The sequence below is a fragment of the Nicotiana tabacum genome, chromosome 13, assembly GCF_000715075.1.
Source record: "Nicotiana tabacum cultivar K326 chromosome 13, ASM71507v2, whole genome shotgun sequence".
NCBI lineage: Eukaryota > Viridiplantae > Streptophyta > Magnoliopsida > Solanales > Solanaceae > Nicotiana > Nicotiana tabacum.
Window position 1 is genome coordinate 109760676 of NC_134092.1, and position 144179 is coordinate 109904854.

Below are 144179 nucleotides of genomic sequence, written 5' to 3' on the forward strand. Positions count from 1 at the left end.
GCTTTCTCGCATTGTAATTAGATTTTTGCTAAAATGAATGTTGCTTGTTTTTTGGTTATCATTTTCCAGCTGTCCTTAATATTGTTAAGAAATAACTTTAAGACTGTTCATTGCACTAACGTGATATGTTAATTTGATAAAAGAAAATAACTTCCTTTAATGGTCTAATTTGTGATACACACACTCAATCTCTTTATGCCTTTGGCGATGGGCATTATTGATCTAAGAATTTTATTGAAAAGGCTATGCGAAATAATTTCTTTATGCTCTTCAATCTTCATAATGTGATAAATCCGAATTGATCGAATCAGTATATTTTAGTTATTAGATACCTAAAAAAGTTAGATCCAACAACCTCCGCGCACATGTTGAAGGTGTCAATCATAGAGGTACCTTTGTTTTTTAACCAATATTACATCTAGTATCTACGAAGTTAGAGAAAATGGGAGGGGGAGTGAAAGAATTAAGCGTAAGAAATCTTCATGCTATAAAAACATTGTATTACTATTAGCAAATATTCTGATCTTAAATTAACCATTCTACTTTCGATTTTTTTTTTCCAAAATTTTATCCACTTTAATTTCTTGAAAAGGAAGTTTATTCCATACACAATTCAAATATATTTGAATATGGAAAAAGTGATGGACCCATCTTACACTATAAAAAGGTTCATAATTTAAAATATAAGAAAAGAATTGGTTTTATGCAATTCTTGGACCTTATTTCACTTAAGAATTTAATTTATATGCATTGTTAGTAGTGTATTCTATTATAAGGCCGGTATGTTATGGATTTTAGAAAAATATGAAAGCAACAAGAAGGTTGAAAATAGGATTGAAAAACTGTCTCTAAAATTTTATTAATCATAGGGCTTTAAATAGCCAAATAAATAAAGTAGTAGACTTCTCCTATAACTAAATTACTAAACTCTTACTACAATAAAATTTTTGAATCTTCTAGCACACTCCTCCTAAAACTAAACAACTAATTATTCTAGAAAACAGTAGCGGTAACAGTTGCAAAATCCAACACTCCTCCTTACTTCTGTTGCTGCAGTCTAAAAAAGGTCATCCTTAATTCCTTCTTCTGCTATTAGTGCTTGTGCATGAGCATCTTTGAACTTGCACTCTTTTGTAACATGACCTTTTTATTTGCAATTTTCACATAATGCATCACGTCTCCACCAACAAAAATTTTCTAAGTGTGTTTTCTTTTTGTAATATTTGCAATAAGGATAATAGACTTTTTCTTTTAGGTGTTACGCATAAAAAAATACCCTCAGTAATTTTGTTTTGTCTGAAGGCCCTTCTTTGTTCTTATGCTTGAAGAGCACTTATTAATTTTGCAACAGAGATGGTAGAGAGATCTTTAGACTCTTCCAGAGAGGAAATTTTGAATTCAAATCTCTCGGGAATTGTCACAAGAATTTTTTAACTATCCTGCCATCTTTGAAATCCTCGCCAAGTAACCTGATTTTATTGACAATTAAAGAAATTCGGTCAGAATACTTAGCGATGGTCTCATCATCTTACATTCTAAGAGAATCAAAATCTCTTTTCAAATTTAAAATCTGATTTTGTCTGCCTCGTTCACTTCCTTGATACTCCTGTTTGAGTGTTTCTCAAGCCTCTTTTGCTGTCTCACATGCAATGATTTAAGAAAAGATTGAATCTGTAACTGAATTTTGAATTATAGTTTTGGCTTTGTATTTTCTGGTTTTCTCATCTGAATGAGCTTTGGTTTGGGCAAGGGTAGGATTTGCAGGAAGTGGTTGTATAAGTTTATCTTCCATTACAACTTTCCATAGATCATAAGCTTCAAGATAGGATTTCATCTTCACTGACCAAATCTAATAGTTTACACCAGTGAAAGTTTGTGGGGTATTCAAAGAGAGACCGCTGCTTGCCATTGTTAAAAATTTGGCTAAAAATCTGTATGGGTAAAAATGCGTATGGTTTAAAAATGGTTGAAATTGATTATTTTTCAGCGAATTCAGAGATCCGTCAAGATCAATGGAGGATCTGATACCAGTGTTATGGATTTTAGAAAAATATGCTAGCAGCAAGAAGGTTGAAAATAGGATTGAAAAATTATCTCTAAAATTTTATTAATCATAGGGCTTTAAATAGCCAAATAAATAAAGTAGTAGACTTCTCCTACGACTAAATTACTAAACTCTTACTATAATAAAAATTCTGAATCTTCTAGCAGACTCCTCCTAAAACTAAACAACTAATTATTCTAGAAAACAATAGCAGTAACAGATGCAAAATCCAACACTCCTCCTTACTTCTTTTGCTGCAGTCTAAAGAAGGTCATCTTCAATTCCTTCTTCTGCTATTAGTGCTTGTGCATGAGCATCTTTGAACTTGCACACTTTTGTAACATAACCTTTTTGTTTGCAATTTCCACATAATGCATCAGGTCTCCACCAACAAAAATTTTCTAAGTGTGTTTTCTTTTTGCAATATTTGCAATAAGGATAATCGACTTTTTCTTTTTGGTATTTCGCATAAAAAATACCCTCAGTAACTTTGTTTTGTCTGAAGGCCCTTCTTTGCTCTTATGCTTGAAGATCACTTATTTATTTTGCAACAGAGATGGTAGAGAGATCTTTAGACTCTTCCAGTGAAGAAATTTTGGATTCAAATCTCTTGGAAATTGTCACAAGAATTTTTCAACTATCCTGTCATCTTTGAAATCCTCACCAAGTAACCTGATTTTATTGACAATTAAAGAAATTCGGTCAAAATACTTAGTGATGGTCTCATCATCTTACATTCTAAGAGAATCAAAATCTCTTTTCAAATTTAAAATCTGATTTTGTCTGCCTCGTTCACTTCCTTGATACTCCTGTTTAAGTGTTTCTCAAGCCTGTTTTGTTGTCTCACATGCAATGATTTAAGAGAAGATTGAATCTACAACTGAATTTTGAATTATAATTTTGGCTTTGTATTTTCTGGTTTTCTCATCTGAATGATCTTTGGTTTGGGCAAGGGTAGGATTTGCAGGAAATGGTTGTATAAGTTTGTATTCCATTACAACTTCCCATAGATCATAAGCTTCAAGATAGGATTTCATCTTCACTGACCAAATCTAATAGTTTTTACCAGTGAAAGTTTGTGGGGTATTCAAAGAGAGACCGCTGCTTGCCATTGTTAAAAATTTAGTTAAAAAACGGTATGGGTAAAAATGCGTACGGTTTAAAAATGGTTGAAACTGGTTATTTTTCAGCGAATTCAGAGATCCGTCAAGATCAATGGAGGATCTGATACCACTGTTATGGATTTTAGAAAAATATGCAAGCAGCAAGAAGGTTGAAAATAGGATTGAAAACTGTCTCTAAAATTTTATTAATCATAGGGCTTTAAATAGCCAAATAAATAAAGTAGTAGACTTCTCCTACAACTAAATTACTAAACTCTTACTATATTTAAAATTCTGAATCTTCTAGCAGACTCTTCCTAAAACTAAACAACTAATTATTCTAAAAAATAATAGCAGTAACAGATACAAAATCAAACACTCCTCCTTACTTCTGTTGCTGCAGTCTAAAGAAGGACATCCTCAATTCCTTCTTCTGCTATTAGTGCTGTGCATGAGCATCTTTGAACTTGCACACTTTTGTAACATGACCTTTTTGTTTGTAATTTTCACATAATGCATCTAGGTCTCCACCAACAAAAAATTACTAAGTGTGTTTTCTTTTTGCAATATTTGCAAAAAGGATAATCGACTTTTTCTTTTTGGTGTTTCGCATAAAAAATACCCTCAGTAACTTTGTTTTGTCTGAATGCCCTTCTTTGCTCTTATGCTTGAAGATCACTTATTTATTTTGCAACAGAGATGGTAGAGAGATCTTTAGACTCTTCTAGAGAAGAAATTTTGGATTCAAAATCTCTCGGGAATTGTCACAAGAATTTTCCAACTATCCTGTCATCTTTGAAATCCTCGCCAAGTAACCTGATTTTATTGACAATTAAAGAAATTCGGTCAGAATACTTAGCGATGGTCTCATCATCTTACATTCTAAGAGAATCAAAATCTCTTTTCAAATTTAAAATCTAATTTTGTCTGCCTCGTTCACTTCCTTGATACTCCTGTTTGAGTGTTTCTCAAGCCTCTTTTGTTGTCTCACATGCAATGATTTAAGAGAAGATTGAATCTGCAATTGAATTTTGAATTATAGTTTTGGCTTTGTATTTTCTGATTTTCTCATCTGAATGAGCTTTGGTTTGGGCAAGGGTAGGATTTGAAGGAAGTGGTTGTATAAGTTTGTATTCCATTACAACTTCCCATAGATCATAAGCTTCAAGTTAGGATTTCATCTTCACTGACAAAATCTAATAATTTTTACCAGTGAAAGTTTGTGGGGTATTCAAAGAGAGACCGCTGCTTGCCATTGTTAAAAATTTGGCTAAAAATCGGTTTGGGTAAAAATTCGTATGGTTTAAAAGTGGTTGAAATTGGCTGCTTTTCAGCGAATTCAGAGATCCGTCAAGATCAATGGAGGATCTGATACCACTGTTATAGATTTTAGAAAAATATGCAAGCAGCAAGAAGGTTGAAAATAGGATTGAAAAACTGTCTCTAAAATTTTATTAATCATAGTGCTTTAAATAGCCAAATAAATAAATAGTAGACTTCTCCTACAACTAAATTACTAAACTCTTACTATAATTAAAATTTTGAAACCTCTAGCAGACTCCTCCTAAAACTAAACAACTAATTATTCTAGAAAACAATAGCAGTAACAGATGCAAAATCCAACACTCCTCCTTACTTCTGTTGCTGCAGTCTAAAGAAGGTTATCCTCAATTCCTTCTTCTGCTATTAGTGCTTGTGCATGAGCATCTTTGAACTTGCACACTTTTGTAACATGACCTTTTTGTTTGCAATTTCCACATAATGCATCAGGTCTCCACCAACAAAAATTTTCTAAGTGTGTTTTCTTTTTGCAATATTTACAATAAGGATAATCGACTTTTTCTTTTTGGTGTTTCGCATAAAAAATACCCTCAGTAACTTTGTTTTGTCTGAAGGCCCTTCTTTACTCTTATGCTTGAAGATCACTTATTTATTTTGCAACAGAGATGGTAGAGAGATCTTTAGACTCTTCCAATGAAGAAATTTTGGATTCAAATCTCTCGGGAATTGTCACAATAATTTTTCAACTATCCTGTCATCTTTGAAATCCTCGCCAAGTAACCTGATTTTATTGACAATTAAAGAAATTCGGTCAGAATACTTAGCGATGGTCTCATCATCTTACATTCTAAGAGAATCAAAATCTCTTTTCAAATTTAAAATCTAATTTTGTCTGCCTCGTTCACTTCCTTGATACTCCTGTTTGAGTGTTTCTCAAGCCTCTTTTGTTGTCTCACATGCAATGATTTAAGAGAAGATTGAATCTGCAACTGAATTTTGAATTATAATTTTGGCTTTGTATTTTCTGGTTTTCTTATCTGAATGAGCTTTGGTTTGGGCAAGGGTAGGATTTGAAGGAAGTGGTTGTATAAGTTTGTCTTTCATTACAACTTTTCATATATCATAAGTTTCAAGATAGGATTTTATCTTCACTGACCAAATCTAATAGTTTTCACCAATGAAAGTTTGTGGGGTATTCAAAGAGAGACCGTTGCTTGCCATTGTTAAAAATTTGGTTAAAAATCGGTATGGATAAAAATGCGTATGGTTTAAAAATGGTTGAAATTGATTATTTTTCAACGAATTCAGAGATCCGTCAAGATCAATGGAGGATCTGATACCACTGTTATGGATTTTAGAAAAATATGCAAGCAGCAAGAAGGTTGAAAATATGATTGAAAAACTGTCTCTAAAATTTTATTAATCAAAGGGCTTTAAATAGCCAAATAAATAAAGTAGTAGACTTCTCCTACAACTAAATTACTAAACTCTTACTATATTTAAAATTCTGAATCTTCTAGCAGACCTCTCCTAAAACTAAACAACTAATTATTCTAAAAAATAATAGCAGTAACAGATGCAAAATCAAACACTCCTCCTTACTTCTGTTGTTGCAGTCTAAAGAAGGACATCCTCAATTCCTTCTTCTGCTATTAGTGCTTGTGCATGAGCATCTTTGAACTTGCACACTTTTGTAACATGACCTTTTTGTTTGCAATTTTCACATAATGCACCAGGTCTCCACCAACAAAAAATTTCTAAGTGTGTTTTCTTTTTGCAATATTTGCAATAAGGATAATCGACTTTTTCTTATTGGTGTTTCGCATAAAAAATACCCTCAGTAACTTTGTTTTGTCTGAAGGTCCTTCTTTGCTCTTATGCTTGAAGATCACTTATTTATTTTGCAACAGAGATGGTAGAGAGATCTTTAGACTCTTCTAGAGAAGAAATTTTTGATTCAAAATCTCTCGGAAATTGTCACAAGAATTTTCCAACTATCCTGTCATCTTTGAAATCCTCGCCAAGTAACCTGATTTTATTGACAATTAAAGAAATTCGGTCAGAATACTTAGCGTTGGTCTCATCATCTTACATTTTAAGAGAATCAAAATCTCTTTTCAAATTTAAAATCTGATTTTGTCTGCCTCGTTTACTTCCTTTATACTCCTGTTTGAGTGTTTTTCAAGCCTCTTTTGCTGTCTCACATGCAATGGTTTAAGAGAAAATTGAATCTGCAACTGAATTTTGAATTATAATTTTGGCTTTGTATTTTTTGATTTTCTCATCTGAATGATCTTTGGTTTGGGCAAGGGTAGGATTTGCAGGAAATGGTTGTATAAGTTTGTATTCCATTACAACTTCCCATAGATCATAAGCTTCAAGATAGGATTTCATCTTCACTGACCAAATCTAATAGTTTTTACCAGTGAAAGTTTGTGGGGTATTCAAAGAGAGACCGCTGCTTGCCATTGTTAAAAATTTGATTAAAAATCGGTTTGGGTAAAAATGCGTATGGTTTAAAAGTGGTTGAAATTGATTGTTTTTCAGCAAATTCAGAGATCCGTCATGATCAATGGAGGATCTGATACCACTGTTATGGATTTTAGAAAAATATACAAGCAGCAAGAAGGTTGAAAATATGATTGAAAAACTGTCTCTAAAATTTTATTAATCATAGTGCTTTAAATAGCCAAATAAATAAAGTAGTAGACTTCTCCTACAACTAAATTACTAAACTCTTACTGTAATTAAAATTTTGAATCTTCTAGCAGACTCCTCCTAAAACTAAACAACTAATTATTCTAGAAAACAATAGCAGTAACAGATGCAAAATCCAACACTCCTCCTTACTTCTGTTGCTGCAGTCTAAAGAAGGTCATCCGCAATTCCTTCTTCTGCTATTAGTGCTTGTGCATGAGCATCTTTGAACTTGCACACTTTTGTAACATGACCTTTTTGTTTGCAATTTTCACATAATGCATCAGGTCTCCACCAACAAAATTTTTCTAAGTGTGTTTTCTTTTTGCAATATTTGCAATAAGGATAATCGACTTTTCTTTTTGGTGTTTCGCATAAAAAATACCCTCAGTAACTTTGTTTTGTCTAAAGGCCCTTCTTTGCTCTTATGCTTGAAGAACACTTATTTATTTTGCAACAGATATGGTAGAGAGATCTTTAGACTCTTCCAGAGAGGAAATTTTGGATTCAAATCTCTCGGGAATTGTCACAAGAATTTTTCAACTATCCTGTCATCTTTAAAATCCTCGCCAAGTAACCTGATTTTATTGACAATTAAAGAAATTCGGTCAGAATACTTAGCGATGGTCTCATCATCTTACATTCTAAGAGAATCAAAATCTCTTTTCAAATTTAAAATCTGATTTTGTCTGCCTCGTTCACTTCCTTGATACTCCTGTTTGAGTGCTTCTCAAGCCTCTTTTGCTGTCTCACATGCAATGATTTAAGAGAAGATTGAATCTGCAACTGAATTTTAAATTATAGTTTTAGCTTTGTATTTTCTGGTTTTCTCATCTGAATGAGCTTTGATTTGGGCAAGGGTAGGATTTGCAGGAAGTGGTTGTATAAGTTTGTCTTCCATTACAACTTCCCATAGATCATAAGTTTCAAGATAGGATTTTATCTTACTGACCAAATCTAATAGTTTTCACCAGTGAAAGTTTGTGGGGTATTCAAAGAGAGACCGCTGCTTGCTATTGTTAAAAATTTGGCTAAAAATCGGTATGGGTAAAAATGCGTATGGTTTAAAAGTGGTTGAAATTGGTTGTTTTTCAGCTAATTCAGAGATCCGTCAAGATCAATGGAGGATCTGATACCACTGTTATAGATTTTAGAAAAATATGCAAGCAGCAAGAAGGTTGAAAATAAGATTGAAAAACTGTCTCTAAAATTTTATTAATCATAGGGCTTTAAATAGCCAAATAAATAAAGTAGTAGACTCCTCCTACAACTAAATTACTAAACTCTTACTATAATTAAAATTCTGAATCTTCTAGCAGACTTCTCTTAAAACTAAACAACTAATTATTCTAGAAAACTATAACTGTAACAGATGTAAAATCCAACACGGTCAATATGGAACAATCTAGAATAGCATCAATCAGAAAAAATGCAACACGATTGAAGAGTTTTCTCTGCCGCGTAGATCCTCGAATCAACCATGACTACTATCATTGGTGCATGCCTGTAAATAAATGATTGTGTCGAGTTCAGGTGCAAGACCTAGGTCTTTAACCATAGAATCAACTATATTAGGTTCGTGAGTTTTCTACGTGGTTCGTGCCTGAAACAACTCTTTTTTATTCGTCTAGGATTTGAGTCAAATCGATTTTCCTCCCTTCCTGCGTTTCAAATATGAAGTCTCCTTCGAAGCTATTCGATTCATATGTGAGGGGGGATTGTATTTTTATTTGTAAAAAAAAGAAGTAAAAGTGTAATTTCCAGAAGTGTTGGATCTTTGCTTCTAGGCTTCCTTCGAGAACTCTTTCCTACTTAATAGATTTATTCTTTCATTACGGTAGTTGTTGGTACCTGTCGTTCAGAGATGCTATCAGAGTAGGAAAGTTAACCGAGTTCTGCTGAACTTTTACACTATCAATGCGTTTTATCATATTGTATTACATAATTTGCCTTATTTTCAGGTTATTAGTCCCTCTTTTTATGGACCAACAATTATATTTTAGGTGATTTAGTAATATGCAAACTTTTAACAATGTTGACATAGTAAAAGTTAAACTCCTCATCTAAAATACTACAAAACTTCTTTTTCCATTCTGTACAACAAAACTTCATTATCTTATAACAATTTGTATCCATACAAAATGAGACATCTAAGTTTCAACAGAGTAAATATTAATTAGTACTTCTGTTATTTAGTCAACCAAACATATGTGGCTGATATATACATGACATTCAAAAGCAAATTAACTTGTCAATTAAATTTCTAGCCTAGACTAGAATTGCCAAAAAGATGAAGAAACCAGCAAGAATGTGAAGCATTGCATCCAAACCAATTCTAACTCCAGCACTCTCTAAACCAATTGGGAATAGGCATGAACCAGTTGAAGCATTTTTTTCTACAATCTGTGCCAATCCATCAAATACACATGATTCCACATCTTGACTGTTCATTTGATAATACATGTTGAATGCATAAGAAACATTTCCATCTGCATCCAACTTGTTGCATGATCCTCCATAAGATAATGCCGTGCAATCGGACCTGGAGCAAGCGTATTGTACGCTCGAAGGTAGTCTACCTGTTCAACAATAACAACAACGTCTCAATTTGTTAGACTCGGTTATACTTAGAAGTGACAAAGTTAATCCATTTTTGGTACCCTTCCTAAACCGGTCAAGTTTAACAAGCCGAATTATTATCTGTTTGTTGACTGGACCCAACTGGTTGAACCCGAAATGACTCATCAAACTATTGGGTCAAAAGTGTCAAATAGTATAACCCAACATGTCAAAATGCAATTCAAACACTAAACATACCAAAACAAATTTGGAGAATATTGAAAATTAAGAAAAATCTTAGCTAATAACTTTTTCTTAGCCCAAAAAGCAAAATAAAAAAGGAAGGAAGATTTGAGTCATGTTGGGCAGCTTAGGTTATAACCCGTTATTTGGTCCCTCTTGACCAAGCAAATTTTGGCGAGTTGAGTCATAACTTGTTTATTGATTTAACCTATTTTGACTAGTCCAAGTTTGACTCAACCTGCTCATTTGCCACCTCTAGTTTTTGTATTTTTTTATAATGGGGTAGGAGATTACAAGATGGGGAATCGAACCCTAACCAACAAGGTAAAAGTTTAGGTAGCCAACCAACCGAGCTACTAAGATTCCCCATTTGTCTCCTCTAACTATGATAAGTAATCATCACTACTCATATTGCTTCGTTTAAGTTCATCACGCTCCAATATCATTACTCGACCAATCTCGCCCATTTTTGCCCAGCTATATTAACTACTATAATCACTGTTCATATCGCTTCATCTAAGCTCATCTTAATCGAAAATAATATAAAATAAAATTTAAGAAAATAAGAAAGTAATAGAAATTCATAGTTTACCTATATCTTCAGCATATTTGTTCAAAACACACCATTTATTCTCCAAATATTTGATGTTCTTTGCACCAACAGGCATTGACTCATGTCCTTGTCCTGTGAAATCCATTGGAAACTTAGCTTGTCCATCATATTTAAAAACACCCCAATGTCGTTCAAAACTTCCAGGTGCAATACTCTTTTGGTTCTCATCTGTTAAACTAAAAAGATAATACTCAATATATCCAGGGTAAAGTGGAGTTCCTTTCTTTGTAGCCATTTTCTTGAAAAATCCACTATAAAATTTTTTAGCCAATGTAACATTTCCATATAAATCTCCATCTGTTGGCCAGCCAATTTCTCCAACAATTACCTTTACACCAGGAGAACCAGCTTTTTTCAATGACACAACTAAAGTATCTAAATTAGCATCAAACATATTAGTGTACGATATTCCGTTGTCACGTACAGGCTTGGCTTTTTCATCAAAGAATGCAAATTCAATAGGAAAATTATTGTTCTCGTGGAGACTAAGAAAAGGGTAAATATTTACGAGGAACGGAGCGTTGTTGTCTTTGAAAAATCGACAAATTTTCTGCATTAAGTCTCTGATATCTGATCGAAAATCGCCCTGTGATGGACCTGAATTACCGGATTCATAAACGTCGGCATTTTGTGGGATTGTTGCTTTGATTTTGTCTCCAAGTCCAGCAGAATTGAGAGCTTTTTGAACATTTTGTAATGCTGGAAATGTTGATTTCATAAATGAACCGTTGTATGATTTCAAGAATGGTTCATTTCCAACAGCAACGTACCTTTGAAACATTAATAAGTACTTATAGTCAATCCACAAAAGAATATTCAGTATTCAAAGCAATTGCTCTCTATATAACGTAACAGTGCAATAAAGGATTTAGCTTACAAACACTACTAATCAAAGATCTTTTTTTATTTTTTTATTTTATCAGCGTATTTTAGTATGTTGTCAGGTTATATGGACCATTTTTTATGTTACTAATCTAACTATTATGGATAGTTAGTTACCTATAGTTATCTGTTAGGTGACCTGATAGTGTAAAAATTCTTTTGACAACATTTAGAAGTTACAATCTGCAATAAAATGGTTCATTCTCGTTATTGGAATCCTTTATATTTGTTGTTTTAGCTAAACAAATTTGGTCCAAAATATAATTGTTGCTTTAGAAAATAAAGACCCTTGCTCGAGTAAATGATCTATACAATTTTGTAAAGTTACCAATCTTTTAGCAAAGGCTATTCGAGAAGAGACAAAGAGTAATCTAGTCAAACAAACCGTTATAATTAATGCTACTATAAAATCTTAAACAACAAATAAAAAGGAGCAGATGGATATTATCATATTTTTTCGTATCATTTAAAGAATAACGAGGAAGGGGCGTCTTGCAGCAATGGTAAAATTGTTTCCCTATGACCTATAGGTCACGACTTCGAGCCATTGAAGCAACCACTAATGCTTGTATTAGAGTAGGTTATCTACATACACCCCCTTGAGATGCAACCCTTCCCCCGACCCTGCATGTACACGGAATGCCTTGTACACCAGACCTTTTTTTTTTTTTTTAATAAAAAGAATAATGAGATGAAAGAAGAATAAAAAGATAGAAAAAGGGGTTCTTACTTAATATTAACACCTCCATCATACAAATGTGTGCTGACATTATTTTTTACCCAATCCTTGGCAAAGTCATAATCATCTGCAAATTTACGCAACTGATTATTTGGAATTCCAAGCATAACCTCAATACCAGTACCAGCAAAGTACTTAACAGTCCAATGATCAGAATCAAATAATTTGATCTTATCAATTTTATTATCCTTGAGCATTTGAACAATTGTTGTAGGATGCAAAGTTTGTGCAGCTTGTGTACCCCAATTAACACCAAGACCATAGGCAAAACTAGTCGATAGCGCCAAGCAACATGCCCATATCAACATCTTAATATGAGCCATTGCTAGTGCTGACTAGCCGCTATACGTGGATTATATTCGGTGCTATAATTCTGATATAATTATGCACCAAATAGTTATAAGAAATTAATTAAAGTGTAAGTTCTTTAGAAAATGGTGAAATGGGAAGGGGATGATTTGAAGGGAGAAATGGGAATGAACAAAATGTAGTTTTATTTCAAGCTTTGAAGGTAAGAGAAATATGAATGCATGAGCTAATGTCAAGGAGAGAGGAAAGCGGGCAAGCATTACTTTTTATTTCTTTTCTTTTTCTTCAGTTTTACTACAACCGTTGAAATTATGGAATAGAGGAGTTTATGGTTTTGTTCGTTAGAAATTAATTTCTCTATATTGCTGCTTTTTTTTAATAGCAAAAAAAATTAAAAAAATGTTGCTTTTTTTTTTTGTTTGCTTTGCATTTATTTTTAAGGATAAAAAGAAAAATGAAGGTAAAAAAAAAACCTTTTTCATGTATTTTATTATCTAATGTGAAAAAAGACCTTCAACTTATTTGCAAAGTCAAATATTTTATCTAAACGTTATTTTCACGTTTTTCAAAAGCTTGATTTTTTCCTCCCCAAAATTTAGAAAATTTGTTAGAAAAATTATTATTTTTTCATCAGGTATCTGATATTGTTAGAAAATTTGGGACTTAACTAATTTGGATTCGCGCGGCATAATACCCATTAAATTAATTTATTTCATTAACCCGATTAAGGACGAAAGAATCCTACCACAACCTTTGTAAGTCGGAAAAAACTATCAAACAAGCACAACTAAAAACTTGAAAAAAGTTTTGGCAAAAAAGTTAACCCTCCTTTATTCTTTTTTTTTTAAATGAAAAAAGAAATTAACACATGGTTACACTCCTATTTATTTCTTGCAATACGTAACGTTAGTCTTAAATGTTACTAACACATAGTAGAAAGTTTGCTTGTGAAACCAAACAGCGTTTTTTTCTTAAAGAGAATTAACGATATTGCTTCGCAGGTATTGTACCCACATGCAGAAACGTCTGTACATCGCTGAGCTCTGACATGTAATGCTATAATATAGATAGCAACGGCTTTTCAAGAACCAGAAGCTAACTCTCTGCTATCTTTCAGTTCCAACTTCCCAATAACTGGTAATTTTAACCCAACCCCATTAATTAGTTTTGAATTTCTCGATTACTTTTTTTTTCCTTTTTTCTTTTTCCTAAATTTTGAAAATGGTATGATAAAAGTTCTCAAGTTTCTGTTGCGTTTATGTATATGGGTGAAGAGGTGAGAATTAAAGCTTCAAAATGGGACCTTTTGCATTAGCTTTGGATACAAAGAATTCTTTTGCAGCCTCAGGTAATTCACAACTCTCCAGTTTTTACTGAAAGTTGTAAAATTTGCATCTTTTACTGTTTCTGATTTTGCCCATTTTTCTTGGGCTGTTATTATGTATGTAACTTAACATAGTGCTGATTCAATGTAGTAAGAATGGCAGAGTCTAATTGTGTCTGCTAATGGAAAAATGGTGTTGAATCCTTTGCAGACTGACATTTTAAGATATAGATGGTAATTTGGGGTGTGTGTGTTTGGGGGGGGGGGGGGGTTATAATGAATTCCAATTTAATGCTTGGATTAATGTGATGATATATTTTTGGTTTGAGACTTTGAGTGATGATGGAAGCAGATTTTACTTCTGGAGAAGAGGATGCATTGGCATTAATGTGGGTGCAGGTATAATCATATTTGGAAATCAAAATAGTAATTGATATAAGTCACTTGGCCTAGCGGTCAACGAAGTGGGAGGAGAACCATGAGGTATCAAATCCCTGCACTTATCATCTACCTAAGCCTTGGTGTAAGCAGAGTTACCCGGGACCTGCGCTCGTGGGAGGTACCAAGTATCAGTGAAATAGTCGAGGTGCGCACAAGCTGGTCCAGACACCACCGTCATAAAATAAATAATTAGTAAATTGATATAAGTGAATCTGCATATCCACCCGAAGATACGGGGGTGTAGGGTTTCCGCTACTCCCAATTGTGGCAAAGAATGATGAATGAGGTAAATATTTTTAGGGGATTCTAGTTCTTGAACATTGGAGATCTGGATATTTAGTCTAAGGTTACTAGACACTCTCAATTGCTGGTTTAAATATTTACTGGAGTTTAGTGGTTTTTCGTACTAATATGACTTGAAGATGGAAAACTGTTGATATTTTGATTTGACAATGTTGATGTTATATTAAGTGCAAGTATTTCAACTTACATATCTGATCACTAATATGTGCTACTATGATAATTGTGAAATATTTCTTTTCATCAATTTCGAGTACATTCAACTTTAATTGTCGAATGAGATTAGCTAACTATTCTTTAGCTGATGTCTTGGATACCAATCTGCACAAAACAAGCATGAAATGGAGAGGTAGCAGGATTTTTTGGCATGTCATCTATTCAGTTATTAGAATGTTCTTGTCTCTTGGACATAATATACTTAAGAAGAAGCTAAAGGTTTCTCAATCAAGTATGGTTTATCTTAGTGATATGAAGATTGTTATTCAAACAGAGAGAAAAGATTACCCATGCATTACGTCATATTAGAATGTAGATTTATATTGATTCTTTATCTTATGTTTCCCTGTTCTTTCTTGATGAGGTGGTCTGATTTTGCAGATGCATCTGGAAGAAAAATGGATAACCTTCAGATGGTACCAAAAAAGTTTTTCGCATCAGTCAACAGTGGAGAAGAGAAACCATTTGATTTCTTACGTATACTATTTGGTATGTCTGCTGAAATTATAGTAATACCATGCCGATATTGGAGCATGCTTGTCATATATTACCACTCTTTCTGTCTTTTATTTTTTTTCAATTTGAATGTGAACTGCTATAGCAATAGTGGCTTGTCAATTTGATATCGATGAGAAAGTGTAAATATATGTATAAATTCAAGTGCTAAACCCACCAATCAAAAAAAATCAAGTGATAAACCTATCAAAATGCAGAATAATTTATTCCCTGGAGCAACTTGGTGCTCATAAACTTATGATGCATTATTGCTATTTCAGACTGCCTGGGGGGTGGGTACGAAAAGTGAAAAAATAGAGTCCCTAACTTCTAACAAGAAGAAATTTGTAGTAAGCAACACTATTATAGGACAAAAAGGTTTTTCTTTTCTCCCTTTTTTTTTGAGGTTTGGTGCTTCTAATCTTGTCATATTCGTGCAGAGGGTGTCATAGCAGGAGGGACAGCAGGCGTTGTCGTTGAAACAACTTTATATCCCATTGATACAATTAAAACACGACTGCAGGAAAGTCAACTATTAAATATCCCTGTTTATAATCACAAGTCAATGTCAATTATGTATGCAATGCTACTATGCTAGACTGGTGTCTGCTAAGATTGTCAAGACTATTTGCTCCTTATGTTGACAGGCTGGATAAAAGAGAGAAAGAGAGAGTAGATAGATAATTTAGACAGAATAAACTGTTGAAGGATTCATAGTCATGTTCTGTTGCATGGTCTCCCTGATATAGCATTTGTATACAGCTGAGCACTGCTTTTCATGTTTTTTTGTCTTATTCATATTCAGATTTTCTGCTATTTAAATAGTCGGAATGCAAAGTGTCAGGCTTTCTTCATTTAAATTTACATTACTCCGGTTGATCTTGAATTCTTTCTTCAATTCTAGCATTTGCATGTCCTCTAGAACAGCAGGTATTTTAGATGTCCAGTTCAAGGAAACAAGAGAAATGTTTACGATATAGGGTGTCTTGGCTTTGATTAAAATTGTTATTAACTTGTTTCCCTGTGCAGGCAGCTCGTGGTGGAGGACAAATAGCCTTGAAAGGGTTGTATTCTGGGCTTGCTGGAAATCTTGCTGGAGTCCTACCGTAAGTATTACTAAAGAAATACCGTGTAATAGCATAGAAGTATTTACACCTGAACTGTTGTGAACCCGATGAAAATGAAATTCCCTTTTCCAAACCTAACTAGCTTTTATTTCCTGAGGTGAACAGTCCTATTTTCTCGTATGGTTTCTTACCTGAGGATATTTAGTAGTGATCTCTATTGATCCTGTTCTTTTACGCAGGGCTTCTGCCATTTTTGTTGGTGTATATGAACCGGCAAAGCAAAAGTTATTGAAGATGCTTCCTGAAAATCTTAGTGCTGTGGCCCATCTTGTGAGAATATTTCTCCTCCCACTGTCATGATTGCACTAGGTCCTGTTTTCTAGTTTGTGACATGACATAGACCAAATTCATTAATAGAACTTTTGTGACTAGAAATCGTTCTTAAAACTTTTCTAGAGAGTGTTTGATGGCATATGCTATTCCTTGGTCATTTGTTCCCTACGAAGAAAGGAAAGAGGTGCCACATGGAGAAGAATTTGATGACTTAAATGGAACAAAATATTGGTGTACTTAGACGAGGTGATACATTAGGAAACTCAGGTAGTTGGCTAGAAGAAACGTAGATGCAATTGAAATAAGAAAAAAACAACATCATGCAAATCTTGCAGTCTATCAAGCACACACTAATTCCTGGTTACTGATAACATGTTTCTTTATCACCTCATAAAATATAAATTTTTCCTGTAAAATGCTCTTACGTTTTACTCTATCTGGAATCCTCACGAAATTATTTTTCTCAGGCCACTATTCTTCAAGTTATGCCTATACATTCTTATGGTATTTTGAATAGTTTTCAAGAAAAAAGTTGCTTTTATATCTCTGTGGTTGACATCTGAAGCGTGCATATTACTCTTACACAGTGGGAATTCTGTTTCTAAATAAGAGCTTCCAAACTTCATGCAGACTGCTGGTGCTTTAGGAGGCATTGCTGCTTCTTTCGTTCGTGTTCCAACTGAGGTGAATGAAGTTTTTTTGAGATTCTCACTTTCCTGAATATCTGGATTCTCCTTTTCTTATCTTTTTTTTTTTTTTTTTTTTTTTTTTTTTTCGCCCGTTTAGGATAACCCTCTTTGTAAATCTATTGATTGCATTTGGTTTCTTGAGACTACAGGTCATTAAACAGCGAATGCAGACTAGGCAATTTGCTTCGGCTCCTGATGCTGTTCGCCTAATTGTTTCTAAGGAAGGTTTTAAAGGTCTTTATGCGGTATGCTAGTTTTTTAAATGTCACATATCTTGCACACAGTTCCAGCACCATTTGTCCTTTGTATTTCAAAACAGTTTTTGCGTGGAATTGGTTCAGTTTTTTTGCAAAGGATAGTTAGGTCCAACATTTACGTGATAGATATAAACTTGGTTTATTTTATTGTAATATGGGGACTTTTGTAGGGATATGGGTCATTTCTACTTCGAGATTTGCCATTTGACGCCATCCAATTTTGTATCTACGAGCAGCTGCGGATAGGTTATAAGCTGGCAGTAAGTATCCTGCTTTCCAAGATGTTGAGTGCAACTTCTCATTAATTTCATAGAAAACTTACCCATTTCGCTGTTGGCTACATATGTGTGATAGAGCTTCATTTGCACGTAGTCTAAATTTTGATGTATAAGCTAAAGAGAATAAGAAAAGATTTTGCTTAAACTGGTGTATTCAAAAGTTAATTAGAAATTCTCTGAGCTCGTTTCTTTTTGTCTTTCTCCTTCCTTGCTTGACTTCTCACTTCATTAACAACGAAAGTTCACGGAATATTCTTGAACTAAGAAACACGAGGAACGTTACATTGCTGATTTTGCTTTTCGACTTGCCATCAAAGATGGAAATGATCAAATACTTTACTGTTTGATTGAAAAAGATATGGCTAGAGTCTCTGAAATTACTACTAATATCAAAGCTGCTTTATGTGCTTCGTACCAGGCAAAAAGGGACTTGAATGATCCAGAGAATGCTGTTATTGGTGCTTTTGCTGGTAATCCACCTTCAAAGACCTATTACATGTCAATTCATTTGTAGTTCTCTGACTATGGCATGCTGGCTTTCATTTATAATATTTAAGTTGAGGATTCAGCTGCTGCGTAGAGAGTGTCGCTGGCTCTTTCATGTAAGCCTGCAGTATCAAGAAATGTAGGCTTAAGTAGACATAAATTTTTACATAGCACAATTGCATTGGTTTTTGTGTGAGTCAACAATCACCCATAACTGACTGGACCACAAAATGACCCCTATGATTTTGACTATTCCTAATTTGGGTTAATAAATTGGTGCTCAAAATGATAAAGCATGGCTTCACTTCAAGAACAAAACACAAATTTGCCATTTGCTTGAAGTTATGTAAATTCAGGTCCTATGAATTGTGAATAGTAGAAAACTGAATTGCAGGGTTCTTAATCTTACTCTTGAAAAGTCATAGAATGAACCAGCAATTTGAAAATCCTTTGGGCCAATCCCAAAACTCCTCAAAAGATCTTGCAATTATACATTGCCCTACCAGAATTATTGCTGGAACACATCAATGAAATCTTCTCATTTCTTATCAAAAATAAATAAAAAATAATTGCCATGAATGAAATCTCTTAAAACTTATGCAGCAAAGTGTTTTTTAAGCCACGAAGAAAAGACTGTAAAATCGCCATTTCAGTGAATGAATATGCAGCACTGAGCGATAATTTGGCATGATTATGTGACTAAGTTACTGTTTTGTAGGAAATGTGAATAACTGAAATTCCTAATGTTTAGCCTGTCTACTATTATAACTTCTCATGTTGCTGCAGTAAATATATGATTTTCCTGCTTCTGCATGTAGACAATGAACCTGCTCTAAAGCTATCAATGGTTACCTCTACTTTTTGCAGGTGCTCTAACTGGAGCTATAACTACCCCTCTTGATGTCATTAAGACAAGATTAATGGTTCAGGTACTTTTTTCACGTGGTACTCAGACGATCCGTGTCTCCTAATTTCTTCATCCCATGCATGCATGTCTATAATAAAATGAGACTTCCATAAATTGCAAGACTACTTTCCATGCAATTTAGGTAATGTGAAATCTCTAGTCTTGTTCCTGTGCAGGGTTCTGCCAACCAGTACAAAGGCATCGTTGATTGTGTGAGGATTATTGTTGCAGAAGAAGGAGCTCCAGCACTTCTAAAGGTAGAGGGATCCCACAATTCCTTTTAGACTGCAGTACTAGGACCCATATCTGGGTTATTTTATCCTGGAGACTGCTTATTTTCTTGGTTTCTTTATTTGTCTCCTTTATGGAAAATCAAATGGATGATGAAAGAGCTTAGCATCCCTACCACACCTTTTCCGCATTTTCTTTCTCGGGACTACGAGGGGTATAAAAACTTAAAAAGAGTCACTGACTTGTGGTCCTTTACTTTCTTGATCACTAATTTTTGATAGCTCCATGCTACATAACCAGGCCTGATTTCGATGGGACCTTAATATTGTCATTAGCTGATACCATGCATTTTTCCTCATTGTTCCCTGCATATACATAAAACTCATGTAATGTACTTTTGGCCATCTTCTCTTAACATTATACTTTAGATGCATCATCCTACTATTCCATCAAATAGAACCTGCTAAGAACCGACACAAGGATTTTCCCACATTTCTCCCAAGTCTCTTGAGTTTCTTTCTTTTGCGATGTGCAATAAATATGAATGTGTACGTTTTGATCTAAAACTCATTAGTTGATATCTGACACATAATTGTTGACCTCTGTTAGTTTGGAATTTAATTTCCTTATAGGGCATCGGGCCAAGAGTGCTTTGGATAGGCATTGGTGGATCAATATTCTTTGGTGTTCTTGAGAGGACAAAGCGATACCTTGAACAAAATCGTCCTGATAATGCAGCCTTGAAGCAAGATTAGCTTCTATACTTTCTTGCAACTAGCTGCATGTTATGAATATATAAAATTTAGTTACTACTCAGTATTGCCGCCATCTGCAGAATGTTGACTCTGCTAGAAAATATTCATAGAGGTAAAGAGCTAAGCTGTCCTTGGAATTACTATACAAAGTAGCAACAAGAAGTAGCATCTCTGGGGATAAAAAGCTGTCAAATTTGATAGGCCATTTAACAGCTTTTGCTTTCTTGTGTTAGAATGTGCTCAAGTGAGATTTTGCTACTTGGAAGATTTTTAATTATTATCTTCAGGTCTTAATGTGTTACAATCGTGCAAATCAATGAAACAAGCCAATTATTATTTTATGTTATTTCGGTCAAAATTTCTGTTTGTGTTTTTTTTTAGCTCACTATTGGCTTTAAAAATAATTTCTAATTGACATCTGTACTTGGCATTATCCTATCGTTGATTTTCTCTTTTCTTCTTTGTCCTTTCCCCCCATGCCACAAAACACTTACTGATGTATGATTCAGGTTAGCTTTAAGCCTTTCTGCTGTAACTCAATAGTGTGGATCCTCTTTTTTTTTTTTTTGGTAAACTGAATAATTATATAAATATAACAAAAATAGTTACACCATTGTTTGAGAGCCACTACTCTCGTGAGTTGCATTGTCATTGTTTTGCATTACAATGGGATTTGCCCTGATGTTACGTACAAAAACAGTTCCTAGGATCTCTGCCCACAGAGCCTTGTTTACAAACACCGGAGGAACTGCCAAAACTTCTGTCCTACCAAACAACTTCCTTGCTGCTCCTTCCGTTGCAAGGAGGTCCGCCACCTGATTCAGCTCTCTGAAATTATGTTCCAGTGTTGGATTCCACAGTTGCTCCATCAATGACCTGCATTAAAAAATAATAGAGATATAGTGGAGGTTTCCCTCATTTAGCATCCTTACAACTTGTTTAGAATTAGTGCAGATTTGTAGAGGTGTGAAGTTGTAGTCAAGGGCTATTTTGAGTCCCTGCCAAAATGCATGGAGTTCAGCCTCTATACTGGTGGTATATGGTACAACCCCTTATGTATCCTAGCACCCAGTCACCCATGTTGTTCTTGAAGACACCCCCAACCCCTCCTACTCTTATTTTATGGCAAGCAGCCCCATCAGTGTTTAGCTCATAGGAGCCATTTGGTGGAGGCTCCCATTTAATGTGAATTGCAGTGCTTTCCCCTTTGTCCATGTGGTAGACAACTATGTGATAGTATTCAGTAGCTCTAGCAATAGTTTGTTTAACAGGGGTGAGGTTCTTCTTTTTGTCGAAAACATTATTGTTTCTTGTGAGCCATAGGCTCCAAAAGCAGAAAGGTAGAAGGGATTTCCGATCAATAGCATCATTGAAGCACATGTTCTTGACCTTGTGCCATGTTTCCTCCCAGTGAACCATTGAAAACACAAGGTGTGGATGACAAACCTGGTTTGTACACTCCTGTGTTAGGGCCAGCCAGAATGTTTTTGCATTGATGCATTCAAAGAAGATGTGGTTTATGTCTTCCACTTCAGAGGAGTAGAAATAGCATATTGGGCTTACATTTAAGCCTATGTTGTTTAGGTACTTAGCAGTGGGAAGTCTGTTGTGTTGCATCATCCAAGTAAAAATTTTTTATCTTATTAGGGACTTTTAGCATCCAAATCCAGCCAAATGAGTCCTTTTGGCTAATACTAAGGTTTAGCTCAGAACTAATGAGGTTGTAGGTTGGTTTAGAGCTAAAAAGCCCATTTTCATTGAGGTTCCAGATAACTTTATCCTCAGAGTTGCTAGAAACAGGGATGGAGGTGGAGTGTATAACACTATTAATGTCCATGGGGATGGGGTAGTGGACATCATCAAGGTTCCATTCCCCATTGTGGATGATGGAGCTTATCTTTAGAGTGAAGTAAGAGTTATGCCAAGGCCCATGGAGGATTGAGTTAAGGGGTTGCATATTGGGGATCCAGTTGTCGATAAAGAAGTTGACTCTATCCCCTTTATGGACAACCCATCTAGAGGCCTTAATACAAACCCTCCAACCTTCTTGAATGCATTGCCAAGTCCTAGTCTTAGGTTTAGCTCTAACCTGGTTACCAATACAGTGCTTCCCCATCAAGACCCTAGCCCACATTGTGTTTATGCTCTGGTATAATCTCCAAGCTAGACTAGTCAGGCTGGCTTTGTTTTTCATGTGGGCTTGCTGAAGACCAAGACCCACATGTTCTTTGGCTTAGTAATTGTATCCCATTTGATCATGTGCAGTTTCCATGCAAATAATGATTAGGTAGGGGGAGATGGGGTCACCCTGCCTGATTCCTCTAGTAGGGTTGAAAGGCTCAGTTTGGCTCCCATTGACTAGAATGGATATGGAGCTAGAAGAGATACAGGAAATGATCATATTGATCAATTTAGGTGGAAACTTGAAGAACATTAGAGAGTCCCTAATAAAGGACCATTCAAGTTTGTCAAAGGCTTTCTCTAAGTCTATCTTTAGGACCATGTTAGCATTCTTGCCTTTCATCTTTTGGAAATGGGTGATGTATTCCTGAACAATTATGGCATTATTAGCAGCGCTCCTGTTAGATAGGAAACTGGCTTGTGTGAGCCCAATTATGGTCTGGAGTAAGGGCTTTATCCTATTCACTATGATCTTAGTGACAAGCTTGTACATTGTGTTGCACAGTCCAATTGGTCTAAAGCTCTTAAGCATAGTAGCATTTTGGCATTTAGGGATCAAGCATAAGAGAGTCCTATTAACTTCAGGGGGAATGGTTGAAGTGGTGAATACCTTCTGACAAAAGTTGGTGACTTGGGTAGATAGGATGTTCCAGTATTTTTGGTAGAAGAAAGGGTGCAGCCCATCAGGCCCACGTGCCTTAAAAGGTTTGAAACAGTCCATGGCCTTCTTGATTTCAGAGTACCTAAGAGGTTGATCAAGGGATGCTCTCATGCTATCAGTAAGGACTAGAGGAGTGTCCTCGCAACAGTTGTTTTTGTAGGTAGATGAGGCATGGGATGTGGTGAAAAGGTTTGCAAAGTAGCCTCTGGTGGTTTCTTTGATGAGGTGGGGGTCTTTGATTTGATTACCTACTTCATCTGTTAAGCTTAGGATCCTATTTCTCCTTCTTCTGTTAATGGTAGTGGTGTGAAAGAATCTAGTGGTGGCAGATCCTTCACACAATCAGCTAATTCTGGATTTGAACTTCCAAAAATCCTCCTCATTCTTAAGGATAGTTGAGAACTCTGCTTAGAGGTTAGATTCTAAGTCATGGAGGTAGGTGCCGAAAGGATAGGCATTAGATTTTTAGATGCCATTAAGCCTAGCCAAAATGTGTTTCTTTTTATGGAAGATGTTTCCAAAGACATGTCTATTCCAGGTAGTCACATTAGCTTTAAAGGTGTTTGTGTCACCCAAAAGATCATTTGTGGAGTGGAAGCCTTTTTGAACAATGGAGGAGAATTCAGGGTGACTGCACCACATAGAATCGAATCTAAAGGGCCTTCTATGATCATTGTACTGTTGACTAGTAATGGTGAAGAGTAATGGGCAGTGGTCAGAGTGGGTCCTTGAGAGATGGGTTACTGTTGATTCAGGGTATGACTCAATCCAGTCATCACTAGCAAAACACCTATCCAGCCTTTCTAGGATAAAGTCTTGCATGTTAGTGTATATTTTATTAGACCAAGTATATTTTGAGCCCTTGAAGTCTAGGTCAACTAGTCTACATTGGTTCAAACAGTTCCAAAAACGATTACTTCTACTATTATTAATGATGTTGCCCCCAAATTTATCTCTGGCTTTTAGGACTTCATTGAAGTCTCCTCATACAAGCCAACTACCTTTATAAACAGAGGCCATGCCCTCAAGGGACTGCCATAATCTTATTCTATCATGAATGTGACTACTAGCATAAATAGCAGAGAATAGTCATTTAGAGTCATCAGGGATCACCTTAACCATGACATGCACACCCTGGGGTGTGGTACAGACTTCCTCTAGCTTCACTAGGTCATCCTTCCACATAACATCAATATCCCAGATTGCCCTATGGCAGGGGATTGAAACTGGGTTGTGAACTGGAGCTTTGCAGTCAGGTGTGTATGGTCATCCATTCTTGTCTCAAGGAGAACAAAATCAGCATGGTTGTGCAGCTTGACCATGGAGGCACAGTGCCTGCGGAACTCAGCACTGTTGGCTTCCATCGCATTTCATATTATGGAGTTCATCAGTAAAGGATTTTGAGATGGGGCTTTCCTTTTGAGGCCCTTCCCCTTTCCCACAGGGGTCGCTTTCACTCTTCCCAGTACAGGGCTTAGGGCCACTACCGAGTTCCCTAAGTTTAGAGATGAGAGAACTTGGAGATTTAGTTTGCAACTTGTGAGTTTTCAGGGGCAGAGAGCAATAAGCATTTCTCCGAACGACTCTTTGAACTCGATCTCCTGAGCTTCTTGCATGAGGAGTACTCTTGTTTTGGGGACTCCTAATTTTTTCAGGATCTGCGTTGGACTCCTTGAGGTACACTAGGGTCTGGTTCTTCTCTTTGATTAGTTGGTCCATTGCCGTGGACTGAGTCATTGTTGGGGGAATCGACTGATTTACCCGCGGCCACATGGTAAAGGCAGGTGATGGGAGTGGTGTGTTCACGTCCATGAGTGAAAAAAGGGCATTGTTTGACAGAGTTGTCCCATCAGGTTGTTGAGCTCCTCTAGTGACGGTTGTTGTGTGCACATGTATTGGGATTGGAGGAGGGTAGACAACCATAGCTGGTGGCCGAAGTTTGGCAGGCCTTGGTGAAGAAGGTGGGTCGCTAGCCGTGCAAGATAGCGTTGGTGTTGGATGGTGAGGATATTGGGACTGGTCCAACCATCATTTGTAGTGACTAGCCCTGTAGTGCCATCTCCCAGCCAAGATTCCGGCATCAAGTCCGGTGGTAGTGGGAGGGTTGACATCGTTAGGGGAGTGATGTTCTGTTGGTTGCTGGGGTTGTTTGGGTTCGCCATTAAGAGGAGTTTTCTTGGGTAGACCGCCAATTATGCTTGAAAACAGAGGCATCTCTTCAGTTGCCTGGTTATAATTTGTTTGGAGGTTGTTAGAATTCGCGCTGGGACGTTTGAGATCTTTGCTCGATCTTGAAGGACTGACACTCAATGTCACTTCACAACTGAGATGGTGTGGTTGATTTTTTCCCAGGCAATTGATTGCCTCTATTGAAAGAGGCGCAGTTGGAAAGGGTGTGGGTATGGTTGGAGTGCGGGTTTGGGATAGACCTGGGCTGGGTCGCTGACGGTGAGAGGTGACCCACATTATCAAACTTTTGTGGGTTTGTCAGAATATAATTACCCAAATCGGGAGGCCTTCTGACTTGGAGTGATTACTTGATTTTTTTTATTTTTTTTGTTGGGGGGGGGGGGGGACATTTGCTAAGATTTGGGTGGGCTAGTGTGGATCCTCTCAATCCTCCATTTAGAACCCAAAAAGAAGTCACATGAATAATTTTTTCTCATATGTTTATATATGTGCATGTGCATGTGCAAGTGAATATACAAATATACTTTTTCTCCCTTAACGGTTTAGTAGTCGTAAATTCTTGCTGTAAATTGAACTCTTGCTTATGCTAGGTCAAATAAACTAGAAGGAGAGCACAAAATAAAGAAATTCCACCCTTACATTGCATATCCACAAAAGAATATTGTACAACAATATACATGTACTCTAATATACATTCCTTAAACAACAAAACTGCACTCTGTTCACCCGGCCTCAGTTCAGTTGGAAAGAATATGGGTAAATGAACAAATAAAATGATGCCAAAAATTGCAGATCATCAACTCATCAGACCTACACCACCTATTTTGTGTCTTCATGAATTTATGCTGCTTCCTACTAAAGCTAAACTTGGAGGACAAAAATTCAAAACTGATATAGTACATGTTCGAGGCTTACATCAGTGGAAGGTAACCTCCACCATGACCTTTCCTCAGGACAAGAGGTCCAGCATTTTCAGGGATTTTATCAAATGCTCTATTGCATGCATCAACCACATCGACAAAACCAGTTGCGATGGTAGCCAGTTGGTATCGCAACCTCAAGTCCCTAGTCCTTCTCAACAAACATCTAAATGATCTCCCGAGATACTTTGCCCATTCAGCTGGGAGCCCTCCCCCTGTCAACCACACGGAAAACTGGGATTGATCTCCTCTTGCAGCCACTTCAGCCCTATAAAATCTAGCAAGTTCGAGAAGCATCGAGGGTTGAAGGGGGAGCACAGCAACAAATTCAGCCACAAACTGTTCAACGAGCTCTGGTCTGAGCATTTGATTCCAAAGTACTAGGGCCCATTCACCTGGCTGGTTAAGGCCATAAGCTTCAGCAACAATTAGTGCTTCTTGGAAACGGGATTGTTCGACCAGTGCCCGCCTTGCATTAGTTTCAGACAGATTGAGAAAGTGTAAGTCTGGCATCCGAATCTGTAGAGAGAGAAGTGATGCCTGTGCACAAGCTTGGCGTGTTTTGTTGCCAGCATCAATTGATGAGTAAACTTCAGCAGCTTCAATGAAGTACCGCATGGAAGCCAAGAGCTCATCAGTCTGATCCTTGTCAGATCGGAGGGACCACTCCTTACTTGATTGCTCTGCTCGTGACTCCAAAAGAGAAGCCGTCTCATGCTTCATATCAAAATGGCTATAAACCTACAGGGAAATAGAGAGATGCACGTTATTTACTCTCTAAAAGATGCATATATTTCTGCTTTGAGGAAATGAAAACAGTTTTCGGGAGAAAAAGCAGAACGGGTTAAAGTGGGAGGATGAAGCATCTATTTGACATGAAAATGAAAAAGTACTAACGATGGCAAACGCATCAAGATCATTGGGATTAAATTGCTTGAGTAATGTGAGAACAGCCATTCTGAATCCTCTTACTGCCTCGGCAGTGCCAGCGTTGGCATCGATAGCAGCTGAAAACTTCTGAAGAAGAAGATCGAGCTGACCATTTTCAATAAGGATACCAAGAATGAAATTAAGTGCATGGAAGTTCCCCACTCCAGTTATCAGGCGAGCTAAACATGGAAAATCACCCTCAGATACATAAGCCTCCACCTTTTTGAATGCAAGATCTACAAGAACATCAACTCCATCAAGGCATGCCGAGGACTTGTAGAAGTGGTGGGACAAAATGAGAAGCTCAACCTGAACAAATTTTGCAAAGAGAGGACGTGACTTCAATTAGGGCGTAATAATTAAAAACCAAAGAGCAAAAGCTCCCACATAGCGTTACCACTTTTTTATTGAACATGCACACTAACTCAGTAAGTCCATGATTTACAGAACAGGTTTTTCATTGGTGAAGACCTAAAGGACAATACACTTACTTCACAGGCATGTGGTATTCCTTGACAAGTGGCAACTAAACGCAGTAAAGCATGGCCAATTTCTGGTTCAGAGGGGCAAAGCTCAGCCCACTTCAAGAAATCAGAAAATCTCCACAATAAAGGAGCAGGTCCCTCCTCTTTTTGAGATTCCATGTAACCTCCACGATGTGCTGCTAGCAAACCCTGTGATGATATAAAATTTATAAATAAAGAGAACATCATAGACAAACTGAACAGCATACTTTTTACATAGACACAACTTTGGTACTTTGTGTTTTGTTACTAGATCAAGTCGTAAAAGAACTAAGCAAATTTCTACAAAAGCTCAAATTTGATGTCATAATAATATTCTGGCGGAATCAGTGCCCATACTCCCAGAGGAATCAAGTTCAAAAGAGAAAGTACCTTCAAAAACGACTCAGCAAGAATTTGAGCAATACTAGCTGCAGGCATATAATGTGATTGAACTAAGAGCTTTGCTTCTTCAAAAGAGTCTTGCGCTTTTAGAGATAGCAATTGTAAGAGTTCAATAGGATGCTTTTCAAATGCTTCTGAAAATGGAATACCCAACGCATTTGCAGTCTTCACAACTGATATTATTCGCCAACAAAGGCCGCGTCCCCTACCTTCAGTTAGGAGTATTGCTAAACTCTCCAGTACCTGAAGTTAAACAAGATATTAATTCTTTTCATTCTTTTCTTGCAAAGAATCAAGGATATAAGAGACAAATCAAAAGATGAAAGCTAATGGAAGTGTCAAAGTGGAAGAATCTTGATCATAAATAGCAACACAAGCCAAGTCTAGACATCTTTCATGTTGGTAGAGCACCAGTTGACAGAATGTCTTATTTAACGTTACTAATTGTAAGAAGATATAAAGTTGACGACCACATGATCTTCCTCTATCCTCCTCTTTTCCCTTTTCTCCCTCCACCCACCTCCTTACGCCTCCATCCACTGAGCCCTCCAGTTCTCTCATTGGAAATAAATGCACTTCCAGCTCTGGAACTTCAGAGCAATAGTCCGAAAGCTAACACAGGAAACTAAATGCCGAAGTACCGGATAATAGTCAGAACAGTAAATGCAGAAATGATTCAGGAGAGATGGATATGAAGGACAGTCAAACATATTTGTGTCAACCTAACGAGGGCTAGACCAAAAGAAAAATAGGAGATAAAACCAACTGACTACCTGGAGAGCATCAAACACGTGTTGATTAGGGAAAAGATGGTATGACTGCATAACAGAACGAAGTTCACCATCGAGCACCAATATCGATACTTTGTTGTTTGGGGTGGCAATTGCAGCAAGCTTTAGGGCAGCATCCACAAGTTTGAATTCAGATGGTATGCAGCCTGGAGATAATTTATGTTGAAGCTGTCGGGAAGCCGCAATTTGTCCAAATTCCAGCAGTGAAAGAACAGCTCGTTCTAGCTCCGCAGGTCTAACTCTTTCCTCCCACTTCGAGAAAGTTGCTTCTATTTTAAGGTTTTCATCTGGTATCTGTGAATCCTCCTTTATATTAAAACTAATGGAGCTAGTTTCAGGCTCGTTACTTCTGTCCATTGGATCAGCTAAAGACTTTCTTGAGGGTACAAAGCCTTTGGCTCTCCTTTTCACTTTTGCACCGCCAAATATGGCAGCTGAAGAGCTAGAATCTGACATCTGAGTGGTCTTGAGATGTGACTGGTTACTTTCCTTTGTATCATTCCTCTCCCCAGACTTGATTCTCACTGAATTAGTGTGGTTATCCATTTTAGTAATAATGCTTGCAGTTCGGTCAATAATGCTTGAGCCCTTGCCACTTGCAGGTTCACGACTAGAAAGGGTAAACTCTCCTTCGCTTTTCACTTGAGTCTCTGATTCAACCGCCAGTAGCCATGCTCTAGTTTCAATTTCTCTCAAAAGATTCAAGGGACAAACTCTGATACATTTATCCAAGAGTCATATCAAGAATTATTAAAAGTGAATACGTAAAATAGGAGACCTCAGTAAAACACTTACGGGTTGCATTGAGTAATCGTCCCACTCAACCACTGCAGGGAAAGCAACAATAGTTCATGAAGCTCTCTAGCCGGGAGATCTTTTTCCGCTGCCTCTGCATGCTTGAGGAAAAATAATCCTGCCTACAGAAAAGGGTAGCAACTGAGATAAGTAAATAAAACAAGTCATAAAAGCAATCATCAGATGAAAAGGCATCCAGACAATCCAATTCTGCATTAAACTTCCCCTCCTCCCCAACCCATCCTCAACTAACAGCAAGAGAAATAACGAACAAAATTTCCATGTTTGAAAGTAAAATGAGCAGCAGAGTAGGCTGACGTCACATCTATTTCATAATGTAACTAAAGTACCTGTAATGGTGGGAAGGAATATCTAAGAAAGAGAGTCTGGCAGTGACCCCATAAAGCAACCCTTTCTTCTGGAACATCCCAAAGGAACTCCTTCCACTCTGCAACCATGGACTCAGCCTTCATACATGAAAGAAAAACACAGAGAGGAGAGAGTAAGAGGATCAGATTGATCAAAAATTTGCAGTCATGAGTCGATTACAATGAAAAGAAGTATGCAAAAAAATAAAGGAGAATAGCAAGATGGTTAAATCTTTAGATGAGGAGAAAGTGAGAATGCACCGGAGAAAAATATATTATTGATATTAATTGTAATACAATGAACCCTATTTATAAGTACACATAATATATAACCTACTTTTATTTCATACGGGACTAGAACTAATTACATATATATTCACATAGCTATTCTAACAGAGAACAACAGATTGCAAGATAGGTAAATGCATAACATAACATAAATCACAAACAAAAAAAGGACACACCAAAGGAACAAACAATTACGTCCAAGATAGCATAGATCACATGACAACTGTCTAGATGGAGATCAACACTATCTCCAAATAGATTATAGTTCAAATATCTTAATATCAACGTTGAAGGCCATGGAAATTAAGAACATTGGGCAAAAGAGATATTCGGAAAGTAGAAATTCTGGAACAATATGATCTCATACACAGGTTCAATATATTTCTCTAAGAATTTGACTGATTAGTGCTTTACGAGTCTTCTTTCCTGTTTAAGCGGTTCGATCCAGCATTCTAGTATTACAATTGCATTTATGTGGTATCAGCAGCAATTTTAACTTCCAAGTTCCACATGTGATAAAGAAAATTTGCATTTAACATTAGGGCTTAATCATAGTTTGTTAAAATAAGGAATAAGTGATCTTTTTTTGGGTCGGGTAACATTGTATTCATCACCACCAAGTTGGTACTGGCAATCAAAATATGTACAGATTACAGGGACCTTGTATCTTACAAGGAATCAAAAAAATCTACAAGTGATTCTGCGTCATCTATGTAGTTCTCTTTACACCAGAACTGATAAGACAAAAACAATTCAGCTTATAACAAATAAGTGATCTTCACAGTCGAGATAGTGCTTTTCTAATTGCCCTCCACCCCAAAGATGTTGACTTAGCCTGGCTTTGAGAAGCATACTGAACAATGATCAAACAAATATTTGATAAAAGTGTTTTTTTTAGAAGCATTTGATACAAGTGTTTTAAGTTTTCATAAAGTCATATTTTTCTGTTGGCAGTTCTTCCATATGTTAATGCCATTATGAATATCTTTAACAAAAGTCTCATTCGACTTTCTACGTCAACTAGGACTTTGGAAAATAGAGTTTGATGCTTCTTCCTAGTTTGTATAGGAGACCTTTGAAGTCTAGAAACAAGAATTTGTTATGCTTAAATTAACAAGGAAATGGCTAATGGGGAGATGCACCCTTCTCTGCAAATGCCAAGGCATTTTAGGATTGATTCCTGTGAGTAGTCATGTCCCTTTTCCACTTATTTTCCCCACAATTAAAAGCGTCAAAAACTTATTATAACACATTTCACTAGGTTAAATTTTTCAAAAATTCCACACATCTGAATGCATACATCTCTTCTTTATCAGTTAATTGAGAAATCAAATCAGTAGGCTTTACTATATTCCTGCCCAGTCAAGAGAAGCAAGCATAGGATTGGCAATATCCTTCTTAGCTGGAAATCGCTCCTTTCATCTTGAATCAATCTAGTACGACAGAAAAATCTGCTTCTGCTACTATGTGACACATTTTATTTGATAAATGACACTATTTAAGACTATTGAGTATCAGTACTTGTAAACTATCTCTGACTCAATAGCAAAAACACTTAAAAATTGAATTCCTATATCCATTCATGGATTGCACAAAGTGTGAGGTGACTTATCCCTTATGTTGCAGCCAAACCAACACCTGCCCCCCACACCGTATTAGAGAAGGGAAGAATCAGTTCCTATGCAATAGGACATCAAGGGGTAGTTAGGATCATGGACTAATTATGCAGGGATTACAATAGAGAGATTGTTATTAGGTGAATAATAATACAAGGATGGTAAACAATACTACAAGGATTGTTGCGAGGATGGCCTGCCTTTGAGGTATTTTTGTCTTCACATGCTCTATCCAGGTATTTTTATTTTTGGGTAAGATAAATAATTTATTAATTAATGGAAATCTATACAAGTCGTATTTACAAAAGTAAGATAATCTACACAAAAATATGATTCTCTGCAAAAGACACCCAACCATCTATACAAGCGAGGACCTCATGGGTATATACCAAAAAGTGACTAAACATAGAAGGACATTCCTTAAATTTACAAAATCATTTTCTATCTCTTCAAACGCTCTCCTATTACCCTCCTTCCATAAACCCACGTAAGCTAACGGGGCAACATCCCATGCCTTCCACCCTATATTACAACGGCTAAAGTCTTCTCATTCATAATACTCCACAGTCCACAATCATATGGTAGAGCTTATCCAGGTATTATTAGTACACACATTCTTAATCCACATTATGTCCTGCATAAAATAATACATAGATTGTTGCATATGTTATGCTGATATTAGTAATACAGAGTTTTATATCAGAAAATAAATTTTCACTCCCTCAATTTCATTTATATTTCGGTATTTGATTAGGTCAGAATTTTAAGATATGAGTTTGACTTATATATTATATCAGTGATGGTGAAAGAATAATGCTAAAATAATGGTTGAAAAGTGAGTTGACAAAGACAACACAAAGTTTAAAAGCTGAATAGCTAATATATGTTAATTCTTGAAAGAAGTGAAAGTTGTATAGAAATTGAATACCACAAAATTGAAAGGAGGGTTGGGCATATATGTAGAGTTTATACCTGAAACCCAAAGTCATTTTACGTATGCACAGTTTGCATTAGTAATGTAGAAATAATGCTAAAAACTGAACATCATATTAGTTTTGCAGAATTTTATGCTGAGATTATTTTATCCTAATACAGAAAACCAAACAACCCCTGAATGAACTCCAGCCAGTAAAAGAAATAATCAAGTACTACATAAAATTAATCTTTTCAGCAAGTGTCAACTTCTTAAATCTATACCAGCATATCAGGCTTTCATTTCCCTTCTCTCATTGTTCTTAGTGAATTAACTCCCTGTCCACTCTTCAAGTGATTTGTAGATAAAATGGCATAACATTTAAGAGAAGGCGCAATGCAATTTACTAACTATGTTGGCAAATACAAGCAATCTTGATCTCTTCTATTGTTATAACAAGCTAGAGGAGTTATGTTATCGAGGATCTTTAAGTTAGATGGTACAGTCCAGCTTTACAGTCCTCGCTTTAACAGTGGGACCAATGCTTCCATAAACCCTGGATGTTTTCAGATGGATAACTCAGGGACAAAATGACTGGTCAAACCACATTAAGAAAGCAATGCTACAAGTTACAACACCCGTTTCATAAAAAGTTCAGCAATCGGTTGATTCTAGAGGGAAGAATGCGAGAAGTATGACCAATGTACATTTGATTCACGTAACTGTTCTTTGTTACTTGAAATAGCAAAGCGCTAAGATTTGATCTTCTGTAGAACGCTATTTGGCAAGAAATATGAAAATAAATTGACACGTTGAGTTACTAATCCTGAAAGGTAAGTGATAACTCAAATATGAACTTTTTTTATTGGTACAATCTATGAATTGAAAGCCTATATAGTTCACCGACGTAACTCAGAAGAGAAAATTAGACAAAATGACACCCAAAGCTGCTATCAGCTGAGATCCTGATCTAGAAAGAAACAGAAAAAAGATTTCCAGCAAGATGCCTAGCTAATTTTGTATTGCGAAAGTAAAGAATGACTCTTAAAAAAGAAAGCTCAACCATAAAGAAATTCCTAATTCACACTTCATATAAAAGCAACAGCTCTAAAAAAACGATGTCTGAATGATAAAAACTGACATGAGGAAGAAGAGTCCTAAATAGTAAAAGGAATACCTGTGTTTCAGTAACATGGTGCGTTGCAGATTTCCAAGATCCACCACTGGCCTCTAAATGCTTAGCCCAATTGCGTGCCTGTTCCCAATGTCCATGTTCCTCTAATGCTGTCAAAAGTGAAGCATCATCTAGTGGCTCGTTCCCAAGATGTAGGCCATCATTTTTGCGAAGAGAAGGTTCCGCTAAATTTACTTTCCAGTAGAGCCGTTGATAATATGTTGCAGCAGAACCTCCATCACCAAAATCAGTGGCAGCAAGGAGGTGTAATAAGCATCTTTTTTCATAAGGTGAAGCACATCTTGAGAGCATAGCATCAGCAGCTTTCACAGCAGTAGAACTTATCCATAAACTACCAATTTTCCCTTCTTTTCCAACTTGTGTGGGTACGTGAGGTTCTTCCTTAATTCTAGCAGAAAAGGATCCGAGATGAGCTGAAGCTTCAGAAAGGCGCATTTGAGAAAATGCCTGGAAACGAAACAGCAAAATTTGTGATATATGGAATTAGACAACTGTTGTTATATTCACGACATGTGTCCTATAAAACGAGAACACTCAGTCACACGAAATGTTACACAAGCTAGGAACAACTTCATTTCATTCTGATTTAGTATTATTGTTTATTTAGATGTCTGCTAGAAACCAATCAGAATGTTATACACTCAAGGAAACAGCATCACTTTTATTCTGATTTAGTACTGTTAATTATTTAGATGCCTGCCAGACACCAATGAGATTGTGTCCCAATATTTAGTTTTCGTCTTTTTCCTAAAGGGATTATCTGGAGTTACAATAGATAATAACTTTAAAGAATAAAGGGAATCCTTTATATAATACTAAAAAACAAAACCCTTGATCTCTGCTTGACAAATATGGCATACAGATTTCTCTCAGCATAAAAAGGTAGAAATTGAAAAAAGAAGATGAGGACTTAACAGCTTTCAGGTCAGTCAGAGAAGGTTTCGCTTGTTTCGCAACTTCAAAGAAACAAAAGAGTGTTCCTCGTTGCTAGTTACTGGTCAAGGAGAAGAAGAGGTTCTTTGGGTTTAGTATGTCCTATATCTTGCAGTATTAGTAATTTTTTGTCAGTTAAGACTACATATACAATACATGAGAAACTACCCAATGAACTATTCATGCCATGTAGTCCTAAAATCTCTCCCCCTCCAAGCCCATGCCAGTTAGCAGATCAGCATGGAGAAATAATAAGGATACAGTGTCAACTTTCAAAGAAGCATTATAAGCCTTAAAGAAAAAGGAGATGGTAGACTACGAGAGATTCTCACTACACAGTGTTATAGCACCAAAATTGCACAAACTAAGGGGAACTAAGAGAAGGCCCGTTGAGTAACCATATCTACAACAATCAGGGATAACTTGACCAATATGGCAAACTTTGTTGCAGGCACAAGCAAGCAATGAGTACAACATGAATTGACAATTAATACATAACAAGTCAACCCCAAAACCCAAAGAAAATATGCTACTGAATATATAGGTCATTAGCTTATAAGTATTGGTTACATAATGTTTTTGTTCAAACAGTGAAAACGATCCTGCATATACATCTAGCAACACTATTATTGATGAGTATTAGCTGAAGAGTTGCAATTCAAAGAACTAACTTGAGCCTCTTCCCCAGAGGCCAGAACTTTGTCATAATGAGGCAAGTGAATGTTGCACCATGTAAAATGAAAGACCATGAGGGGACAAGAGTAGACTACTAAAGACATAACATTAACATAGAGAGTCGATTATGTCATGTGACCAATCAGCTGGATAGCAGTTTGAAAAGCTGTGAATAAACAATGAAAGACAGCAAGAACAGCGATGAAATGTTTAACAGCCAGTCAGTCTGAAGCTAAGAGAATTTTCAGCACTGAGAAGTTTCTGAGTAATGCCTCTTCATTTCAAAAAGGTAACCTATAATTGATAGCAACGATTTAACATACCTGAAGAGCTCGGATAAAAGGTAAGAGGGAACAAGAAGGAAGAAACATTTCAAAAGCCCTGAGCAAAGGAAGGAATAAATGTTGTTCACAAAGCACAGCAACCATTCTAGACAAAGAACCAGCCACTTCATCGGAGTCATTTGAAACTTTCTCGTCCTGATCAACTTGCTTTTCACATTCCTCTTCAGCAGTCATGTCTTGAATTCTCACATTTCCATCTGCATTGTGTGCATCAGGCATTGTGAAAGCTAAGGAATGCACTGACACAGGCTCGATGAGCCGTCTACGCTTTGGGATTTTGCGATTATAATGCACTGTATGTGCTTTGGCAGATGCAGGTAGGGAATTAGTTGCTTCCACAGCTGCCGCGACATTGTTTGCAATCTGGGAAGCAGCATTATTAACTTTGATGGCTGATGTTTCCCTGTAAAGGATATAATAGGAAATTACTTTGAAAAACAGTCCATGTATATGGAAGAAGGTAGAATTTTATTAATTAATGGAAAAAAACAGGGATTATGATGGAAACCTTGCTGCAGTTATTTCTAGCCAAACTGTCAGGCAAGATAACGGAGAGACATCTGGAAAACAGGACGCAATTGCAGCCAAAAGTGACCAGCATAAATTCTTTGCTTGCAGGAGAAGAGCTTGTCCAGGCCTTGCTTGCTTCTCGCACTCGGCGATAATTCCAAATAGTTCGGCCGGTGTATACATATTTACATCTGGAAATGATGTCCCATTCTTCTTTTCTCCTGTATCTGAACTTGAAGAAGAGCTAAATTTCTTCCTTGATTGCATACTCTTCAGAAGTGTTAGTATGTGGGTTTTCAGACGTGCATCACCAAACTCCTTTGATGCCTGACACATATCAGATAAAGCAAGTGAGACAAAATCATGAGTTAGCAAGTCTTCTCCTTTTTCTATCATAAAACTAAAAGGAGATATATGTAGCAGCAAAGATTCATCAAGGGAAGATGTGATGAGAATAGATAGCTTACAACTTGCATCACTGTCTCCAAGGGGTAGCCTCCAATTTGGGCTTCTGAGAGAAAGCCAACCTGGCAAACAAAAGAACACAATTTTCATACCAAGAAAACTAATAAGTTCAACAATGATGTTTAACAAGCTCATACCCAGTCATTGTCTCTTGCTAATATAGCAAGATATCTCGTGCTCACAGGAATTTGATGCGCCTGACAAAATGTTGTCACCAAATTCCAGTGCTCGCTTGCAGATTTTTGCTGAGACCTCAATTCAACTCCATCACCATTACCAGTTAACAACCAAGAGCCACACGTAACTCCATCAGCTGATGACGGAAGACTTGCTGTTTCCAAGTGTTGCAGGACAAGCATGAGAGCTCGAGATGGCTGTCTACCACAGGTTGTGAACTGATCACTTTTTTGATTAGCTTGATTGAACCAATCATTCTGGCAATAATCATCTGCCAATCCTCGTGCTAAAGATTCAGTAATATTATTGTCATAAGTATTTGAATGAAATGAAGAACTCCTGGGGGAAGGTTGCTTAAAGTGATTGGAACAAGGGCCGGATTTATTAAAGGATGCTATTCTTCTCAAAGCCGCAACATCAATTTGGAGGGTTCCAGGAGATAGACCGCACAACTCCAACAGAAATGCACAAGATGCCACCAACACTGAATCGGCAAAATGCACAATAGCAAGGGGCACGACCTAAATATAAAAACAACAAATGCTTAGAGGATGTGAGAAAGCACGGGAGAAAATATTGTTATTTTTCTAAAGTGTTGTACAACGCCTTATTTATATACAGTGATTACATAATAATAGGTAACTACTTCCCGATGTGGGACACTACACATGACTAACTACTTAACGGAGGAAAATATATCAATATGCTATCATCAGAATGCGAAGCTCTGAGATTTCGTGCAAGGGAGAAAGCACGGGAGAAAATATTATTATTTTTCTAAAGTGTTGTACAATGCCCTATTTATATACAGCGATTACATAATAATAGGTAACTACTTCCCGATATGGAACACTACACATGACTAACTACTTAACAGAGGAAAATATATCAATATGCTATCATCAGAATGCGAAGCTCTGAGATTTCGTGCATGTACACTTCAGCTTGTTTTATAGAAGTATCTGACACATAAATGGACTATTTCATCACAGCACTCTTTCTTTCAGTGAGTCATACTCCATCACAAGAGAGAGTGGTCTTCAACTGCACTCCAACCAAAGAGCATGATATAGAGAAGGTGCATCTTCTAAATGTTTATATTCTTTCAACGTACATTCATCTCGCAGATGATATATTTAGGATGGCTCTCATAAAGTAAATTCTTGTTCTTTTTTTTTTTTGAGATGGTAACATATTAGTATATATAATAAATTTAGATTACAAAGCAGTGTAGTCCTATATAGTTACAAGGAGAGTTGAAGCCTGAGTTCCTAAGTCTTAACCTATCATAAGTAATCTAAAATCTCATAAATAAATTCAGCTTCTTGTAAGTACTCCTGTTTACACCAAAAATAAAATAGGACTAAACAATTCATCTTCAGCTTCTCAATGGAACTTCTGTTATCTTCAAAATATCTCTGGTTTCTCTCTTTCCAGATTGTCCACCAAATGCAAGCTGGGACAATCTTCCATCTCTCTTTGTGTCCTGAAAGGTTACCATCTCTGTTCCAACAAGCTAGGACTTCCTGGATTCTCCTTGGCATGGTCCACCTGATTCCCCTCAAATTAATGAATATCTTCCATAATTGATCCGTCATTCTACAGTGTAAAAAAAGATGATTGATTGTCTCGGCCTCTTCATCACATAAATAATATCTGGAACATAACTGAAAACCCCTCTTAATGAGATTGTCTTGAGTCAAAACTGCCTCTTTTGCCAATAACCATGTGAAGCATGCTACCTTTGAATGGGATTTTAACTTTCCATATTATCTTCCAAGGCCAGCAATCAATCTGATTGTTTGAAAGGTTAAACTCCTTATATGCTAAGTTCACAAAAAAATTTCCTTGTGCGTTCCTATTCCAAGACATACTATCCACTCTGGTTGAAAGCCCCTGAATTGTTCTAGGGTGTTATAGAACTCTGTTAGCCTGTCCACCTCCCAGTCATTCAATAGTCTTCGGAAGCTAAGATTCCATCCTGGATCGCCCCATACTTCTCTCACGCATGCTCTCTGTTGCTGATTCAGATTGTAAATATCTGGAAAGAGTTGCTTCAATGGCCTTTGCCCTAGCCATTTGTCATCCCAACAGGATGTTTTCATACCACCTCCTACTTTGAAACTTGACTTGTTGATGAGCATGGCCATAAGTTTCTTATGAATTTCCACAAACCGACTCCATAGGTGCTATTCACAGCTTTAGTAGTCCATTTACCATCCATCCCATATTTTATCTTGATAATATCCCTTCATAAGGACTGTTCTTCAGCAGCAAATCTCCATAGTCATTTCATCATCAGGCTATGGTTTTGGATTCTCAAATTCTTGATTTTCAGACCACCTTCCTTCTTACTGGTTGTAAGAGTACTCCATTTTGCCAAGTGCATTTTCTTTTGTGTCACTATTCCCTTGCCAAAGGAAATTTCTTCTGATAGCATCCAGCTTCTTCACAACACTGACAGGAATCGGAAACAGAGACATCATATAGGTAGGTAAAGCATCAAGAACACTATTTATCAAAATCAATCTTCCACCTAGAGAGAGATATTGGTTCTTCCAATTTACTAGCTTTTTTTCACACTTCTCAATCACTCCATTCCAAATCCCTTTTGATTTACTCCTCGCCCCCAGTGGCATACCTAAGTAGATTGTTGGCAATACTCCTACTTTACCCCCTAAAATTGCAGCCAGATGGTGGATCTCATTAACTTCATTAACCGGATAAATGTAACTTTTACTCCAATTAATGTGTAATCCTGAAGTGGCTTCAAAGAGAATGAAAATTACTCTCAGTACTTTCAGGTTATCTCTATCAGCATCACAAAAAACTAAAGTATCATCAGTATATTGTAAATGAGAGATCTCCAGATTGTAGGCAGCCCTGGGATTCACAATAAAGCCCCTAATCCAACGATTGGTCTGTGCTGTTTTTATCAAATCATTTAAACCCTCCATGGCTAGGATGAATAGGAAAGGTGATAGGGGATCCCCCTGTCTGAGACCTCTCTCAGATGCAAAGAATCCAGTCGGTGAGCCATTTATCAAGATTGAAAATCTAACTGTGCTAGTACAAAACCTGATCCAATTAATCCATCTGCCACCAAACCCTAGTTTCTCAAGCACCCCCCAAAGGAATTTCCAGTTGAGATGGTCATAAGCCTTTTCAATGTCTAATTTGCATAATATACCAGGTTTCTTACTCTTTATCCTTGCATCTACACATTCATTTGCTATAAGGATGGCATCCATTATCTGTCTTCCTTTTATAAAGGCCATCTGTTGGGCATCCACCACCTTATGTACCACTTTTTTAAGTCTCTCTGTTAAAAGTTTTGAAATGATTTTGTAAACACTACCTATCAGGCTAATAGGTCTAAAATCCTTAACTCCTTGGCACCCATCTTCTTGGGAGTTAATGCTATGAAAGTAGCATTAAAACTTTTTTCAAAGAAAACTTGTTCATGGAAATTCTGGATGGTAGCAACCACTTCCACCCTCACCACCTCCCAGCAATGTATAAAGAAAGCCATAGAATATCCATCTGGACCAGGGGCGTTATCCCCTGCACAAGCCTTCACACTTACCCATATTTCCTGTTCTTCAAAAGAATTTTGCAGCATCTGATTTTCCTCTGCACTAATCATAGGACATTCTCTGAAACTAGCATGTGGTCTCCATTCCTCTGATTCTGCATAAAGTTTTTGATAAGAGGAAACTATCTCCCTTTTAATGTCAGATGGATCTTTTAAAGTAACCCCTTCTGCTGCAATTTGATCAATATAGTTGTATCTTTTATGGGCATTTGCAGTTCTATGGAAGAACTTAGTATTGCTATCTCCTTCCTTGAGCCATAGTGCCCTGGATCTTTGCCTCCAAGCCACCTCCTCATGTTTAGCATTTTCCTCAAACTCCACAGATAGGACAACCCTTAGGTGTACTTCTTCATCATTCAGTATTCTTTGCTCTTGTATCTCTTCCAATTCAGCTAGTTGTGTAAGGATGTTTTGTCTCTGCAGTTCCAAATTACCCACCAAAGATCGGCTCCACTCTTTAAGTTTCTCCTTCAGGGCTTTCAATTTAAAAGCAAGGATATAATCAGGTCGTCCTTCACAAGAAAAAGAGCCCCACCAATCTTTAACCCTTTCTTTGAAACCCTCTGTTTGCAGCCACCAATTTTCAAACTTAAAATAAGACTTTGCTGGCCCCAATCCCCACATTCTTGTTCCTGTTTTACAAACTTCAAGCATAAATAGAACACTTTATAAGAAGCTCTAATAAAATTAAGACCTAAAACAGAAGATACACAAACTGGAACTATTTGACTCGGTGATTTAATTCAAATGAAACCACCAACTGTTAATATCAGGTAGTTTGACTAACATGCTATGTGACAGAGGTGCAGTAGGTAAAGCATCTTGATGTCATTCGCATGAGCTTTTCTCAAAATTCGTTCCATTTGACAATTGGTTCCTTAAAACTTTACAATCATTTGTGATGCTGAAAGAGCAAAAGGACACTTCAAGAGTTGTAGTTAAAAGAGAGATTTTGCCTGTATACTAACAGTGTTTTAAAAGGCCTTTTTGGCATTCGCCCGGGGCTCGCCCCTGGGCAAGGCACTTGCAAAACGCTCTAAGGCACACGTGTGGGACTTAGTTCTGTAAGGCTTACGCTCCAAGCGCCCGACTGTAGCCCTAAGCACGCCTAACGCTCAAGGCTTAGAGTTCGCCCAGCAATCCCTACACAAATCATGTGTCAAATCCCTACACCGTTGACCATCAAATTCTTTCATACATGACTGATATACGAACCTAAAGATATATGAAGATTAATTTAGAGTAACTCAAATAATGAGCCATAGTATTGAATATTCTATGATTGAGAACATAGTGAAGGTGAACATCATTTGAACATTTCCTATATAAATAGACAGCCCGAGTTTATTACTTCGCTATCTGTATTCATGTCTTAGTTCTTTGTCTCTCAAAATGATCAAACTTGTATTACTATGCTATTTGAAATCAATTTGTATTTATACATGAAAGAGTATTATTTTTAAGTTATAGTACTGATTATTTACCTTTAGGGAGGTAAAATGTGTAGTATTATAATATTTTTTAAGAAATTGTGATTTTTAATTGTTTGAAAGTTAAGATATTGTAGTTTATTTTTGTCTCATGATAACTTTAACACCCCTGCATTGTTTATACTCATATAAGTGTACTAGAATTTTTGTTTTCAATGGGCTTCTCTACAACAGTAACAACAAACCCAGTTTAATCCCATAAATGGGATCTGGGGAGGGTAGTGTGTACGCAGACCTTACCCCTATCTTATAGAGAATTTCAATGGGCTTCTCTAATCCTTTTAATTTTTTCTTGAACTTTTAATTTATTTTTCATATTTTTTAATGTTATTAAGCTATTTTATTTAATTTATAAATTAAAAAATTTAAAGATCCATGGGCTTATGCCCCATGTCTCTGGGCTTACGTCTTTCCCTGCATTAAGCGAAACGCCCCGTCTCACGCCCCGCCTTTTTAAAAACTGATATAACATTTCCAAATAGATGACTATAAAGGGACAAAAGAAGTACATATAGGGTTGATACAAATAGAAAAAGATGAATGCCAGTTTGGTAATAGTGATCCTTACGGATGAAAGAAACAACTGTTCGCTCTGTGTTATAGGTGAAAGAAGCATCTGCACGTCTGACTGGATGTTTGTTTGTCCTTGCACTGAAGTCCCGTGCTGCCCTCTACGTGAACTTTCTGACTTCAACTTTTGAACTCTATTTGAAAGCAGCTGATTAAAAGCTGCCAATGCACGTCCACGATGTAAATGGTGCTCAATTCCAACTCTAGATTCCTAGAGCCAGAAAGTAACATGGATTAGGGACGAAAAACATGAAAACAGTTAAAATTAAAAAAGGAACCAGGCTACAAGAAAGGCAAATTGTGAGCACCTTAAGTAACTTTCAAATTGCATCACAGATATTCCCAATCAATGAATTCTGAATATACCCATTTGGGTGACATTGAAATACAAAAGCAATAAAACCTAGTTATTTGCAGATTCTTCAAGTGTTTGTCCACTTGCCCCACTCAGGAAACAACAATGAATGAAATACGGAGTCATCAAGAATCAAAAACACATCGCATGATAAACCTATTTTGAGTTTGACATCACAGGAAAAGAGAAAACAAAAGATATAGAAAAACTGTATTCTCAGTTTGCCCTCACCACAGAATATAGTATGTTCTATGCAATGAGAATTACTATGTATCATTTAGTAGATAAAAGATTGAACTTTTCTCTGAATATATCTTTTTTCTTCATCTTCTTATACATAGTTTACTTTTGCTTCTAACAAAGAGCATCCACATATACTAATTAGATGGAGGATCCATGTCTTTCCTTCGGAAATCTCACTTTGCTTTTACGGAAAAAGCAATTATAAAGACTGGACACCTAGATGACTAAAAATGTTGGAAGATGACACAATATATTGATATACATTTCTAAAGAATAGAAAAAACTACAGATGAGGAGAAGTTTAAACTTTTTGTTCTGGCCCTTTTCGCATGCCACTAATGATCAACAATAATACCTAATAAACATGTACATAAAAGCAAGTGAACCTATGTTGTCTCTGGTGAATTAATATTATCCAAACATACATTAGCAAGTATTTGGGTCATAGATATCATTGCCATGTCTATCAGGAATAGTATGATGACTATTTTATTTGTGTTGCACGTGACATTTGTCCTATGAAAGTGCAAGGTGGTCAGCATGCAACATGTCATAAAACTCGTCACTATAAATAAACTGCCAAAGTGAACTAAGAAAGTGCCACCAAAGGTGAAAAACTTCAAAAAACGCCAAATGTCTGTTGGGCTTTAAGCACAAATCTGAATTAAAGTGGGGGTTTCAGTGAAGAAAGGCCCAGATGAGGAAAAAAATAATAACATGCATGTAATTTAAGAAAAATAACTATGTTTACTAACTGTGAGAAATGAAACTACATGGGAGAAAGAACGAGAAGTGTATCTCATATTATTCTCCTAAGCTATTAGGTGTTTAAATAGTAAATCTACCTATTATAAACAAGGGAAAAAATCAAGATTACGTAATATAAACAATATCTCCCTAACTGATTCTACACATTATACACCATTCTCAACACTCCCCTTACCCCCACCCCCCCACAAAAACCCCCTCCCAAGCTGGTGCATACAAGTCGCATGTACCAAACTTGTTAAAAATATAACAAGTTCAAGGGTCAATAAGGGACTTGGTAAAAGTAAGTTGATCATTTGACTTCACGAAATTTGTGACAATATCACCCAAGGGCATCTTCTCTCTGACAAAGTAATCGTTGATCTCTAAGTGTTTAGTTCTCACATGAAACACTAAGAGCGGCTTGATTATCACATACAAGTTCTATCCGACAGATTTGTCCAAACTTCATCTCTTTGAGCACCTTTTTGATCCAAACTAGTTTGCAAGTTGCCACAACCATTGCTCGATCTTCTACTTCTACACTAGATCGAACAATCACACTTTGTTTCTTACTTTTCCAAGATTCTAAATTACCTGCAACGAGAATAAAATATTCAGAAGTAATCGATCAGAAGTTGCTCTTGCCCAATCTGCATCAGTGTATCAAAAAATTTGCTCATGGCTTCGATACTCGAAGAGTAATCTTCCTCCTGGGGCTGATTTATATATATCTAAGGAAACGAACAACTGCATCCCGATGACTATCACATAGAGAGTCTACTCACGACACATACCCAAAAGGCAATGTCCAGTCAAGTCAAAGTGATAACATACCAATTGACCACTTATACCTTCCAAGATTATTAAGAGGCTCCTATGTCCTTACAAAAGCTTTACATTCGAATCCATGAGAGTATTAATGGGTCTACAATCTATTATTTTGTCTCTTTAAGAATGTCTAAAGTGTGTTTATGTTATGAGGCGACAATTCCTAATTGGGGTTGAGCAACTGCAATGCTTAGGAGATACTACAATCTGCCCAGACCTAAGTTGCGTGGACTCTTCGTTTTTGGTGTCGCACCCGTCTCGACACGAGACGGGTGTGGGTGCGGGTGCGGATTCGGCCAACTAACTTCGGTTACTTTGACCCGAGTCCATTTGGGGAAGGAAATTGAGATTTTGATTTTTCAAAATTAAAAATAGGAAATGGCATACCTTCAATATTGTAGTACTTTTGTCTCATATTTGCTGCTTTGTGTTTCAAAAAAACCAAGAATTCAAGGGTCGTGTTCTGAGTTCAGACTTCTGGTAGATAGCAGCGATATAGATGGAGGGTTTTTCACATAATATCTCTCAAAATTTATAATATCTTAGCCGAATCCCCGCGCCCGTATCCATATCTGGATCCGTATCCCCGAATCTTAAAATTTAGATTTTGCCGAATCCGACACTCGGATCCATACCCATATCGGATACCCGCACCCGAGTCCGAGCAACTTAGGCCTAGACCCTTAGTCAAGAAGTGTTGAATATACCATTGGTATAAACTACTAATAAATAAACAGATTTGGAGCAGCATGAAGATTGAATATTGAATGATTAGCATTACTACAAGTCATATCAAACTCCTAAAAATCGTGTTGAACTTACCAAACCATGCTCGAGGAGACCTTTTCTTTTAATAAGAAATTAATCAAAATGATTAACCACTACTACAGTTTACATTCATTCATGCCAAAGCAGCTAAGCTGTCAATCTTAATATGACACTAGATGAACAAAAACTCGATGCCTTTTCCACCGTCTCCATTGGCCTAATTTTACAAGTAACAAAAACATAATTTGCAAATACTGCTTGAGTAAATTAATGAATGATTGCAATTGAAATGATCAATCCCAAACTCCTCCAAGAGGTGAATAGCTTGTGCAATGGTCAGATGATTACATTTAACTTAGAGATTCTCATCAGAGCCCAGTTCCTCTAGACATAAAAAATTAGGTGGCAATGACAGTAAAGAATTTTTCTCTCGACAATCTTTTCAATGCCACTGCCAAAGAATACCCTAAAGCCCGAGCCACTAGTACTGCAACTGCATTTCCTACTTATATGTACCTTTCTTTTATTGGTCTTGTCAATTTGTAGTAAATAGAGAAACCTTACAGTTGTGCATTGTCACGGATAGCAAGCATTATGTCCTGCTCTGGATATAATATGACCTGATTGTGGGTCTCTGCTCTTGTAACAACTATTGCAACAATTACATCCTACCATACACGATCAAATGGATTTGGGGAAGTACCACGAATAAAACTCATCACATTTTCATGGATGATGGACCAAAGGCTTTTCAAAAGCATAAATTTTGCGTGTATTATATTATTTGATCTACATACCGAAACTAATAACATTTGAGATTGTTTTTAGCATTTGGATACTATTCAACAGTATTGTCAGCACGAGCACGAACGCCAAGCAAGTTCCTGAAGTTCGCACCCTTTCGTTTGGGAATTTGATATACAAGTTGATAGTCATCTTCATCTAACTAAAGGGGCTAATGATCATACAGAACAGTACCCAATGTCCCATCCCTCCTTAATCTTATGAAGCATTGGAAAGTAGATTTGCGCTCATCGGTATAAAGCATTTCATCCCTTGGCTCATCATTTTCCTCAGGAGAAAGATTTGAAAATGCATCCTTAAGAAAAATTTCTCTTTAGCTTGACTTTCACGCCCTCTCATATGCTACTGCATTTAACTCAAATTTTGTAGGAATACCACCCCTCACGAGAAAATTGTGTGGGCAATGGATATTGTGACAATTTCTCTGAAGGAAGAGCACCCTAAATGAAGACAGACACGCATACAAAATTGTGTAAGTCCATAAGCCCCAGCCACCACCAATCCCATTCGTGCTTTGTCTTTCATCCCAACATAATTCACATTCTAAGGTAGATACGTGAGACAAATAGGAACCATTTTTTAAGTCTAGACAAACTGGAACGTCTGAATTTTCTATGAAGTAACTCAGGAGAGTCTGTAACTGGACAAATTGTAAGTGAACTTGGAAGCTTAAGGTAGTACTAGTAAAGACCTTATGACTCAAGTTTAGTAGCAATGATCCGTCTCGTAGTGTGATATTGTATACCAACAAAGTTATTGAGAAAGATAACTGAAAATTAAGAGACTGAGACAAACGATTAATGGATGTTACAATAAAAGGTAAAACCAAGAACATAAAGACATGAGTTTAAAGTTAAAGAAGGCATAAAGATAGCTTGACCTACATCGGTTGCCATGGTTTGGGATTGATTAATGGCTAATGAAACAGTAGACTAAGAATAAGAACTAAAAAAGAAAAAATACTAGTTACCAGAAATATGATCTAAGGCTTCTGAGTCAATGATCCAAGGTCCAATAATGGAAGACTAGAAAGGAAAGTTAAGATACAGGATTACCAACTTGGAAAACAGATGCGCTTTGTAAAAGTGCCTACTTACATACCTCCTTGTACTTAAAAAACTCACTATATTACCTGATTAAGATGAAGGAACCTTCTAACAGATCAAATCACGAGACTATATACTTATGCGGCCACAAATTTCAATTCTTATCGACATAAATGAACGAATGTTCTCAAAAATAATAATTTCAGAAGGTGTCCAGAATATCTTATAGCGAAAACAATAAGATAGTCACTAGACTAAACTAGGAATAAAGTTGTCCTTTGATATGTTGGAATAGTCAATTCACCAGAAAGCTGGTCGACCTTCAGAGATGGAAAATGGCCTGGCCAGCGACACCTTTCCTGGAGTCTTATCAAATCTTTGTCAGAAAAGGGTATAGTTAGCAAAACTTGATGCAACCTAGATGGGTAAAATCGGAATCAAGAGGCAAGCAACTAAAACAGTGGCCGAAAAAGGGCTAGAAATGCCGCACGCATCAGTGGGTGACGCTGGAAAAATAGAACTGCTGGTAGCGAGTGGCGGTGCGTGGATGACCCTACGGCAGCAGAAATTTCTAGGCTAGGATCGCACGAGAGTTTCGACCTTACTGGTGGCACTGTTATAAGTGCAGTGCCTCCGGAAAGCAACAACACCTCGGAGCAGTGTATGTAATTGCTGGAAAGTGCTCGGTAACGGGAGTTCTCTCCTGTTATGTCACTGGTAACACAATGACTATTTTCTCGTATCGAGAGAAATAAATACACAAGAGAAAGAAATGAGAAATTTCATAATGAATCTCCCTAAGCTATATATGGGTTGTTTAAATAGTACATACACCTATTCTAAACTAATAAAGAAATCAAGATTGTTTTCAATAGATCCTCGGCACAAGAAGATGAAAAGAGACAATAGAACAGTAACAGCAACAGCGGCCATAAAGATAGAATCAGAAAAATAAATGAAAAAAGCAATATCAGTAATCAGTAACAATGGCAAGGTACTAGGAAACGGAGCGAAAAAATAGTAAGAACACAACACGTATCACTAGCATACGATAACAAGACACTAACAGATTAGCCTACACCCCGTACGGAGTAGAAAAATACTCAACTACCTCCTAACCTATAACCCTAATGCTCGAGCTCCACACCTTCCTATCAAGGGCCATGTCCTCAGTGAGCTGGAGTCGCGCTATGTCCTGCCTGATCACCTCTTTCCAATACTTCTTAAGCCGCCCTCTACCTCTCCTCATTCCCGCCAAGGCCAACCGCTCGCACCTCCTAACCGGGGCATCTAGGCTTCTCTGCACGTGTCCAAACCATCCAATCCTCGCTTCCCTGATTTTGGGAGCTACTCCCACCTTCGCCAAAATATCTTCATTCCTAATCTTATCCAACCTAGTGTGCCCGCACATCCATATCAACATCCTCATTTCTGCTACTTTCATCTTCTGTCTATTGTTATTCTTGACCGGCCAACACTCTGCCACATACAACATGGTCGGTCTAACCATCGCTCTATAGAACTTACCTTTAAGTTCCAGTGGCACCTTCTTGTCACACAAGACGCCAGATGCTAACCTCCATTTCATCCACCCTGCCCCTATACGATGTGTGACATCCTCATCGATCTCCACATTCCCCTAGATAACTGACCCAAGATACTTGAAACTTCCTCTTGGGGATGACTCGTGAATCAAGCCTTACGTCCACGTCCGATTTCCCCGTCGCGTCGCTGAACTTGCACCTCTAGTATTCTGTCTTTGTCCTACTCAACTTGAAACCTTTAGACTCAAGGGTCTGTCTCCAAACCTCCAATCGCTCGTCAACACAGCCTCGCGTCTCATCAATCATAACTATATCATCAGCAAATAGCATACACCACGGCACTTCCCCATGAATATGGTGTGTCAGTGCGTCCATCACCAGTGCAAATAAGAACGGGCTGAGCGCAGATCCTTGGTATAACCCCATAACTACTGGAAAATGCTCTGTCCTTTACAACTGTCCTAACCCGAGTCTTAGCTCCATCATACATGTCCTTAATCACCCTAATGTATACTGCCGGAACACCTTTTACCTCCAAGCATCTCCAAAGAACCTCCCTAAGGACCTTGTCATACGCTTTCTCTAGGTCAATAAACACCATGTGCGAATCCTTCTTCCTATCCATGTACTGTTCCACCAACCTCCTAATAAGATGGATAGCTTCCGTAGTTGAACGATCAGGCATGAATCCGAATTGGTTCTCGGATATAGATAGTGACCTCCTCACCCTCGCTTCCACCACCCTCTCCCACACTTTCATAGTATGGCTAAGCAACTTAATACCCTTATAGTTGTTACAATTCTGAATATCACCTTTGTTCTTATACAACAATATCTCCCTCGTTGATTCTAAACAATATACATACATAATATTCCCAAAACTAACAATAATTATATGGACAAAGCTTTAAAACATCAAAATTAATTATAATACATAAGTAATAACCATATCAGCAAGTTCAAAACCCATTTCAAAATTTCTTGATAAAGAAAAACTATTTTAAATTTCTAACTCAGATTAGTGATTAATTTTTACAAAATTTAAATTTCACACCATAATTACTACTAAATTCATCCATAAAATTTCCTCATAAATTAATAAATCGATTTGTTTTCTATCTTTATTGTTTAGTGTTGTCTCCCTTTAATATAGACCCGTAGACATTGAGGTGAGCATAGTGCCCGCACTAAATGGCCAGTTAAGCGACACACATCAACTAGCTTGAGTTGCATCAAGGATTAAGCATGCCTCAAACAGGCCTTTAAGTGTGACCATTTCATCTAAAAGCTTAAGCTGTTAGAGAAAGCACACTTATATTTACTTAATTATCTCTTCCACGCATCCCCTTGCATGCAGACCTGGTTCTTTTTATGGGCCAAGCACGTGAAATATTCTTTTTGAATGTAGGTGGCAATGAGACTCAAATCCATGAATTCTACCTGATCTGGTACCATGTTGAAGAATGTGATCATCTCATCTAAAAGCTTAAATTATTAGAGAAAGCGCACTTTATTTACTTAATTATGTCTTCAACAACCACAATTTCAGATAAGGAAACGAGACGCGAAAAGACAGCATCTCAAAGCTTGACATTAGTAAATGATCACAGAAGCATTACTAACCTTTAATGAAGAATCATACAGCTCCTCCTCAATGTGTTTCTGGATGGCAACTTCCCAGGACAAGGGGCTGATGTCAGAAGGAACAATGTCCCTTAGAAGAGAGGGATCACCCACCGGCAAATCCGCAATTGATTGCCAACCAAGTGGGCCCTGCCATTACAGAAAGAACATGATCACAACCAAGCATGAATGGACACACATTAAGAATTTGATCGTTAGAGTTGGTTCTAGTTAGCTTAGTAACTGCCAAAGATAGACTAGTATCTCCATAGTGTAAAGTCGTTGGAGATCCTACAGTGCAATTTCCATCCCATGAAATCTTAAGAAAGAGCAAGGAATTAAGTTAAACGACGATTGAAGGATCATAGGCAACCTGTACATAAAGCTGAATTAATCTCCGGACAGTCTTAGGGAACCAGCACGGAAGCATCTGTGAGAGTGAAGTATCATGTGCCGAAGAGAAGAACACACTCTCGCGCCAATTCAAATAGTCTAATAAATCAGAGTACCCAAATACTGCAGAAGACACATAGTTAATAAGGAAAAGGTCATAATCAAAAGAAGGTGCAACTTTGGTTAGGCCTATGTGATAAAACACTTAAACTGCCATCACAGGAGAACTGCTTGAGGTCCTTCAAGGCGGCCAGCAGATTTAGGAGTGAAGTAAGCTACTCACATTTCGGTTTAGGACTTATAATGCTGCAAGTTGGATCTTGTCCAAAACATGCCGCAGTTAGAGCACGCCACAAAGTAGGGAAGCGCTGGAGGAATGGCCTAAGATTCTCCAATGTACACTGTGCAGAACTATAGAGCCTGTTAACACTACCACTGCTCAAGCAATCTTGAATCGGAATTGGAGCATACATCAATGTGGCTAAAGCTGTCATTTCTCCTCCTTCCGCAATGTCATCAACAGTATGTATTATGTCTTCTATCTCCATAGTGCTGAAACTGTTACCAGCAACCAAATTATGTGATACAACAGCGCGGGCATTAGAGAACGACGCTTCATACTCTTTTCCCTTGACCCTTTGTAAGAGCAACCATTTTGCCCATTGGTTATCTCCCTGGTGATCATATAGAAGGAAAACCAAAAGGATAGTGAATTGGGCTGTCAAAACGCACAAAAAGATAGTTCACAAGGAAAATATATAGCACTATAAACCAATAGATCTTTTTAAAGGAAATCAGCAACTAGAGACGATGCATAATAAAAAGCTTTCCGGGATGAAAGGGCATAAAAGGCCTCAGTGGAGCAAGATGCAAAGGCAAGTTGCATCGAAACGTAACTAGGCGTCTGCTAGTCTAATGAACTTGAGACCAATTTCTTGTTTGATCCCCCACTAGTATTTTCATATAGACAATTTATATGCCACATAGTGGAGAATAATGAAGCTCTCTGATCAGTTGCACCCTGAAGGACTACACTAAGGTCCATGGAGGCTTATACTAGCATACAGCTAACCTAATAAAAGCCACCTAGGAGTAATGAACCAAGTTTTCCTGTGAGAGCTGGAGAACTACAAAATGATTTTCAGATATACTGTGTGTGACAAAATCTAGACTTAGATGTCAACCAAAAACAAAAGAAAAGAGAAAGGGCTAACCACTGCAGATTTTCACTTATCCACAAACAGGTCAAAGGAAAAAGTAAACAAAAACGAGAGCTCTAATGAAATGAAAATGAGATCTACAAAAGAAGAATCTAAGGCCGTCTGGATTGCTGGGAAGTTGAAGGCCCAAATTTCTTTCAAAAACTTCCAGCTTCCCAGGGTAGGAAAAATAAAAGAGAAAGGCTTGTCATTTGACACGTTCTGATGCATGCACCTCCCACAGGAGTCCCTTACTGGAGTCTGGAGTAATTCACTAAGGGTGTGCCCTTGGAGTTTTCCCTACTGTGGCTGCTGCATTTGAGCTATTGATTTGGAGAGAACAATTTTGAAATGACAATTTATATAAAGTGTTTAGAGACTATATAAATTGGTTGGAGTAAACACTTTTATATAAATTGTCATTTCAAAATGTCCACCGAAAAACCTGTATAGGGACTGTAATCTTAAAAATGAAGAAAGCAAGTACACATGCCATTAACAAGGTAGTATATCAATTATAAGTACCTAAAAGGAAGGAATTTCAAGAAACATTTTTTCAGACAAAATGCTTGCAAAAAGAAGACAAGTATACCAGTAGCATCTACAGAATCGCTCAGGCAAATATGTTCCCGGAGCATGAATGAAGCATTTGCCCTTACAGGTTTTCGGTGGACATTTTGAAATGACAATTTATATAAAAGGCAAGCAGCTTTTTGTGCCCAGTTATATTACTGTCTAAGTCCCTGAATTTGATCAGATTAATGAGGAGGTTAATCAATTGTTGTAACTTGATGAAAATTAAGTCTTTTGACAACCATGAATAAAGGAAAGCCTTGATTAACATTATGTTTTGACCTTATTCCAATTAAAATTGCACTAAACCTAAATACTATTAACAACAGTTATCATAAAAATATACAAATATAGAAGCGACCATCACCTATTACATGGTTCCAACAGTCAGTTTTGACACTTCAGCTTTTCAAAAGCGGAAACCATCAATGAACATAGGTCTCCATTATGGCTAAGTAACAACCAATAATAAGATCGAAACTCTATGGTTTTCACATTAAAGAAAATTCACACATGATACCGAAACCAAAGCAAAATATTATTACACAATGATAAGTCGGGTTTACTCACTGTTGCATCCTGCATCCAGGAAACTGATTCATGATCTAAAGCCAATTTGTGGTGGTCAAGGTAAAGATCCAGGAAATTCAGCAAGTTGTGCTGTGAACAGTAGTGAACAATAACCTTATGAAATGCTTCGATGGAATGTGGATGAGTTCTAGCATCACTAATATCTAGTACAGAGTCTGACCAGCTCTCAGCCAGCTCATCCATCGGTAAAGATTTATGCACATCACGAATAAAACCTGACTGTGCCAGAAGAGCAACAATATCAGCAGTAGCTCCCCAGTAATCCTTCAGAAAAATAAATTTCTTAGCAAGTTCTCGCTCCATAAGCATTAGCAACCACGTGGAGCACATGCTGTGCACAGAAAACCTGAAAATTTGGACACTCGGTACATTCATGCAAACAGCATCCACCTCTTCAAGAGAATATATGTAACTGCCACAGTCATGAGGTTTCTGAAGATATTCGTCAACTGGTGAAGAGCTTACACCATCCAAACTGACACTGAGGCTTCCACTGGTTAATGCATATGATGGAATTACCTCTAAAAGTCTTGAAACATCCAACCAGTCACTATGGCGAATGTGGTAATCAAGTTGTGACTCCCATAAAACATTGACCCCCATAAGGAAAGGTTGATCCAGCACTATCTGTCAGCAAATAAGATTATGTTTATTGCCAGTAAAGAGTTTTTACTGAACACTAAGATCACCTAAACTCAAGATGGAATAATGAAAATAAAAAACGGATATGATACAATCAACAGGATCAAAGAAATGATCAAAATAAAAGAAAAACAATTTGATTCTATAATATTCAAGCTTCATTTTCCGAGCCATTAAGGATGGAGTTGCGGAAGAGGAGTAGCTTCCTGCGTTGGGACCCCTTGGCTCTAGTTCCTGGCCAGCAAAGAGTGCTTGGGATGACTGAGATTAGTTGATTCATCTTTTTAATGCTTTCATTCTTTAAAAATAACAATAAGAAGTTGGCAAGCTGTTAATCGAACAGACAAAGGTGCAGTGTCCTTCGAATGAAAGGATCCAATTAGTAATTGTCAAAATTCTGCCAGTAAAGAGTAGCTAACTCGTGATTATGACAATTCATTCGAATCAAAGATGTGTTTTCAAAGAAAATAATATGCTAAATGGAAAACACAAGAGCAAATCAGAGTTCTATGGGCATGGTATGAGTGCAATCTTTGTTCCAAAGTTTTCTACATCATATTTATGTGTAGCAAATCTAGCTTCTTTCTCATAAATGAATCATCATGTTAATTAATTAGTTTGACAAGTAGGAGTACATTAACTTAAATTACAAGATTTTGCTAGGTGCAGAAAGCACTTGGAACGTGGAGAACTGCTACCTAGATTGGCCAGGGAACTAAATTGCTAACAAGTGCACATTTCGAGGAATGTAAAAACAAGTCACTTAAATGATTATATATCTAGCAATGATCTGGTAAAAGGCCATCATTGAAAAGCATCCACATCATTGATCTGACATCAAGTCAAAGAGAAGTGCAAATGAGAGACTAAGAGGAAAAGGAGTATAGCTAAAGATCATAAATAACAATGAAAAACAAGCTTGTGGCTCTGACTTTTGAGTAGTATCACCAGGGACAGCGAGAAAACCTGTAGAAGTGATTGTCTAAAGTTAAGGGCCTTCAATCTCAGTGTCGATGCTCGGATTCAAGTTCCAGTTAAGGGAAACGTCCAACTTAAGAATTGCATGTCAAGTATCCTAAGTCCTCTCAAGTCTCAACTTTTTCCACTCTCCAAAATTCAAAATTAAAAAAAAAAGACACACACACACACACACACATACATGCAATATATACATACTCAAGAATTTTGTCGAAACCTAATTAATGAAAACCCTCTTCCCTAACTAACTAATAACTTAAGGTTTTAAATAAAAGTGTAGCCACATAATTTAACAAGATAACAGGCCAAGGTGCTGAGTTGAAGTCCCACCATTACCAATTGTCACCACACTCTAAGCACAAGGTACATCCAAAACAATCTAGCCTTAACATTAAGGGCAGTTTCTAGGACCTAATAGATTAGATATTTCCATTCTTTTCTTAACAGCTTAAATTTATACTGTCACATGAGGTGAATCATAACATAACAATCACAGAGGGGAAGAATTATGGTAGATAATTCAAAATTATTGTCCCATAAATAGGGGTGTTAAATTTGACCTATGCAAATATACACCCGCCCAACCCGCTGAAACATGAGTGGTTGAGTCAGGAATAATTCATGAAACTCAATTCGGGAACAACCCAAATTAATCCATTTAAAAATTTGGGTCAACTTGCAACTTGGTAGCCCAAAATGACCCAAAACAAAGCTTCAGTAGAAAGTAGAAAAAGAAGTGTCTCTAAAATTTAATCCACTTTTTCTGTCAATAAAGAAAAGATGTTTTAGTTTGAATTTGGTAATTAAAGAAATTATAAAAGACGAATAAACAAGCAAAGAAGATAGTTTTGAGTCGGGCAGGTAAGGTTATGACCAATTATTTAGCCCAAGTTGACCCAACCCATCTTGACTCAAGCATAGTTTGGACGGAATGAATGACTCAACCCACTTTCAGTGGTCCAAATTTTGACCCAACCCGCCCATTTGACGCCTCTTACAATAAACAGCAATTTTCTGGAAGCAACAATTAAAGTTACTTACACAATCAACAACTCTCTGATCCCAGGCATCAAACCACACAGCAGCAGCACTCCAGTAGCTAGAATGAGTACTATCATCGTCAGCTTCAGGAGCATTTGGTTGTTCGTTGACATTTATCCATGAACCCAACACAACTCCATCAAGTTCACCACAGGCAATAACTAGGTCTCTACCCAATGGAGCCAATAAGTGCAGTTTTATTTCTTCTGTTGCATTCGATACTCCCTTGAACTCTTTGTGCCGGCAAGAGAAGGTACTCCAGAAACTGCTGCAAGGATAAACCCTCTTTGTGCAAAAACAAACCGTCAGCTCAAAATTCTACTACAATCTAGACTCATAGAGACAGTTACAGGAACTTTAATAACAATAATTCCACCTACCTCGATAAGTGAGATCTTCTCCAAAATTTGCAACTCATGTGGTCCAAGATACGCGAGTCCTTTCATGACTTCAACAATTCGCATCCGTAGAGATCTCCGAACAGTGCCGAAAACCAACTGCTTAAGGCTGGTTTCAATGTCTTCCCCCAGCCTTTGAAGTGTTGCTACAGCAAGTCCAGTCTCACCCTGATCATGAACGGTAGCTAACTCATTCGACATACAATATTTTTTTTTAAATTAACATTTGGAAAAGACCTACCTTCAGGAACAAGTCATAAGCAATAGATCTTCCAACTTCACGAACTTCGTTGAATGTATCCTGATTTTCCTGATCTGACATTAAATCTCTTGAACGATGAAGATGCAGCTTAAGAACAGCCAGAGGAAGACGACCAGAAAGTATAGCATCTTTGACAACTGTTTTCACATCCAAATTATCTATCTCCCACCGTGCAATCATATCCTTTGGATTTTCTAAGGAAAAAACTCTTTTCAAAGAATTTCCTTCAGATATTAAAGATGGTTCCTCAAAAGTGTCCAAAGCAGAAATGTTTTTGGAATCAAATGCATCCACGGGCATCAAAGCAAGGGCTTCCCCATTGTTTCTCTCCATCTCAGAAGCAGGAATCAGACCTTTTTGGTTTGATGCCTCCAGAGATAAGACATCAGCAGAAACATCTAGAATCCTGGATTCGTCCTGCAACAAATCTGTCTCACCTACGGCGTCACCTTGATCCACCTAGACCATGAAATAAAAGGAGATGTAATACGTATCAACATCAAGCAGCTGATTACAATGAACTTTGGAAGACCGGACAAAAATACCAATTCTTGGCCTAGCCTTTTGCATTTGTACGTGAGTCGCCACTGCAGATTCCGTATGATCTCCAGAAAGTGAGCCATCTTATGAAGCCTTTCTAGATCTCCTGTTTCATCAGGTCTACTATCTATCAACTCTGAAGAAAGAAAAGAATTTTGCACGCCTCCAACTTTCCACGACTCCATACCATCTTTCTTATGCTGCAATAAACCATATTCCCGTATCATCTTGGTGGCAAAGCCAGTTCCTAAAGCAAGAAGCCTGTATCAAGATCTAAGCATAAGAAAGAGAACTCTAAGTGAATTCAGACAATAACGAAGATGTCACAAAAATAAGCAATGAGTTATCTTACTCAATCATTATAAACAAACCACATAACTAAGAATATTATCTCGTAGTACCACAATATAGTTCAACCAAGCTTTATAACAACTAATGACTATACCACCATTAGAAATGATGAAGTGACTGTTGTATTCCCTCAGTAACAGCTTAAGCTAGTTCCAGATGACCCTTCACACAATTTAACTTGATATCAGAGCACGCAAAGGTATTGGAAACAAGTCACAATGCAACAGTCAACAGAAATATTTCTGCGTACTTGGCCAGAGATCAAGCATGTGCCTGTTTAGTCCTTTTTTTCCCCTCTTACTAATAGAACAATTTAAATTCATAGATGGGGTCGTTCATGCAATCCTAGAATGATATGGTAAAATTCAATAGTACGTCACTTGCTAACTTTGGGATTCCTTAATGGGCGTATCCTTTAGTTAATCAATAACTTTCAAAACCAAAAAAGTACATATATGAGTAACCCAGTGTTTGAAAAGCGAAAAGTGCAAAAAAGCGACTAGGTCCATGGGACTTGAAGCGAAAAGCGGGAAGTGAAGTGCACCCTTCTTTGAAGTGAAGCACACAATTTATGACAAATTAAAAACTGCGGCAAATATACTACTACTAGGCCTCAACCCCTAGCTAGTTGGGTTGAATTAGAAATATAAAAGGTCTTCTTTAATTTTGATAGACATAATTTATACCTCTTTGCTTTTCGTCTATTGTAGGTTTTTTTCTAATTATTTTGTTTATAAATTGCTGTTGTGTTATAGTTATTTTATGTATTTATTTTTTCCATTTGAGCCTTTTTTCATAAAGCACATGGTTTAATTGCAATTTGCACTTAAAGCCCAAACAAACTTTGACGCTTTTCAACGCTTTCCTGTTTGACAAATGGCCAGAGAGCCCATCTAGCAAAGCTTAAAAGAAAGGATAATTATAGAATTTAAGAATCACAGATGACAAAATTAAGTAAACATAGAAAAACACTCAAGCAGAAGAATTTCAGAACAATCATAAAATAACACACCTAGAAAACTGCATACCTTGATGCAGCGGCGACCTCGTTATCATTACCAACGTTGCAGGACATAAGATAAACAACAGCAAGGAGCATCCTCAAGATGCCTTCTTCAGCCAAATTGACATGAGTAAGCATTTCTAAAGACCTGATAGACAAACACAAGATGTTATAACATGCCATGTCAATATAAATCCTCCGGAGGCACAAACCTAGAACTGATACTTTAGAGATGAAATGACTGTAAACTACTAATCCAAAAACCAATTCACATCCAGTTTAAGCATTTCTAAAGACCCGATAGACAAACATAAGATGTTATAACATGCCATGTCTCTAAAAGTCCTCCGGAGGCACAAACCTAGAACTGATGTTTTAGAGATGAAATGACTGTAAACTACTAAACCAAAAACCAATTCACATCCAGTTTCGTTAATCCAATAATGTTGTGGGCCAAATCTGAGACAAAGCAGTATTATTGGTGTTTCTTAATACTTTAGAGTTTGAGGTAGTATCGCTAAGCTTTTCTTTTAGTGTTTTTCAATCTCTGTCTCTCTTGTATAGCTGCTCCAAACGAGTGGTGCCCAAGTTAATATTCTCGTTACCTATTGGTCTTGGTGCCCTAGTCAGTAATATGTCCTTTTTGTTATTACCTTTTTTCTTGGCTTACATATCATAAAGAAAAGTCAGGTAAAGCAACAGGTGCATATAAAGCAGGACAGCCGAAGCCCCACGTTTTTTTATATTTAAAGCACTATTCTATTAGGGCAGCTCGGTGCACTAAGTTCCCGCTATGCGCGGGGTCCGGGGAAGGCCCGGATTGCAAGTGTCTATTGTACGCAGTCTTACCCTGCATTTCTGCAAGAGGTTGTTTCCACGGCTCAAACACATGACCTCCTGGTCACATGGCAACAACTCTACCAGTTACGCCAAGGCTCCCCTTCTTAAAGTACTATTCTATTGATTAGTAAAATTAATTTTGTGCTGCCCCTTTGTCACTCAATCAACTTGTAACTGGTTTTCACCGGGTAGCAAAACACATCATAGTTAACCAGAAAAAAAATTAAAATAAAGAGGAAGCCAAACCAAAAGGCAGCAGAGCAAACTTCTAATGATAAACAAGAATTAGGAAGATAGTGCCAAATATTATATACAAACTCAGTTCCTTTACATTACTGTGGGAAGCTGTGGAAGTCTAACATTCTATCCAGTGTGTTGACATCTTCTAGTCTACACCAAAACGCCAAAAAAGAGATACAGCTATGTTTCAGAGTATGAGTCTAAACCAGCAACTGGATTAACTAATCCATGGGTATTTATGTCCATCCACCCCCCACCCCCCCTTTAAACCTTCTTCCCTTCACCAATTCAGAACCCCCGTCGACCATATCCACTTTAGCCGTTAGCGGCTATTTATCCATTAATCCCAGCCAGTGAAAACCCCCTTTACCTCTATCACCCCCTTCTATCTCCCCCCTCATCCTCCTTCCCCAGCATTCTCTGGGCGAAATTCTGGAAACATCCACAAACGGAACTCCATATCCCCATCATTCACCACCACTGAAACAGGAAACCTTCTCCCTTACTCACTATAATTCTGACTCCCATCAAGTCATGCAAGCTACAGATTACATCAGCAAAACCTCCACAAAGATCTCCAATCTTTTTGAGAAGATCAAAGCACCACAAGAGTGCCGGTAGCCCTACAAAGTTTACCACTGCAGTGTCGCCAGAAAAGAGTGGGTCGACACATCCTGCAAGTTCTACCCAGTTTACCAGTCAGAAAGTTCTCCCCCAACCACCACCTTCCTCCTTGAAGAACTTTAATGGCCTGCTCCTCGTTCGCAAATCGAAACTGAAATTGCGTGTCCACCAGTTGAGAGATTTTTCTTACCATCTTCTACACCCCATTCCTCAATAGCCCAGTTTCTTACTGCCTCTGGAGAATCTACCCATTTCGAAAAATTCCCAAGCAAGCATGTTTTCAAAAGGTTCTTTCTTCTCTGAGTATGTTCATCTGACAAAAGAAAACCTTGGTTCTTTGCCTGTATCAAGCTTCCGGCAGCTTCCACCTAGCTCTAAGGATAGCCAGAAAGAGCCTCCCTGTAGGACAAATGATCTAGCTTTCTTGATTCTAGAGAGAACTAGGAGCTTCTCCCACATATCTCTCTTTGTTAACAGGTAATTATTATTCACGTTCTTGATAAACTTTTTTACCCATGTTAAAGCAAAACAAGTAGATTGGACAGAGATAAGCCTATGAGACAAGGGTGAGCCCATTGCAACAGCATTCGGTCAACTAATCAGCTTCTAACAAGCTTGGGGAACTAGTCAAAAACGATTTTACAACCGAGGAGGTGATGTGGATCTTCCATTTTGGCACGAGTAGTTTCTCAAACTAATCAATTGGAGACGATACCTAGAAGAACTTTGCAACAAGCGTTTTAATAAAATCTAAAAGTGGTAGAGAAATTTTCAGAGTTCAGACAATACTTTAAATTCAAAAAAATGCACAAGCTGCCTACAGCTCTCATTTCTTAGTATATTACCTAATGAAAATTAAAAACCCCGGAAAGATTTTCAGAGTCCTTTAGATTCAGGTACAACGATTAAGAGCAAAAAAGGCAGAGGTTCAAAGATCTTCCTAGTAAAACTTTTTCGAAGTACTAGTCATGTTGTATATCTCAGTAGATGTACCAGCTAATTTAAAATGCTCCAATCAATACTTCTACATGCTACTCATTTTTATAGCCATTCTAATAATTAGGTTCACAATAAGCTACTCAAACTTACTTTTCAATCTCCTCGAATTTTAGGTATTCCAATGCCAGCTGCAAGTGCCGAATCCGCGTAACACTCAAGTCCCATCCTGCAAAATTTGCGAAAGAACATCACACTTCCTGCATATCAACTTTTTCTTCTTCTCCAGGAAAAGAAAAAGGTTCTTCGCCAAAATCAGCTGGTTTTTGTTGGGGCATGAGTTAGTTTGTGCAGTACAAGAACATATTGTTCCTAAGAATACTTATGCACAAATATATTCTCTGGTAATTAAAGAACTTGATTTGACAACAAACACTAGCACTACAAAGTGCAGATGAAAGAGCTAGACCTGATGTATGCTACCCAATGATATTGCAATACGATAGTCACACTCCACAAAATATTCTAGTAGTTTCAACTTGGAAAAGAATAAGGAAACTGGAAAGAAAACCTTGACACAAAGCATTACTGCCTTGAAGTAGAGACAAGTAATCTAAACATTTCATTATCATTTGCTTTCTTTTGCTTTATCTCCTTCCATTTTCATCCGCATGGGTTTGAAATAATGAAATGTTTCCACAGGTGAAGCATCAGAAGGAATCTTGAAAATTAAATCTTTTCTTTCAATATCTTAGATTTTTGAGTCAAGAGAAGTCACACAAATTAGTGCAATCAGCCTGCTCTCTCTAATGCAGCTACCGCGCCCTGAAGTCTTCAGGCAGGTTTAGAGAGGCTCTCCCAAGATTATCAACTTCTAAAATTCAATAAAACTAGGCAACATTCATTTTAGAAAAAATGTCATTATATTTCAGTGCTAGAAAACTATTTCACCCGGGGAATGATTATGGAAAGCCAAAGTTCAATAACTGAGGAAACCCTATAATGGAAGGCTCTGAAAAAAGGCGGGGGAAAAAACAGAGTACAATCAGTGAGAAGGAACAGACAAAGTACTCTAGCAAGCCTAAATAACATAGATCCAGTGTTATCAAAGGCAAGAAGGACAGACAAGCGCCAAGGTAGGTTGAGCTTTAAGCATAAAACTCAACTAAAGCGCGGACTATAATGGAAAATAAGAAAAAAAGAGCAAAAGAAGAGAGGATTAAGAATATACATGTAAGGCAACAAAGATTAACTATAATCACAAACAGCAATTACATAGAGATGAAAATTGGAAAAGCTGCAGTTAAATGAAATATATGAAGTAAAAATTCACTCAAGTTGAGAAGGCATGTGTTTTTCTATTTAGATGTGAACAGACAGTTTTAAGCTTTTAATTAGGTTTAGTTATCAAACAACAACAACAAAGCCAGTGTGATCCCACAAGTGGGGTCTGGGGAGGGGCGGGTATAGGCGGGTATAGGCGGGTGTACGCAAACCTTACCCCTACCTTTGTGGAGTAGAGAAGTTGTTTTCGATAGACCCTCGGCTCAAGAAAAGCGTTTTTCAAAACAGGTTTGGCAAATACAAGAGTAAAAAAGCTAAGACGAAAATAAAGTAATGACAGTAAAAATAGTAAAGCTAACTAAAGTAAAAGAAACATCAGTAGTTATAAAATTGATGAGTAAGATAACTAAACCAAAGTAATTAGAATTTAGTTATGAATTCTCTAACACTAAATTTTTAATTTCCTATGCCTAGTCACTAAAATATTTATTCACCCGGTTTTCTTAACAGCTAAGCAATATAAATGAACTGTCTTTGTTGTTTAGTGTTGCTCTTTTCACGATGGAGCCCAAGAGAGATGTTTCACATGCCTTAGTTCTTTGATGCCTGTGTTTTAGCGCCATTTATGCAAAAGATAAAATGCCAGTCCGCGCAGCACCAAACTTCAGTGTTTAAGTACGACTCAACTGAGCCTTTAACAACACGGCTTAGATTATACTAACACAATCTCATATTCTGCAATAACTCAACTGCCAACTCCCAAAGGTTGTTTCAGAAAGAGTACAGCTGACAGAAAGCTAGACAACAAGAGCAATTTTAGACAAGAAATTTCTGTCAAAAAGTCAACAAGACTTAAAAAGCCCAATCACTAAAAGGAAAAATCTAACAAGAGTAAAATAATTTTAATTATTTCTCCTAGAGCAACTTTAAAGCCCATCACTAAAAGGAATAATCTAACAAGAGTAAGATCATTTTAATTATTTCTCCTAGAGCAATTTTAAACAAGAAACTTCTGTCAAAAAGTCACAAAGCACAAAAAACCCAGTGCCTGAAAGAAAAATGCTAACAAGAGCAAGATAATCTTCATATATTAACGACGAAAGCATGTGCAAAAACTGTAAAACTCAAGCAGCAGTGCAGCACAAAGTAACAAAGTAGGACACAGACAATTAGGCCAAATAAACTCTAAAAGAACATATTTATAATTTAATCTGTTCATGGGGAGAAAAATGTGAAGGCTAGTAAAAGGGTGTATTTCAGCTTCAACAGATTACCATTTTCCAAGCATAATTGATCTGCCACTTCAGGCCCATCATACAAGAGAGCTTTATCCAAGACCTCCACTTTCCATGGAGAAAAAGGTCTTTTTGTGCTTTCAAATTCATGAAGCTTATGTACCCAATACTTTGAGCCAGCACTATAACAAGATTGTCGGTATCCAATTGCTTCGACAGAATAGAAATTCGAAGGAAGTGAAAGACAAGGCAGAACTACAGCAATACCGTCCTTTGTGACCAAATACAAAGAACCATGAAAACTACAACCTATAGCTTCGTCAACTATAGCATCCCAACCTTGAATGTTATAGCAGCTGTCATCATTTACAGTCAAGTTTACATGTAAACTGGAATGAACAAGTTGACACTTGACATTTCCCTCAGAATATTTTCTCTTCACTAGCCGAGTGAGCCCAAAAGGAGAAAAACAAACAACAGCATCTTCTTTGGATCCATCTATACCAATGAAAACTTTTCTGCTATGGCATGAATGCGATCTACTACCAAAAATCCTATTCTTATTTACATCGGTAGCATCAGATAGGCTACTCCCATATGAGTCATACTTCCTTTCCCCATGTGTATTAGCAGTAAAAGAAGACTCTCTAATAATGGATGAGTGACTTTGTTCCTTCCCACCGAAAAAATCAGAAAAGACCCTTTGATAGCCAATTTCAGCGGAACCTACCTCCCAAGCAGCCAACATTTCATTACCCAGCTGTTGATACTGAGGGTGTAATTTCTCGAGTGAACAGTACTTCTTTGGGATATGGTCATCCACATTTATTACATATGTTAAACCATATTCATCGATCACACAAAAAGTTAAGGAATGGGAAATGACAAAAAGCCTTTTGAACCTTCTTCTACCAACATAATCTCCCTCCTGATTGATGAACTGACCACATTTCTTCTCTTCAATACGACTTTCTCTAATCTTCAGAGATGAATTCTTTTGTTCTTGAGATACTAAGGAAGGAGAAACTCCACACACATTTAACAGATCTATACATGCTATATGTTCACCGGTTAATGCAACGTAAAAGGAGACTAAGCCAGTAACATTAAGACAAATAAGAAAAGCATGAGAAAACCTAAACTCAGGCCACTCAATTGCTGACCTGTCCTCAGGGCATTTGCCCACTGTCACCGAGCAAACCCACTGCATTCCCCAATCAATTAACCTGGCCACTGCAACTAAAACTTTACAGCCTGTTCCATCATCTATATTTGTTGTGTTAGTTTGAACATCTTTATTTGTATTTAAGGCAAACCCAATCAAGCATTGTGCATCATTAGAGAACACACTGAAACATTTGTAAGAAGTGCTCGTCTGATCAACTAGAGCATCAGGGGACATCCGTGTGGAATCTGTACATATACTTTCTGTAGGATCTTCGGCTGAGATATTACCATTCTGTTTGTCATGTGATATAGGACAACCATCAAATAGAAATTCCAAAAGCTGTGGACAGCTGAGAAAATTACTAAATGAGACAACTGAAGCAGATGAAGGAACTGATGATTTATCTGGGAATTTTGTATACACTTTTCCATCAGAATTCATTGTTTTAACTTCAGTCAAAAAAGTACGCAGCCATCTTTTTACTCCAGCACTCTCAGATGACACCTCCTTTATACCCTCCATAGAACAGCTATTAGTTTTTTCCCCAGTTGGACTAGACCTGTTCGTGTCACTGACCTTCAGGGACTCATTTGACTGGACGGTAGAGTCATACAGAGTTCCCGCTGGTTGAGCTGAGGCTGTTGACGGCCCCCACTCCACCCATAGCCCTTGACCTACATCATCTTGTTCCGTGGGTGTTATTGAATCACTTGTCATATAAGATTGACAAAAAGCATGGACAGTTACCCCCTCATGGCCTAACACGAAAAGCAGTTCTTTGAAAGGAACGCTGTCATGCTGACTACATAAATCTTCACAGATACCCCAAGCCACAGTTTTTACATCAGAAATAGAAGGGAAAGAGTTAGATCTTTCAAAATCCACTGTCGTTGTATTTATGTTGCACGGCTTCGTCTCAATTGACTGAGAAGTGCTCTCACAGTCATTCTCTAACTCTGTTTTACCGAGTACCATGCACTCCACTGAGCAGGAAGACAAAGTATCCGCATTCTGAAAACTCTTAGAGATTTGTGGATCATTAATACTTTTACCTGCAGCAAACAGGAAACTTTTAGAGGTAAATATAAAATATTTATTGTTGAACTGACAGGTGAATTAAAAATATTCACCTTTACCCAATGGAACCAGTAAAGCTTCACAATGATATGAAAGTAGAGCTAATAACTCCCGTCTTGGAGAAATAAAACCTTCACAGAAGTCTGACAGGTTGACTTGGACTTGCGAGGAACTCCATTTCTGCAGCTGCAGTATTGCAGGATCTTCGCCACCATAGGCAAAATCCATGCCAGTCCTAAGGGACAACAAAAAATTAAGCAAAGGCCAGAAAGAAACGATAGCCATTGAAGTATTGGGACTTGGAAGCAACAAATTCATGAAAGAACACGATAATATGTTCAAAAGTGCCCATGAAAATTTGTTAGATGCCGAAGATTCCGTAATGATTCGTTTTGGGTGTACTACTCTCAGCATTTTCTTTATATTGACATATATCAATAACACATATAGCATTACATATCAAAAAAATTGCCCATAAAAGTTAGAACTAATTAATTGATAGCAGATGCCAGATGCTTTACCAGTTAGTGCAGACAAGGTCCTAATGGGAATTCAATTTGGAAGGTAATAGTACCAAATATCACAGACAGTGCAGGTCCAGTGGCTTCATTTAACGACCGCAAAGTACAAAAGACCCACAATGAACATCGCCCTTCCTACTTTCTCTTCTATCCTTTATGGACACAACAAAATGGCTATAACTGAAAATAAGCTTAATCCAATAAAGCCCCATCTTTTCCTAATCTAATGCTGACTTATTTTATGACATGAAAATGTGGAATGAGATCTAAGAGTATACTGATAAAAAAAAAACACGGAGAAATTTTCATGACTACCCAACACAAACTCATGCATTGCAATTAAGGAGCACAAAGCCTAGATCACCCCATAATGAACATTATGCCCCCACATTCTCATCTAGCCTTCTGCGACACATCAACATGGCAATAATTGCAAATAACTTCAAGCCTAATCCAAGGCACTACTTTTTCATAACCTTGAGGCTAGGGGTGGGCATAGTTTGGGCAAACCCGAAATCCGAACTTATTGGTTTTTTGGTTTGGATTTTTGGATTATGGATTGGAGTTCGGATTTTATTTTTAAAAATTTTGGATTTTGGATTTTGGATTTGGGACTTCAAAATTTCGGATATCTGAAATCCGAAATTTTTGTACCTTATATTTAGCCTTACCAGTTAGACATTAGCCCATTACGGCATTACCCATATACATACCTAATACTAATAAGTCTAAATCTCCAATAGAATCATGCCCAATAAACATTAGCCCGTATATTCAATACAAATTACTAAGTCCAATATGGGATTCTCTACTAAATCAAATATAATATAGGGTTTTCTTTTCTCTCACATCTCACCCACACAGCTACACCATACGTGCGTTTGTAAACACTGAAGAGTCAAGGCCAAAGTTGACTAAAGATTGAATTTTGGGTTCACCTTTCCCAGATAATCTTTTAATTTAATTTATAATAGTATAATTTGAATCAGTGTGATATTGCATATTCGAGACCTTTTTTCTTGAAGAGCCATTATATAGAGTCGAGAAGATATCAAAAACTAAAGCATCTTTTGATTATCATCTTTGTACTTCATTTAAATGATTATTGAGTGTTTTCTATAAGCTCAACTTATAGGCTTAAAAGTCAGAACCGAAAATCCGAAAAATTCAATCCGATTAATCTGAAACCGAACTTAAAAAATCCGATCCAATCTGAAATTATTTGGATTGTAATTTCTTAAATCCGAAAACCAAAAATCCAAACGGCAATTTCATATTCAATCTGAACTGCCCGAACGCCCACCCTTACTTGAGGCAGACTTGTCTCCGCACACGTTCATGGGTAAAAAGTGATGATTTAGGAGCAGCATCAAGAATTGACATGTCTCTCTATTCGAATCAATGCAATAATGAATCCAGCATTATCAAACAATCAATCTTGAACTCTTGAAGAAAATGTGGAGAACAATTATAGCATGTGTTTTTGAACAATTTGAAAAGAGAGGAACCGGAGATGTTCTGAGGGGAAAGCATCACCGACGCATGCCCTAACATAGATGCTTATATAAACTAATAACATTTTGACGTAATCTGTCTAATATTTATGATATGGGGAAAATGATAAGAGTTCATCAGTAGCTTACAGGCAATGAGGCATTGTAATCTTGGAATCAGTTTCTTTTCCTAATGCCTAGCACTATGTTAGTGCTTGGCAAGTTATAGTAATGAAATCTTTTGCTTACTGACCGAAAAAGAGGAAATCAATAAATACCAAAGCAATTTGCACCATCACCCAAGACGAAAATAAAACTTCCAGGTAGGAAAGACAGACAAATAAATGATTACCATAGATAGCCTGCAGATATACAAACAAATTCATTATCATTGGGATTGGCAACAAAGGCAAGTTTCACCTGAACAGGTTTATTGCAACAGATACTCATTCATCAATCCAGCTGGACTGAGACATGTGTATGTAACACCCCAGACTTTAGACGGAGTCTCACATCGGCAAAACACAAGAGAGATGTTGGGTATATAAGTTAACAAACCTTAGACCTTAGTGACACGTTTTAAAGCCATGCGGGCCTAGGTCCAAAGCGGACAATATCACTAATGGGATGCGTTGTCGCATATGGTATCAGAGCGACTCTTGTGTCAGTCTTGCCGATGGTGGGTCAGAGTTCAACTGAGTTTAGCCAAATCCCGGTTAGGCGGGGCAAACCTCAGTGTTGAGCCTAGGCGAATCTCATACGGTGGGGCAAACCTCAGCAAGGACGCTGAGTCCATAAGAGGTGGTGTAGAGCCCGATGCCCAATGCTTGAATGTGAAATGTCATATTAATTGTGTTAAAAGTATTTCAATTCTGCAACATATTTTTAGAGATATCTGGAGTTTCTGTATAAATATTTAGTCTTCTTTTATTTTTTTATTTCTTTCCTAATTTCATCGTTTATGATAACCTATGGTCAAGACGCTTATGGAACTAATATCGTATGTCCATCAACAAGTAAATGGAAACAAAAAATTTCATATCTGTTAAGAGACTGTTATTTTGAAGTTGGAGTAAATAATGCAACATCGAACACTCTCAGGAAAAAATTCATTTATATGTTTCATGTTTCCTAATATTGCTCTTATTGTTGCAGAGGTACTTGAATGGTTCATAAGTTTGTTTAATATCCAAGCAGCAACCTTCTTTTCTGTAAATTTATTGGACAATGATTAAGTTCTTTCCTTATACCGGTATGTAGGCGTGAAACCATGGAGAGTGAAGATGTTAAAAGCGGACGGGGGTAGACCTATAATCACACGGATGGAAGTTGTCTCGGAGGACCTAAAATTTCTAGCCAAAGTTACAAAGCAATTCTATTGTAGGTCTTATGCTTTCTAGAGATTCATACATTTAGAAAATATAGAAAAATTCTAATACTTTTCATTTGTATTTACATAATATTGGCATGAGATGAGCTTAAATAGTGTAACATGGACAGTGAAGATTCATATAGCAGACCCCAACTTTTTTTTTTTTTTGATAAGATGAAGCTGACCCCAACTTGTTTGGGATTGAGTCGCAGTTATTGTTGTTGTTGTTTATTAATATCTTCCTATTCGTTTTCAATTTTACATTATTTTTCAATCGGAATTTGATACTTTTTTGTGACCGAGAAATCCGTCTGGAGCCAACCCTTTGGGCCAACACCAGCATCCGAAACTTGGGGATGATGGACCCGCCCCTCTACCTTTCTTCTTAAATACTAGAGTTAGTGGCTCGAATTTGTAACCTAAAACACAAGTCCCACAACCTTCTCCAATTGAACTAACCCTTGGGGGCCTAGATTTTAATGTCTATTGAAAGATTATTTTAGGAAAAATGGACTTGAGATGACTGATAGTCAATTTTAGAGGATAGCATGTACGTCTATAGTGGCTTTATAATTGGATCTAGGGAAATAAGCTAAAGCCACTTTGAAGCTTCGGTAAGCTTTTTAACACATATGATATAAGCCTTTGGAAAACGTCAGCAGTATGTTCACTACGAATCAATTATATTAATCAGAGAAATCAATTCTGATTTAACATCGCGAAAACCTCAAAGTGTCAATTCTAACAGTAAATCTTAGTAAACAATTAAGTGTACCGGAGCTTCTTATTCTTTTGTTTTCAATAAGTTTACCATTGCATCTTTTCCTTGTTCTTTCTAATTTCCAATGAAATCCCCTCATTGGCAATCTAATTATAGTTATATGCAACAAGCTTCCAAGTCCTAATCTCATCGACCCCAACCTCACATCAATTAACCACTACTATTGAATTCAAAAGCAGCAACTCAGTATCAGATTCTTCATTACACCTTAATCACAGAATAGTTTGGATCGGCTATATTTATCCTCTATATCCATTCTGCTGCATTTCACCAGCTTCATTCCACTACTCAATAACTATCCAAGGAGGTTCTCTAAAACAAGGGCTTCACAACAGCCAAGGGTGTGGCTTAGTGGTCATGAAGTGGGAGGAGAACCTTGAAGTCTCAAGTTCAAAATTCATCTTCACATCTACCTAAGCCTTGACGGCCAAAGTTACCCGGTGCCTGTGTTGGTGGGAGGTAGTAGGTATCGAGTGAAATAGCCAAGGTGCGCGCAAACTGGCCCAAACACCACCGTCATCAAAACAATATATAAAAACAAGGGCTTCACTAAATCACACAACTATCCCTACTCTTCTCATACAATCCCTAACCAAACTAAAAGAGCTCTAGTCAAACAAATAAACTCAGTCTGCTCCAAAATTTGTAATCCTCCATCCTAAACCATCACTATAGTAAGTTCTCAACTCATTGGCCCCAACCCCACATCATATCGCCAGTGTTATTGAGATTCTAATGCCAACAAATTTGCTTCAATCTTCAAAAATGAATCAAATTCAGTCAGCTGCAACCCAAAATTTTAATAACCAAATCAAAAACTAAGATAGACCCAGATACTAGATTCCGAAAGGGTGTCTGATTTACCAAAATTCTAGGAAAATAAATATAAATGCAAAAATTCAACGAATAAAGCTTTAGCAATTTTTGTCAAATTTTCAACTTATAACTTGAGAAAATAAGTAGTAGTAGAAAAGGATAAAACCTGAAAAGGTAAAAGTCTAATCGATCGGTTCTTCACAGCAGTTGTGTTGTTTGAAGGCTTTGCTTCTCATAGTCTACGCTGTTACCTCTCTCTTTCTCTCTCTGACAATTCGAACCAAGGAAATGGTGGCTTTTGCACGATCTCACAATATATTTTATGTAATTTACTGGTAATGGTAGAATATACAGTTGATTTTTCTTTTCCTTTTCTCTTTGGTTCTTTTTTATTTCACAATGAGAAATAATGTACACAATTAAATAAAACTTTGATATTATTTCACAACGAGAAATTAACTTAAACAGCCGTTCGTCTAAAAATATAACTGAAAGTAATATAATTAGTTTTAATATATGTATATTGATTAGGACGGTAAATATTTTTGATCGAACAATTAAATATAGTATAATTTTTTGTTTTACAATTTAGTATAAAATACATTAAAAAGTTGTAGAAATATATATACTGAGAGAGCGTAAAAAAATAATTTCATAATTAAGTCATTTAAACAAATTATTTTTTAATATTATTAATTGCTAATTATAAGATAACTTAATATAACAAGTTAAATTATACGAATCTTAAAGTTATTAATGTATTTAATTTAAATTTATTGGAAAGTATAGAAAGTGCCTATCTTTGGTTCCTTAACCTTTTGGCTTTTAGCGTGATGTTGAAACCTGGGAAATATCTCTCACCCAAAAAACAAAATTGGGGATCTTTTAAAAATTTCAAGTTTAAATGGTTAGGAAAACACTATTTTACTTCTTATTAATTTGTGAAAAACGAAGTATCATGCTCATGTTAACCATTTATTAGTGAATAAATGAAGTGGCATTAATTAATCCCTCGATTATCACTACTTGATCTATTTTACTCGAAATTAATTGTACTTTATTAAAATAATTTGCAACATCTCAATTAATTTATTTTGATATGTTTACCCGAAAAATGGATAGAGTTGAATTTATACGCAGTTCCGAGGATATGTGGCGTAACTTGATACAAAATGCAAGGATAAATAAAATGTAAATGTAGATTGGAGAGAATGCAATCTAGATAAGGTTATCAAGAACAGTGAACCTTAGGATTCGACAAATAGAACCAATCTAAGAAACTGGAAGAGCGATTCTTTATAGTAGGAGAAATATAATACTTTTATTACAATGTAAGTCTCAGAAAAACTTGTGCTACAGAAATGATAACCAAGCCCTTTTATAGTGGAGGGATTTGGCTCCAAGCATAATAAAATAAACATTCAGTGGGAGACCCCATTTAAGTCAGCTTTTTCATAATTTCTGCCATGATTCCCTCTAGTGGGATTGCAACGGCTTTTGTCTGCGAGCTCGATCTCGCTTAGAATCCTCGATTTTGATTCGAGCTTGATTTCTGCTCGAACTTGTGATCTTGGTTCGAGCTCGATCCTGGTTCGAGCCCTCGAATTGATTCCAGGTCAATGTTGGTAGGTCTTTGGATTATCAGCACGATAGGTCTACCCTGCGTCATGGTTCGATTCTTGTTCGAGTTTGATTATGATATCGGATTCGAGGTTAGTTCGTCCCCCATTCGGGATCTTACTTCGATACATCACCCTTCGAACCATACCGGACATGCCAAGGCTGAAATCTATTTCGACCGTATACAGATAGTCCCCTCATTTCTGAGAAAGAATATGGCGAGAAACGATATAATTTTCAACAGCTCGATCGGATTATATCTTGTCGTTTCTATCGGGTTCGACCATGACGCATCTGGTAGTTATCCCGTCGGTTTAATCTTTCAAGGCATTTAATGCATGTCAGGCGGTGGTCGGCCACTGCTGATACTGAACCGCCATCGTTTGAACCTATAAATAACCCTTACTTTTATCTTTTACTATTTTTACATCTTCTATCTTCCAAAATTTCCCAAGTTCTTCTTCGTACTCTCTTACCAGTAAAGCTGTGATTTTTTTACGAAAAAACCCCTCTTCAATTCTACCAAATCTCTATCACTTTCTTCTATTCCTTACTTTTGAATTCAAAAATGACGAAAACATCGCAAATCATTCCTCAGAAAGAGAAGGCTTCATCTTCACAGTGTGTCGCCGATGAGGTACCGGCAGAACCACGGCCTGAGGAGTGTGTTCCCGGGGCGTGCGTCCTTACTTCAGATTTTAAGGTTGATAAAGGTTCATCGGTCCCTGGCCGGTGTGAGCCGGTATCGAGGTACATGTGTTCGATAATCGAGAAGCACCTCGATATGTTAAAGAAGGATTGCAATTGGGGTGAAAAAGAAGTAATAATACCTACCCCTGACGAAGATATCACTTCTTACGTGAAAGGGTTTTTGAACGTATATACTTACCCTTTCACTTTGGGTCCCCTTGATTCCGTCATTATTGACTTCTGTCGACAATATCTGGTAACCCTAGGCCAGGTCCATCCTTCTTTGTGGCGGATCGTTATCCTGATCCGATATTTTATGAGCAAAATCGAGGGTATGTCGTTCACCCTCGATCATCTTATCTGGTTGTACCGTCCCCGACTTTTTTGAGGAGGGTTAATAAAACTCCAGTGTTGGGCTACTAAGGCTCTGTTCTCGAGTATTGACGAGGACAGGGACCGGGGTTGGATGGGCAGGTTCGTTCGAGTAAGAACTTCGGACCTGATCCCGACTGAAAAGATGCCATTTCCCGAGGAGTGGAATATGAAACGTAAGTGTGATCTTGTTGTTGCTTCTATTTTGTTCTTCCATTTATTCTCTTATCAACACTCCTCCTTTTGTGATGTAGCGGTTCTCTGGATGCCCGGAGCGGTTCCCGATCTTAAGAACTGGGTGCGGGCTCTTGTTTCGACCTCCACATATGCCGAGCGCTCATGGAGTGATTTGTCAAAGGGTCGGTGGGAGGCCAAAAATCACGGTAAGCTCATTTCTCGGACTCAGAAGATCCGAACGAGGCGTTTCTCAAAATATTTTTTATAAGGTTTCCCATATGCAGGTTTGGGTAAAGACGCGGTCTTGAGGCCTCTGTCCAATGAGGAGGATGTTTCGACCTCTGTCCCAAAGCCGGTGAAGGAAAATAAAAGGAAGAGAGCCTCGGTTCCCGAATATCCAAAACCGAAGAAGAGGACGGCTCATAAGCCGAACAAGAATGTCATTCCTTTGACCGTGGAATCCGTTTTGCGTCTAAGGGATGAAGATGGAAGAAGAAGAAGAAGAAGAAGAAGAAGAAGAAGAAGAAGAAGAAGAAGAAGAAGAAGAAGAAGAAGAAGAAGAAGAAGAAGAAGAAGAGGACAATGAGTCTGCGCTGGCAGTCCGAACGAAGAGAGCCACCGATGCCTCATCGCCGGCTGGATCGATGATGCTCTATGAGGCTCCGCCTCGACTAAAGATATACCGGAAAAAGATTCAGGTAGAGTCCTCGAACTATCGGATGTCGAAGACGCCTCTCATCGGAGTCAACTGGCAGGGGTTACAATCAAAGAGCCCCTCGAACCCTTCCGAGCCGAGGGGAACGCTCCAAGCGAGTCATTTGGGGCAGCAGCGATCGAGGATTTGCCTACCTTTCCCGCTTTTTCCGTAGGGGTGATCGGGAAGCTTAAGCTCTGGGAGCCCTCGATCTAGACAGGCCTCATGATGAATAAGATCAGTTTTGTGACCTATTTACCGGTATTGAGGACGTTGCCGGTGCCGGTGATGAATCGGATCTTTTTCACGGATTGCGGCGGGCTTTGAATCAGGTGAGCCTTTAATTTTTTTTTGTCGGTACTGTCTTTATGTTTGTTTTTCGTTAACTTCGCTTCTTGTTTCTTTGTAGGCTGTGGCAGTCCATCGAGAATAATGTTCTCATTCCCAGAATGAGCTGCATCGATATGCGGCCGACCTACACCGCGCTACTGACGAGAGAAACTCCCTTAGACTTTCCTTAGGGCAGAGAGAGGAGGAAATAAAAGACCTCCGAGCTGAGCTGGCCAAGGCTTATCAAGATTAGAATGATTTGTGTGAGCAGGTAATGATGCTTTTGAAAGCGTATGGGCTTGATACCGGAACTATAGCTAACATTTCGGTCTCACAGCTGCAGCAAAAAATCGAGATGATTGGGAAGCTTCGTGAGGAGGTTGACGTGATAAGGATGGAGTCATTGCAGTGGAAAGAAGGTATGGACCGTTTTGCTGCAGAAAAAGAGACCGCTCGAGCCCAGTTATCGTCGTCTGAAACCCAACTTCAGAAAATGAAGGAAAAAGGCCTGGTTCAAGCAAGAAGAATTGAGGAGCTTGAGGCTCGGTTGGCCTCTGTACTCACCAAGGTCGAATCTGATGCTGAAAAGGCAAAGGCCGATGCGGATGCGCTCGTGGCCATCTATCGGGCTGATGCTGAAGCTGCCCAAATCAGTGAATGATTCGAACTCGAATTAATGTAGCCCGTAGGCTTAGTCGAGTGAATGATTCGAACTCGAAGTAGTGTAGCCCGTAGGCTTAATGGTCGAGTGAGTGTTTGCTCGAACTCGAAATAAAAATAGCCCGTAGGCTTGGTCGAGTGAATGATTCGAACTCGAAGTAATGTAGCTCGTAGGCTTAATGGTCGAGTGAGTGTTTACTCGAACTCAAAATAAAAAATAGCCCGTAGGCTTGGTCGAGTGAATGATTCGAACTCGAAGTAATGTAGCACGTAGGCTTAATAGTCGAGTGAGTGTTTGCTAGATCTAGAAATAAAAAATAGCCCGTAGGCTTGGTCGAGTGAATGATTCGAACTCGAATTAATGTAGCCCATAGGCTTAATGGTCAAGTGAGTGTTTGCTCGAACTCGAAATAAAAATTGCCCGTAGGCTTGGTCGAGTGAATGATTCAAACTCGAAGTAATGTAGCCCGTAGGCTTAATGGTCGAATTGTATCTTAATTCTGATTGCACAATAAATCTCAAAATAGAGGAATTTTCATTGGATATAAGATGCCGATAAAAAAGAGAACTTTCTTCGCACGTTATTACACGCCTGGGTTCGGGCCAATCTATATGAGCATGGTTCGCTTCGACCATTTGGCTCTTATAGTTTTTCCTATTGGGACCCTGTTGCTATGAAATAACTTTCTTGCGGGACCTCGGATATTGTTATAAATGTTGCACGACCAATGGTTGCCTCATTAAAAACCTTGCCAAAAAACCCATTTGGGATAAAACTGGTCTAAGGGAAAAAGAGTGCAACGCGTGCTTTCTAGCGAGAGATCCGTCCCTTGTTCGGACTTCTGCAGGGGTCAGTTTTGAGATATAAATGAATATGGAAAGGTTGTACCTTACCAGTAGTACCGTTTTAGATGTGATACATTCCAGCTTCTTGATAGTTGTTTGCCGTTTATAATGCTGATCTTGTACGACCCCTTTTCGATGTCCTCGAGTACTGATATGGTCCTTCCCAATTCGGTCCTAGCTTCCCTTCATTCGGATTTCGGGTATTGACGGTAATTTTTTTCAACACTAAGTCTCCAGGCTTGAAATGGCGGAGCTTGGTTCTTCGATTATAATATCTTTCGATTCGCTGCTTTTGGGCGGCTATTCGGACGAGAGCAGCTTCTCATCTTTCGTCCGATAGTTCGAGGCTTGTATTCATAGCCTCGTTATTTGATTCTTCCATCGCCGAAATCTGGCATTGGGTTCACCAACCTCGACTGGTATCAATGCTTTTGATCCATATACTAAGGAGAACGGGGTCGCCCCCGTACTGGATTTTGACGTTGTCCGATATGCCCAAAGGACTTCGGGAAGGATTTCTCTCCATCTCCCTTTAGCGTCGTTCAACCTCTTCTTTAAGTTTTGAATGACAATTTTGTTTGTTGATTCGGCCTGCCCATTCTCACTGGGGTGGTATGGCGCCGACAGTATCCTTCTTATCTTGTGGTCTTCGAGGAATCTTGTTACTTTGATACCAACGAATTGTTTTCCATTGTCACATACTATTTCGGCGGGTATCCCGAACCGGCATATGATATGATCCCAAATAAAGTCTATAACTTCTTTCTCTCTTATTTTCTCGAACGCCTGTGCTTCAACCCATTTAGAAAAATAGTCAGTCATAAACAAAATGAATTTATCTTTACCTGGGGACGATGGCAGAGGGCCGACGATATCCATACCCCATTTCATGAATGGCCACGGGGATAGGACTGAGTGGAGTTGCTCTCCGGGCTGGTGGATCATCGGTGCGAACCTTTGACATTTGTCACATTTACGAACAAATTCCTTCGTATCTTTGCCCATATCGATCTAATAATACCCTGCTCTGATTATTTTTCGGACTAATATATCGGCTTCAGAGTGATTCCCGCAAGTAACCTCATGCACTTCCCGTAGGACGTAATCGACATCCCCCGGACCCAAGTATACCGCCAACGGTCCATCGAACGTTCTTCGGTACAACGTTCCGTCCGAAGCCAACGTGAATCGAGCAGCTTTGGTCCGTAGGGTTCTGGAATCTTTAAGGTTCGATGGGAGTTTTCCGCTTTTCAAGTATTCAATATACTTGTTTCTCCAATCCCAGGTTAAGCTTGTAGAATTTATTTCGGCGTGACCTTCTTCGATTACTGATATCGAAAGTTGAACAACATTCCCCGAGCCCATATCATCTGCCTCGACCGACGACCCCAAATTCGCAAGCGCATCGGCCTCATTATTCTGTTCTCGTGGTACATGCCGTAAATTCCATTGTTTGAAATGGCACAAAGTGATAAGCAGTTTATCTAAATACCTTTACATTCTACCTTCTCGAACTTCGAAGGTTTTGTTTACTTGACCCACCACCAGCAAGGAGTCGCAGTTGGCTTCAATGACTTCTGCTCCCAAGTTTCTAGCTAGCTCGAGACCTGCAATCATGGCTTCATACTCGGCCTTGTTGTTAGTCAACCTGGTAGTTTTAATAGATTGCCTAATAGTGCTACCCGTGGGTGGTTTCAAAACTATGCCCAGCCTGGACCCTTTTACGTTCGAAGCCTCGTCCGTAAAAAGGATCCATACCCCTGATGATGTACCTGATTTCAACAGTTCTTTTTCGACTTCGGGTACGAGGGCTGGTGTGAAATCGGCCACGAAGTCTACTAAAATTTGAGACTTGATGGCCGTGCGGGGTTGATATTCGATATCGTACCCACTGAGTTCGACGGCCCATTTGGCCAATCGGCCTGATAACTCGGGTTTGTGCAAAATATTACGAAGCGGGTAAGTGGACAATACACATATGGGATAACATTGAAAGTACGACCTTAACTTTCTTGAGGCGCTTATCAGTGCAAGTGCCAATTTTTCTAGGAGCGGATATCTAGTTTCTGCCTCTCCTAAGGTTCGACTCATATAATAAACGTGAAATTGCGTACCTTGCTCTTCTCGAACTAGGACACCGCTTACGGTGACTTCCGATACTGCCAAGTACAAACAAAGTTTCTCGTCTGTTTTTGGAGTGTGAAGCAGTGGTGCGCTTGATAGATATCGCTTTAGTTCTTCTAATGCTTGTTGGCACTCCGGGGTCCAAGAAAAATCATTCTTCTTTTTGAGTAGAGAGAAAAATTTATGACTTCGATCAGATGATATTGAGATGAACCGGCTTAAGGCGGCAATCCGACCCGTTAGCCTTTGTACGGCCTCCACGCTGTCCACAGCGATGATGTCTTCGATGGCCTTGATTTTATCGGGGTTAATCTCTATTTCCCGATGTGATACCATGAAGCCGGGGAACCTGCCCGAACCGACCCCGAAAGCACATTTCTCGAGGTTGAGCTTCATGTTGTATTTCCTTAAAATCTCGAACGTTTCCTACAAATGAATTAAATGGTCCTCTGCGTGCAGGGACTTAACTAACATGTCATCAATATGAACTTCCATTGATTTTTCTATTTGTTCTTCGAACATTTTATTTACCAGACGTTGGTAAGTAGCCCCTGCGTTTTTTAGCCCGAAGGGCATCACATTATAACAATACGTTCCATATTTGGTAACAAATGAAGTCTTTTCCTGGTCCTCCGGGTTCATCTGGATTTGATTATACCCGGAATAGGCATCGAGAAAAGTGAGGATCTCGTGGCCGGCCGTGGCATCGATCATGCGATCGATATTGGGCAGCGGAAAGGAATCTTTGGGGCATGCTTTGTTCAAATCCTTATAGTCCACGTACATTCTAAGTTTGTCCCCCTTTTTAGGGGACTACAACTACGTTGGCTAACCATTCGGGATATTTCACCTCCCGAATAGACCCTACTTTGAGAAGCTTGGTTACCTCGTCCTTTATAAATGCGTGCTTTCTATCGGACTGGGGTCTTTTCTTTTGCTTCACCGGTCTGAACCTGATATGTCGTTATGTCCGGCGGGACCTCTGTTATATCTAAATGGGACCAGGCAAAACAATCAATGTTATCGATAAGAAATTGAACGAGTTTCTTCCTGAGTTCAGGGCTCAACCCCGTTCCCAAGTATACCTTTCGCTCGGGCCGGTGCTCGATTAATATGACTTGCTCTAGCTCCTCGATTATCGATTTTGTGGCGTCGGAGTCATCGGGAATCACGAAAGATCGAGGGACCCTTTGATCACCATCCTCTTCGATTTTCTGGTTGTCTGGCTGGGTTGAAGCCGATGTTTGTGATTGCTATTTGGTGTCCCATTCTCCTTCCGAGCCCGATCCTTTTATCGGCGAAAGTGAGGACACTGGTTTAGCTTCGTCGACGACGAGTATTTCTTTCGCGGCTGGTTGTTCTCCGTACACCGTTTTGACACCTCCCGACATCGGGAATTTGAGGGCCTGGTGTAGGGTCGAAGGCACAGCTCTCATGTTGTGGATCTATGGCCTTCCGAAAGGGCGTTATATCTCATATCGCCTTCGATCACGTGAAACATTATTTCCTGGATGGTTCCGGCCACGTTTATTGGTAGGACTATCTCACCTTTGGTGGTTTCGCATGCCATATTGGACCCGTTTAGGACCAGAGTTGCGGGTACGATCTGATCTTGTAGGCTGAGCTGCTCCACTACCTTCAATCGGATGATGTTGGCTGAGCTACCTGGATCGATTAACATACGCTTAATTTTAGTTTTATTCACGAGTACGGATATTACCAGTGTGTCGTTGTGAGGTTGGATGACCCCCTCTGCATCTTCATCATCAGAGGACAGAGTCCCCATGGGTGCGTAATCTTGAGTCCGAGATCACTTTTCCCTCACCATCGATGTTTTAGTGCGTTTAAGCATTGGTCCCCGAGGGGTATCGATGCCACCGATGATCATGTGGATGACGTGCTACGGTTCTTCTTGCTCGTTTTGCTTGCTGAAATCCCTACTTCTAACATGGCTCTTTGCCCTATCACTCAGAAACTCCCGAAGGTGCCCTTTGTTGAATAAGCGATCTATTTCCTCTCTTAGTTGCTTGCAATCTTCTGTTCTGTGGCCATGGGTACCATGATATTCGCATGTTTGATTGGGATTTCTTCGGGCAGGATCGGTCTGCATTGGTCGAGGCCATTTAGTGTCTTTGATGCGTCCGATGGCCGACACGAGAGCGGATGCACCAACGCTGAAGTTATATTCTGATAATCGAGGTGCTTCTATAGGATCGGCATATTTATCGAAGCCGCTCTTACTCATAAGCCCCTGAGAATTTTGTCCTCGATCAATCCTTCGATTGTTCCGAACTGCGTTGCATGCTGAACCGTTGTTCACCCGATCTGCGACGTATGGTCGATATCGGTCTCTGTTCGACCTTTGTTCTCTGTCGATCTGCTTTTGATTAATAACTGTCATGTTCTGATAAATGGGTCCGTACGGGGCTCCCGACTGATCATCCTCGCCCCTAATTTTCGATTGATGTCGGTTGTGCACATCTGCCCAAGTTACCGCTTGATACTCGATCAAATTTTATTTCAGTCGATGTGATGCTGTCGAACTTAGCTCGTTCAACCCTTGGGTAATGGCTTGTACGGCCCAGTCGTCTGTGACCGGGAGTAATTCCATGCGTTCCATTTGAAATCGGGATACGAATTCCCTCAGCATTTCACCCTGCCTTTGCTTTACTTTGAAGAGGTCTGATTTCCGTTGCAACCTTTATGGCACCAGCATGTGCCTTTACGAATGAATCTGCTAACATGGCAAAAGAATCAATGGAATTCAGCGGTAAATTGTGGTACCAGATCATAGCTCCTTTCGAGAGGGTCTTCCCGAACTTTTTCAATAGCACGGATTCGATCTCATCGTCTTCCAAATCGTTGCCTTTTATGGCACATGTGTAAGAGATGACATGTTCGTTAGGATCGGTCGTACCATTATATTTGGGAATTTCGGGCATACGAATTTTTTTGGGGATTGGCTTCAGAGCCGCACTCGACGAAAAAGGCTTTTGTATGAATTCTTTCGAATCAAGCCCCTTTATCATTGGTGGAGCCCCTGGGATTTGGTCGACCCTGGCATTGCACGTTTCCACCCTCTTGTCGTTGGCTTCGACTCATTTTGTGAGTTCCTCGAGCAATTTAGTAATTCCGGGAGTAGTCCCCGATTATTGCTCGTTAGATTTCACTATGGCAGGCTCTGTTCTGGGGGTGACTTCTCGAAGTGGATTGGAAACTGGCTTGCTTTGTGCGCGAGTTTGGCTCTATAGCTAAGCTATCGCTACTTGTTAGGCTTGCAGCATCTCGAAGATCATACGTAAGCTGGCCCCGATTTCCCCTGGGTTTTGGGTGTCTCGGGCTACGGATCGAGTACCGCCCTGAATGCTTCTTTCCAATTCGGAACGCTGGTTCGCCTCCAAAGCTATTTGTGAATTGACATCCAGTAGTATTTCGGCTCGAATTTCGGGTACTTCGATTCGAGTCTCGGGTAACAAGTTGTTGGTTTCATCTTGAAGGCCGGCTTCGTAATCGATCGGTGAAGCCATTCGATCAGTGGTTATTCGTAGCTGACCCTAAATTCAAGATGTTTTCGGAAATAAGTGCAAAGCACAATGTCGTATTTTTTTAGATTTGTATCAAATGATCACTGTTATCCTCGGTCCTACGGTGGGCGCCAAACTGTTTACCCGAAAAATGGATAGAGTTGAATTTATACGCAGTTCCGAGGATATGTGGCGTAACTTGATATAAAATGCAAGGATAAATAAAATGTAAATATAGATTGGAGAGAATGCAATCTAGATAAGGTTATCAAGAACAGTGAACCTTAGGATTCGACAAATAGAATCAATCTAAGAAACTGGAAGAGCGATTCTTTATTGTAGGAGAAATATAATACTTTTATTACAATGTAAGTCTCAGAAAAACTTGTGCTACAGAAATGATAACCAAGCCCTTTTATAGTGGAGGGATTCGGCTCCAAGCATAATAAAATAAATATTCAGTGGGAGACCCATGATAAGTCAGCTTTTTCATAATTTCTGCCAAGATTCCCTCTAGTGGGATTGCAACGGCTTTTGTGTGCGAGCTCGATCTCGCTTAGAATCCTCGATTTTGGTTCGAGCTTGATTTCGGCTCGAACTTGTGATCTTGGTTCGAGCCCTCAAATTGATTCCAGGTCAATGTTGGTAGGTCTTTGGATTATCAGCACGATAGGTCTACCCTGTGTCATGGTTCGATTCTTGTTCGAGTTTGATTATGATATCAATCTCGATACGGACCGGCCTCCCCGGGTTCGAGGTTAGTTCGTCCCGCCTTCGGGATCTTATTTCGATACATCACCCTTCGAACTATACCGGACATGCCAAGGCTGAAAATTATTTCGACCGTATACACGATATTGTACCAAAAGTACAACAGTTGGCAGTTACTAACACACAGTTTATTGTCTAAAGTCCACTTACATACATCTCTTGCTTATTTATTCAGAACTTTCAATTGAAATAATTTCACAAGCGTGATAATTGCTTGGTCAATCAATATACCAAATCAAATTACTAGTATTGATAACAAAGTATTGCTCCAAAATGTTATCATCGTAATAAATGATTAAATAATCACTATCTTACATAATTATAAATTGTTATAATCAAGGGCGGCCCTTCCATAAAGCAAGTAAAGTAACTACTTTAGGCCCCACATTTATGGGGGCCCATTTTTTGTTACACCTAATAGGCTATGTATAAGTTTAAATATTTTGTGAAGTAAAAATGTTTGATTTCTTTCTTTAACAAGTATAGAGAAGAAGGATTTGCAATTGCTATGATTTTTGTCAAGAAAATTGAACTTGAAATGAATATTGAACCCGAATTTCGTAAGAAACGTATGATATATAGGAAGTAACAATTTGATGAGAATGTTGATAATAAAATCTCAAAATCTTTCGAAGAGTCCTTTGAAATTGATTATTGTATATATAGTAGACAAGGCTATTTTTTCACTTCAAAATAGATTTGAACAATTCGAAGCATATGAAAATATATTTGGTTTTTCTATTTAGCGGTAAAAATTAAAATCACTAGATGATAAAATTTTGAAAAAATATTGCCTTAATCTTGAATGTTGTTAAAGCATAATAATCAATTCGATATTGATGGTTTAGATTTATTTTCGGAATTAAAAATATGTAAAAAAAAATAGTATAATTAGAAGATAACAATTTAATTGATATACCAGTCAAATAAAAAAATTTGATTCTTTTTCCAATGCCGATATTACTTATGGAATATTGGTAATAACTCTTATTTCTGTTTCAGCGGAAAGAAATTTTCAAAATTAAAATTGATAAAATCTCACCTAAGATAACAATGTCTCAATAAAGATTAAATAGATGAACTATATTGTCAATTAAGAAAGACTTATTAGGAATTATTGATTATAAGAAAATTATTAATAAATTTGTATCTAAGAAACGCTAGAAAAATAGATTTCAAATAAATAAATATTTAAAAAAAAAAGGTTAATGCCCCTCATAAAGTTTGGCTTTAGGCCACAAAACTCGTTAGGCTACCCCCGATTATAATACTCCAAACCGAATTGGACCCAATTTAACTTACCCGGACCATGAATTAAAGATTGAGTAATTAAGCATAGTTTCGTACCACTAACCAAAACGCATGCCCATTTTAGTAATTACCATTGCAACTAATTGCAAATTATTTGCTCTTTGAACTCATAACGCCATTGATGTTTATGTAAATTAACGGATTTACAAAATATGCTAATATGATATTGAGTGTCTTCAAATGTCTCTTTGAAAAGTTTTTCTAGGTTTCGATTATATCTCCTATATGAAATTATTTTCCTTTTATTTTGGCATCCTAAAATATACTCCAATATACTCCACTTTGCTTGTTTTTTTAGCTTTAGGGGAGAAGGAAAACTATGATTGAAGAAAATTTAAATATATTTCTTGTGAAACTACTTGTTTTTGTTCATTATTCGTTTTATTTTTCATATGTCTCAAAGTTTTATAAAGCGAGTACTATAGAAATCGATATTTTTCGATTGTGATTTGTGGACCATTGCAGCTGTGGTCAAATTTTACAAAGAAAGAAAGTGCATAATTGTAGGAAATTAAAGTTTGATTCTGGCTCAATTGAACATCAATGAGGGGTGGGTAAATAGAGGACTATAGAGAATAAACTTTTTTTTTTTAAATTAGGTAAAATGGAATTAATTAAGGTATGAAAGAGGAAAAAGGAAAAAAATCGGTGAAATCTAATTGATCGTCCCCTCAAATTGGTTTTGTATATTATAATGTGGTATGCATTTCACTACTAACAACATTAAATGGGTTAGAGATCACCTGCAAAATTAGAGTGTGTAACTTATTTCTTTTCTCAACTTTAGACTATGCATGGAGATTGAATTGGTAGACTTCTTAGAAATTCTTAGAAATTGAATTGAGCCCTATTTAAAGAAGATCAATTCTTAGAAATTTGATTTTCTCAAAAATTTCTTGAAAGTTGGACTAAAAACTCCGGCCTAACTCTTTCAAGCTATCGACGTCTTTTTATAGGGGGAAGTGCACAATTAGTCACTAATAGAGTTGTATTTACTCTTAAGCCACAATGTATTTACTCTTTAGCCACTACTTTAATAAACTTTTACCCGTCCGGACGAAAATACTCTTGTGCTAGACTTATAATAATTTCGCTCAGTTTATGTACGTGTAGAGTTCAGCTCCATAAACCTTCCCTCGTTATCGCTTCGTCCAAATTTTAGAAGGTTTTCTCCTCTTTTTTCAAACTAGAGAATTCAACTTTCTCCTCCAAATTTCACCATAAAATTACAGTAAGTTCTAAAATTTCAGATATCTCTATATGCTTTTGTGTGTTTATGTGAATTTTATTTGGTTGTTGGAGAATAAGATGCAAGGGATTTGATTTTTTATTTTCCTTTTCTCGATTACATTTTCACGGAGTAAACAACTTATAGAGGATAAAAAGTAGGGACATCGTGTTAAAACTTTCAAAAATTGTGTCCTAAATATTAAGGACAAAGTGTCCTCAATTAGCACCTTGTATTGATAAAGTTTAGAACATCGTGTCCTTAACTTCATGATTATTGTGTAAATAATAAGGACAAAGTGTACTCAATTAGCACATTGTATTGATAAAGTTTAGGACATCATGTCCTTAACTTCATGACTGTTGTATAAATATTAAGGACAAAGTGTCCTCAATTAGCACCTTGTATTGATAAAGCTTAGGACACCGTGTCCTTAACTTCATGACTGCTATGTAAATATTAAGGACAAAGTATCCTGTATTTGCATCTTGTATTGATAAAGTTTAGGATATCGTGTCCTTAACTTCATGACTGTTGTGTAAATATTAAGAACAAAGTATCCTCAATTAGCACCTTGTGTTGATAAAGTTTAGGACATCGTGTCCTTAACTTCATGACTGCTATGTAAATATTAAAGACAAAGTGTCATATATTTGTACCTTCTATTCATTAACTTTAGGACATCATGTCCTTAACTTCATGACTGTTGTCTAAATATTTAGGACAAAAGTGCCATGTATTTGCACCTTCTATTGATTAACTTTAGGATATCTTGTCCTTAACTTCATGTGTGCAGTATAAAATGTTTAGGACAAAGTGTCCTGAATTTTCCCTTTTCTTGACTTGCTATATGGATACAATATATATTATTGTTGCTTTCAATAGAAGATGGACCGCAGACTATAAGTATCTGGATCATCAAACAAAGCTTGTTCTAGTACCTGAGGCAATTCGATTTGAAGATTTCGTCAACCAGGTCTTTGAAGTTATTAAATTAGATAGAGACAAGTTTGAAGCAATGATATGGTTTGATATCAACCTGGGAACAAGCAAGGGAATGTTTGTATCCAAAGATTTAGATCTTCAAACATGTATAGAGTTACAAAAAAGGCATTCACTCTTCAAGGGCTGTCGTTTCATTGTTGATGTTTCAGAAAGAGTTTTTGGCTCTACAAGTACCTTTGAACATATCAATATAGAAACTCAACAAGACAATCAAGACAAATGCAAACAGATAATGTAAATAGATGTGATCGAACCGGAACCAATAATTGAAGAGGTGCTTCAAACATTCAATTCCATTCAAATGGAGGGACAAAACATTATAGAGATTGACAACTAACAAGCTTTGGGTATTCAAGTCTTAGAGAGTGCACCAGTAATTAAAGAGGTTGCTGAAAAATCATCTACTCAACTAACTAGACAAAGGTCAAAGTCGAAACAAAAAGAATACCACAACTATAATATTGAGAAAAAATGCTTCGTTGGATGAAATAAAAGTGGAATCAATATTTGACAAAAAGAAGAGTATAATTAACTGTTTTTCGAATATAGGAATTAAAGGACATTTTGAATTCAAGGTTTTTAGATCAAGTTCAACAAGATATTCTTTGGAATGCAATGATGAAAAGTGTGGGTGGTGTGTGCGTGCTTTCAAAATTAAAGATTCAACACTATTCAAGATAGTAAAGGTTGAGAAAAATCATGACTGCTCACTTAACACTCTGAAAGGTGATCAAAGGCATGCAACTTCAAAGTTGATTAGTGGTTACATTATTGACAATCTTCGAGACCCAAGGTTTGAAGTTACACCTGCCTTTGTCATGGCAGAAATACAAAAATTGCATTGACTAGACAGTGTGTATCACAAGGCGTGGCGTGCTATTCAACATGCTTCAACTTTAATAATAGGAACTCCTAAAGAGAACTATGAATTGTTGTCTTCATACTTGTACATGATGAAAAGTATAAACCCAGGAACATACACTAACATAAAGGCAAACGACAACAATAGGTAAACAATCAAAAAGAGTTTATTAGTCATTTCATCTGATATGTATATATAAAGTGTTGCAACTAAATATTAAGGACAAAGTGTCCTGAATTAGCACCTTCTATTTTAAACTTTAGGACATACCATCCTTAACTTCATGTGTGCAGTGTAAATGTTAAGGACATGGTGTCCTTAACTTCATGTATACAATGTAAATTTTAAGCACGTGGTGTCCTTAACTTCATGTGTGCAGTGTAAAATATTAAGGACATAGTATCCTTAACTTCATCTGTGCAGTGTAAAATATTAAGGACGTAGTGTCCTTAACTTCATGAGTGTTGTATAAATATTAATGACATAGTGTCCTTAACTTCATAAGTATTGTGTAAATATTAAGGATAAAATATCATGAATTAGCACCTTCTGTTTTAAAACTTTAGGACATCGTGTCCTTAACTTCATGAGTGATGCATAAATACTAAGGATAAAATATCCTGAATAAGCACCTTCTATTTTTAAACTTTAGGATATCACATCCTTAACTTCATGTGTGCAGTGTAAATATTAAGGACAAAGTATCCTATATTTGCACCTTCTGTTTTTCAACTTTAGGACATACTGTCTTTAATTTCATGTGTGCAGTATAAATATTAAGGACAAAGTGTCCTGTATTTGCACCTTCTGTTTTTAAACTTTAGGGCATCATGTCCTTAACTTCATGTGTGCAGTGTAAATGTTAAGGACAAAGTGTCATGTATTTGCACCTTCTGTTATTAAACTTTAGGACATATTGTCCTTAACTTCATGTGTGCACTCTAAATGTTAAGGACTCATTATCTTGAAATTTACATGCAGTCCTAAATTTTTATAGTAGTTCTGAATTTTGGTTTATTTTTTCCGGTTTCATTATATGTTTTATGCATATGGATCATCAATAGCTGGTTGGAATCATTGTAGACCGGTGATTGCTGTTGATGCAACTTTTTTGAAGTCAAAATATCATGGTGTTTTAATTATTTCAGTTTCAAAGGATGCAAATAACCAAATATTCCCACCTGCCTTTGGGATTGCAGAATCTGAAAATAACAACTCATATGAGTGGTACTTTAGTAAGCTTCACAATGCAATTGGGAGCCGTGACAATTTAATTTTTTTATCAGATAGGCACCAATCTATTGCACATGGCATCGCAAAAGTATATCCTGAAAGCCACCATGTGATTTGTATCTATCATTTGGAGCAGAACCTAAAGCGAAGGAAAGAAAAGTGAGGTCATAAAACTTTTTCAAAGTGCTGCAAGAGTCTACAGGCACAAAGAATTTGATCTATATAGGTCAAAGATAGCAAAAGGTTATAAGAAAACTTTTGACTACTTGATGGAAGAACCATCGGAAAGGTGGGCGCGTTCTTGTTGTCCACGACGAAGATATGACATGCTCACAACAAACATAGTAGAGTCAATGAATTCTGTGCTATTAGAAGAAAGGGAATAACCTATATTGAGAATGATGGATTTCATCCAAGTGAAGCTACAACGTTGGCTTTATGAAAGAAGAAATGAAGCGGAAGGAACTTTTTATGATGTTTCATGTTGGGTAGAAGAGGAATTGAAGAAAAAGATAGATTTAGATTTTACTTTTGACACGACCCAAAATCCCAAGTGTCGTGATGGCGCCTATCATAATACTAGGCAAGCCGACAACTCACACATACCAACATCTTGAAATTTAAAATATACGAAAATAAGCTTAAATAAGTAAAAGTCTAATAAAAGTATGAAAACGTCATATCTCAATATAGAATTTTCCAAAACTTGGGTGTCACTCAGTACATGAGTATCTATACAATAACATAGTCTGATACACTATCTAAGAAAATAGAACAAAATAAATAAAACTGAGAGATAGGGGAGGAGAGTCAAGGTCTACAGACGCCAAGACATCTACCTCAATAATCTCCGAATGGCTGAAACTCCGAGATCAGCAACCACCGTGCCCATAAACACCTGGATCTGCACACGAAGTGAAGAGTGTAGCATGAGTACAACCAACTCAATAAGTAAAAAGTCCAACCTTTGGATTAAAAGCAGTGACGAGTCCGAACAATACGCCCCAAATACAGAATTTAATAAGTACATAAATTTACAGAACATATGACAATAATATCTTAGAGAAACTCATAATCTGCAGGTACTAGTACAGAAATGTAGACATGCTTCCATGTTTAACAGTTAAACTCAAAACAGATAAAATATGTCTAAGTCTGGATGATATGAGGAATATAACATCTCTAGATCTACATGCAAATATGCATAACGTATGTGATGCAATATAATGGAAGCCTCGCGCACTCTCACTCTTAGAGTACTCAACCTGACCGTATCAATTATCACTCATCATACTGAATCACTCAGCACTGTACGGTACCCGCTATGGTGTGTAGCCCGATCTCATCACGAATTAATAGCAATTGTGCTCACTGTGGGTGTGCAGACTCCGAAGGGACAGATCCAGCCCAAGCGATAATAAACTATGCTGCGGCGTGCAACCCGATCCCATCGTGAATTAATAATACATGTTGCAGCGTGCAACCCGATCCCATCATAAGTCAATAATGTCCGCTGTGGCGTGCAATCCGATCCCATAAATATCACTCACAAACGGGCCCTCGGTCTCACTCAGTCATCAATCTCTTTAGTCTCTCGGGCTCACAACACTCATGCTAGGCAGCCCAAATCAATGATATATGATGTGACAATGTATGATAACAGAGATTGAGATATGATATGCAATGATGAACGCGACTGAGTACATAACTGCAATTAAGCAAATAACTCAACAGCAAAGAACGACCATTGTGGTCCCATTAGTACTAGCACATAGCTTGAACATGATTTCTAACATAAATCATAGCTCAAGTGCCCTAACACCTGGAGTACAATAATAATATCCAGATAAGATAGCTACACAGTTTCATGGAATCGACTTAACCACAATTAGTACAATGTACGCCCACATGCTCGTCTCCTAACATGCACGTCACCTCAACACCAATCACATAGCACATAATTTCAGGGATTCATACCCTCAGAACCAAGTTTAGAAGTGTTACTTACCTCAAATCGTGCAAATCTCTACTCCAACAAGCCCTTGCCTCGCGAATCGGCCTCTGAATGCCTCGAATCTATCCGCAAACAATTTGATACAATCAACTCAAGCTATCGGAATCAATTCCATATGAAATGCTAAGCTCTTAATCAAAAGTCAAAACGTTAACTCAAAAGTCAACCCCCGGGCTCACGTCTCGAATCCGATAAAATTTACAAAATCCGAACATCCATTCAACCATGAGTCCAACCATACCAAAATTACTCAAATCCGACACCAAAATCTCTCTCAAATCCCCAAAATTCAGCCTAAGAAGATTTTTCCATTTCCCCAAACTTTTCAACCCAAATCACTAATTAAATGATGAAATCAAAGAAATATTCATGTAATTTAACCAAAACCAAGTAAGAATCACTTACCTCAATCACTCCCTTGAAAATCTCTCTAAAAGTCGCTTTAATTCGAGCTCCCGAAATCAAATTGTGAAATAAACTCAAACTCTCATTTTTTAAATTTTAAATTCTGCCCAGATGTCCCTTCTTCGCGATCGCGAAGCACAAACTCAGTTGCCCCAGAACTTAACTCTACGCAATCGCATAAACACCCACGCGAACGCGATGCATAGGCTTCCCAGACCTATGCGATCGCGGACAAACACACACGTTCGTATAGAACAACGCGTGAAATCCCCAGCTCCTTCCTTTTCTCTACGCGAACACGACTTAACCCACGCGTTCGCGATACACTGATGACCAAAGCTTCGTGATCGCGGACCTTCTCACGCGACCGCATAGCACAAAATCCTAGCTGCCCAAAATAAGCCTACGCGATCGCGGACCTTCCCACGCGATCGCGTATAAGGAAATTAGACCTGCAACATCAGCTATTATCTAAGTCCAAATTCCAATCTGGTAGCCATCTGAAATCCACCTGAGGCCCTCGGGACCTCAACCAAACATACCATAAAGTCCTAAAATATTATACAAACTTAGTCGATGCCTCAAATCACATCAAACAAAATCAAAAACACGCATCGCACCCCAATTTAGGCCTAATGAACTTATGAACTCCTAACTTCTACATTCGATGTCGAAACCTATTAAATCAAGTTCAATTGACCTCAAATTTTGCACACAAGTCATAAATGACACAACGGACCTATTCCAACTTTTGGAACCAAAATCTGAGCCCGGTAACCACAAAGTCAACTCTCGGTCAAACTTCTAACTTTTCAAGTTTCGTCATTTCAATCCAAAATCAACTACGGACCTCTAAATCATTATTCGGACACATCCCTAAGTCCAAAATAACCCAACAAAGCTATCGGAACCATCAAAACTCCATTCCGGAGCCATTTACATATAAGTCAACAGTCGGTCACCCCTTTCAAGTTAAGCTTCCAACCTTGAGACCAAGTGTCTCAACTCATTCCGAAATATCCCCGGAACAAAACCAACTACCCTCGCATGTCACATACCAAATATTGAGCATAGAATAAGAATTAAATAGGGGAACGAGCTATAACACTCAAAACGATCGACCGAGTCGTTACATCCTCCCCCTCTTAAACAAACGTTCGTCCTCTAACGGGTCTAGAAACATACATGGAGTCTCAAATAGGCGTGAATATCTGCTCCGCATCTCCCGCTCGGTATCCCAAGTAGCCTCCTCGACTGGCTGACCTCTCCACTGCACCTTCATTGAAGCTATGTTATTTGACCTCAACTTTCGAACCTGCCGATCCAAAATATCCACCAGCTCTACATCATAAATCAAATCACCATCCAGCTGAACCGTGTTGAAGTCCAAAACATGAGGCGGATTGCCGACATACTTCCGAAGCATAGAAACATGAAACACTAGATGAGCACTCAACAGACTAGGCGGCAAAGCATGCTCGTAAGCCACTTCTCCAATCTTCTGAAGCACTTCAAATGGACCAATGTACCGAGGGCTCAACTTGCCCTTCTTCCCGAACCTCATAATACCCTTCATGGGTGAAACTTTGAGTAGTACCTTCTCCCCAACCATGTAAGCAACATCACGAACCTTCCGATCGGTGTAGCTCTTCTGTCTAGACTGCACCGTGCGAAGCCGATCCTGAATCAACTTAACCTTATCCAAAGCATCTTGAAACAAGTCAGTACCCAACAACCTAGCCTCACCCGGCTCAAACCATCCCACCGGAGACTGACACCGTCTCCTATACAAAGCCTCATACAGAGCCATCTGAATACTCGATTGGTAGTTGTTGTTGTAGGTAAACTCTACGAGCGGTAGAAACTGATCCCAAGAACCCCCGAAATATATGACACAAGTGCGTAACATATCCTCCAATATCTGAATAGTGCGCTTGGACTGTCTGTCCGTCTGAGGGTGAAATGTTGTACTCAACTCAACCTGTGTGCCTAACTCTCGTTGCATTGCTCTCCAAAACTGCGTGCCTCGATCTGAAATGATGGACATTCGGCACACCATGAAAGTGAACAATCTCGCGGATGTAGATCTTAGCCAACCATTCCGAAGAATAAGTAGTCCTAACTGGAACGAAATGTGCGGACTTGGTCAACCGATCCACAATCACCCATATAGCATCAAACTTCTTCGAAGTCCGTGGGAGCCTAACTACGAAATCCATGGTGATACGCTCCCATTTCTACTCCGGAATCTCAAGCCTCTAAAGCAATCCGCCCGGTCTCTGATGCTCGTACTTCACCTGCTGACAGTTTAGGCAGCGAGGTACAAACCCCACTATATCCTTCTTCATCCTCCTCCACCAATAGTGATGCCTCAAGTCCTTGTACATCTTTGCGGTACCTGGATGGATGGAATATCACAAACAGTGGGCCTCCTCAAGAATCAACTCACGTAGCCCATCTATATTAGGCACACAAATCTGATCCTGCATCCTTAACACCCCATTATTCCCAATAGTAACCTCCTTGGCATCACCGTGCTGAACTGTGTCCTTCAGGACAAGCAAATGGGGATCATCATACTGGCGCTCTCTGATGCGGTCATATAAGGAAGACCGAGAAACCACACAAGCTAGAACCCGACTAGGCTCCGAAACATATAATCTTACGAACTGATTTGCCAAGGCCTGAACATCAGCTGCAAGCGGTCTCTTACTAACAGGAATAAATGCAAGGCTACCCATATTCACCGCCTTTCTACTCAAGGCATCGGCCACCACATTGGTCTTCCCGGGAGGATACATAATGGTAATATCATAGTCTTTTAGCATCCCCAACCATCTACGCTACCTCAAATTTAGATCCTTTTGCTTGAACAAGTGCTGGAGACTCCGATGATCCGTAAATACCTCATAAGACACACCATAGAAATAATGCCTCCAAATCTTCAATGCATGAACAATGGCTGCTAACTCCAAATCATGAACATGGTAGTTCTTCTCATGAGGCTTCAACTGGAATGAAGCATAAGCAATCACTCTACCCTCCTACATCAAGACACGCACAATACCAATATGAGAAGCATCACAATACACTGTATAAGAACCCGATGTTGAAGGCAAAACTAGAACTAGAGTTGTGGTCAAGGTAGTCTTGAGCTTCTAAAAGCTCTCCTCACACTCATCCGATTACCTGAATGGAGCACCCTTCTGGGTCAATTTGGTCAAAGGCGCTGCAATAGACGAGCAACCTTCCACGAAGCGATGATAATATCCTGCCAAGCCGAGAAAGCTCCGAATCTCAGTAGTTGAAGACGGCCCGGGCCAACTCTAAACCGGGCCAACTCTGAACCGCCTTTATCTTATTTGGATCCACCTTAATCCCCTCACTGGACACTGCGTGCCCCAAGAACGCCACTAAACTAAGACAAAACTCACACTTGGAGAACATGGCATAAAGTTTCTACTCCCTCAGCCACTATAGTACAATCCTCAAATGTTGGGCCTGCTCCTCGTGACTACGTGAGTACACCAGGATATCATCAATGAATACTATGACAAACGAATCAAGATATGGCTGAAATACATTGTTCATCAGATGCATGAATGCTGCTGGGGCGTTGGTCAGCCCAAAAGACATCACAAGAAACTCATAGTGACCATAACAGGTCCTGAATGTCAGCTTCAGGATATCCGAGTCCCGAATCTTCAGGTGGTGATACCCAGACCTCAAATCAATCTTAGAGAACACCCTCGCTCCCTGAAGCTGGTCAAATAAATCATCAATGCACTACAAAGGATACTTGTTCTTCATTATAACTTTGTTCAACTACCTATAGTCGATGCACATCTGCATAGTATCATCCTTCTTCTTCAAAAACAGAACCGGTGCACCCCAAGGCGACACACTAGGCCTAATAAACCCCTTATCAAGAAGTTCTTGAAGATTCTCTTTCAATTCATTCAACTCAGCTGGTGCCATACGATACAGAGGAATAAAAATTGGTTAAGTGCCCAACACTAAGTCAATACCAAAGTCAATATCCCTGTCGGGTGGAATGCCCATCAGGTCTTCAAGAAACACATCCAGAAAGTGTCGCACCACCGGAACAGAATCAATAGTTGGGGTATCAACACCAAATCCCCCACAAAGGCCAAATATGACAGACACCCCTTCCCAACCATCTGTTGGGCCTTCAAATATAAAATCACCCTGCTGGGAATATAATCTAGAGAACTTCTCCACTTGATCCTTGGCAACCCCGGCATCACCAACGTCACAGTCTTAGCATGACAATCCAAAATAGCATGACATGGAGACAACCAATCCATACCCAAAATCATATCAAAATCGACCATACTAAGCAATAAGAGATCAACTCTAGTCTCCAATCCCCAATAGTCACTACACATGACTGATATACACGGTCCACAATAATAGTATTGCCCACTGGCATAGATACATGAACAGATGAAACTAAGGACTCACGGGGCATATCCAGATAACAAGCAAAATATGATCATACATACGAATAAGTGGAACCAGGATCAAATAATATAGAAGCATCATTGTGGTATACTAAGACAATACCTGTGATTACTGTGTCTGAAGCAACGGCCTCTGGCCTGGTAGGAATAACATAGAATCGAGCCTAACCGCCACCTGATCAGCCTCCCCCTCTAGGGCGGCCCTTGGCTGTCTGAGCCCCACCCCAAGCTGGCTAAGCGGGTGGTGAAGTAATTGGTACAAAAATTGCAGCCTGACTCCTCTACTGAACTAGACCTCCCGAAAGGTGCGGACAATGCCTCTTCACATGACCCAACTCTCCACACTCAAAATAACCCCTCTCGGAAAATGGCGACAAGTACTAGAGCGGATCCCACAAACAAGAATAACTACCAATGGTGTAGATGAACCCTGAACTGAAGGAGCACGAGATGAACTCTGAGCTGGAAGTGTACTAAGAGATGACTGACCCGATCAAGCACTCTATGAACCATGGATAGCTGATGCGCCACGATGAACTAGACGATCCATCTGAGCGGGCCTATTAGGACGATCCCTACCATGGTGGAACTAACCCCTAGAGGGAACACCGCTGAAACCACCCAAACCACGAGGCCTCTTGGCCTCCCTCTCCTCACACACCTGACTGAGAACCAGCTCTAGTCGCCGAGCAATATCAACCACCTCGTCAAACCTAGCACCTGATACACTATCCCGAATCATAACAAAACGTAACTGATAGTTGAGTCCACCAATGAACCTCCTAATCCTCCCCCTCTTAGTGGGAACCAACCAAACTGTGTGACGAGCCAACTCTGAAAACCTCATCTCATACTGGGTCACAAACATGCACTTCTGGCATAGTTGCTCGAACTGCTTACGCAACTCCTCCCTACGGGTCTGTGGCACAAACTTCTCCAAGAAGAGAACGGAGAACTCATGCCATGAAAATGGTGCAACACTGACTGGCCTGCTCATCTCATAGGCCTCCCACCATCTTAAGGCATCCCCTTATAGATAAAAAGTAGTAATGGAGACTCCACTGGTCTCCAGAATACCCGCCGTGTGAAGAATACATTGGCACTTATCCGAGAAGTCTTGAGCATCCTGTGACTCAATCCCACTGAAGGATGGAAGCCGGAGCCTCCCAAATATCTCTAGTCTCTTCTGCTCCTCATCACTCATAACGGAGACCACTTGGGCCTGAGAAAATGCAACCGGCTGGGCTGGTAGTAACCCCCCCCCCATGTCTGAAGTCCTTGCACTACCTGCTATGGAGTATGAGTACCTCCCCCGACCTGAGAAGTAGCTGGCGCGGCCTGAGCATAAACTGCTTGAGCAAGGCTAGTGCAAATGGTCAATATCTAGGCTAAAGCCTCCTGAAGGCCTGGGATCACATAGGCACAACTAGTGCCAGAGCAGGTCCCACCGGTTCAACCACATCTGGAACCTACTCCTGAGCTGGAGCAACTGGTGGGTCTACAAGTGTTGCTGTACGAGCTGCACCTTGTCCTCTACCGCGACATCGGCCTCTCGTGGCCCTAGCCGGTGGCACTGGTGGTCGCCCGCCTGATCCGGTAGCATGTTTCCTCACAATTTGTGAGAGAATAGAATAATAAAAGTTTAGTTCCCGGAATCAACAAATTCGCATGACAAGAATACAAGAATGTGAAGTTTTCCTAATGGTTCAGCAACCTCTCGAAGATAAGTACAGATGTCTCTGTGCCAATCCGCAACACTCTACTAAACCTGTTCATGACTCGTAAGACCTAAGTAACCTAGGCTTTGATACTAACTTGTCACGACCCAAAATCCCAAGTGTCGTGAAGACGCCTATCGTGATACTAGGGAAGCCGACAACTCACACATACCAATATCTTAAAATTTAAAATATATGGAAATAAGCTTAAGTAAGTAAAAGTCTCATAAAACTGGACGAAAACGTCACAGCTCAATACAGAATTTCCCAAAACCCGAGTGTCACTAAGTACATGAGCATCTATACAATAATATAGTCTGATACACTATCTAAGAAAATAGAACAGAATAAGTAAAACTGATATAGGGGGAGAGTCAAGGTCTGCAAACGCCAAGGTAGCTACCTCGATAATATCCGAATGACTGAAACACCAAGATCAACAACCATCGTGCCCGAAAATACCTGGATCTGCACACGGAGTGCAAGGTGTAGAATAAGTACAACCAACTCAATAAGTAACTAGTCTAACCTTTGGAGTGAAAGCAGTGACGAGTCAGAACAATACGCCCCAAATACAGAATTTAACAGTAAGAAAATTTAAAGAATATATGACAATAATATGCTAGAGAAACTCATAATCTGCAGGTACTAGTACAAGAATGTAGACATGCTTCCATCTTTAACAGTTAAACTCAAAATAGATAAAATATGTCAAGTCTGAATGATATGAGGAATATGACATCTCTATATCTACATGCCAATATGTATATCGTATGTGATGTAATATAATGGAAGCCTCGCATACTCTCACTCTCAGAGTACTCAACCTAGCTGTCTCAATTATCACTCATCACACTCAATCACTCAGCAATGTACAGTACCCGCTGCGGTGTGCAGCCTGATCCCATCATGAATCAATAACAACTGCGCTCATTGTGGGTGTGCAGACTTTGGATGGGTAGATCCAGCCCAAGTGCTAATAAATCCTGATATGGCGCGCAGCCCGATCCCATCGTGAATCAATAATACATGTTGCAGTGTGCAACCCGATCCCATAAATATCACTCACAAATGGGCCTTCGGCCTCACTCAGTCATCAATCTCTCTAGTCTCTCGGGCTCACAACACTCATGCTAAGCAGCCCAAATCAATGATACATGATATGGCAATGTATGATAACTGAGACTGAGATATGATATGCAATGATGAATGCGACTGAGTACATAACTGCAATTAAGCAAATAACTCAACATCAAAGAACGACCATTATGGGTCCCAATAGTACCAGCACATAACATGAACATGATTTCGAAAATAACAGCTCAAGTGCCTTAATACCCGAGGTACAATAATAATATTCAAATAAGATAGCTATATAGTTCCATGGAATCGACTGAATCACAATTACTACAGTGCACGCCCACACGCCCGTCACCTAGCATACACGTCACTTCGACACCAATCACATAGCACGTAATTTTAGGGATTTATACCCTCAAAACCAAGTTTAGAAGTGTTACTTACCTCAAATCATGCAAATCTCTACTCCAACAAGCCCTTGCCTCGCGTATCGGCCTTTGAATACCTCGAATATAGCCACAAACAATTCGATACAATCAACTCAAGCTATAGGAATCAATTCCATATGAAAATGCTAAGTTCTTAATCAAAAGTCAAAAAGTCAACCCCTAGGCTCACGTCTCGGAATCCGATGAAAGTTACAAAATCCGAACACCCATTCAACCGCGAGTCCAACCGTATCAAATTTACTCAAATCCGACACCAAAATCTTGCTCAAATCCCCAAAAATTGACCTAAGAAGTTTTCTCGATTTTCCCCAAACATTTCAACCCAAATCACCAATTAAATGATGAAATCAAAGATATATTCATGTAATTAAACCAAACCGAGTAAGAATCACTTAACCCAATCACTCCCTTGAAAATCTCTCCAAGAGTCGCCTTAATCCGAGCTCCCAAAATTAAATTGTGAAATAAACTCAAACCCTAGCTCGTTTTTGAGACTTTAAATTCTGCCCAGATGTCCCTTCTTCGCGATCGCGAAACACAAACTTAGCTGCCCCTAAACTTAACTCTACACGATCGCATAAACACCCACTCGAACGCGATGCATAGGCTTCCCAGACTTACGCGATCGCGGACAGACACACGTGTTGGAATAGAACAACACGTGAAATCCCCAGCTTCTTCCTTTCCTCCATGCGAATGCGACTTAACCCACGCGTTCGCGATGCACTGATGACCAAAGCTTCATGATTGCAGACCTTCCCACGTGACCACATAGCAAAAAATCTCTGCTACCCAAAATAAGCCTACGCTATCGCATATAAGGAAACTAGACGTGCAACATCAACTATTATCTAAGTCCAAATTCCAATTCGTTAGCCATCCGAAATCCACTTGAGACCCCAGGGACCTCAACTAAACATATCAACAAGTCCAAAAATATCATACGAACTTAGTCGAGGCCTCAAATCACATCAAACCAAATCAAAAACATGAATCGCACCCCAATTCAAGTCTAATGAACTTATGAACTCCTAACTTCTACATTCGACGCCGACACCTATCAAATCAAGTCTGATTGACCTTAAATTTTGCACACAAATCATAAATGATACAACAGACCTATTCCAACTTCCGAAACAAAAATCCGAGCCCGGTAACCACAAAATCAACTCTCGGTCAAACTTCTCAATTTCCAAAACTTCTAATTTTCCAACTTTCGGCATTTCAAGCCAAATTTAACTACAGACATCCAAACCACTATACGGATACACCCCTAAGTCCAAAATAACCCAACGGAGCTATCAAAACCATAAAACTCCATTCCGGAGCCATTTACACATAAGTCAACAGTCGGCCAACCGTTTTAACTTAAGCTTCCAACCTTGAGGCTAAGTGTCTCAACTCATTTCGAAACATCCCTTGAACCAAACCAACTACCTTGACAAGTCATATATCAACAATTGAGCATAGAATAAGCAGTAAATGGGTTAAAAGGGTTACAACACTGTAAGGCCCCGTAAAATTTTTACTTAAGACCCGAGGTTTCGTGGTGCCGAAGTAGGCTTATGTGTTGGCAATTGTAGGGATTCTTCACGTCGAGTTTGCGAGCCGCGATTTGGAATTTTTGGGTGGAATAGTGCGTTGGGGAGTTAATTTTTTTTTTTTGGAAATACAGGGCATTTTCTGCGGGCGCAGAACTGCTTTGTGGATTGCATATCTGCCATAGACTGAGGCAGAAATCTGTGCAAATTTTTCGAACCATTATGCATCCGCATAACCCATCGCAGACCTAGCTTAAAATTTTTCGGAGGGAGGTTCTGCGGCACATTATGCGACCAAAGAATGGGCCTGCGGATCGCAGACCGGTTGCAGAGTGAGGAAGAAGTGCCCAGTTCCGGGGGCCATTATGCGGCTCATTGCTTGGACCACAAAAGGCAGACCTACATCGAGACTTTATTTTTTCTAAATTTTGAACCCGACTCCATCCTTATTAAATAGCCTTGGGGATCATTTTAAAGGGGAAAAATATATATTTCCAGAGAAAGGGAGTAACATAGAGTGAGAGAGGAAGATTTCTAAGCTCATCATTCATCAATTCTTGCTCAAAGTTGAAGAATTTGCAAGGAGAATTCACTAGGTCTTCATCCTAGAGGTAACGTTTCTACTCCATAGCCCTCAATTTCGTGATTTTAATTGAAAATATGTAATAAGCCAAGCAATTCTTGAGTGTGAGAGTTGTTCATTTTTACATGCAAGTACCATCAAGGGTAGTAGGAGGACTTTTGAACTCTTTTGGGTGAACTTTGGGTAGTGGGCTGAAAGAATCCACCATAGGAGGACCTTGAAACCTTAATGCACACCTAGTGTTTGATAAAATGCTCAAGTGAGCTGGAACTATGAACTCCTTCCTAATTTGTGTTTAATTTTGCTATATCTCTAAATAGATCAAAGTGGCTAAGATTTTCGGAACATTGTAGTAATTTAAAAAGCTCGAGGCAAGGTATATTAGCTAAACTTCTCTCTTGGAATTGAATTGCCACGATGTTCTCGTAAGTCCCGAGTTGTCCATTATGAATTGGCTTTTATGAATGGGTTTGGTGTCGAAAGATGTATTTATATGAATACGTTCAAAATGTAATCCGGAGTATTCTTATCATGTTATGTTATTCTTTGTGAGCATTTTCAAAGTATGAGAATGATCAAAATGTTGATACTTCAAGTCAAGCCCAAATGAAAGTAATCATATCAAATTGTGTAAGGAATCACATGTGCTTAAGACCATAAATTGCTCAAACGTGTGCTTAAAGTCCTGAATAGAAATGTTTGTTGTTGGCAATCTGTGTTAATGTTTGAAAGTGGAATAGTGAGCATGAATTATGAAGTACGGCCAATGTGGCAAGGATGATATTGCGTTATGGCCAATAGTGCCAATAAAATGACACTACAAAAAAAACTGGAATTAGCTACGAACTTCGTCGCTAATCTGTCGCTAAAACGCTCGTAGCTAGCAGAATTTCTTGATAATCCATAGCTAAATAAGATTAGCGACGGATTGTTTTGTTTAGCTACAGAATTTGTCCGTCGCTAAAACCTGATTTTTTAGTAGCGTGAATGACATGTAAAAGAATATGAATGGAGTGGTAAATACTTTTAATAATAAATGCCTTGGGAGTATCGTTTAGCCACCGAGGAAGGGTAAGTCGGAACAACCTAACCCCAAAACTACATGTGCCGGTGTATGAGTGATCAAGGGGTAAATCCCCGTGTTAATGTGATGAGACTGTTTCCCCTTATATGGGATGAGATTAGTGTGTTGAGATGTTTCTCCTTAAATGGGATGAGATTATTGCTAGCGAGATGTGATGTGATGTCGACCCACACAACATTGTGGTGAGACAGCTTAGCCAATCGGGCTGAGATCGGACGCCATACCGCGCACATGGTGGTATTGTGAGTGTATGTATCAGGGTGAGACGACTTAGCCGGTCGGGCTAAGATCGGACTCCGTGCTAAAATATGGTGGTGTATCGGTGCTAAAGACCTCCCAACATTAAATTACTGAAACCTATTTGAAATTTACCTTTCCTCTAACTTGACACCTTGATATTGTTTGAGTCTCTTATTGATTTCATATTTTATTCTCTGTTACTTTTGCTCGTTCTATTGAGAGGGTGTTCAGTTTTACATACTAGTACTATTCCATATGTACTAACGTTCCTTTTACCGGGGGCGCTTCATCTTTAATGGATGCATGTGGTATTGATCAGTGATAGCAGCACACCCTCTCCTCGGTTGATTTGGTGAGCCCCACTTCATTTCGGGGTCATATATCTTTTATCCTTTTAGCATAATATTTGAGGTGTAGCCGAGGCGTTATTGCGGGCACTGTCATAACACTCTTTTATTTCTGTTAGAGGCTCCGTAGACATAGTGTGGGTTGTATATGTTTTTGGGAAGGTTAAACTAAAAATGTTGTAATCATATCATCTGTTCCAATTTAACTGTGATTGTACAATGTACTGTTTTGAAAACTTGTTAATGACGTAACTAATTATCACGCCCAATTTAGGATCATGACCGGAACTTAGGAGCAAGTGCCCCCAAGTAAGCCTCATCGGTATTTTGCAGAACACCGGACAGAGTTTTACCTGTTTTTGGACTATCCAAAAATTCCATGTCTCAAATCAACAACCAAACATCCTAATATCAATCCAAACAACAATAACTTTATCAATTAACCCAAACAAATATCTACCATTAATAGTCCTCTTACTAACAGCTAGAAATACTAATTTATCTCCAACTTTGATAACAAAGAGCGATACTCAACATAAGTCTATAATAACAAAAGAATACTCATGACACTAAAAGAATGAATATGGAGCGACTCTAAGAGTTCAAAGAAAAGATTTAACAATAAATAAAATCTTCGCCCACGCGAATAAGTGTGAGGCTCACCAAAAACTATCAAGTTGTGTGCTCTAATTAACGAAATCCTCGTCCGCTTCGACTGTTGTCTCTGTAAAAAAAATTAGCAGGGAATGAGTCGCTAGCTCAGTGAGTAATAACACTTAACCACAACCGTTTTTATTGGGGACAAGTCAAAAAACATGCTAGTATATATATTAAACAGAAAATATCATATGAATGCTCTTTCAGAAACAATAGATAATAATCACTCTCATCATGTTTTTCATGTAATATTCAGTAATAAGCTCGGTAAATACTGTGTAATATCAATATTCATGTTTGGGAGGTTTCAATGAACATATCATGTAATCGGTATAATTGTCGACTTCTTTGTAAAAAGTCAAATATAACGGTAGTCCCTACTCAAGGAAAATCAATAACGGTATGCTAGTTCTACCTTCCCACTAGCGAGGGCTGTAACGATAGTCGGTAATTACAAGGTTCACCAGGTCTAACGAACCCGCCGTTAGCTACGGGATCCTCTAATGTATACTCCCATTTATACTTGTCTCTGTAATTAGTATATACCCGTAGAAAAATATTTTAAAATAATATAGGGCATTTCAGTTCTTATCAAATCATGTAATTTTATTTTAATAGTAGTAAATTCAAGTAACGGTAAAACATATTTAGTGACAACGGAAATATTTAAAACAATGGTAATCATCTCAAATAACTATTTCGGTATCATATCAAGTAAAAGACTTGTCCCACATGCAACTCAAAATAATCGATAACATATTCATATTAAAAATCATGTGTAAGTCATGCAAGTTAATAAAACACAAATTGTGGTAAGATTACTACTCACTATACTCGTGCCGAAATACTAAATGCTTCACCTCGAGCAATTCGTACAACTTCTTCCAATAAATTTATAATTACATAATATCGATCTCATGTTAATTTCCATGTTTAGGCTAATTTATAGCTAATTTAGAATACCTAGCCCTTGGACTTCATGTTTGACTCTTAATTCGCTGAATTATATTTACCCATACTATAAGTAATTCAATTAGTCCATAATCTATAACTTTTTAGCCTATTCATATAATATAACTGCTTAATTCATGGAAAATCTTACGGATTTCTCTCAATTCCCTAACCTCCTCTTTTTAACTCAGAATCAAATCCCAACTTTATATTTACTTAGTCTCACGAGGAGTCATGTATCTAAAAATTACTACTGTTTCAAAAGAAGGAAAAAATATATACAATTACCTGGAGCTTATCGCTGAGACTCAAGAATGTAAATTTACTTTTCCAATAGGGTAGGAGTTTTGCGGAACAAAGACTGAACCGGAGCTCCTTTCTAATTTTTATGCCTTGTTGACTATAAGATTTCAACAAAATCCCTTATTTGCTTTCTTTGCCTCTTACCTGGATGAGCCTTCTTCAATTTTTTTTGTTCTTAAATTTCAAATCTTCTCTAATTGAAGCTTCTGTTTCACTGCGTTCCTTTTCTCCCAAAATCCCTTTATCCTTTTATATTTTTTTTCTTTTGCTCCTATGCCCTCACGTTGCTGATGGGTAAGGCCCATTTACATACTCCTTTTTGTTTTATTTTATTTTATTAGTTTATTTTGCTAGATTTGTTTGACTTTTCTTTCTTTTTGTGCATCATTTTTTTGACTTAATTAATTACTAAATGACTAATATATCATTGGTTACAATCATGGGATATTACTAATGGAAATGTACTGGTGTTGTTCTCATGACTTCTCACTGACTAATTAATGAAATGTATTCTCCTCTTTATTTATGGGTGAGTTGGGTAGACAGCACTGTGCATGCTTGCTCGACCGGGGTAACTCTATTGAGCGTCAGTCGCGCTCCCCGAGGTCGGGGCGTGACAAACACTCAAAATGACTGACCGGGTCATTACAATTTTAAATGTAAGTATTATGTTCTTACTTTAGTTTATTATTTTAATGATAATTTAATATAATGTACTAACTTATAGTTTTTCAAATCACTTTGAAGGTTTTCCCTGTTGATTCATGGCGTTCTAGAGTCGAGGAAGAAGGAAATACTTTCTTGGTTGACTTAAACAAAAGAGCACATGATTGTTTTCAGTTTCAATTTGATGAATTACTATGTATACATGCAATTACAGCTATCGAAAAGAGAAACATCAAGAAGTTCAATTTCTGCTCGGAGTGGAGCTTAAAGGAATCTTGGCTAAAAACATATGAAAGACAAATACATCTTGTAGGACATACAGATTCTTGGATTTGTACCCGAGAGTGTTAAGTCACAAATTATTAAACCTCAAAATTTCAAGGTTCCGCCAGGTAGAAGGCAGAAGAAAAGGCATATTTCAGCTACCGAATCATAAAAAATAACGTTCAAATGTGGTTGTTGAAGAAGAATTGGTTATAATAGAACATCTTGTATATATTCTCCGGCAGTCCACCCATTTTCAAGGAAGCATAGAGAATTATAGATATATCCACTTATGTTTATCTAGTCTTTTAAGTTTTTTCTATGAACTGGATTCATTTAGATTATTTTTATTTGAGCAAGTAAGCTTTATCAGATTGTTATATAAAAAATGTCCTGAATTTTCAAAGTTCTTTGTGCTTATGTGCTCTTTGTTTCTTTTTCTTTCGTTGGGAGTTTAAGGTTCGTTCGTCAGTCCAATAATTGTTAATGGGCTTATACTCTTGCCGTAAGTAAACAAGAAAGTCCTTTTCTTTGTAAAACTTGACGGTTGCAGCTTGGTACATCTTATTTTGAAAATAAGATTGGTACAAGTAAACTCCAGGACATAATTTTTTGAAACGTCCTGAAAGTTTGAAGTATGAATCTAATATTAAGGACATAAATTTCTAAAATGTCCTTAACTTCTGAAAATCTCAAATCAAAATATTAGCTGCTTATAAGTTAAGGACACTTAGTCCTAAACTTAGAAATAAAAGTTAACGCTTAGTCCTTGACTTAGAGTTACAAGCTCAGAAATTAAGGACATTTAGTCCTGAACTTAGAGTTACAAGCTCATAAATTAAGAACACTTAGTCCTGAACTTAGAGTTGGAAGTTCAAAAATTAAGGACACTTAGTCCTGAACTTAGAGTTACAACCTCAGAAATTAAAAATACTTAGTCCTGAACTTAGAGTTACAAGCTCAGAAATTAAGGAAACTTAGAGGACTCATGATTATTAGCATGTTTAACTATATGAGTATGTTATAATTTTCTTGTGTAATTTGGAGTATATTATAGTATTTTATGTCATGACGTAATACTTACACCCGTCGAATCCATTGCAGTCCAAACTTTACTGTTCAGGGATAATGAAAACATCAGAAACTTATTGTTCCGATAGAAGTACTAATAAAACTCTCAACATGGTCAATTTGAAAGCTTTGATACAATTGGCATTTCATGTGAATGGGAGACATAACTTTATTTATACGTAAATTAATCAACGGATAATGTAAAAGTACAAGCTGGAACGCAATACCTAAGTGACTTGAAAGGATAACTTGCAAATTCTGTTCAGATAATAATTCGTTTATATAATAGTACGACACTGAAACAAACTACTTAAGCAAAGGTCCAGAGAAATGAAACTTGCAAATTCAAACTTGGATGATATTTTATTTCAAAGCAAGCAAGCATATCACATTCTTGACATCTGAAAATATTATAGTATAATATCGTATCCACGGGGAATGGATTTAAATAGTATTCTCATAGTTTCTAGCTTGATTGCTATCCAGCTGAATCAACAGTTGAGATTTATATGATTAATAATAAAATTAATTAGGAATCTAGAGCTAATTGACTAATGACAATCGAATCAAGGCCTAAGCAAAGGAAGATATCAATGGGAGAAAATGGGGGTTTGATAGGATAGGTGCAAGATAATTGTCTGGGATTTAACTCTAGATAATTCGCTTTTAATGTTCAAGTGAGTCTCTCGAATTTACTTAATTATCAGTACAATTGTTTAGTAGAAATACTTCTCTCGATTAAGTCTCAACCTCACAATATGAACCAATTTAAGTTCTGTGAAGATATGCAAGAATGCGTAGTAGATCGGTCTTTAGAAAAACCTCTTCGATTATTTTCCTAACTAGGTTTAATCAATGATTCAACTAGCCTCTTTCGATTGCTTATAAGAATCTATGAATTCAACCAACAATATCATGCAAGGATATCACAAGTTATGCCTCTCTCGATTACATGAACTAGTGAATATAGCTGCAATAATTAAATCTTCCAAAACGATTCAAATACATAAAAATAGAGTTATAATCCACAAACAATCATCAATACACCAAATCCATCAAAGCCCAAAAGGAACTACTCCATAGATATGGAGAAGTTCTTTACAAATATAACTAAAATATAGAAAAACATAAATTCAATCCAAACCCGGATCTTGAGTGAGGAAGGAATGATGAAATCCTTGTGCTTGTGTTTTTCCAACTCCTCCTTAGCCTCCTTGTCCTCCTTAGGTCGAAACTCTGTCAAAAGTTCATCTAAAATGGTGTTTTGGTGTATTTAAGTTGCCCCTAAAACAAACCCAGATGAAACTACCCCTTTTTGAGGAATTGGGGAGTCATTCTAACATTTTTGAGCTACCGCGCCCCATATCGCGCCGCCCCATGCCGCGCGATTGTGGAAAATTCCAGAACGATTCAAAATTATTATTTCTGGCCACTTTTTGCACTAGAGCCCCGCGAGGCATGCCGCGGGGTGGTAGTGCAAATTGTAGTAAAAAATGAGTGTTTCAAATTTTTGACATCCAAACTTGGTTTTCGACCCCCGAACGTGTTCCCGACTTAATTGCTTGGGCTTCTACTCATATTTCAAAGCTCCAAATAGCTCAAATTGGCTCCACAACATCTACATAACTCGGAATCACTCCTACAAGATATAAAACACACAATATGTGCAAAAACACTACCAATTAAAGCTCAACACAAGTAAAGTATAGTGGAATTAGAGTGTAATAAGCGACTAAAATACGAGATTATAGTCTACCATCAACACCCCACACTTAAAACACCACTCGTCCTAGAGCAACTAAACTACACTTCACATAGACACGACCTTTTTAAGCAACTCTCCTAACTCATCACACCAAGAATAATCGAAATAGATTAAGCATAATACCGTAATATTCTCGCCTCAAGATTTGACTCAAAAGCACCACGCATTTTTCACAACCCGCTCACTTACTCTAACACAGAGGTCAATGACTTTACCCTTCCTTCGTGAGTCAAGTGCCCTCATATAATAATAGAGAGTAGTTCCAAAAATAATAAGGTTTAAGAACAATTAGGAACTCAAGATAGAAATAATTCACCCACTCTCAGAAGTAATACTCATGTGCTACAAAAGACGTACCATAAGCTTGCCCGTAATGTATTACTCTACTAATTGAGCTCATTCAGTCAAAGATCAAGTAGGACTTTATTTGGTTGTAATGTAGGTTGCGGGACGGGTAGGATACATTTGGATATATTGACTACACCTCCCTAAGCACTTTAATACATACAATTGACCATTCAAAATCCCACACTTTTGTCAAACCATAACTCCTTAACTCCCCACTTCTTTAAGCACACATACATCAAAAGTTACCACTATCAATGAATATTTGCACAACAATGCATATAACTCACTCAGGATCGGACTCATCGAGACACTCTAGTGAAAACAGTTAAGCAAAGTTAAGATCATACAATTTAAGGTACTTATACAAGAGTCAAAAACTGAGCCTAAGAGTCACAACTAAAGCACTTACTATTCTCAAGGGATAATACAGTCAAGAGATATTGCTTTTATTTAAAATCACAACACAAGATCTGCTACTCCTAAAAAAAAAACTAACTACACCCGATTCAAACAAAACCCTTGGAAAACAACCGCGACACAAAGAAAAACCAAATGGGAATTATTATACTACCTAAAGAAAATAATATTTTTTTTCTTAGACTTTAAAATTTTCAATCAAAAGAAACGAAAACACACACAAGAAACGAAAACAAACAGTTATTTATATATTTACATCCCCACCCCACACTTTAAATTGTGGCATGTCCTCATGACACACAAATAAAAAGCAAGAGGTAAGGAAAACTCCCCTGGACTTTTTTCATTTTTGAGAACTTGTGAACTCCACCCCTAATTCTGAATTCATTTTTCGTTTTCGCTCCTCGGGATTGTTTATGGAGCTCATCAGGCCAAAGTCCTTTAAAGATATTTGTAAGACCTGCTCTGTTCTTTCTTTCTTGGCCTAATTTTGAGCAGTGGATTGTTCTTGTAGGATTAACCTCAACTTATTTCTGCATTTATTCACAAGATCAATCCCTGCATATTCATGCAAATCCCCAAAAATAAAATCCACATGATCAAGGTTAGAATAAGAAAATAAAGAAGAAAGGTCATGTGAGTATTCCTCTGGTATGTCCAAGACCATTTGTTCCTCTTTCTCTTTTACTAAATTTTTTAAATGTGGATAGGTGGATGGGGATTTGAAATCTTCTTTTATTGAAGTGCAATCAACCAAAGCCTCATCTTCAATCATCTGAGTTGAAAAAGAGTCCTCTTGCAGAATGGAAAATTCTCTTTGTAGATGTTCATCATCTCGGGTAGGCTCATTCTCACAAGGAATCTCCTCCATATATTCACTATCACAATGCAATGACCTTTCTGAAAGTGTACTTATTAGTTGATTCACTTGCATTGTTAGGTTGTTAGTGGCTTCATCATCGTGTGTAAATCTCTCTTCCACCTTATTAATGAACTTATACATAAGCTCTTCTAAACTAACATTCTCCGCTTGAGGTGGTTGTCTCATTTCACTTGCATTCCAGTCATAATAAAGGTATTCATCCCAGCCAGAGTCAAAATTGTGCCCATATAAATCCTCATACCTGTACGGACTAGAGACAAAGTGAGAGTGTTCAAAAGATGAACCATAGGAAGAATACCTACCTACTTGACAACCAAGCCATATATGATTTTCTCAGGTTGGTTGTACTATATCTTCACATCTTTTAGAGTTCAATATCAAGAATATGCTCTTCAAGATTTCTTCAACAAAATAAATCTTGAAGAGAAGTTCACCAAACAAAACTAAAGTAAAAGATAAAATTAGAAGCTAATTTCTGAATTAGCACTATAAACTATTTCAAACACTATTGATTTCCAATCCCCGACAACGGTGCCAAAATTTGATGAGCGCAAAATACACACTTAAATTGTGCTCGCTAGTCAAAGATAGTATAGTATAATATTGTGTCCACAGGGATTGGATTTAAATAGTATTCTCGCAGTTTCTAGCTTGATTGCTATCCAGGTGAATCAACAATTGAGATTTATATGATTAATAATAAAACTAACTAAGAATCTAGAGCTAATTAACTAATGACAATCGAAACAAGGCCTAAGCAAAGGAAGATATCAATGGGAGAAATTGGGATTTTGATAGGATAGGTGCAAGATAATTGTCTCAGATTTAACTCTAGATAATTCACTTCTAATGTTCAAGTGAGTCTCTCGAATTCACTTAATTATTAATACAATTGTTTAGTAGAAACTCCTCTCTCGATTAAGTCTCAACCTCACAATATGAACCAATTTAAGCTCTCTGAAGATATATAAGAATGTGTAGTGGATCGGTCTTTAGAAAAATCTCTTTCAATTATTTTCTTAACTAGGTTTAATCAATGATTCAACTGGCCTCTTTTGATTACTTATAAGAATCTATGAACTCAACAAACAATGTAATGCAAAGACATCACAAGTTATGCCTCTCTCGATTACATGAACTAGTGAATATAGATGCAACAGTTAAATCTTCCAAAACGATTCAAATACATAAAAATAGAGTTATAATCCACAAACAATCATCAATACACCAAATCCATCAAAACCCAAAAGGAACTACTCCGTAGACATGGGGAAGTTCTTCACAAATATAACTAAAATATAGGAAAACATAAATTCAATCCAAACCCGGATCTTGAGTGAGGAAAGGAATGATGAAATCCTTGTGCTTGTGTTCTTCCAACTCCTCCTTAGCCTCCTTGTCCTCCTTAGGTCGAAAATCTGTCAAAAGTTCATCTAAAATGGTGTTTTGGTGTACTTAAGTCGTCCCCAAAATAAACCCCGGATGAAACTACCATTTTTAATGGAATTGGGAAGTCACTCTAATATTTATGGGCTACCGCGCCGCATGCCGCGCTGTCTCATGCGGCACAATAGTGGAAAATTCCAGAACGATTCAAAATATGATTTCTGGCAACTTTTTGCACTAGTACCCCGCGCCCCGCAGGGCATGCCGCGGGGCGGTAGTGCAAATTGTGGCCAGAAATGAGTTTTTCAAATTTTTGACATCCAGACTTGGGTTTCGACCCCCGAACGTGATCCCGACTTAATTGCTTGGGCTTCTACTCAGACTTCAAAGCTCCAAATAGCTCAAATTAGCTCCACAACATCTACATAACTCGAAATCACTCCTACAAGGCATAAAACACACAAAAGTGCCAAAACATTACCAAATAAATCCCAACACAAGTAAAGTGCAGTGAATTAGAGTGTAATAAGCGACTAAAACACGGGATTATAGTCTACCATCAGAGGAACTGCGACTTCAAGGATTTTCTCCCTATAGGAACTAGCCTGAACCATTTCTATACTTCTATGTCTTTTGATGAGATGTTGGCGGCAATTTCCAGTAGCCATAATTCCAGATTCATATGCACCATGGACCGACCCTTGATGATCATCCGAGCTCACAGCTTCCCCTCCAAAGAATAGATTACCCAATGGTGCTCGAAGACTATCATACACATTAGTGGCTTTCCAACCAAGTCATAAGAATAACATCCAAGGGTGTCCAGATCCGTACCCCAGCGAGATACAAGATACTGAACTTGTACAATGTACCAGATGATTAACTACTATCTATTTCTTTCAAGTATCCTATCTTCGATTACACCTGCTTTAATATTGCTCAAACAAATATGAAAACCAGCAATATTCATTAAAAACAATGGATTTGGCTAAAGGTGTAGCCTTCATATTATTGCTGAAACTGTTATTCGTCAAAGTTGCGACCAAAATTTTTGCTATGCAAAAAAAAATAGAGTGTTTTATGAACAATTTACAGGACATTTTAGAAATATACTACTAGCAATTCAACTACAGTTGACTTTCTATACTACTACACTTTAGCTCCTTCGGGCAAGAAGTTTCATTTTTACTATCATAGTCGTCACTGACTTTTTCTGGTGGTATTTCAAAACCAGAATTTCTTTTCCACTCTCCATGTGCCCAAAGGTTTGCTGCAAGTTCTTTTCTGAAGTTTGATATGTCCTCAGCTTGGAAGTCTCCACATCTTTTCCCATCATCAACAACTCAACATACTTGATTAGGAATACACCACAATCAGTCCTAATTTTTTTAAAGATAGGGAATCAATTAAACAATATCTATAATAAATTTATCTAAAGTACATATAAATTACCTAGCAAATGACAACACTTACAATGTAGTTTGTTTCAGTGATCTTTTCCACTGAATATCAAATTTATTGAATGCATTTCCAAAAGTCTTATGATTTTTCTCAAACTGTAAGAACTTTAGCAGGTGGGGGATCATGCTACATTTCAATGTGTTTCAATCCATCATCATATGGTTCACTATATGTGGAATCATACACATCAATCTTTTTCTCATTCAAGTCCATTACCCCCAAAAGGAAATACGTTATATCATCATTATATTTTGAAGGTAGTCGATGTGGAAAATAGATTTTATCAACCTCTGGCCAAGAAATTACACATCTTCGATTGTCACCCCACACATATAGTGTGAGAAATAATTGATTATCACCACACCAAGAAGCATATAGTTATCAAAAACTATATCTATACTTGTGCAACAGAATGGATAGGCATACACTCCACACTTAAACCATTGCTTGTCTTCGAGCAATCAAACTACATTTCACATAGACACGACCTTTTTAAACAACTCTCCTAAGTCATCACTCCAAGAATAATCAAACAGATTAAGCACAATACCGTAACATCCTCGTCTCAAGAGTTGACTCAACAACACCACGTATTTTTCCCAACCTGCTCACGTACTCTAACACAGAGATCAATGACATTACCTTTCTTTCATGAATCAAGTGCCCTCACATGACAATAGAGAGTAGTTCCACATACAATAAAGTTTAAGAATAGTTAGGAACTCAAGAAAGGAAGAATTCACTCACTCTCAGGAACAACATTCATGTGCCACAAAAGATGTACCATAAGCTTGCCCGTAATATACTACTCTACTAATTTAGCTCATTCAGTCAATGATCAAATAGGACTTTAATTGGTTGTAATGCAGGCAACATGACGTTAAGATATATTTGGATATAGTGACTACACCTCCCTGAGCACTTTAATACATGTACATTAGTAATTTAAGCCTCACACTTGTGTTGATCCAAACCCCAACCTTCATTCTTATAGCTTTAATCTCCCCATATCTTTAAGCACATACAAGGTGAGAACTACCACTAGAAACAAATCAATTTTTTTTTCTTTTCTATTTTTTTTACAATCAAACTCTTTTTTTAATTCTCTGCATGTGGCTCTGACAAATTTTTAAACCGCGCACATTTCTCCTTTTTTCTATAGTTCCACTCAAAACCCGACCATACCTCACTTATATTTTACAAGCTCATAAGAAAATCAAGTGCTCACGAGAGGTAAAAGGTTCAAACAGATAGACAATTCAAACAAATGGGTCAAGCTTGTAGTATGTGTAACGACCCGACCGGTCGTTTTGAGATCTAGCGCATCGTTCGGCAGTTTAAGGTCATGAGCAGCTTCACTTCAGGTATTATGACTGGTACGCATGGTCGGAATTGAAATTTCGGAAGTTCAGAGTTGATTTGAAAAGAAAATTCTCATTTCGGAAGCTTTAAGTTGGAAGAATTGACTAAGGTTGGATTTTTGAGTAAATGATATCGGAATCAGGATTTAAAGATTCCAACAGGTTCGTATGATGAATTTAGACTTGGGCGTATGTCCGGATCGAGTTTTGGATGACCCGGGAGCATTTCGGCGCCTATTATGGAAGTTGGCATTTTGGAAGAATTTCATAAATTTGGGTTAAAGTGAATATCAATGTTATCCATGACCGTTTGGGATTCTAAGTCTAGGAATAGCTCCGTATGGTGATTCTGGTATTGGGAGCAGTGCGTCCGAAAGTGGATTCAGAGGTCCGTAGGTCATTTTGGAGTCATTTGGCTAAAGCTAGAAATTTGAAGGGTTTTTGAGAAGTTTGACCGAAAGTGGACTTTTTGATATCGGGGTCGGAATCTGATTCTGGAAGTTGGAGTAGGTCCGTAATGTCAAATGTGACTTGTGTGCAATATTTGAGGTCAATCGGATGTGATTTTATAGGTTTCAGAATCGAATGGAGAAGTTTGAAATTTCTAAAGTTCACTAAGCTTGGAATGGGGTGCGATTCATGAATTCGACGTTGTTTGATGTGATTTGAAGGCACAACTAAGTTTGTAATGTGTTTTGGGAAGTGTTGGTATAATTGGTTGAGGTCCCAAGGGCCTCGGGTGGATTCCGGATGGTTAACGGATCAAGTTTGGACTTGGAAGAAAAGATGAGGCAGCTGATATCTGGTGTGATCGCACCTGCGCAATAAGGGCCGCAGGTGCGAGGTCGCAGGTGAGAGCCAGTGGTTGCAGGTGCAGTTTGGCTGAAGTTGGAAAGTGACCGCATGTGCGAAGGGTTGCCCGCACCTGCGAGGTCGCAGATGCGGAGGTGCGTCGCAGGTGCGAGAGTGAGAAAAGAATCCGGGAGCACAGGTGCGAGGGTATGTCCGCACCTGCGAAGGCGCAAATACAGAAGGAAAGACGCATGTGCGAAGTCAAGTTAGGCAGAGGGAATGCGCAGGTGCGAGGTTATGGCTGCACCTGCGAGACCGCAGACGCGACGAAGAGGACGAAAGTGCGGAAGTCAGGGCTGGGCAGTGTCTGCTTTAAAGCGAGGGTTTGGCTCTATCTCATTTTATTTTCGCCCATGGGAGCCGATTTTGGAGCACATTGGAGTGCCATCTTCATCAATCATAATGGGGTAAGTGCTTTCTTCATAATTTTGAGTTAAGTACATGAGTTTATATGGATTTGAACATGAAAATTTGTATAAATTGTGGGGGTTTTGGTAGAAAACCTAGAATTTGGTATTTTTGATTTTGACCACGAATTTGGGCATGGAATTGGGAATAAAACATATATTTTAGTTCATAAGGTTATGGGTAATGATTATCTTCAAAAATATTCGGAATCTGGGCACGTGGGCCCGAGGGTGATTTTTACCAACTTTTCGATCGGGGTTAGAAGTTATTATAAATTGGATTATATTGAGTATTTGAGTATATATTAATGGGTTTGCATAATCATTGGCTAGTTTCGGAGCGTTGTGCATCGATTCAAGTTGTTTGAAGGGCTCGGAAGCCGGTTATGGAGCTTCAGAGCGAGGTAAGTTTTCTTTCTAACCTTGTAAGAGGGAATTAACCCCATAGGTGAATTAAATAAATGCTTGTACCTAATTGTGGGGGGCTACGTACGTACGAGGTGACGAGAGTCCGTACGTAGCTACTATTATGCTATTGTCCGGATAGTTTAGGACCCGTATCATGCTATACTTAGAATATTTGTGTCCTTACTTGCTAATATAATCACTTAGTCATGATAGAAATTGATAAAAGAATTGTATAAAGGTTAAATCCACTTACTTGAAGGTTTGTATGTGATATTTGACTCTAAATGAAAAACTTGTGTTTTCTTGAAAATAATTGTTATTTATGGATCGAGCCGAGAGCCTCGGTAGTAAATAGATGCATCTATGGTTCGCGCCATTCGACCCTCTAGCAGTGCACATTTTAAATATTTGTTGGATCGGGCCGTACCACCTCAGCATGATTTGCGCATGCTTGTATTGCTTGCCTTGAAATTTGTAAATAACAATATTGCCTCTCTGGTCTGAGATAAACTGATAATTTGATATGGCCTCATTGGCCGGAGATATAATAGTTAAATAATGGGAAATCAATTTGGAGAGTTCTTAATTATAAAAGAACTGTTTACTTACTTTAGAATAATGGACTCACAACCGTATTAATTAATCCATGTCTAATTTAATGATATTATTCCAATTACTTATAGCCCATAGTAAGTGTCGAAGTCGACCCCTCGTCACTACTTCTTCGGGGTTAGGCGGGATACTTACTGGGTATGCGTTGATTTACGTACTCATACTACACTTGCTGCATATTTTTTTGCAGGTACGCATATGTTTAGTGGCTTTGTGAGCGCAGAGGCGTGATTATGGCGGGGACTTAGGTGAGCTGCATCTTATGTACGACCTGTAACCAGCAGAGTCTCCTTCAGAGTATTGTATTTTCTTTTCCTGTCCATGTTGTATTCCGGACAGTTATTGTATTTTATTTTAAATTTCTAGAAAAGGCTCATGCACTTGTGACACCGGGGTCTGGGATAATTATGGGATGTTCAATATTGAAATTGGAAAACATTGTATTTATTCTGTAAATTCATCTTTTACTAGATAAATTGAAGTAAATTTACGATTTCAAAAATATTAAAATGAGAATTTAAGTAAGTATTTATTGTTGGCTTGCCTGATAGTGGTGTCCGGCGCCATCACAACCTTTATGGATTTTGGGTCGTGACAACATAGTATCAGAGCACTAGGTTCACTTAAGTCTCATGAGTCATAAGCGAGTCTAGTAGAGTCTTGTGAATCGGTACGAAGACGTCTATACTTATCTTCGAGAGGTTACATGTCTGTTAGGAGCACTTCCCTTCTTGATTCCTCATCGTGCGATTTGATTCCTTTGATGCTTATGCCTTTATTTCCTTCCTATTCAGTCGTACGCGACGCAAAGCGCTTATTATAAATTGGAATCGATGAATTTTAATGGCACTAATGATGTAGAGCAAGATGTTTCTCCCTGCATATTCGATTGGGGCTAACGTCGTCGCCTTGTGGAAGGGTGTTCTGTCATCTCAGATCAGTAGCATTATTTCTTATGGTTTTGGGGATATGCGCAATTTGGTACGACGATTCGTGCGTTGCCATCGCACCGTGTTTGTGTAATGGAAGGATGTTTGTCTATGCATCGAAGCAATGAATGGCTTGGAAGGAGGTTTACTCAGTGCATGATTCAGAGATCCAGTATTTTATTTCCGGCGAAGGAAAGGCAATCGGCCTAAGAATGTTCAGACTTGGGTTGATGGAATAGCGGAACTCGATATTTTCGAGCGTGGTGGAAACTTTTCCTGTGATGTGGCATCATCGTCCTCGATTGGTTTTGATGTGTTAAGTTCGCCGTTATTATGGTTTCCTTCAATTCGTCTTGGGGTAGGGTATTATAAATGGTGCCGAGAAAGTGGCTGTCAGAGGTCGCAGTGTGCAGTGGTTCAGGATCGAATCAGCATTCCCGATATTGATGGCTCGAGAAAGATGATTTTCGGAAGGGTTAAAATTTGGTAGCAATCTATCGGTTCAAGTGCTACAGAGGTAGATTTTGATTTAAGGCAACAACTGGGCAACGAAGGACAAGGAAGGACATGTGGGAGGTGTCTTACAGTGGTTAAAATTCTAGAAGGCCAAGTGTGAGAAACAGAAGTCGAGTAGTTGCTTAAAGGAGAGGATTTGACCAAAGTGAGAGAGTGGCAGAGTAGCATGTGGGCTCTGTGATAGGATGACTACACGCCTTGAGAAAGGTTTTGAGTGATTTGGGATTTCGGGTGGACAGTGACTGGGTCTATGGACCTAATTTGGAGTATCGACTGCTGTATTGAGGAAGATTGGGTGTGACAGGAGGGGATAGCTTAATATGAAAAAGGATACAACATGACTTTGGGTTGGAATGTATTGTCACATGTTTAGTTGATGCCAATGAGGAGTGAACAGGCTTGTACAGCTGGTGGATAAGCACAGGCTCTGGATGGTATGTTGGCTTCGTGGTAATTGTACTCGGTGCAGCATTGTGGGAATATGTCGGCATATAATTTCCACAGGTGGGTTATCTCTTGTGAGCAGGTTAGCAGCCGCAGGGTGTTGACAAAGCTTCTGCATAGAATTCTACTCGCTACCGGGTAAGAAATTGAATATGTAAATGTGGCTAGTGGTTCGGAGTGTTTATTAAAGGTTAATAGAATGATTTTGAGGAATTTGGCGGGTTGATTGTGCTGGATCATGTCGACGAAGGAAGAATCTTGGTGGGTTCCAGGTTTATGCAATAGTAGCTTCAAGCAAAGTGGGAGAGTCCCACTGGCTACAGTTGGATTGCATGGTCGTCTATTTGTAAAAGTTCTGGTTATCGGCATATTGATGGGTTATTACGACTAAGGAAAAGGGAACATCAGTGGTAATTGGAGCAAGCGATTTGAGGAATGAATGTGTGCTATAGTTGGCCTTATCGGTTCATGCTCAGGCTTGAGGATGACTCAGTATTTATGATTCGTGTAGAGGCGAGTTACAAGGAAGATGATTCGGCTAGGTGCTTCTTTGAGAGGGTGCTCATGTGCTAGCAGAGCCTTGGAGTTGATTATATTCGGGACCAAGTCAGAGTGGGTGACTCTCAATAACGGTCCTAGTGGATTCAAAAGTTAAGGTGTGGTGCCTAAGGATTTCGAGTCCGTAGTATGGTTGAATATCGAGCTTTTGCAGTGGATTATGAAAGGGGCTTGGAGTGTTCTACACTATCTTCGGGTTGCGGTGTAGCATTGGAGGAATGGAAGAAAATAACTTTGTATTCATAGAGGGATTTTTCCAGAATAGGTGTACCAGTTGAAGATGTGAACATGCCCACAAGGAGGGTATGAGATGGCTAGTGGGATTTGAGACAGTGTGGTCTCGTGAAATAAGGTCACTCGGGATGAGTGCGGAATTAGATTCGTGATGTAATGATTAGAGCTATTATTATTTCTAAGGCAAGTTAAGAATAAATTGGGAAATGACGGGTCGACTAACAATGGTTGAATTGGCATGATGGTGGCAATGATCAGTTCCTTTAGCGTATTGAGTTATGCATGTGATTTATGGAGGTACGTGCGAGGCTTGACGCCCGCCGTAATTGATTTTATTTGGAGGAATTCAAGTATTATGGCATGTTATGTGTAGATGGATCCTGGAAGAGTTATGGTGGTTTAGACCACTACTTGAGGTTGGTATTTTCTACAGATATGAGAATTCAGTCACATGTTGCAATGGTTCTCTTGAAATGGGTTAAGTAGAAGGTTTCTATATGATGAAGTGTTTACCCTATTAGTGGTTCATGAGTTATGATGAAATTCTTGTACTCTTGCGCATTGGCATGATTTAGTGCATCAAGTAGCATGGGATTCGAAAGTTGAGGATTCGAGATTGCAGTTCGGTGTTGACAAGGATGTTATGAGCTCGGATGAGCAGGAAAAAGTATTTAGATGTTTAAAGTAAGATGGTATTGTTTTTGTCGTCACCTAAGGTCGATGTCATGTGTAAGAGGCCTTGCGTATTGATTTGTGGATCCTTGATTTGCTTTACAGCTTAAGTGTCGTCGGTGGTATGGATGTGCAGACTTGTTACCTGGTGTGGAAGGTCGTGGGAGCGTATCCCACGGGAAGATGGTATAAGTGTGACATATAGTCACGTGATTGAGTGAATATTGAAACCAAGTATGAAGATTGTGGCGATATCGCTAATTCGAGAATTTATGCGTGGAGGGCTCTCGGTTCATTTGGTTGTGGAGTGTGGAAGTTTGTTCCGGTTATGATGGCTATTCTTGTGTATCGTTGGAGAAAAGGTTTACCCTGTATCCTTGAAAGGTTATTATCTAGTGCGGTACGGTCATAATCGGCTTGAGGTCCGTGAATGGATCTAGATATGAATGTGGGCTCTATATCGGGCCGGGTGTGTTCATTTCAGATTAGCGCTCCTTGTGGAGGAGTATTCAGACGTTGGATGTCGTTTCGTCGTCGACTATTTCATGTAATACTATATTGTGCTGTGTGAGTTGTGAAACGACTTGTTAATTTCATATATGTTGAGGCTCCGCGTAACGATGATGTTATGTGAGAAGGATAGCTCTCGAGATTCAGATCATATATCGCACCTTAGTTGTGCTTGAATTTTGTAGCGTGTGGCACTGTCTCTCTCCGGGGGATGGTATTATGCACTTAGCGTGCTCGTGGCCGATATTCGGGTATTTTGTAATAATGAGCATTCTAGCTCGGTAAGTATCTCCTTGTATAGATTTTATGTGTGGATCGTGTGGCACGCCGCCACAGGCATATTGTTTGGATCGGGTTGCACGTCACAACAGTGTGATGTTGAGTAGAATTTCCTATATCTATTTTCGTGTGTTTTGTTTTCCATTTTCTGAGGAAGGTTCGTAACACCTTTTCGGTTGTCTAGTTAGTTACGCGGGTTGGGTAGTCTTTTCCAGAGTTCGTTTTCTCTATGTATCACATTCGAGTTGGCAGCCTATTGGCACATTGTGGCATCATATGAAACTTTTGGCAGCGTCTGAGGTGGCTTGTTGCCTGAGTAGCTTATACTGGGTGAGACGAGATTTTGGATCTGGGATCAGTGCGATCGGATTATATGAAGTATATTAATGAGAAAATACCATTATTTGGTTCATAATTAGGTGATGATTCTAATCAAGAGGAGAGGTTCAATGGTTTGTTGACTCGGCAGTTGGTTAAGAATTTCTACACATCTCTTCCGTCGTGGCGGTATTGCCAGAGTTGAAAAAAGACTTATATATGTCATGAGGTGTATTGTGAGCATCAGATTCGTGAAATTTTGGCTATTATGATCAGAGAATGTTATTATGGTCATATGAATGTTGCGGTGCATGGTGTGAATTCAGCAAAGGTATGCAGTCATTTCTAGTACATCGTGTGGTGATTGATACGGTGTTCGTATGTGGGAAGCAGGCCTAACAGGGGATTCCGGATGTTGGAATTGGGCTTTAAGGCCTATTTGGCTAAGAAAAAGGGAAAATCTTCATATTACCTCGAGCTAATGTGCTCAACTGAATTGTGATAGCACGGGTAGGTGCACGAGGTGTTAAACCGTGATTTCAGACAACTCCAACGCAGTTCGTAGCATATTCGAGGACGAACGTATGTTTAAGTGAGAGAGAATGTAACGACCCGACCGGTCGTTTTGAGCTCTAGTGCATCGTTCGGCAGTTTGAGGCCATGAGCAGCTTCACTTCAGGTATTATGACTGGTACGCGTGGTAGGAATTGAAATTTTGGAAGTTCAGAGTTGATTTGAAAAGAAAATTCTCATTTTGAAAGCTTTAAGTTGGAAGAATTGACTAAGATTAGATTTTTGAGTAAACGATCTCGAAATCAAGATTTGAAGGTTCCAACAGGCTCGTATGATGAATTCGGACTTGGGCGTATATCCGGATCGGGTTTTGGATGACCCACGAGCGTTTCGGCGCCTATTGTGGAAGTTGGCATTTTGGAAGAATTTCATAAATTTGGGTTGAAATTAATTTCAATGTTATCCATGTTCGTTTGGGATTCCAAGTCTGGGAATAGCTCCGTATGGTGATTCTGGTATTGGGAGCGCATCCGGAAGTGGATTCGGAGGTCCGTAGGTCATTTTGGAGCTATTTGGCTAAAGCTAGAAGTTTGAAAGTTTTTGAGAAGTTTGACCGAAAGTGGAATTTTTGATATTGGGGTTGGAATCCAATTCCGGAAGTTGGAGTAGGTCCGTAATGTCAAATGTGACTTGTGTGCAAAATTTGAGGTCAATCGGACGTCATTTGATAGGCTTCGACATCGAATGTAGAAGTTTGAAATTTCTAAAGTTCATTAAGCTTGGAATGGGGTGCGATTTATGAATTCATCGTTGTTTGATATGATTTGAAGGCTCGACTAATTGGTTGAGGTCCTGAGGGCCTCGGGTGGATTTCGAATGGTTAACAAATCGAGTTTGGACTTGGAAGAAAAGATGAGGCAGCTGATATCTGGTGTGATCACACCTGCGCAATAAGGGCCGTAGGTGCGAGGTCGCATGTGAGAGCCAGTGGTTGCAGGTGCGGTTTGGGGGAATCTGGGAAGTGACCTCAGGTGCGAAGGGTTGCCCGCACCTGCGAGGTCGCAGATGCGGAGGTGCGTCGTAGGTGCGAGAGTGAGAGAAGAATCCGGGAGCGTAGGTGCGAGGGTATGTCCGCACCTGCGAAGGCGCAGATGCAGAAGGAAAGGCGCAGGTGCGAAGTCGAGTTAGGCAGAGGGAATGCGCAGGTGCGAGGTTATGGCTGCACCTGCGAGACCGCAGATGCGACGAAGAGGCCACAAGTGCGGAAGTCAGGGCTGGGCAGTGTCTCCTTTAAAGCGAGGGTTTGGCTCTATCTCATTTTATTTTTGCCCATTGGAGCCGATTTTGGAGCACGTTGGAGTGCCATCTTCATCAATCATATTGGGGTAAGTGCTTTCTTCACAATTTTGAGTTAAATACATGAGTTTATATGGATTTGAACATGAAAATTAGTATAAATTGTGGGGGTTTTGATAGAAAACCTAGAATTTGGTATTTTGGATTTTGACCACGAATTTGGGAATGGAATTGGGAATAAATCATATATTTTAGTTCATAAGGATATGGGTAATGATTATCTTTGAAAATTTTCGGAATACGAGCACGTGGACCCGAGGGTGATTTTTACCGACTTTTCGATCGGGGTTAGAAATTATTATAAATTGAATTATATTGAGTATCTGAGTATATATTAATGAGTTTGCATAATCATTGGCTAGTTTTGGAGGGTTATGCATCGATTCAAGTTGTTTGAAGGGCTCGGAAGCCGGTTATGGAACTTCGGAGCGAGGTAAGTCTTCTTTTAACCTTGTAAGAGGGAATTAACCTCATAGGTGAATTAAATAAATGCTTGTACCTAATTGTGGGGGGCTACGTACGTATGAGGTGACGAGAGTCCATACGTAGCTATTATTATGCTATTGTCCGGATAGTTTAGGACCCGTATCATGCTATACTTGGAATATTTGTGCCCTTACTTGCTAATATAATCACTTAGTCATGATAGAAATTGATAAAATAATTGTATAAAGGTTAAATCCACTTACTTGAAGGTTTGTATGTGATATTTGACTCTAAATGAAAAACTTGTGTTTTCTTGAAAATAATTGTTATTTGTGGATCGAGCCGAGAGCCTCGGTAGTAAATAGATGCATCTATGGTTCGCGCCATTCGACCCTCTAGCAGTGCACATTTTAAATATTTGTTGGATCGGGCCGTACCACCTCAGCATGATTTGCGCATGCTTGTATTGCTTGCCTTGAAATTTGTAAATAACAATATTGCCTCTCTGGTCTGAGATAAACTGATAATTTGATATGGCCTCATTGGCCGGAGATATAATAGTTAAATAATGGGAAATCAATTTGGAGAGTTCTTAATTATAAAAGAACTGTTTACTTACTTTAGAATAATGGACTCACAACCGTATTAATTAATCCATGTCTAATTTAATGATATTATTCCAATTACTTATAGCCCATAGTAAGTGTCGAAGTCGACCCCTCGTCACTACTTCTTCGGGGTTAGGCGGGGTACTTACTGGGTACGCGTTGATTTACGTACTCATACTACACTTGCTGCATATTTTTTTGCAGGTACGCATATGTTTAGCGGCCTTGTGGGCGCAAAGGCGCAATTATGGTGGGGACTTAGGTGAGCTGCGTCTTATGTACGACCCACAACCAGCAGATTCTCCTTCAGAGTATTGTATTTTCTTTTCCTGTCCAAGTTGTATTCCGGAGAGTTATTGTATTTTATTTTAAATTTCTAGAAAATGCTTATGCACTTGTGACACCGGGTTCTGGGTCAATAATGGGATGTTCAGTATTGAAATTGGAAAACATTGTATTTATTCTTTAAATTCATCTTTTACTAGATAAATTGAAGTAAATTTACGATTTTAAAAATATTAAAATGAGAATTTAATTAAGTATTTATTGTTGCCTTGCCTGACAGTGGTGTCTTGCGCCATCACGACCTTTATGGATTTTGGGTCGTGACAGTGTTGTTGCCAAAGAAATAGGATTACAGGCTCAACGGGGCTAACTAAGATACACATTAATTTGGTGGGTAAAAGCATATATCTGGCTCAACAAAGAAATGCATATATTACTTCCTAGACTGAACAAGACTACTATTTCGCTTTGCAAACACACAAGGCAAGTTCTAGACATCAAATTCAATGCACAGAATACCCAAAACCTCACACACACATGGAACATAAATCACTCAGGATTGAACTTATCAAGACGCTCTAGTCCAAACAGTTAAACGTAGTTAAGATCATACAATTTAAGGTACTTATACAAGAGTCAAAAACTGAGCATAAGCGTCACAACTGAAGCACTTACTATTCTCAAGGAATAATAAAGTCAAGATATATTGCTTTCATTTAAAATCATAGCACAATATCTCCACTCCTAAAAAAATAAAACTAACTACATCCGGTTCAAACAAAACCTTTGGAAAAGAACTGCGGCACAAAGAAAAACCAAGGGGAAGTTATTATACTACCTAAAGAAAATAATATTATATATAATTTTTTTTCAACTTTAAAAGTTTCAATCAAAAGAAACAAAAACACACACAATAAACGAAAACAAACAGTTATTTACATATTTACATCCCCACCCCACATTTTAAATTGTGCCATGTCCCCATGACACACAAATAAAAAGCAAGAGGTAAAGAAAACTCCCCTAGACTTTTTCCATTTCCGAGAACTTGTGAACTCCACCCCTAATTCTGAATGCATTTTTCACTTTCGCTCCTCAGGTTTCTTTATGGAGCTCATCAGAACAAAGTCCTTTAAGGATATTTGCAAGACCCGCTATTTTCTTTCTTTCTTGGCCTCATTTTGAGCGGTAGATTATTCTTGTAGGATCATCCTCAACTTATTTCTGCATTCATTCACAGGATCAATCCCTGTATATTCTTGTAAATCCCCCAAAATAAAATCCACATGATCAAGGTTAGAATAAGAAAATGAAGAAGAAAGGTCATGTGAGTACTCCTCTGGTAAGTCCAAGACCATTTGTTCTTCATTCTCTTCAACTAAAAATTGCAATTGTAGATAGGTAGATGGGGGTTTGAACTCTTTTTGTATTACTTCATAATCAACCAAAGACTCATTTCTAATCATTTCAGTTGAAACAGAATCCTCTTGCAGGGTGGTAAACTCTCTCTGTAGATGTTCATCATCTCGGGTAGGCTCATTTTCACACGGTATCTCTTCCATATATTCACCATCACAATTCAATGAGCTAAGTCTATTTACTAATTAATTCACTTGCATTGTTAGGTTGTTAGTGGCTTCATCATCTTGCATAAATTTCTCCACATTATTTATGAACTTATACATAAACTGTTCTAAACTACCATTCACCTCTTGAGGTGGGTGTCTCACTTCGCTTTCATTCCAGTCATAATAAGGGTATTCATCCCAACCAGAGTCAGAATTGTACAGATATGAATCCTCATACCTGTACGGACTAGAGACAAAGTGAGAGTGTTCAAAATATGAACCATAGGAAAAATATCTACCTGCTTGACAATCAACCCATAGATAATTTTCACCGCATTTAAAACACGTAGCACATCGCTGATAATATTCAGCTGCTAACTCTTCAACTGTTTTCTTAGGCTGGTTGTTCTCCATCTTCACATCATTTAGAGTTCAATAACAAGAATATGTTCTTCAAGATTTATTCAACAAAAAAAATCTTGAAGAGAAGTTAAACAAACAAACAAACAAAATTAAAAGCTAATTCCTGAATTATCACTACAAACCATTTCAAACACTATTGATTTTCAATCCCCGGCAATGACGCCAAAATTTGACGAGCGCAAAACACATTTAAATTGTGCTCGCTAGTCAAAGATAGTATAATATAATATCGTATCCACGGTGATTGAAGTTAAACAGTATTATCATAGTTTGTAGCTAGATTGCTATCTAAGATGATCAATAATTTAGATTTGTATGGTTAACACTAAAATTAACTAAGAATCTCAACTATTGACTAATGACAATCGAAGCAAGGACTAAGCAAAGGAAGATATCAGTGGGAGAAAATGAGGTTTTGATAGGATAGGTGCAAGATAATTGTCTAGGATTTAACTCTAGATAATTTACTTCTAATGTTCAAGTGAGTCTCTCGAATTCACTTAATTATTAGTTCAAATATTTAGCAAAAATGCCTCTCTCAATTAAGTCTTAATCTCACAAGATGAACCAATTTAAGCACTGTGAAGATATGCAAAAATGCGTAATGGGTCGGTCTTTAGGAAAACCTTTTCGAATATTTTCCTAACTAGGTTTAATCAATGATTCAACTAGCCTCTTTCGATTACTTAGAAGAATCTATGAACTCAACCAACAATATAATGCAAAGATATCACAAGTTATGCCTCTCTCGATTACATGATCAAGTGAATATAGATGCAACAATTAAATCTTCCAAAATGATTCAAATACATAAAAATAGAGTTATAATCCACAAGCAATCATTAATACACCAAATCCATCAAAATCCAAAAGGAACTATTCCATAGACATGGAGAAGTTCTTCAACAATATAACTAAAATATAGGAAAACATAAATTCAATCCAAACCCGGATCTTGAGTGAGGAAGGAATGATGAAATCCTTGTGCTTGTGTTCTTCCAGATCCTCCTTAGCCTTATTTGCCTCCTTAGGTCGAAAATCTGTCAAAGTCCTTCTAAAATGGTGTTTTGTTGTATTTAAGTCGCCCCCAAAACAAACCCCGGACGAAACTACCCTTTTTAGCAGAAATGGGGAGTCACTCTAATATTTTTGGGCTACCGCGCCGCATGTCGCGCCTCACCATGCAACACGGTTGTGTAAAATTCCAGAACGATTCCAAATATTATTTCTAGCGACTTTTTGCACTAGCGCCCCGCGCCTCGTGTGGCATGGATCGGGGTAGTAGTGCAAATTGTGGCCAGAAATGCGTTTTTCAAATTTTTGACATCCAGACTTAATTTTCGACCCCCGAACGTGATCCCGGCTTAATTACTTGGGCTTCTACTCAAACTTCAAAGCTCCAAATAGCTCGAATTAGCTCCACAACATCTACATAACTCGGAATCACTCCTACAAGGCATAAAACACATAATATGTGCAAAACCACTATCAATTAAAGCTCAACACAAGTAAAGTGCAGTGAAATAAAGTTTAATAAGAGACTAAAACACAGAATTATAGCCTGCCATCAGGCGCAAGGGTGGTAACATTCCTTCTTCCTCAAAGGCAATGTCAATATGCTTCATAAAAAAGCGAAAAAACTCCATCAATCATAAATCATTAAAAAATAATAAATTAAGAAGAGAGAAAAGAAATGCCTTGTAAATTATCAAACCTTATCGTCAAGTACAAAGCTACTATCTGAAAGCTCAAGTCAAAATATTTTGCTACTGATATTTTGATTGTACAATTTATATGGATTCTTTCTCACACCATTATCCTCAGCATAAATATCAATTTGTCCCCTAAAAAAATAAAATAATATCAAAGTTAGAAAGCTTATAAGTTAGTCCCCAATTCCTAATTAGCAATGCATAAGTTTAAAAATTATCGTCAGATAGTCTTGACCTTAGAGTTACAAATTCAAAAATGAAGGACACTTATTCCTGAACTTTGAGTTACAAGCTCATAAATTAAGGACACTAGGTCTTAAACTTAGAGTTAGAAGTTCAAAATTAAGGACAGGTAGTCTTGACCTTAGAGTTACATGTTCAAAAATTAAGGACACTTAGTCCTGAACTTAGAGTGGGAAACTCAAAAGTTTAGGACACTTAATCCTAAACTTAGAGTGGGAAGCTCAAAACTTTAGGATACTTAGTCCTGAACTTAGAGTTACAAGCTGAGAAAGCAAGGACACTTAGTCCTGAACTTAGAGTTGGAAACTCAAAAATTAAGGACACTTAGTCCTGAACTTAGAGTTACAAGATAAGAAAGCAAGGATACTTTGTCTTGAACTTAGAGTTGGAAACTCAAAAGTTTAGGACACTTAGTCCTAAACTTAGAGTTATAAGCTCAAAACTTTAGGACTCTTAGTCCTGAATTTAGAGTTGGAAACTCAAAAATTTAGGACACTTAGTCCTGAACTTAGAGTTGGAAGCTCAAAATTTTAGGACACTTAGTCCTGAATTTAAAATTAGAAGTTCAAGACACAAATGTAAGCAATTTAAAAATAATGAATACATTTAGGGACTGACACTTTTTGCGGCCTTTCCTTTTCTCCTTGCCCAACCACACAATGAATTTCTTTAATAACTTTTCATCATCTTTTGCATAATGAAAAATACATGTGCGAGTATTTTTTGATTTTATCCAGCCCGTATACTTGGTAGTATTCTCATTGTGCACCATCGATGTTTCTCTTTTGTTAATCTGTTCAAATGGATATTGCAATTACCAACTAAGCTTCTTATTCTTTTTCCCTCTACCAAGCTCTTCTTCAACATTTCCTTCAACATCCATAGACAAACCCTCAACAATGCTCGTTTGTGTAGTCGGAGGAGTAGGAGTAAGAATAGTAAATGATGGACCATCAAAACCAATACTATCTCTCTTCCTTTTTCTAGTATATTGGTAAATGACTGCATTTTTGTTTTGCTCTGCTAGCGACACTACATATACATTAGTTTGCTGCAAGACCTCAATTCTAGGACAAATTGTCAAATGAAAAAACTAAAAATCAGGACATAATTTTTGAAATGTCTTGACAATTTGAAGTTTGAATCTAATATTAAGGACATAATTTTTCAAAATATCCTTAACTTATGGAATTTCACCTGAAGAAAAGAACTTAATACCTGTGTTGGCCACCCTGTCTTCTTGTATTTCTTTAACAGACAATGGAGCTGAGATATTGATTATGCTTGTTCCATCCATTGTACTTTCTTTCTCTTGAAATTGTGCTCCATGTTCTTCGCTTGCAAGTTCACAAGATTCTGCAAATATTTACAAGAGCTAACACAATTAGTACTTGTTACTAATCTTTGACTAAAACTAACATGTATAAGATCAAACAAAACTTCGTCTAACCTTTTGCAACTGTCAAGATCAAGCCAGTTAAATCATTATCTTGACTGGCATTATTTTAACTTCTAAAATTGTCTCTAAGAGAGAGAGGTGTAGAGATATCATATGTTCCTTTTACACATATGCAAACAATCTCAATTATGCTTGTTCCTTGGGTATTTTCTATGTCTTGAGATTGTCCTCCACTTCTTTCTTTTGAAATTTCCCCATCTTGATGTTCCACTCCATTTTCCTTTATTTTAATTTGCTCTGCAAGCAAAACTAAAATAATTAAGAAGGGAAAAATTGGCAAATCATGCCAGAATGCGGCCTTGTTGAGAGTAAACTGGGTACAAAATTACAATAAAAACAATTAGATATTCCTGTCAAAATTAGTGAAGAACTTTTCTAACTCAAACAATGAAGAATAACTGTGGCTTCTCTTAACTATTGAAACACAAGTCAGCATTAGACTTGCCCAACACTCAGCAGATTCTAGACTTGCCCAACACTTGTGCAGAATTTTTGTCACGACCCAAAATCTGACCATGGTCGTGATGGCGCATATCGTGTTACAAGGCAAGCCTACTTCCCAAAATATTTCTACTAAATCGATTATAAGAATTTAATAAAATATTTCAACATTGAAATTTTTCATAAACTAAATCAACTCTAAATATAATATAGAAAAATATGGAAACGAGCCCCAAACATCGGGGTGTCACTAAGTCATGAGCGTCTAAATCTATGAACTAAGAAATGAAACTGCCTAACTGTCAATACAATCCAAAAGAAGAAATGATAAAAGGAGTAACAAGGTCCTGCGGACGCTAGCAGCTACCTTGCAATCTCCACAGATAGCCGGCCTGAACTCAACGATCACCGCACTCTAACTCACCTGAATCTGCACATAAAGTGTAGGGTGTAGCATGAGTACAACCACCTCAGCAAGTAACAGAAATAACTAAGGAACTGAGCAATAGTGACGAGTCTAACCATACAAATTTCACCAAATTCCGACATCAACTCGACCCTCAAATCTTCAATTAAAGTCTTTGAAGATTTCTACCATTTTCAAACCAACCTATACCCATTTGAACTCAATAATCATTCCATAAACCTTATTGATATGTATAAATGATACTATTACACCCAAGAATCATACTCTTAATCACCCATCTTTACCGAAACTCGAAATTGAAGATTAGGGGTTAGAACCTTACCTCTTGGGTGAAGATCTTATGATATTTCCTTGTTGGATTTCAAAGCTTGAACAAGATCTTGATGAACAAAGCACTTGAGCTTATTCCTCTCTCTAGAACACTCTCCCTTCTCTCTATAAATGTCAGATTTTTGCTCCAAAATGAGTCCCAAAGCCTATTTATCAAAATGGGGTCGGGTTATGAAAATAGAAAAATTAACCTTCCGAAAGCATGTCTGCGGTCGCATAATGGACCGCAGAATGGGTATGTGAGCCGCAAAGCTGATCGCAAAATTGGCGCCTAGAACTGGGCTCTTCTGGTCCATTCTGCGACCTGTTTTGCGGTCGCAGAAGCAGTTTTGCGATCGCATAATTGGTTGCAGAATTGCATTTTTCCAGTCTTTGGTAATTTGGTCATAACGTTTTGTAGGAATGTCCAAATGATGAACGGTTTGAAGCGTTAGAAACTAAACTCAAAGATATTTCATTTGATAGGTAATACACTATATAAAACTTCGTATCATGAGAGTTATGCTCATTGGAAATCGTGTCTTGTGCGGACTCACTTGAACTTTAGTCTATTATGAAATTTCCAACTTCCAAACTTCTCGTTAACCATCCGAAATCATCCCGAGCCCCTCGGGACCTCAACCAATATTTCTCATAAGTCATATATCACTACCCGAACTTAGTCGAACCTTTGGAACAACCAAAACAACACTAAAACACCAATTCAATCTCAGATTCAAGCCTAAGAACTTCTAAACTTCAAAAATTCGCCAACGATGCCGAAACCTATCAAACCACGTCCGAATGACCTCAAAATTTTCACACACGTCACAAATGACACTACGAACCTACTCCAACTTTCGAAATTCCATTCTGACCCCGATATCAAATTTTTTCCACTACCGACCAAAATCGCCAAATTTCCAATTTTGCCAATTCAAGCCTAATTCTACCACGGACCTCCAAATCACATTCCGGACACACTCCTAAGTCCAAAATCACCTAACGGAGCTAATGGAACCATCATAATTCAAATCCGAGATCATTTACACATAGGTCCATATCCGGTCCACTTTTCCAACTTAAAATTTTCAATTATGAGACTAGGTGTCTTATTTCACTCCAAAACTACTCTGAACCCAAACCTACCAACTCGATACAACTCAACACAGTTGAATAACACATAAATAAGCAGAAATGTGGAAAACGGGGCTACAACTCTCGGAACGACTGGCCGGGTCATTACATCCTCCCCCTCTTAAACAAATGTTCGTCCTCGAACGTGCCAAAAGTTGTTCTAAAAACCATCAAGAACTCTCTCCGAACCCCAATGGCACAAAACCAATCCGTCAGGACTGAATCCTTCCAACTCAACCAAGCTATGTAGACCACCAAAAACCCAAGGACATTGCCACAAAACACCTGTAGAACTCATTACCTCATACACACCCAAAGAACTAATCATACTCATTGCCATGCCGATCCAACCTACTACCAAGATGTCCTATCTATCCGAGTTCCTTCTGAATTACCTTCAAATTGATACTTTGCCCCACCATAACACTACAATCCTCAACCCAGACTCACCATACGAGACCCAAGCATAAAACCACATCGCCCTAAGGCTCATAAGCCGCTAAATACTCTCTTAAATATCCCCAAAAGTACCACAAGCATGCGCTCACACAATCAACACCTCAGTGCTCAAGCTATAGTCAAACCCCAACCTCGAGTCCTCCATACTGGCCCAACATCAACACACAGAAATTACATCTCGCACCTCATCTAGGGAATCACAAACCGTCGAGGCACAACTGATATCGAGCGCCCATGTTCGCATATGAATGCGTGGAAGGAATTCAAAGAGTTACACTTCAAGCTGAATCAATAACACACGAAAAGAATTCAAGAATGTGAAGTTTTCCTAAAGGTTCTGAAGCCTCTCGAAGATAAGTACAAACATCTCCGTACCGATCCGCAAGACTCTACTAAACCCGCTCATGACTCGTGAGACATATGTAACCTAGAGCTCTGATACCAACTTGTTACGACCCAAAATCTGACCATGGTCGTGATGGCGCCTATCGTGTTACAAGGCAAGCCTACTTCCCAAAATATTTCTACTAAACCGATTATAAGAATTTAATAAAAAATTTCAACATTGAAATTTTTCATAAACTAAATCAACTCTAAATATAATATAGAAAAATACAGAAACGAGCCCCAAACATCGGGGTGTCACTAAGTCATGAGCGTCTAAATCTATGAACTAAGAAATGAAACTGTCTAACTGGCAATACAATCCAAAAGAAGAAATGATAAAAGGAGTAACAAGGTCCTGCGGACGCTAGCAGCTACCTTGCAATCTCCACAGATAGCCGGCCTGAACTCAATGATCGCCGCGCTCTAACTCATCTGAATCTGCACATAAAGTGTAGGGTGTAGCATGAGTACAACCACCTCAGCAAGTAACAGAAATAACTAAGGAACTGAGCAATAATGACGAGCTAAGTAAAACAGCCCAATTATTTATTTTTCACAATTTAAAAATAAACAGAAATAAACAGGTAAATTCCATAACTGAGTAAATGCCACAAAGAAGTTTAACAGATAAATGCAGCAACAACACAAATAAATACAACCTCATAGCAGTGTCACTACATCACTCATCACTCGTACTCAGCACTCAATACTCAAAACACTCAACACTCTGTGCTCACTGGGGGTGTGTACAGACTCCGGAGGGGCTCCCAAAGCCCAAGCGCTAAGCACGGACAACTCATGTGCCATCATATCAATACCTGGATCTGCACGGTCAACTCACGTGCTACGCGGACAACTCACGCATCAATACCTGAACCCACACGGTCAACTCACGTACTACGCGGATAACTCACGCGCTATGGTATTAATATTGTCACAACCAGGCCCTCGGCCTCACTCAATCAATATCAATACCTGGATCCGCACGGTCAACTCACGTGCTACGCGGACAACTCACGTGCTACGCGGACAACTCACGCGCTATGGTATTAAAACCTGGATCTGCACGGTCAACTCACATGCTTCGCGGACAACTCATGCGCTATGGTATTAATATCCTCACAACCAGGCCCTCTGCCTTACTCAATCATGTACCTCACTAGCCTCACCATCACCAGCAAATAAGGGAACACAACCCACATCAAGTATCACTGTATATTAGTAAATAATAGAGACTGAGGTAAACTTGTACAATAATTTCTAGGACTGAGTACAAATAATGTGAGCATGAATAAAGCCTAAGCATGATCTCTAACAAGAAGGCAAACAAGTTCAACAACAAATAAACACATAACCACAGATAATAGCCATTAGGCCTCACAACCTTACGGGACGGACCAAGTCTTAATTCCTCGCGGTGCACACCCACACGCTCGTCACCTAGCATGTGTATCACTTCCAAATAATCACGTGATGTCAAATCTCCGGGTTTATACCCTCAAAGCCAGAGTTAAAACTATTACTTACCTTAACAGCGTAAAAATCCTACTCCGGGATGCCCTCGTCTCTGGACTCGGTCTCCAAAAGCTCCGAATCTATCCATAATGAGAATAATACTATCAACATAGGCTAAAGAATCGAATTCCAACAGAAAAACTACATAAATAGGCCAAAAATCCGAAATCGGCCAAAGCCCGGCCCCCGGGCCCACGTCTCGAAACCAGTCAAAAATGGCAGAATAATAATCCTCGTCCTCTCTCGAGTCTAACCATACAAATTTCACCAAATTCTGACATCAACTCTACCCTCAAATCTCCAATTAAAGTCTTTGAAGATTTCTACCATTTTCAAACCAATCTATACCCATTTGAACTCAATAATCATTCCATAAACCTTATTGATATGTATAAATGATACTATTACACCCAAGAATCATACTCTTAATCACCCATCTTTACCGAAACTCGAAATTGAAGATTAGGGGTTAGAACCTTACCTCTTGGGTGAAGATCTTATGATATTTCCTTGTTGGATTTCAAAGCTTGAACAAGATCTTGATGAACAAAGCACTTGAGCTTATTCCTCTCTCTAGAACACTCTCCCTTCTCTCTATAAATGTCAGATTTTTGCTCCAAAATGAGTCCCAAAGCCTATTTATCAAAATGGGGTCGGGTTATAAAAATAGAAAAATTAACCCTCCGAAAGCATGTCTGCGGTCGCATAATGGACCGCAGAATGGGTATGTGAGCCGCAAAGCCGATCGCAAAATTGGCGCCTAAAACTGGGCTCTTCTGGTCCATTCTGCGACCTGTTTTGCGGTCGCAGAAGCAGTTTTGCGATCGCATAATTGGTTGCAGAATTGCATTTTTCCAGTCTTTGGTAATTTGGTCATAACGTTTTGTAAGAATGTCCAAATGATGAATGGTTTAAAGCGTTAGAAACTAGACTCAAAGATATTTCATTTGATAGGTAATACACTATATAAAACTTCGTATCATGAGAGTTATGCTCATTGGAAGTTGGGTCTTGTGCGAACTCACTTGAACTTTAGTCTATTATAAAATTTCCAACTTCCAAACTTCTTGTTAATCATCCGAAATCATCCCGAGCCCCTCGGGACCTCAACCAATATTTCCCATAAGTCATATATCACTACCCGAACTTAGTCGAATCTTTGGAACAACCAAAACAACACTAAAACAACAATTCAATCTCAGATTCAAGCCTAAGAACTTCTAAACTTCAAAAATTCGCCAACGGCGCCGAAACCTATCAAACCACGTCCGAATGACCTCAAATTTTGCACACACGTCAAAAATGACACTACGAACCTACTTCAACTTTCAAAATTTTATTCTGACCCCGATATCAAATTTTTTCCACTGCCGACCGAAATCGCCAAATTTCCAATTTCGCCAATTCAAGCCTAATTCTACCACGGACCTCCAAATCATATTCCGGACGCACTCCTAAGTCCAAAATTACCTAACGGAGCTAACGAAATTATCAGAATTCAAATCCGAGATTCTTTACATATAGGTTCATATCCGGTCCACTTTTTTAACTTAAAATTTTTAATTATGAGACTGGATGTCTTATTTCACTCCAAAACTACTCTGAACCCAAACCTACCAATTCGATACAACTCAACACAGTTGAACAATACATAAATAAGTAGAAATGGGAAAAACGGGGCTACAACTCTCGGAACGACTGGCCGGATCGTTACAATTTTTGACTCTCAAATCCACACACAAAAAATCTCAGTAGCAAGATAGCAATGGGAAACCAGTTACCAAGTTTCACTAGTTAGGATTCAGTCGTGGATCAAAGTTTCTAAAGACTACAAATCAACTTCAGCATATCAACTTGAATACTAAATTTTCAGCTTCAATACATACAGAGAAATCAACTTAACTCAACAGACCTTAAACCAAAAATCTCAGTCAGTAGAAACAAAGAAGAAATTCACTAGTCAACAACACCAAGACAGAAATATATAAACACTCCCATAAAATCCAAACCAACATCAAATGCAGCTGAAAGAACATAATTGTACTTCTGCCACCATTTCTTTCTCTATCATATGTTCAAAATAGTCTAATTATTCAAAAATAGAACTTAATACCTATGTTGTCCACCCTATCTTCTTCTATTTCTTTAAGAATTGACGGAGTTGAGATATTGTATGTTCCTTCAACATATTTATTTTGAAATTGCACTCCATCTTCTTTTCTTGCAGCTTTACAAGATTCTATAATATTTGCAAGAGCAAACACAATTAATACTTGTTACTAATATTTTACTGAAACTAACATGCATCAGATCATCAAAATTCCATCTAACCTTGATTAGCATCATTTTGATTTCCAAATTTGTCTTTACGGGAAAGAGGTATAGATAGATCGTATGTTCCTTCTACATATTTGTATACAATCTCACTTATACTTATTCCCAATGGATTTTCTACATCTTGAGATTGCACTCCAGATTTATAAATTATTTGTGTTACACTTCTCTCTTTTGGATTTTTATGATCTTGACATTCCACTCCATTGTAAGATTCCACTCCATCACAAGATTCTACACACATTTGTAAGCGTAAAACAATTACTCCATCCGTTTTAATTTATGTGAACCCATTTGATTGGACCCGAAGTATAAGAAAAGATAGAAGACTTTTAAACTTGTGGTGTAAAATAAGGCACATATATTTTGTGTGGCTATAAATCATTGCATAAAGATAAATTATTTTCAAATAGGGAAATGGGTCATTCTTTTTGGCACTGAATAAAAAAGAAATAGGTTCACATAAATTGAAACGAAGGGAGTAATATTTATTACGCTATTGAATTTAAATTTAAAATGACAAAAATATCAAAACATCTATTTAACCTTTCCCAATTCCGATGCCCATATCAGTTTCATCGTCTAGATGCACATCTGTATAAACGCTTTCATAACGATCTTCTAGATGCACATCTGTATCGTCACATTGATCATCAACTGCATCTTTGCTAATTGAAACACTAGGTTCTCTCTCTTTGTTCCTTTCATGAGGTTTCTCAAGAAGCTTCAATAAAGTATCAACCTTTGCCTCTAGGTTTTTCTTTAAAACCTGTGAGATAGTATTTAAAATAAAAATCAGAATGTTAGCTTCTTATAAGTTAAGGACAAGTAGTCCTGAACTTAGAGTTACAAGCTCAATAATTCAGGACACTTAGTCCTGAAACTTAGAATTACAAGCACTGAAATTAAAGACACTTTGTCCTGAACTTAGAGTTACAAGCACAAAAATTAAGGACAGGCAGTCCTGAACTTAGAGTTACAAGTTCAAAAAATAAGGACATGTAGTCCTGAACTTAACGTTACAAGTTCAAAAAATAAGGACAGGTAGTCCTAAACTTAGAGTTACAAGCACAGAAATTAAGCACAGGTAGTCTTGACCTTAGAGTTACAAGTTCAAAAATTAAGGATACTTAGTCCTGAACTTAGAGTTACAAGCTCAGAAATTAAGGACATTTAGTCCTGAATTTAGAGTTACAAGTACAGAAATTAAGGAGAGGTAGTCCTGAACTCAGAGTTACAAGTTCAAAAATTCATGATACATAGTCCTGAACATAGAGATACAAGCTCGAAAATTAAGGACATGTAGTACTGAATTTAAATTTAGAAGCACAGAAATTAAACACATATTACCTTGATGTCCTTTTGAATCCTTTTTTTTGATTAAGTTATTTTTTGATGTATTCTAATACTTTCTGCCTGCAAATCCTTTTTCAACTTCTCCGATAATCTCTATATCAAAAACCATAAATACAGAAAAGTATCTTAAGCAAAAATAAGCAAATAAAAACTAATGGTATTCAAAGATAGAAAACTTACATTAATAATTTCTTTAAGCAAGCCTTCATCAAATTATTTTGAAGGCATTGAACTTCGATCTTGAGATAATTGCACATGCACACTAGCGGGCTCCGCATCTTCTTTAGACAAAACAAATAATACCATCTCGAGCAACTGAAACACCTATTTTTATAAGGGGAAAAAAGAAGTATTTAGAACCAAAATACGCAGATAAAAAGATAGCTAGTAATACTATTAACTTACTTTTTCATTATGGAAGTACTTTTTACATAGGCTATCATAATGCGAAAATTTCATATCTGAATAACATAGCATCTGAGGGAACCCGCAGTCTCTGAAGTTTACAGATATTTTTTTTCTGAAAAACTGGAAATACTTCCATAATCCAAACACAAAATGCGAAAGGGAAGCCAAGTATAGTATGACTGTCCTTCTCTTTATTTTTCTCTTTCTCTGTCTCTTTCTCATTCTCATTGTCTGAAGTATTTTGTTTGGGTTTCAAGCAACTCTTCAATGACTTGAGTAACTTTTGATAACAAAGAGAGCCCCAATTGAAAGAAGAGCAGAGTTGATTATCATCAATGATTTTCATTACCCGCTTAGACATATTCCTAGTCTTGCGCTTACCCATCAACACAAATTCGACAAAATAAATCGTTGCCAACTTTATTGCATCGTCATTGCTGCCTACAAATGATGTAGCTGTACCAGATGGGTGACTAGTAATAAAATGTCACAAATCGCCTAACGCAATTTTATCCTTTCTGGGGAAGTAGACTTTAGAAAGCCTGTTCGCTCTTTCACTCAAAAAGTTGAAGTCCACTGAAGAAGAACATTTCAACCCAGTAATTATCTGGAAGGCTTCACCTGTAAACTTCACTTCATGATCAAAAACCTTGAATGTCATTGAATTCGTATCATTACTTACAATTTCAGAAAGCAACACACAATGAATAAATTTGCCACAAATTTTAACACCTTCCAACAAGAAAATTTTTTCGAAAATACTATCTCTCAACTTCTTTCATTGCGTATTCGACAAGAAACTTTTTATTGTTTCCTTATACTGAGAATTTCCTTTCCAATAGCTCATCAAATTACTTCAATCATCAAACTCGAAAAAATGATCTCCTTCCATTAGCACACTACAAAGAAGGAAATAGAAGGTAAACATAGGACTATTTTTCTGAAATGTCCTGAATATATTAAACTAAAAAACTAAAATTCAGGACCTAATTAGATGCATCTTTCATAAAAACATAGTTAAGAACACAAGTATTTAGCAAATTCCTAAACACAGTTAGCATACAAATTTATCTTTAGAAACACAGTTAGCCAAAAAGTTATCAATAACTGGACTACTCTGATTGCATATTACATAATCAATATAATGATTGAACCACAAACACAATTCAATGCCAAAAGGTTCTCAATAACTTTCTAATATCATGGCAACTAAATTCGACACAAAGTGAAAGAGCAACATACATGAACCAATCGCTATTTTTTTTGAAAAAAACAAAGAGAAGAGTGACATACACAATGGTAATAATATGAGAATTAAGCAGTCTGTTTATTGTACAATTAGTAAGTGAAACCTCATTTGCTAGGAGCCATATGTAGGTACAATTCAAGCAGGAAACACAAAAAGAGAGAAAGGGAAAAAAGATGTCAAATAGATTACAGGAACTACAGGAAAGTGGCCAATGAAATATAGCCTAAAGACTTCATAAGAATTATGTGTTTAATGTACTTTAAGTATAGTATTTTCTTTTTATAAGTTGTAAAATTCAAATCTACTTGCCTGTTAGCCTAAATGGGGAATTGTTACTATAGTTTAGATGATTTGAAATGGGCAATTGTTACTATCATTAAGAGTACAAACTTATTAGATATATATAACAGAAGGAGTAATTACTAAAATTAAAAAACAACTATAATAACCAAACAACTTACTACTATTCATAGAACTAATACTACTGCTTTTATCAGTTATCACATTCACCAACAGTTAACACATTGCTAAAAAGATAAGATTGAACTTCCATCAACACAGCTGATAACATGTGACTGTCAGTCCATCTTAGTTTAAGAAAATTAAATTCTACATTTTTCATCGGAAAATCCCCTTCTTATTCCTTAGCGAATCAAATTATAATCATTATTTTGGATATTTTTACTTTTACTGCTAAAACGCACATACTTGATTACAAACACATCATTATGACCCAATTATTCATAATTGCAGATATAGGGTAAATATTATCGTTGAATTAGAGATATACAAAAAGGATAATGCATAAAAACAAAATAGAAAATATACAATTCGATTTATGAAAAACGTTGAGAAGTTTGCTGCAGAGAAGATGACAAAGGAGTACAGATAAAGTTGGATGAAGGATGTGAGCTCAGGATTAAAGCCAATGCTGACACAGCTAAAATCTTCGGGACTGAAATTCCTCTTGAGATCTGGCTTATCTTCCCTCCAAGAATGAAATTTAATGTATGAAATTCGTTGCAGAGAAGATGACAAAGGAGCACAAAACTTGTAGCATGTAGGTAGAGAAGTAACGAGAGGGAGTTCTAGAGAGAAACGAGGATTTTGAACTTTTGATAAAGGGTTTGGGAAAGAAAAGAGATAGAAGAAAGGGTAAAAACTTCTTTTCGTATTAATTTTAATAGAGTAGTGGCTATTTTTGCTCAACATTAAAATTGCTGGATAAAAACTAAATATCACCTTAAAAAGTGGCTACCCACGTCATTTCTATATTTTTATAAGTGCTGCACCAATGTCCATTTTAATATTGCTATTAAAAACATAAATCACATTTGTAAATTATTGCAATTTTAGCCAAATCTCTATAGAATCACTCATCACTCCTTAGTTTTTAATTTTTGAAGCATAACCTAACTAGACAATCAGCTTCTCTCCGATCACTATTATCAAAATTAACTGCATAATTTTTTGAATCACAATTAAGGAAAATCATCTTTTTTTCTCTTGTAGTTGACATTCAAACATGTAATCATGAAATTCTTCTTGCTTGTTGCTAAGACATGTGATCAAGGATGAAAACAGAAGGAAAAAATAAGTTTGGTAATAAGAGAAAGATAATCAATTCTGACAACAAAATATGTCGTATGAAAAAGTATTGGTAGATGATTATGATTTTCGACATATTGCGGTGAAAGATAGTTAGAAGATGATCACGGTGTATTTTTTAGGATAATAAGAAAGAGAATTCTCTTGCAATAAATGTCCTGAATTTGATGATAATTGCCATGAAATATTATATTATTTATGACTTGTTAATATAGTTTGAGTCACGTTTCAATTTAGGCGTTTAAAGACTAGTTCGCGAACAAACCTTATTTCTCACCAATTTGACACTTTGAGCTATGTGTTAAATCTATTTTGGACTAAAATTCACCTATTGGACTATGGTAACTATTTAAATCACAAGTTCAATTCTTGATTGCATATCACTTTTTACACTTTAAACATGAATATTAATATAGAATAGTGTTTTCAAGACTAAATTCTTAAATATAAACAATTAAGGTTTTGAAGATCTAAATGGACTCCAATTGAAAATCTAATTATACTTTTGGACTCTACGGCTTATAGATAATCTAGAAATGTATTGGTTCGTTTGACCACATTCATCATAATAAAACTAAATATTACACAACGAAGACAACTAAGTTAACACCTATGCAAGAAAAAGAAGAAAGTAGCAGCTGCAATGGAGTAGAAGAAGAAGGGGCGAAGTGCACTAATAGACTTTTAAACCTGTTATTTAAAATATATACATAATTTATAATGTATTTGAAGATTAACCAATTCCTCCAAACTTCAGGACTAAGTATTCTGAATTTTTGTGTCCTAATTTTTTGAGCTACTAATTTGGAATCCATGACTTAATGTCCTAAATTTTTGAGTTGTTACTTTGAAATTCAAGACTAAGGGTGTGTTTGGTATAATGGAAAATATTTTTCGTGGAAAATATTTTTCAAGAAGATATTTTCTTGAAAAACAAGTAGTAATCTTATTCATTTTTCGATATTTGGTATGCAAATTAAGGAAAATAACTTCTCAAGAGTATTCATAAATAATTTAGATACAATAAACATGAAGTTATAAACTTTCGAACAACAACTTTTCGAACCCATAAATTTCATAAACTTTCGAAACCACGAAATTTTGAACTCATAAACTTTATAATTTCTAAACCCGTAAACTTCCAAACACATAAATCTCCGAACTTATAACTTTGGAACTTGTAAAATTTCGAACATGTAAACCGAAAGATGAAAAAATTAAAACTGAAAATATAGATAAAAAAAAAAATTCCCAGTGCGGAGGGGAGGTGGGGGTGCAGAAAAATGAAAAAATAAAAATTTGAAATTACAAAAAAAAGTATAAAAAAAACTTTTTTTTGTGCGGGGTCGGGGGCAGTGGGTGGTGGGGTGGGGGTGAGTGGTGCAGAAAAACGGAAAAACAGAAATTTAAAATTATAAAAAAAATGGGGGGAGGGGTGGGTGTTTTAGGGCGGGTGGTGACAGAAAAAAAAACTGAAATTTGAAAAGAAAAAAAAAAGCCTTTTTGGAAAGAGGGGGTGAGATGGGGTTAAGTTGGTGGGTGTGAGGGTGTGGAGTGGGTGGGTGAGAATGGAGAAGGTTGAGAAGGAGTTTTGGAAAATGTTTTCCATTCTCTTGATAAGGAAAATATTTTCCTCCAATCGGAGGAAAATGAGTTCATAAGAAAAATATTTTTCAAAACATTTAAGCCAATCAGACATGAGAAAATTAAAAAATATTTTCCTTCATACCAAACACACCCTAAGTGTCCTAAATTTCTAAACTGCTGATTTAAAATTCATGACATTAAATTTTAGTTTCTGGACACAATATTCGAACTTTAGGACACGATGTCCTAAAGTTCGAACAAATTAGCTAATCTTTAAATATATTGTAAAGTATGAATATATTTTAAACAACATGCTTAAAAGTGCCTACTTGGTGTCATTTCCACAAGAAGAATAGAGAAAAGGTGGTGTATGTTTACCACACTTGTTTGCTACATTTTTTAAAAGGTGGTTAGATATTTAATACATGCCACAAACGTGGCTACTTGGTGTCAGTTCTGCATTATAAAAATTTGAATCTATTGACTAGTGTTAACATTAATGATTTCTATGAATAGATAGTTATGAGTAAATTTAAATCATGTGATACGAAAGGACAATTTAATTCCATCAATGGGCCATCCCCATTTTACCTTCCAATTACTCTAATTTTAAAGTAATCATTGTGTTTTAAGTTGTTTAACATATAAATATGAAGTACCATTCACGTGGGTCCTATTAAAAGAGTAAAAATAGTACGGGCTAGCCAGTTTTCGTACTGGTCATTTAAAAATAGTCAGCATTTGCAAAGTTATTGAAAAATAGCCACTATTTTGCTGCAACAGAGACCGATCTAGCACAATATACTGGAGATTCGAGCACGGGTGTATGAACTTCCAGCATATTATACTGGACCGGTATACTTTGCTGGAACTCCAATATATTATGCTGGAGTTCTAGTATACTTATACTGAAACTCCATTATATTATGCTGGAGTTCCAGTATACTTATGCTGGAACTCCAATATAATATGCTGGAGTTCCAGTATACTTATGCTGGAACTCCAGTATAATATACTGGAGTATTTTTCAGATTTTGAACAGTATTTTCGTTCACATTTATCTTTACATGAAAAGTGGTAAAATTTCGATTACTTTTGAAAGTGCGACTATTTTTGAATGACCACTTGTAAATCTGGCTATTTTTTAATTTCTCCCATTTAAAGAAGATCAACAAATGAAAACTTCCTCACGGATTTTATTGGCCCTTGCCTTTGTCTGGGCCCAATTTACAGATTATATTATTGGGCCAGATTATATATGTTGTCCTCCAAAATATTAACAGAAAATGACAGAAATAGAATCTTTAATTTTTTAGCATTTGGGGCAGGTCACCTAACTAACGACACATATTCAAGTTTAACCAATTTTTACACATGAGGAAAAATTTGTTAAACTTGAAGTTTTGCCATTAATCAGGTTATCTATCCCAAAGATCAAATGTTCATGACCAGCGCCTTTCAATAGCATTTGTGAACTTAGCCCAAATTTGAACGGACAAGAATAAGAATAAGAATATAAGAAGTGGCCATGTAAAAAAGATAATAACAAAATATTTACAAAAATAAAGAGCAGTATATATAGTAGTATCATTTTGTGACTTCAGTGTACCACAGAATTGTCA

General features: G+C 37.8%; 3 protein-coding genes and 1 pseudogene across 3 annotated transcripts; 1 reads left to right on the top strand and 3 right to left on the bottom strand.

The window, feature by feature from the left end:
• Positions 1-9189: 9189 nt before the first annotated feature.
• LOC107788910 (glucan endo-1,3-beta-glucosidase 8-like) lies at positions 9190-12616 on the bottom strand. The gene is made up of 3 exons (XM_075229090.1): positions 12153-12616; positions 10520-11310; positions 9190-9704 (listed from the first exon to the last, which is right to left on the bottom strand). The coding sequence occupies exons 1-3, from the start codon at positions 12482-12484 to the stop codon at positions 9394-9396; spliced, it is 1434 nt and encodes a 477-aa protein (XP_075085191.1). The 5' UTR covers positions 12485-12616; the 3' UTR covers positions 9190-9393.
• An 800-nt stretch (positions 12617-13416) lies between these two features.
• Positions 13417-20620, top strand: LOC107788912 (S-adenosylmethionine carrier 1, chloroplastic/mitochondrial). The gene is made up of 13 exons (XM_075228313.1): positions 13417-13607; positions 13745-13818; positions 15133-15240; positions 15687-15773; positions 16280-16352; positions 16553-16643; positions 17277-17330; positions 17485-17580; positions 17763-17852; positions 18289-18340; positions 19224-19285; positions 19440-19520; positions 20127-20620. Exons 2-13 carry the CDS (start codon positions 13767-13769, stop codon positions 20247-20249), a joined length of 969 nt encoding a protein of 322 aa, XP_075084414.1. The 5' UTR covers positions 13417-13607; positions 13745-13766; the 3' UTR covers positions 20250-20620.
• A 5280-nt stretch (positions 20621-25900) lies between these two features.
• Positions 25901-71388, bottom strand: LOC107760795 (uncharacterized). Its single transcript, XM_075228314.1, has 26 exons — positions 71250-71388; positions 66154-66335; positions 63895-66075; positions 61490-61565; positions 58722-58844; positions 57348-57603; positions 56782-57261; positions 56523-56708; positions 56143-56427; positions 53461-54108; positions 51402-51792; positions 51099-51241; positions 50726-50875; positions 42763-42975; positions 37070-37630; positions 36935-36994; positions 36466-36794; positions 35937-36360; positions 33988-34452; positions 29976-30092; positions 29626-29747; positions 28813-29545; positions 28028-28282; positions 27623-27805; positions 27099-27440; positions 25901-26942 (listed from the first exon to the last, which is right to left on the bottom strand). The coding sequence occupies exons 2-26, from the start codon at positions 66326-66328 to the stop codon at positions 26193-26195; spliced, it is 9648 nt and encodes a 3215-aa protein (XP_075084415.1). The 5' UTR covers positions 66329-66335; positions 71250-71388; the 3' UTR covers positions 25901-26192.
• LOC107760797 (DNA (cytosine-5)-methyltransferase CMT3-like) lies at positions 45857-47091 on the bottom strand (annotated as a pseudogene).
• Positions 71389-144179: the final 72791 nt, after the last annotated feature.

Excerpts from the sequence above, each read along its gene's own strand:
- LOC107788912 (XM_075228313.1), top strand. The coding sequence starts at position 13,767 with ATGGGACCTTTTGCATTAGCTTTGGATACAAAGAATTCTTTTGCAGCC. Across the intron at positions 16,353-16,552 it reads AATCTTGCTGGAGTCCTACC|GGCTTCTGCCATTTTTGTTG; the intron begins GTAAGTATTACT and ends TCTTTTACGCAG. Across the intron at positions 19,521-20,126 it reads GAGCTCCAGCACTTCTAAAG|GGCATCGGGCCAAGAGTGCT; the intron begins GTAGAGGGATCC and ends ATTTCCTTATAG.
- LOC107788910 (XM_075229090.1), bottom strand. The coding sequence starts at position 12,484 with ATGGCTCATATTAAGATGTTGATATGGGCATGTTGCTTGGCGCTATCG. Across the intron at positions 11,311-12,152 it reads GATGGAGGTGTTAATATTAA|GTACGTTGCTGTTGGAAATG; the intron begins GTAAGAACCCCT and ends AATGTTTCAAAG. Across the intron at positions 9,705-10,519 it reads CAAATATGCTGAAGATATAG|GTAGACTACCTTCGAGCGTA; the intron begins GTAAACTATGAA and ends ATTGTTGAACAG.
- LOC107760795 (XM_075228314.1), bottom strand. The coding sequence starts at position 66,328 with ATGGATTTTGCCTATGGTGGCGAAGATCCTGCAATACTGCAGCTGCAG. Across the intron at positions 61,566-63,894 it reads TCAATTATGCTTGGAAAATG|GATGGGACTTGAGTGTTACG; the intron begins GTAATCTGTTGA and ends CAAATTTTGCAG. Across the intron at positions 29,546-29,625 it reads ACGATTACTCAATGCAACCC|AGTTTGTCCCTTGAATCTTT; the intron begins GTAAGTGTTTTA and ends TAAATGTATCAG.